General features: G+C 41.3%; 1 protein-coding gene across 1 annotated transcript; it reads right to left on the bottom strand.

Moving 5' to 3' along the window:
- Nucleotides 1-14,561: 14,561 nt before the first annotated feature.
- Nucleotides 14,562-123,249, bottom strand: thsd4 (thrombospondin type 1 domain containing 4). Its single transcript, XM_080424977.1, has 19 exons — nt 122,989-123,249; nt 121,167-121,224; nt 120,954-121,023; nt 114,328-114,770; nt 111,964-112,155; nt 111,258-111,558; nt 108,909-109,011; nt 104,795-104,931; nt 37,840-38,044; nt 31,081-31,256; nt 28,151-28,247; nt 27,176-27,379; nt 26,796-26,925; nt 24,696-24,900; nt 23,913-24,086; nt 21,553-21,726; nt 20,135-20,314; nt 17,138-17,282; nt 14,562-15,672 (listed from the first exon to the last, which is right to left on the bottom strand). The coding sequence occupies exons 2-19, from the start codon at nt 121,193-121,195 to the stop codon at nt 15,530-15,532; spliced, it is 3,108 nt and encodes a 1,035-aa protein (XP_080281103.1). The 5' UTR covers nt 121,196-121,224; nt 122,989-123,249; the 3' UTR covers nt 14,562-15,529.
- Between the last annotated feature and the right edge of the window lie 8,061 nt (nt 123,250-131,310).

Raw genomic sequence — 131,310 nt, 5'->3', positions numbered from 1 at the left:
GTGCATATCTTTGAAATATATATACATTTTTAAAGCGAACATTTTTAACTCAAATCTTTGCTTCTGGGGTCCCTGGCACGAAACATTTTCAGATGGGGGTCCGTGGCCAAATATATATCAATTTAGATTAAGGTTTAGGTGCAAAATGTCAGTGTGTGTAATCCGCAAGTAGGTCCATGAGGAAATGCAAAGAAAAAAGTCAAGTCACTTGTCCCTGGTATAATCCACAGGTAGGTCCAAGGAAGAGGAAGAGGTCTGAGACCAGCCTGTCATCAGGCTGCTGAATAAAGCTCATGCCTTGTTCAGCAGTCTGAAGGCAGCCGGGTGAAAAGAACCTGGTAGTGCTACTCTTGATACTGCGGTAGGCCCCCTTGCCCGGCCGCGGTTTTTGTAGGAGTTTGAACAGTTTGTGATTTAGGTGGTGCTTGTCCTTGATGATGCGCTGGGCTTTGACTGTACACCGCTTTTTGTACAGTTCCTGTGGTGAGGATCACAGGATCCTGTACAGTTCCTGTGGTGAGGATCACAGGAACTGTACAAAAGTCCTGTGGTCCTGTGGTGAGAATCGATGAGGATGGGCACATGATCTCCGCAGCCTCCTGAAGTCAACAATCAGCTCCTTGGTCTTGGTGACGTGAAGGGAGAGGTTGTTCTACCGGCAGCAGAGTGACAGTGAGTTGATCTCATCTCTATAGTCAGACTCGTCATTGTTGATGATCACTGTCGTGTCGTCCACATACTTTATGATGGTGTTGGAGTCATGTGTGTACGGGGAGTAGAGGAGAGTGCTCAGCACGCATCCCTGGGGTGCTCCAGTGTAGGGTCAGGGGGTCAGATGTGATGCTGCCCATTCTCACCACATGCTTGGGTTGGGTGTAGCCCTAGGTCCTGGAGCTTTGTGTCAAGTTTTGCTGGGTCAATGGTGTTGAATGCTGAGCTGTAGTCCACGAACAGCATACGTACATATTTGTCCTTCAGCAGCTTGTTGTCCACGTGCGAGAGGACGGTGTGGAGAGCCATGGCAATAGCGTCATCGGTGGATCTGTTTTTGCGGTATGCAAACTGCCACGGGTCCAGCGAGGCAGGTAGCGTGGAGCTAGGCCTGTCCCCGACTAAGGATTTGTTTAGTCTAATCTAATTGGCGACTAATTGCCAATAGTCGACTGGCAGTCAACTAATATAAAAAAAAAAAAATCCGGGCCAAAATACATTTTATTTCAAAGGGCCAAGTCTACACAGTTTGTTTTGTGTCTCCAGCAGAGTTTCTAGTGTCTCTATCTCTCTCTGGAAGAGGTTGCACATGAACTCTGCAGCCGCACTGAGGCGCTCCAACACAAACAATACCAATACAAAGACGAGGAATAAGAAGAAAAAGTGGAAGTTACGTGTGGTTGCAGGTGTAGACTTGGCCAAAAAACTATTAAAAACATTTTTGGCCCTTAAAAAAAAAAATAATAGAATAGATTCGACTAAGAGACACGCAGTCTACTCGGACCCCCCGCGACTAACCAGTCGACTAGTCGACTTAGTCGAGGTCAGGCCTACGTGGAGCAGATGTATTCCCTCACCAGCTTCTCAAAGCATTTGCTGACTATCGGGGTGAGAGCGAAAGGTCTCCAGTCATTCATGCATGTCACTTTGGCCTTTTTGGGAATGGGCACAATGGTTGACATTTTGAACCCTGCAGGGACCACAGCCTGGGAGAGGGAGAGGTTGAAGATGTCAGTGAAAACACCCGCCAGCTGGTCTGCACATGCTTTTTGGACCCGGCCTGGAATCCCATCAGGTCCCACCGCCTTCTAGATGTTGACCCGTGTATAGGCTGTGTGTACCTCGCACTCCGAGTTGGTTAGAGGGGTCTCCGCTGCTGGTGTTGCTGATGGCCCCGCTTGGCTGCCGCGGTTGGAGCTGGTCTCGAACCGGCCGTAGTATAGGTGTTCGGCTCGTTGGGGAGGGAGGCAGGCGGGTTCACTTCACTTCAGTTTTCTGCTTTGCCGTCCGTCAAGGTGTGAACCACGTGCCCCTGATGTCGCCACTGCTGAATTGGTCTTGCATCTTTGCAGTGTGGGCCTTTTTCGCCTTCCTGATGGCGCTGTTTAGGGCCGTGCGTGTCGTGTTGCACGTTTCCACGTTGCCGGATCTGAAACCAGCGTTCATGCAGTTGTACACATATTCCGCTGTCGATCCATTCAATTCAATTCAATTTTATTAAAGTGTCAAATCACAACAGGTTGTCTCAAGACAATTTACATGTAGAGAAGAGACCCGACAGTCTCATATCTATAGTCAGACTCGTCATTGTTGATGATCACTGTTGTCGTCCGCGTACTTTATGATGGTGTTGGAGTCATGTGTGTCTGTGCAGTCATACGTGTACAGTCTCCAGTGTAGGGTCAGGGGGTCAGATGTGATGCTGCCCATTCTCACCACCTGATGTCGGTTGGACAGGAAGTCTTGTATCTTGTCGCACATGCTTGGGTTGGGTGTAGCCCTAGGTCTCGGAGCTTTGTGTCAAGTTTTGCTGGGTCAATGGTGTTGAATGCTGAGCTGTAGTCCACGAACAGCATACGTACATATTTGTCCTTCAGCAGCTTGTTGTCCACGTGCAAGAGGACGGTGTGGAGAGCCATGGCAATAGTGTCATCGGTGGATCTGTTTTTGCGGTATGCAAACTGCCACGGGTCCAGCGAGGCAGGTAGCGTGGAGCAGATGTATTCCCTCACCAGCTTCTCAAAGCATTTGCTGACTATCTGGGTGAGAGCGAAAGGTCTCCAGTAGGCCTGTCCCCGACTAAGGATTTGTTTAGTCGAATCTAATTGGCGACTAATTGCCAATAGTCGACTGGCAGTGGACTAATATTAAAAATAAATTAAAAAAACACTTTTTTTTTTGTTTGTTTTGTGTCTCCAGCAGAGTTTCTAGTGTCTCTATCTCTCTCTGGAAGAGGTTGCACATGAACTCTGCAGCCGCACTGAGGCGCTCCAACACAAACAATACCAATACAAAGACGAGGAATAAGAAGAATAAAGTGGAAGTTACGTGTGGTTGCAGGTGTAGACTTGGCCAAAAAACGATTAAAAACGTTTTTCCACGTTGCCGGATCTGAAACCAGCGTTCATGCAGTTGTACACATATTCCGCTGTCGAGCCATGGCTTCTGATTGGGATAGATCCGAATTTTTTGGAACTATGAGCACTGAGCAGTGTTAAAAATAAACAACTTTTAGGCTAACAAACTCTCATGCCTGATACCATAGAAAACATGATCCCAAATTAGAGTCAAGGATCATCGTTGTAACCATTAAGCTGTAACCAGTATATTTTTAAAAAAAAATTCAAAACCAGCATGAGATCATATAGCTCCCCTTGTTGGCTATCACCCGTCTATTAGCTAATTCAGTTTTCAGCTTCACCCAGCAGAGTGCTTCTCATAGAGGAGAGTGAGGGGGAGCAGTTAGGGGGCTCCGGCGGTGGCTCCTACCGGAGACATTAGCATCTTTCCGCTGGCCATCAAATTATTTGCTTAGGAATTCGACAAAAACAAAAAAAACTCCATGAATTCAAGTTCCTCAGGGACACCTCAACACATTGCCGGAGCCGGGAATCGAACCTGGGACCTTCTCCTTCCCGGGCGGGCTCTCAGGGAGTAACGGGTTGTTCTGGCAGCAGTGTCAGTTCTGTTAGTGTTTGTAGGGGAAAAGAAAACATGCAACCACGAGAAAATATCATACACAGAAATTGTCTCTGAAAAAACACATTTACTTAACATATCACACAACACAGAAAGCTAATTAATCATTGTTCTCAAGCTACAACCCATGCCATCTCCTCATTCATATCGTTGGAAGAAATCCCCCCTTTTGTTTAATAATTAATAAATCAATCATCAATCAAACCTTTCCTGGATTTCCTCTTTCTTCTGTAGAACTCTATGCCTCCTGCTCCTGCTATTACAGCTATTGCGGACAGAACCGGGGCCAGGATAGCGAGAACAATGTTAACGCCAGGCGGATCAGATGGCGGGGGAGTTGTTGGGACCGGCCTGGGCCTCGGAGTGGCCTCTGGACTAACGCCGGGTCCGGTGACGTCAGTGACGCCAGGGATAGTGACGTCAGGGATGGTGACGTCAGGGATAGTGACGTCAGGGATGGTGACGTCAGGGATGGTGACGTCAGGGATAGTGACGTCTGGGATAGTGACGCCAGGGATGGTGACGTCAGGGATAGTGACTTCAGGGATAGTGACTTCAGGGATGGTGACGTCAGGGATGGTGAAGTCAGGGATAGTGACGTCTGGGATAGTGACTTCAGGGATGGTGACTTCAGGGATAGTGACGTCAGGGATAGTGACGTCAGGGATAGTGACGTCAGGGATGGTGACGTCAGGGATAGTGACTTCAGGGATGGTGACGTCAGGGATAGTGACTTCAGGGATAGTGACGTCAGGGATGGTGAAGTCAGGGATGGTGAAGTCAGGGATAGTGACGTCTGGGATAGTGACTTCAGGGATGGTGACTTCAGGGATAGTGACGTCAGGGATGGTGACGTCAGGGATGGTGAAGTCAGGGATAGTGACTTCAGGGATGGTGACGTCAGGGATGGTGACGTCAGGGATAGTGACTTCAGGGATGGTGACGTCAGGGATGGTGACTTCAGGGATAGTGACGTCAGGGATGGTGACGTCAGGGATAGTGACGTCAGGGATGGTGACGTCAGGGATGGTGACGTCAGGGATAGTGACTTCAGGGATGGTGACGTCAGGGATGGTGACTTCAGGGATAGTGACGTCAGGGATGGTGACTTCAGGGATAGTGACGTCAGGGATGGTGACGTCAGGGATAGTGACGTCAGGGATGGTGACGTCAGGGATGGTGACGTCAGGGATAGTGACGTCAGACGCCGTGGTTGCGGTGGTGATATCAGAGGGCGTGGTCGCCGTGGTGGTGTCGTCAGGCGGCGTGGTTGTGGTGTCGTCAGGCTCGGGCACAGGGTTTGGAAGAGAGGTCACGTTCAGTTGGAAGGTGATTGTGGAAAAGACGGTTCCATGTTCATCCTGCAGAGAGCATTTATAAAATCCACTTTCATTAGGGCGTAATTCAAATAGCTTTAAATGCGATTCATCGGTCTCCTTGAGAAGTTTAAACTCACTGTCGGCCGAGTTGTTGCTGTCCGCGATCCAGTAGTGGTACTTGGCACTTGGCACCAGGTTGTGCCAAGATAAAGAACAGTTCAATACGGCGGTATCGCCCTCGTTGGCGTGCACATGGTGATGTCCACAGGCTAGCTGGTCAGCAGGAAAGGAGCACTTGTATCGCACTCTTGCACAGTTTCCACACCCTTTCACATTCTGATAAAGAGTTCCACACCGGTTTACACATAGACCGTCATTAATATGCTTCTCCAGAAGCGCAATACTTTTATTCATCAGCTCTCCAAACTTTGTAACCAAATCTCCAGTCTGCGAATCATTCTTGAAATTCTGAAATTCAGGCAAGAATTTACTTGTTACTTTAGACAAAGTGCTTGGAAGGATTACACCTCTGTGCATTTTACTCACAGCTTTGTATTTCAATACTGTGTTCCCATATATATCATACAGTTCATCTCGCACGTCTTTGACAGATATGATATATTCTTGTATTGGAAAGTGAAACTCTGATCTGTCACATTGTAAGCAGGCCCTTGCCAAACAGATAGTGTACAATAAAGCCAAGACCATCAACCAAACAGAAGGATGGACCCTCATCATACAAGAACTCCAATTAAACTATGCTTTTCAACTTAATCTAACTTAACTAAGATGTTGAGAGACGCCCGCCTGCTTTTATGCAAATTATGTCATCATCACAGTGATGACATCAGTACGTAAGGCCGCCTCAGAGAAAAATATGATTTTAAAATGTGTGTTGTGTTGTGTTTGTGTGTTTGTTTGTTTATCACCACACATCTTACAGACGGTGTAGCTCCTATAGACGAATCCACAGACGCGCTGCCTGTAGGCAGTCATAGCTGCGGTGTCACGGTGCGGAGAGTTGACACCGCAGCTATGACTGCCTACAGGCAGCGCCAGCACGTCTGTGGATTCGTCTATAGGAGGCGAGTCTAGAACAGTGGTTCCCAAATGTTTTTGCTCAAGACCCAAAAGAAAAATGTGTCGTTTGACACTAACGGGACCCAAACTAACGAAAACAGCATATCTAAGCTCACAACACCTTGCTTTGCGCCGCGTTGTGAGCTTGTCTTTGATGAGATGTTGTTTTTAATAGATGATAAGTGATTTTTCTTTCTTGTTTTTTTTAATGCAGGAATAAAAAGGGGATATTTACTCGCGACCCTTACAGGTCTGTAACTCTGAGAGTGTGCAAATGGAACTAAATGGAACTAAATTGACCCTATACCGGTCTGTAACTCTGAGAGTGTGTGGGACCAAATGGACCCTTACGGGTCTGTAACTCTGAGAGTGTACGAATGGAACCAAATGGACCATTTGGGTTAATTCGTATTCATTGTGTGGCTATAGCAGGCTAGACAAACATCACACACCGCCAGTTGGGGCTAAATAATTAATACAAAACTGGCTTTCACTCCAACACCATGAAAATACACATGACAGTTGCAGAGACACGAGCTAGACACGTGGCTTAATGACGTAGCGCTGTCGGTAGGAAGGTCTATGGGCCAGCCAGTGAATTATCAGCCTCTTGGGGCCACTGGTGGGCTGTGAGGGTATTGCAAGTGGCCCCCAAATAGTTGGCACTAAGATTTTAATAATAACATTTATGTTTAAATTATGTTAAAAAAGTCAGGGTATCTTTTCTCAAAAAAAGATAAACTTGTTTTCATTGTGATACTGATAAATAGGAACTTATAGTATACTATGAGCAGTAGGATGCTGCGTTTGATTTGTGTCATTTTGTGCAAAACGGGCCTCTCCCGCTAACTTTGAAAGCCAATCCTAACTAATCAGAAAAAGTCTGACAGATGCAGCTTGATCACGTGACCACAGTTTGTAAATGTGTTATTTTTGAACATTTCTGAATTGGGCTTCAGTGGGTTAAAAAATGTTGAATGCAACATACTGGCTTTCAGTTGGCCAGGCGAAAGATTCTTTTTAAGTGGAAAGCTGCTTCCTCCTGCTTATTCCTAATGGATCTACAGTAATTTATTCTTAATGGATCTACTTATTCTCAATATCTCAATTGAGATATTACATAACCAATGCAAGGTTATGTAATAACTCAATCTACAGAAGATAACATATTCTCTTCAAGGGTCCAATTACGTTTTATGCAATCTGGTCATTCCGGACATGGAAAAAATGGAAGGAGAGAATGAAACGCTGTATAATCCCCTCTCTTACAATTCCACATCTGCTCAAAAACAGATTCTGCTAACAGAAGAATCTTTCAGCAGCACTGCCTTAATTAAACATGTACTGTAATGTAGGAATAAGCACAGAAGCACCTGGGCGGATGAAGTGAAGACTAAGAAAGGGGAGGAGCCAAATCGAGTTCCTATTTCTACCCCGGCCACAGGCTTAAGGGCCGTTCACACCAAGCACTATAACTATAACCTCTCTGTTGTCTTTGTTATAGTTGTGGTGTGGACTCAGCCATCCACTGGAGTTAGAACGATTTAAACGGTATCTTTATAGATATCGTTACAGTTTTAGTGGTTGGTGTGAACGCTGCTTTACACCTTCAAGTGTCCTGTCAGTGTTGCGTACAGGTGGTCAGTGACTTTGACCAGTTGCACTCTCAAAACCTTTGCATCATGCATGTCACACAAACAGAATGTGATGCGTTTTGTTGATATAACAAGTTTGTTCATATAGAGTCCTATCCACAAATCCACATGATCAAAACCATTGGTGTTGTGTGTGCCGCATTCTGTTTGTGTGACATGCATGATGCAAAGGTTTTGAAAGTGAAACTGGCCACCTACTGTAATAGTCAATTAAAGTTCTACGGTTCAGGAGATAATTGTTTGAAAAGAAATTGTCACCTGTTCAGACAAAAATAATGTATCCTACTTCAACCACATTAACCCGGGCATATCCCTACTGTAGGAGCCGATCTACAATAGGCCACATGTATGTGCCACGTCTAATGTCCCTGTCAGTGTCCTTTGTCACCCTCTACAGACATACATGGAGGAGAGGAGAGCATAAGAACCTGGCCTAGAGAGGGCCAGGGGCCTGTTCCTCAAAAGGTGAATTAGAGCTAAAGCCTGGCTTTACCACCTATCCTAGCTTAATTTAGCCAGGATTAGAGCTGAGTCGGTTCCTCAAAAGGTGAATTATCTTGAAGATTAGTTTAGCCAGTTCACCCTGGCTAAGTTTAGCCTTATCCGATTCCTCAAAAGAGAATTGAAGCAAGCCTAGCTTAATTACCATGGCAATTTAGCTGTGAAGTTAGCCTGGTCAGGAGCAGGCTAACAGCCAAGCTTTATTAATCCAGTGCCTTGTTCTTCAAGTTTTGTGAAATAGCTGTTAGTCCAATGACTCCAATCATAAACCAATGAGTTTTTCTACACTTATTCAATTCTTATGCGAAAATCAAAGATCTACAAGCCCGAAATGTTTTTGTCTTATGGCGGCCGGGGGTCCCCGGCCCCCCATGGACCCCCGCCCCCGTGGACCCCCGCCCCCGTGGACCCCCGGACCCCCGTGTACCCCCGGACCCCAGTGTACCTCCGGACCCCCATGGACCTCCGGACCCCCGTGGACCCCCGGACCCCCATGGACCTCCGGACCCCCGTGGACCCCCGGACCCCCATGGACTCCCGGACCCCCGTTGACCCCCGTGGACCGTGGACCCCCGGCCGCCAAAAGGCAAGCTTTTCCCTTGTAGATCTTCGATTTTAGAAATTTGAAATTAGAAAATTAGTGTTTATAATTATAATTCCAACATTCACTTAAACTCCTTATGTTTAAACCTAACTGAATTATATATTTATGGTTTGTATATAAATTAATTGCATATTTTTGGACAACTTGTGCATTTAATTTGTCGGCAATACTTTGACACGCTTTCTCCCTGGATCTATATTTATTGCGGCCGTGTTTCCTTTCTTGCTTATTATAAATTTTACTTCCTTGTAAGATTCCATGAGCTTCTGCAGTGCTGCTGTTCAGCCGAGAAGAACGCCGCTCTGGTTTTGGGCTCCATGATTGGTCAAGTTCAAGGATTCTGCTATCGACTTTCATGGTCTTTTATAGAAATAAGTGAAGCCTGGCTTCATTATCCTGGCTCGACACAGCCTGGCTTGACAAGGCCTAGCTCGACAAAGTCGCTCCTTTTCAGCCTGGCTTGGCGTTCCAGGAACCGAATAAACCAGGCTATACGGACCCGACTTTGTCAAGCCTGGATTTGACTTAAATCCAGGCTTATTTAATTCACCTTTCGAGGAACAGGCCCCTGGTGTAGTTGACCGGTTACGTCATCGCCATATAAAGGCAGACGCCTCCTTCGGCTCTGAGGCGTGCGTATCTCGGCCGTGCTTCCACTTCCTTCCGCTTCAGCAGGGCAAGCTGGAAACTTCCGTGTGCGTCACAGAAGGGGGCGTTCGGTAGGCCAATCAGAGGCAGATGGGGCGGGTCTTTTCTCAAGAGGCAGCCGCGCAGAAACTAGTCAATTAGACGCGCTGTGATTGGCCAGTAGTCAAGTAGCCCTGCGGAAGAGCCTTGTATTGAGATACCAGTCGCTCCAATGAACTGCAGAGGCCAATGAGGTATCTAGGCCAAGAGCGAAATAGCAAGAGTCGCATTCTCCGGTTTACTTCCCGTTTCTGCGTGACGTAGGTGGACACCTTTTTTTTTAGGATACAGGAAGCAGGTTGGAGTCTATTGATTCCAATGGAAGAGTGCACGTGAACACAGCTTCTTTAGCTCCATGCTCACTGAACTAAATATTGGACCCAATCATCACAAGCCACACAATATGTACAAGATTTTCATACTAAAATGCCTTTTTTTAGAGACACAAATTAGGAGAAAATCTACTTTGTTATCGACCTTTCTCTATCCCAGCAACACACTCTCGCGAGATTTGGGAAGATATCTGAAGAGTCAATCTGCAGTCTGACGGACGAGACATAGAGGGCTCAGTCTGTCCCTTATATTATATTGTATTATTATATTAGATTTTGAACTCTATGCTCTGTCCCCATAAGATGTTCTAAAAACTGATAAACTGAGATTCTATATGTGAATGTAGTAGGCCTACGTGAAATCATTATGGACATATTAAAAATTAAATAAAATGTGTGTTCCAATGCTCAATAATATCATTTTCCATTATTAACTGTCTCGGTTGATGGGGTATGATTTGGGAATCATGACATTTTGCTAAATATTCATGCTAAACACATAGTGGTAAAATATATACTTTATAAATAAAAGGAAGCGTCATTCTACTGTCAAAGGGTTGTTTGCTTTGTGGATTTGAAGCCTAACTGATGTTTATGTTTACTGAATGTAATAATATGTTGTTGTTTTGTTTTGTTCACTATTTGACAATGATTATTCATTTTTATTTTTTTTTATTGTCAAAGGGGAAGATAATAATAATAATATATATATTTTCAGTCTTTTGGGTCTCTCCAAAAGAGAAATTTTATGTCTCCCCAGGAGCCTGGGTCTTGACTCAAGACCCAAAAGAGAAATGTTATGTCTCCCCGACATGGAATCATACGAGGAAGTAAAATGTATAATAAGCAAGAAAGGAAACACGGCCGCAATAAATGGATCCAGGGAGAAAGCGTGGCAAAGCATTGCCGACAAATTAAATGCACAAGTCGTCCAAAAATATATACAATTTATATACAAGTCCATAAATATATAATTCAGTTAGGCTTAACGGCGGTAACAGGTGTAAAAAAAGCACGTTTTTTTCGGGCTTGTAGATGTTTGATTTTCGCATAAGAATTGAATAAGTGTGGGGAAACTCATTGGTTTGTGATCAGATTTACTGCTTAAAGGGAAAGACCACTTTGGTATAGGAGGTTTGGGTTGTGTAGTTACCTTGCCATCAGGATGTAACTCCAAAGGTGGACAAGAAATCAAAAATAATTTCTCCATTGACTACAAATTGATTTTAAAACATGACTTCATTGACTTACATTGTACAGTGAAGAGGGTCTTTTAAACCTGTATAAAACATGTATGTCAGACATTTTTTCAGACGGTTTTCATGAATTCAGCTTTCATGAAACCGATTCATCGCTAATCCTGGCTAAATTAAGCCAGGATAGGTGTTAAATCCAGGCTTAACCTCTAATTCTTCTTTTGTGAAATAGTTTCATGTCAGTATCATGGTCAGTATAATACTGACCCCTGCCCTATATGGTCAGCTCAAGGGAACCACACTAGATAAAAGCAAGAGGCATGATTATTAAGTGTACAAAATACATTAGTAATTTATTTGATTAATCCTTACAATCTGAGGGGGGAAACTCCCTGTGGCAGTCAAACTCAGCATATCTGAAATCAGAAGTAGAAGTAATACAGATGATAAAACCTTTATTGGATGTTAAATACTGCTGTATTCTGATTCAAAGTCCAGTCTGTATGTGATCTTACAGTATACTTATAGTACAGTTAAGTCAACACATTCCGAATGGTTCATTCCCTTAGGTGTTGAATTCACTGCATACTTGACGCATGCTTTAACTTAACATTAATATACAGTACTTATGGATCAGAGGTAAATGTATAGTGCTGAGATGGAACTGAAAAACATAGCACATACATGCAGATGGATACGATGGTACAAGATTATTGAATATGACTGAAAATGGATTATAGTAGAAAAAGATGGGCTTGTTGAGAAAAGCCTTACTTCCAGCAGATGGGTTACCGAAACAACGTTATTAACAAGCTGTGATATTTCAGGAATAATCAAGTCAATGGGACATACTGTCTGTCCCTGGGGGTGTACAGTTGTGAATTGGATTGTTCCTTGTACCTTTTCTATATTGCCCCCCCCCCCAACCAAAAAAAAATCATAATTTGCATCCTAACCATCTGGTTTTACCGTCCCCTTGACTCTGTGTTGAATTAACAACGAGAGGGGTGCAAATTTGTACACCTCTCCGAGTTACAAATGGATAAATTATAGGGATTTTTCGCTTGCAAACATGTTTGGTGTCATTTTAACATCTACTCAGGCTTTTGTGAGCACCCCGGATTTTTTTTTTAATTAACGAAAAAAGTAATTAAAAAAATGGTTAAAATGGATTTTTAAGTTACAATGGGTTTGTATAGGAACGGGGCGTGTCTGATGAAATGAATATCAAATATCTAAATACTGAATCAAGCAACTTAAAAACTGTCTGGGGGGCTCACAAAAGCCTGAGTAGACGTTAAAATGACCCCAAACATGTTTGAAAGTGAAATATCCCTTTAACACTGAGGATTGTTTGACTGTGTTTGTCTGATAGACCAGTATCATGGTCTATCTCTCCCTCTGAACCCACGCAAATAAATAAAGAGGGCTTTCCTGTCCTCGGTCAAATGGGAGGACAAAGCCACAATCTCAGATGAATCAGTCATTAATACATACAGTACATACATTACAGTATATATACATGAGCCATGGGCTGCGTTTGCCCAGGGAACGATACAACAACATAACATAACATAACATAGTGAACTCTTTGTGGCACTTGATCAGATCTTCTGGAGGGAAATGTCAGTTGTCATACGATGAAGTTGAAGCAAACAAACGGATACCAGGTTCATCTGTAGACCTGGCATCCTTTAGTGCAGTGGTTTTCAACCTTTTTTCATGCCAAGGACCCCTAAATTGATATACATTTGGCCACGGACCCCCATTTGAAAATGTTTTGTGCCAGGGACCCCCAGAAGCAAAGATATCAGTTAATTTTCGCTTTAAAAAATATAAATATTCAAAGATGCACACTTTTTCAAGGTTTTTCAAAAATAGCAGATCTACAAGCTCATAGTGCGGCACTCGGTGCCGCGCTATGAGCTTGTATATCTGCTATTTTTGAATAGCCAAAGCTAAGTGGTTAAAAATGATTGTGACGCTATGTTAACTAATTTAGCTGGGGACCCCCTGGTACTCCCTCAAGGACCACTGGTGGTCCTCCGGACCAATGGTTGAAAACCACTGCTTTAGTGTGTATAATTTGACTGATGATAGGTTCTTGGTTTACCTATGATCCTAGATTACTATTCATATGCATTTGATTCATTGAACACCATTTCACATAAAGAACATGTGATGTGATATATTTCACTTATTCAGATTAGAACTCTGAGAAACCCCTCATTCAAGTGCATACAACTCAAAATGTGTTTTTGATTATATCTGAATTACAATGGACATGTTGAGGATGTGATGAATGCAGTATGCCCATTGTTAATGGAGTTAGCATCATAAAGAAATGGAGGATCAGGAGATGAAGAAACATCACCAGCTCTGGATTCAGAAAGAGGAAACTGATTCTCTCTACTACCACTTAAGTATTAACTGCTGGGTGACCATCTGTCTGAATAAAACTAAATCCAACCACACACTTGTTAGCTTAAAAAACAAGAACCTCAAAATGTGTTTTTGGATGTTTTGAAAGTTATTTTCAATTTGAGAGACCTTGTTCTGCAGATATATACTTTATAATACTCGTCTCAACCTCAATGTTGACTGAGCAAATGTACCAAGATGGCAGAATCTCTAAGTATGTCGCAGGGGCTATATCCCCGTTACAATCCCCCGTTACTTACCGCACGACTTGCCGCAGCCAAGTCATGCTACTCATACACCGAGTTGGCGGTGCCCGGGGATCGAACCCATGTCCTTGTGGTTGAAATGCGAGAGCTCAACCGACTGAGCTACCCGGACACAACCTCTGTGTGTATCACCGGTTGATAATATGTGTATAACTGTGTAGTATGTAGTACATTTAGTATGTGGTTTCGGACACAACATGTGACAAGAAATGATATCGAGAGAGAAAGACCCCATATGTAGCTTTTCTTGCACAATTCAACGCAAACAAAATATGCGACACAGAGAGCTATTCTTTAACAGGATAGTTCACCCCAAAATGACCTTTTTTTCCGGGTCGATTAATCACCCCATGAATACTTGAATTCATGGGTATATTTTTCGTCCCATTCCTGAGCCAATAATTTGATGACCGGCAGTGGTTCCCTATGGAGACACAAAGAGTCTCTTCCTTTGTGAGTAATCGATAGGAAAAAAAAAGTCATTTTGGGGTGAACTATCCCTTTAAGCAGCACCAAAAATGGAAGCTCTGTGTATGTTGAGGACAAGTCTTCTGTTCTCCCGACAACAGGGTCAGACCTTTGGTCAGCTACCGTATGGGAGAGTTCAATAGTTCTTACTGATTCGTTCATTTTAGCACAACTTCATTATAGCACGTGTGAGCAGTCATACCATAAATATCGTCTCTGTCGGGTGGAAACCTCATATGTCCAAAACTGTTACTTTTCAGGATTCAAATAAAAAAAAAACATCAAAAGTAACAGATCTACAAGCTTGAAACGCGTCGCTTCGCGCCGCGTTTCGCGCCGCGTTTCGAGCTTGCGGATCTGTTACTTTTGATGTTTTTGTGTGACGCTGTAGTATGATCAAGTAGGGCGTTAATTTACGAAAAAACACAAAAAGTTAAAATATGGAGATATGAGGTTTCTGCCCGACAGCAACGATACAGTATGCCGACTGCAGTGAAGAAAAGCTTATTAGAAGGTGTAGGGTCTATATATATACTGTACAATATACACAACAATGAACAGCGCTAGCTCTCCCTTCTCCCTTTACATGTCCTGTTATCACGGCAGCCCCAGAAGAAGTACATTTTCATCACTGTTCATTTATAGCTCAGCTGACTGAGAACTGAGCTCAGCTGTCATGAAACACTTCCCCCCCAAAAAAAGTGACACGGTTCCCTTTTGACTGGACGTACCGGGTTTGATCCCAAAAGGGTTTGTAAAGGTTCTTCTTCTGCTTGATGCTGCTCTCTCTGGTCCAACCGCTATTCAGACAATTTCCCCGCTTTTTCCACAGTGACTTACAACGACTGGGGAAATAGGGGGTTGGCGTATCTTTGCTCAAGGACAGTTTGATAGGACGGCTTGTATTTGTCACTACTACAGGGACCTTTTGGAATAAAGGCCAGGGACAATCTCACTTGTTTAGGTTAGACTGCTTGCATTAGACTAAGACACTGACCCCTACTCCTCCAATGTCCGAACTGCAGGTCAATGCGTGTCCACCGCTATTCCAAGCTATTCCTTGTGACGATCTTCGAGCAAATCTAGGACATGTCCCTTCTGTCCCTTCTGTCAGCTGATATTCTCGTCACTCCCTAAAATAAAAGTGTCCATTCCCTGGGCAGGTTCCAAGCAGTCCCAACAACACCCCCGACTCACTGACTCCCTCCTGGGTTTAACGTCTTTGACCCAGAAACAAGAGTTTTGCCTGCTGTGGGTACAGAGTCCGGGCCCCACCGCGGGGATCCTAGGGGCCTATGGGAGAGATGGCGCTAGCTGCGTCCACGGTGGATGGACTGTCTGTGGGCCACTCGGGTGCAGGACGCGCAGCATGTGGTCTTGTAGTAGTCGTACACGCAGAGGCGAGCCTGGACCACCACGTTACAGTTGAAATACTTGTCTCGGCAATTCTCATCTGAAACCAAAAGAATAATTAAAGTCTTAAATATAAAGGAATAATTAAAGTCTTAAATAAAAAGTATTTTTTTTCTCACCCATCTCATATCCATGTAAACACTTTTTAAAATATTATTTTGGGTTAGTGTTAGGGTTTCATCTTTCAATATAGCTTGTTTTCGATTATATTATTATAAAAAATTCACTCATTACATTTCCTATAATGAAGACAATGGATGTTATCTAGCTATAATAGACTAATATTAGAACACACTTCCAAAAATAAAATACTTGTTTTTGTTTTTTAACTTGACATCTGTGGTGTTAATAATTGACCCATATACCATAGAAGGTAAAAAGTGATTTCTTTTTCATAAACCCAAACGTTATTTTACTCCAAATAGCAAATGCAAATTGAGGACAAGTTTCTCTCACTCTCAAACATGTAAACATTGAATATTGACAATTTGGGGGGAATTGAGCCACACTTCTCTGCCGCGAACAGCCTTTTTGCATGTAGTTGAAGCGCAAGGGGGCGGGTGGGGAGAGAGCCTGGCGACGCGAGCTATGTGCACTGACTGGCAGTTGGGGCAAACGCAGTCCCCACAACATCATTTACGATTCTGTGCCTATCGGTACATAACTCGGACGGCGCTTAGTCGACTAGCAGACCATCGGCCGGTCGTCGCGGGCACTCGCGCCTGGAGGCGCTCGGGCGCGACTCCTCGGCCTCAATGTCTGCTGAGTCGGCGCGCCTCCGTCATGGTCCAAAACTATACTTTATCGGCGAAAAAAAGTAGTCTGCGGTTGTTTGAAAAAGTATTGTCCCAAGCGGGAGTCAAACCCAGACTCCCAATGGTAATGGTTTTAGAATCTAGTGATTAGCGAGGTGTGCCACTGAGGCCGGTGCTGAAATTAGGTATTCGGGCTGTATTAGAATGTGACGTCCTAACTCTTCTAACGTAGAGGAAATAAGTCCCCGCCCGCGCGCCCGCCCAATAGGGGAAGCCTCGAGGCTTCCCAACTACATGCAAAAAGGCTGTTCCATTCTCTGCCGGGTCATATTTGACCCTTAACACCATAGATGTCACTTTTTTTTATAGAGACCATCAGAATTAACTAAAATGGTGGTAATTAATTTTTTTGCGTTAAAATAGCTGTTTCTGAGGATATCATGAAGCCTTGTTCCAATAAAGAAATGTAAAGGGTACTTTTTACCTATTCAAACTTGAGAACGGGTAAAAATGACCCTAACACAATGGAAGGGTTAATGGGTTAACTATTAAATAGTTAACCCATTAACCCTTCCATTGTGTTAGGGTCATTTTTTACCCGTTTTCAAGTTTAAATAGGTAAAAAGTACCCTTTACATTTCTGTAGAGCACTCTGGAGCCTTTGTATTACATTTTAATACAAAGGTTCCAGAGTGCTCTACAGTGGTGTAAAATATATAGAATGCAGATAACTCGGGGCAGTGGACTGACCTATTTGAGGTATACAGGGTTCTGGGTTGCAGTCCTCCTTCCCTGCTGGTTTGAGGTGTTCCTCACAAGCCTCACTGGAGCGCATGTCGTCAGACAGACAGCGCACCTCCCGCACGCGGAACCCGCCCTCACACGTCTTAGAGCACTGGAGGGGTTAACGAGTTAGAGAGTTAGAGTAGACAAACGGACTGTACAAGAAAACGTTTTGTATACTTTTACTTTCAATTATACTGTCAAGTTTCCCACTACCCTTTACTAGTGGTGGGAAAAGTACTTTTCACTTAAAGACGGGGTGCTGTGATTTTCAGTGATTTCCCCCCCCCCTAAAACATAATCATCAGGTATTATGGTTATACTAGGAGGAAGATTTTTTTTCAAAAAAGTGTACAGAAAGTGTTAAAATTATGTTTTTATGTGGACACGCCTCCAGTTCATTAAGTATACCTGGTTCTCACCTTAGCACCTCCTCCACCACCTTAGCACCACCCACCTGTCCTAGTCCCTCCTCCTCCTCATGCCTACACCTATTGTGTTATGATAATGAGGGGGAGGGTATGTTTTTACTATGTCACTAAAGCGCTGTTTTTCTATTGGCACGTTTGACCCTCAAGGTTTCAGCCTCCAGGTAGAAACTCAAAATAGTCAGAGAAGACATAAAACACCATAAAAACACCACCAGGGGGCTTAATGAAGTTTTATCAACCTCATAGACACATGAAAAACAGAAAAAGTGCAAAACCATGGCACCACCTCTTTAAGTAAAAGTATCAATAATGCAATGTAGAAATACTAAAAGTCTGGTAATCAAAATTTACTTGAGTAAAAGTACAAAAGTATAGGCATCAAAATATACTTAAAGTACCAAAAGTAAAAGTACTCATTATGCGGAATGTTTCAGAAGTTATCATATGTCTAAAATGTATAAAAACTCTTTTGAAAATAGCAGATCTACACGCTCGAGCTTGTAGATCGGCTGTTTTCAAATGGAGTAAAAGTACAATATTTGTCTCTGAGATGTAGTGGAGTAAAAGTAAAAATACCTCAAAATTGTACAGTACTTGAGTAAATGTACTTAGTTACTTTATTGTCACATCACACGATTACAGGTGTAAAAGAATGGGTGAAATATTTTTTTTGCAATTACTGTAGGCAACAGGAAGAGTTAGGATAGGGAAAGAGAGAATAGAGAAGAATGAAAAGATGCTATAGTTCAATATGAACAGAAGAAACATACGGTACCAATTGTACCCTATGGTGCCCATTAAACCTGGCATGAACACACTTCGTGGGTGATACACTAGTGCTAAAATGCATAAAAGCCAGGTGTAAATGCACCCAGACATGCTGACGGTAGTCAGAGATGCATTTGGCCATATTGAGTAATCAAGAGCAAATGCAATGTGTCTTGAAGCCACATCATGTACAACCACATGAAAGGAACTGAGGAAATTGACTCAGAACACAAAATGTTCTGTCCTTTCTTTCTGAAAGGATGTAAATATTATGAGTAACGTGACGAGTGCGTTTCTCTGATGTGATTTCAATGTGTGTACCGCGGACACGTTTCTAATGGCAGGTGCAAATCATCATCTGGATACAATGTGGATACAAGACGTGTTAAATCCCCATGGAATAAAGGAAAAAATAAATCTCATGACTGAAAATGTAATGATGACGTTTTTAGGTATTATGAGTCTAAACCACATTTACAGCCAAACAGCTGAATAAATCACAGATTGATGAGGCTTTAAACCTTTGCTTTTGTGACATTTCTGAGACCATTCATCCTTACAATAATCCTTTACAATCCTTTACAATAATTCCCCAAACATCTGTCTGTCTGTCCCCAAAATCTCTTCTGCCCGGTTCTCCTCAGTGCCTGGAGCAATTGATCTGTATTTGCACATGGCCATTGACCATTAGCACGTGCACGGAACAGCGATGCCCGTTTTTCACTTTCCCAAAATGTAAGCTGTTAATTAGTGTTTTTATCTCAAAGAATTCGGGCTATGGGAGCTATCGTCTGCATGCTTACAGCCCCCCAAGCTATGGTAGGAAGGGGTCCTCCTTGGGGCCAAAAAGGTTTGGGACTATTGCTGTATACAGCACAGCACATAACCCAAAGTCTGTTACTACTTGGACTGCACACATCCCCGGGTATGTGCTAGTGTTTATGTAATATGCTTCTAAACATGTATTCAATTGCTAGTTTGACCACTTCAAAGACTAATAACCGAAAATAGACGTTCTTGTAGATCGGCTATTTTCGGTGCAAAGGCATGTTTCAATAGAAGACATGCTGGCTTCTAATGGAATCCAAATGACTGAAACCAGTCGTGGCGACTGAGAACTTTAACCCATTAAGACCGGGAACGCATCTGTGTCTTTAAGATTTCTTTGGCTATTCAAAAATAACAGATCTACAAGCTCATAGCGTGGCACCGAGTGCCGCGCTACGAGCTTGTAGATCGGCTATTTTTGAAAAATCGTGAAAATGTGTGCAAATCTTTGAATATATACATTTTTAAGTGAACATTTTTAACTCAAATCTTTGCTTCTGGGGGGTCTCTGGAACAAAATATTTTGAGATGGGGGTCCGTGGCTAAATACATATACTTTTGGGGCCCTTCCTTGACATGAAAAAGTTTGAGCACCACTGATTATAACTGATCAAAAAACTGTTAGGATTTAGAAGACATTTGTAGAATCCCCCAGAAGCAAAGAATTGAGTTACAAATGTTCACTTTAAAATATAATATATTTTAAAGCGAACATATATATTCAAAGATTTGCACACATTTTCATGATAAATAAAAAATCAGATATACAAGCTCATTGCCGCGCTGTGAGCTTGTATATCTGCTATTTTTTAATAGCCAAAGTATAAGATAATGGTTAAAGTGGTTAACATCTAAAATGACAGATGCTTTTCCGGTCTTAATGGGTTAACCCATGAATCCAGGTGTGTGTAGTGAGGTGTGGGCTGACGTGACTCACAGCGCTCCAGTCGGTGTGGTACCACTTGGCCCCACACTCCTTGAGGTGGCAGCTCTGCTGGCTGAGCGGCCGGTCCAGGGACGAGCACTCGTACGGCGGCATGACGGCGTAGCCCTCGTCCGACTTCATCAGGCACGTCACCGCCCTCTGCTGGCTGCCTGAGCCACACTCTGCAGAACACTGGAACATACAACACCAGAATGGAATTACATTCAGTGGTGTAAAAAGTACTCACATTTCTCACTTAAGTAAAAGTATAAATTCTGCAATTTTAAGTAAAAGTCCGGAATTCAAAATTCACTTGAGTAAAAGTACAAAAGTATTTTTATGAAAATGCGCTTAACACATACAGTGCCAAGATCGCATCGATGCGTTCTTTCAAATCCATCGCTTGAGTGCCAGCATTCAAAAGAACGCATTGATGCGTTCTTTTGAATTTTCATTGTTTAATCTGTGATCGCACGGCTGTGTTTATTTCTCATCAACACTTTCGTTTTCCACTTACGTCACACTCACCCGGAGCCGGATGTAAAAAAAAAAAATCATTTCCGGGTCACATTGTTTTTCTCCGGTTATTTTCGGCCAGAATAAGGAAAAACACGGTTTTTCACACGGTATAAAAAACGAACGGACAACTCAACTTCTATTTTCTTTGGTCCGGGTGACTAACAGTCATCGTCGTAGTGTATCACATAGTTTTCAGGCCGATCAGCGGACCAGGGATTGTCGAAAACGTCACATCCGGTGAATGACAGGATATGACGTGGGCCTGTTTGGGAGGGGGCGAGCGAGGTGATCAATGTGTGGATTTGCTGCTCTCTACTGGTGGAACTGTCGTGCGTGCTTGACACCACAATCAGAGAATTTATTTGAATGAAAAATTACAAAACAAAAAAAATAAAAAACACACAAATTGCTGGCACAGGGGTGAGTACATTATGAATAAACTCTGGCAGTCAATGTGTTAACGTAGGCCTACCTCAATTAAAAGTACTCATTATGCAGAATGTCCCATTACAAGTTTTCAAATGTATGAAAAAACATTTGAAAATAGCAGATCTACAAGCTCACAATGCGTCACGATGCAACACATTGTGAGCTTGTAAATCGGCTATTTTCAAATGGCCGAAATGTATATAGGGCTGAAGTGGTTAATGTATGTTTTGTAATAATAATTAAAATCTACAAAGTAACTAAAGTTTTCAAATAATTGTAGTGGAGAAAAAGTACAATATTTGCCTCTGAGATGTAGTGGAGTAGGAGTAAAAGTATTGGAAATTGGAAATACTCAAGTAAAGTACAAATATCAAAAAAAAATTACTTAAGTACAGTACTTGCGTAAATGTACTTAGTTACTTTACACCACTGCTTCCCTTTGACACCAGCATGACCTCACGTTATGCCCGTACTGTACATACCTGGCTCCAGGGACCCGTAAACCACTCGATGTGGCTCTCACACGCCCCGTTGTTGCAGACCTGCGAGTCGGCAGGCCGCTCATGGCCACACCCCTCCAGGGGTATGCTGCTGATGTGATTGGTCAGGCAGAGCACTCCGCGCGTCCGTACGCCCATTCCGCACTCAGCCGAACACTATGACAAGAAGCTCGATATGATTAGTCTCTGGTCATTTTTATAGAGGGAAAAAAAAGGTATAAGTTGGTCTATCCAAGCGGTAGTCCAATATATCGGATTGACCAATATTTCCAGCCGATATTTGCATTTTACACCATATCGTGATCGACAACTAAGGATCGATATGGCACATTTTTGTTTAATTCAAAATAGATAATTATGCACATTGTTGAAGATGTTTATTATCTGGTGTAATAAAAAAAATCACATGTACAAAAATATGAAAAATTTGAAATAGGGTAAATAATAAATAATAATAAACATGCCTAGAATGCAAGGCATGTGTGCAGATAGTAGAATCAGAGGCCTTTTAGTGCACAGAGTTCGCTATATTCATTATGGATATTGGGAATCTTTGAAATAATATAGGTTGATATCGGCCTTCCTGTTCTTCAAAGTATCAGAATTAGCATCGGCCTTGAAGAATCCATATCGGACCACCTCTAATGTGTTTGTCATTTCATGCTGTCAGTATCACCAAGTGATATAATAGTGTGTGAGTGACGTGTGAACAGATTATGTCTGCATGCCACTCTATATGTAGAATAAGTATAGATATCCTCTTTCTGCCTCTGTGCAAAACCAAGTAGACTAGATCAGCGGTTCTCAAACTATGGGAAGGTGCCGTTGGCAACCGGAAAAATAAGATTTTTTTTTTAAAGAAATGGAAAAAAGTGGGAGCGTCGTGACCAGCGTAGAGAGGACATCAAAGACGGTCACTTGACCCCTCATACACACACACACACACACAGCTACAACCGACCGAGAACAGGAAAGACAACACACACAAGCCCTTGCAGAGGCACACAGAACTGATTTAGCTGTTCATATTTAAACGATGTATAGCAGGAATGAAGTTCGATATGAGCGGGTGCCGGTGGGGTGGCTTAAAAGAGTTTTTGTAACTTCTTCGAGAGCGAGGGGGTACAAATACATAGACCATTTGGTTCCATTTGTACCCTCTCTGAGTTGATAAATATTCATATATAAGGTCAGCAATGTATGCTTTTATTGTAAGATATTCTTTATTTCCACTTTGAGATCGCACTATAAATAAAGTGTGGGATCGCCCCAAAAGAATTCCCCCATACAATGGGTTCGTGGTATAAAAAAGTTTTGAGAGCCCCTGCACTAGATAAACAAACACACATACTGTATGTATTATTTAAGAAAGGAGTAAAGATAGCATTGGAAAAATGGAGGTCCTGGGTATGTGGGAGAGAAAAAAGTAATCTCCTGTGAGAAAGGGATTTATTTGAGTTGTTTTTGGAAGAAGAGTTTGTATGTTGTATTTATTTAGACAGAAAGTAAGAAAGCCGAGGCTACTGATGGGATTTGACCCCAGGGCCAGCTAAGCACACATGGGGGTCTGAAGGCAGTGATCCTAATCACTACCTCATGGATGGGCACAGAAACATGAATAAAGGTTGTGCCCGAAAAAAACACAGGAAAAAACAACACAACTAAAAAAAAAATCTGGGCATGGATCAACCAGTTAGTGCACCAACCTATAGTGTCTGTGTTTTATAATATAACTCAGCCACATGTCACTTACTGGGTGAAATGTTAGACCGTGGGTGGATGTCACAAACGTAACATGCAGTGGTGGAAAAAGTACTCGCATGTTCTACTAAAGTAAAAGTGTCAATACTGTAATGTAGAATTACTCCATTACAAGTAAAAGTCCGGAATTCAAAGTGTACTTGAGTAAAAGTACACTTTGTAGAGTGTACTCATTATGCAAAATGTCCCATTTCACAAGTTTTCTAAAGAAAAAACATTCGAAAATAGCAGATCTACAAGCTCACAATGCGTCGCATCCGTCGCATAGTTTTTGTTCCCCACATGATGTGAATCAATTAGTTTAGTCTCGTTGTCGCGCCACGAGTTAGAATAGAAAATGGACATACAGAACCATTATTATACCAAAAGAAACAAACCGATTATACCTAAACTAAACAAGTTTTAAACTAGGGGAATCATTTTGGAGGTGCACGGTTCCAGACTCCAGATGAGGAGACCGGATCTCCAGATGACACTACGCAACATTTATTTCAATCCTAAACTATGGTGACAATAAATAAAGGTTTTGATTGATTGATTGAGTGACTGACTGCCTCACTGACAGATGGAAATGAGCTTACCCGGTCGCCCCAGTTGGTGTAGAACCAGCTCTTGGCACAGGGACCCATGTCACAGTTCTCGTTGTCGCCGGGGCGAAGGTTCATGTTGCACTCCTCGTCGGGGACAAAGTCGCCCACGTTGCTCACACAGCGGACCTCCCTGGACCTCTGTCCCAGCCCACATGGCACCGAGCACTATAGGAAGACAACAGGCAACGTGGTTACAATGCACTATTATATTAACGGCAGAATGGACTACAGGTGCAGTGTTTGTTTTTTGGGGGGCTTTTTTGCCTTTATTGATGGTATAGTAGAGAATGACAGGAAACAGGGAGAGAGAGACATGGAGTGACACGCAGCAAAGGTCTTCGGGAACGGGACGCAAACCCGCAACATGCCATCAGGCATTAGAGCCTATGTGGTATGCACCTGGACCGCTAGGCCAGCGGGTGCCCCTACAGGTGCAGTGTTTATAGAAGTTTATTTTTTTACTGCATGGTTGCACCCACAAGAAAACGTGTACAAAAATTACAAGGAATGTTCAGGTTAATGGTTGGTGGAAAAACAATGAAATGAAAAGAAATGAGTAGTTTTCATCACAGGCAAGTCACTAATAAGTCTGTTTGTTAAATAGCTTAAGGACAGTATCATGCTTTTCAACATGATCTCTATGTACAGTATACATGTGCCGCACTATGAGCTTGTATATGTGCTGTTTTTGAATAGCCAAAGAAATCTAAAAATGACACAGATGTGTTCGAAAATCAGTATAAAGTAAAGAAAAATGAATTATTTTGCACTCACGGCACTCCACTCTGTCCTGATCTGCCACTCGCTGCAGATCTTCAGCTGGCAGGTGCTGGCGGTTTCGGGTCGTTCCAGGTGGCGACAGCGGCTGACGTGGACGTTGAGCGAGCGGTTGGCGTACACTTGTCGACACAGGACCTGCCGGTGCTGCATGCCAAGGCCGCAGGTCTTGCTGCATTCCGACCACTCTCCTATGTCCCAGCTGCTCATGGGACGAGAGAACACAAGGAGCTTGTTGTCAGAGAGAGAGAGAAAGAGAGAGAGAGCGATGGATATGTGATGATTGGGTGGCAAGGGGAAATCACATACCTCACTTAATGAGGTGACCACTAACTAGTGGTGGAAAAAGTACTCAAATGTTTTACTTAAGTAAAAGTATCAATACTGCAATGTGGAAGTACTCTGTTATAAGTAAAAGTCCAGAATTCAAAATGTACTTGAGTAAAAGTACAAAAGTATTGGTATCAAAATGTACTTAAAGTACCAAAAGTAAAAGTACTAAATTGTTTGAAAATAACAGATCTACAAGCTCACAATGCGTCGCGATGCGTTGATGAGCAAAAAAATACCAAGTGGAGCTTTTTGAAACATTACCAGTGTGCAGACTATATTCTTTTTTTCTTGATATTATTGGGCCCCTGTCGATGGCAAGGACACTGCTGTGTGCCAAGGGCATTCAGGTGAACTAGAGCATGATAGGCCTTGGTCAGCCTTTGGTTTGTATCCACCATCAACTTAATCACAAATCACAAGGCATGGCCTGCTTCAATGAAAAAAGAACACTCCAGTCTTTGTCCTATCAATGCTAAAACGTATTATGAAGAAAGGAAAATACAGCAGTGTGTGTTTTACATATTTTTTTTTACAGCCTAATTAAACAGATGGTTGTTGTTATTAAACCCCAACCATCCCTTAGAACACAACCCAAACCTCCTCCCTCACATCAGAAGATCCTAGGGCATAGAAAAGAGCTAGAAGCAGCTATGCAGACAGTGTACATAACACCTTCATGACACGTGTTGCACTGAATTTACTATTTGCCTACAGACATTTTATTCTTTTTGTAAATGAGATAATCCATTAATGCATGAACCACATGACCACATGGCCGAACATTTGGCAAAAATAGCAGATCTGCTGGATTGGCTATTTTCAGTGAAGAGATTTAGTGTGTAGAGGGGGGCCTATTATAGACCCTTGGGGAACTCTGGTCATTGAAATATATGGGGTTTAAGTGCTTAATGCACGGCATCCATCTTGTCTTGCATCATGGTGCAGCCAGGTGGTGCATGTGTTGTATGAATAGCACTCATGCCTTAAAGGCAGGGTAAATGATATGTTTTGGTTAAAACAAAAACAAGATGTTTTAAGGTTAAAGCATTATTTTCTGATATTGCTATAGTATAGAGTGTTAGTTCAGTAACAGGAGTCTACCTGTCCCTCCAGCTCAAAATACATTTTCAGGTGGGTTGCAAATTTCAGCCAATCAGGAGAGAGTACCCATTTATCAGCTTCTTTTTTTATAGTGTTGTAGTTCCATTTTTTTGTGCTAATTTCTTTGTGTCATCACTTCCAATTACACTTCCTTAATCTGTATCCTGTCTGAGTTCTCTATCCTGATTGGATAAAATTGGTCCCCAGTTAAATTTGTTAATATAGCGTCACAATAGTTTTACCAGCTTAAACCATATTTTATACTTTAGTTATAAAAAAAATAGCAGATCTACAAGCTCATAGCATTCAGCAGACATAGTCCAATGAGCTTGTAGATCTGCACATTTTTAAAGGGATTTTTGAAACTAAAATCTTTGCTTCTGGAGGTGAGATGGGGATCCGCAGCCAGATGGGGATCCGCAGCCAAATAAATATCACCTAAGTTTGAGAACCACTGCATTCCAGTATGAGGGAGACATAAGAGAGAGAGACAGACAGAAGAGAGAGACAGGAGAGAGAGAGACAGACAGACAGAGAGACAGAGAGACAGACAGAGAGACAGACAGACAGACAGACAGACAGACAGACAGACAGACAGACAGACAGACAGACAGACAGACAGACAGACAGACAGACAGAGAGAGAGAGAAAAGAAGCTCTTACAAGGCTGGACAAGGCTGGAGGTTGCAGGCCTCTTCCTGTGGGCTGGGCCTGGTGGTGCTGTCACACAACGCATCAGACACCGCCTCGTGGTTCACCCGGTGCACACAGCCAAAGATGGGATACCTGAACCCTGTAACAACCAATCAGAGAGTAGACATTTTCATACAGAACCCTGTAACGACCAATCAGAGAGTAGACATCTTCATACAGGACATATAGCAATTGGAGACCAAAAGAAAATGCTTAGAATGTGGTTCAACTTTAAAGGTGGTGTAAGTGATGTATGTCTTGTATTGTATTGTATGTCACGCTGGATAAAAGTATCCGATTACAGTAACGCACTGATTTGGAAAACGAGTACATTTTTGAATTGTTCTGACCTCTGCCACAGGAGGCGCTGCACTCCGTAGCCCCAGACAGTTTCCAGTTGTAGTCTCGTTGGCGCCTGGGGGGCTGTATCGCTGGGACCTGGTTGTCAGGGACGTGCGGCTGGTACCGTCCACCTCCAGCTGGGTTGTAGCCCTCGTTGTGGGTGTTGCCGTGGTGGTTGTACCCTCCGCCGCCCTGGCCGTTCAGGGTGTTTCCTGATGTGTGAAGACATACAGGAGATGAAGCACGGCAGTGTTGCCAGATACTGTACAATAATTTTACCCTCTGTACGATGTACAGAGGGTAAATGTGAAAATGTACAATAATTTCACCACATCACAAAAAAGGGTGTGAGTTTACTGAATTCCCTGGCTGCTGATTCGGGACCGGTTTGGCTTTTCAAAATAAGTCAGTGTATCAGTAAATCTGACTCTAGACCTGAAGACGATTCTACATGTCTCCTAAATTCCAACATTATTCTGAAAAACGTATGTTTCAATGTGGTGCTCAATCTTTTTCATGTCAAGGACCCCCAAAATTATATGTATTTGGCCGCAGACCCCCATCTCAAAATATTTTGTTCCAGGGGGTCCCAGAAGCAAAGATTTGAGTTTTAAAAAAAGAGTTAAAATAAAATATATATATTCAAAGATTTGCACACATTTTCACGATTTTTCAAAAATAGCAGATCTACAAGCTCATAGCGCGGCACTCGGTGCCGCGCTATGAGCTTGTAGATCTGCGACTTTTGAATAGCCAAAGTGTAAAATAATGCTTTTTAGCTCAAATCAAAAAATGACACAGATGCGTTCCAGGTCTTAATGGGTTAAAATACTATTGCGCGTGCATCTACCGTTTGTGCTCCCTGCTCATAACTCGCCACGCCTCGCCTATTCCACCCAATATTGGTACACAATATGGTAGCTGTGTACCAATCAATCAAAATGGATAGATGGACAGACAGACAAATGGATGTGTAGGCTTACCGTCTGGTCTGTGGTTTGGCTGCTGGGGGCCGAGTGGGTTGTCAGTCGGTAGGATGTACTCATAGCTAACGCCAGGGTTAGGCTGCTGGTAGATCATCTGAAGGCAAATAATATGAGATTACTGTAGGACCGTTTAGAGAGCACACCGAATATATCATCGCCGTCGGGGGAAAACCTCATAATGTCCAAAACCGTTCCTTTTTATTATTTATAAAACAACAACAATTAAAATAGTGAAAATAGCCGATCTACAAGCTCACAACGCCTCGCACCGCGAGGCGTTGTGAGCTTGTAGATCTGCTATTTTCACTACTTTTGTGCGACACTCTTGTACGATGAAGTAGGGCGTTAATTAGCGACAAGTTTAAATATGGAGGTTTCAGCAACGATATGTAAAAGTGTAATTAGGAATCATGTTTATTCACATAATTGTAATGCTTCTGAAGCCCACCTGTGCAACCTCACAGTGAGACGTGAGACAGGGAAGCCAGAACGTATAGCTAATACCTGAAGCAGGTAGGGGTTAATCGCATGAACCGTAATCATCCACATCCGCTAGATGTGGAAGATTAGAACCTAGATCTAGAACCAGCTATTTTCGGCAAAGAGATTTGGTGAAGAGGGTCAAAAAAAGAGTGGACCAAGTATAGATCTTGGGGGGACCCCAGTCAACCAAGTACATAGGTTTTAAAGGAGTAGTTCTCCCCAAAAAATTACTCATCGTCTCCGCCAGGCCGAAAGTCATGGCGAGACTGTTTTGCACCCTGCCCCAAACTTTTCACATGGGCCTGTTAGAGCGCCACCAGGAGGCCGCTTTTTGCGAAACCCATTTTTTGACAGTACTCCTACAGATTTTGTCCAAACATCACGCAAATCGGTACACAGTATCTCTATAGTCATTACACGAAAAGAGTCCTTCAGATTTCTCATATCCCATCCTGATTGGCTAAGAATGGCTTCCAAAGTTTGCAGGACTGCTCCGTTTTGAACAAAATGCCTCAGATTATGAAGACAGCGTGCGATTTCCGGGAAATGTTGCACGCACATTCTCACTAGGCCGAGGAAGAAATGCCACTTGAAAGTTTTCTCCGGTAGGAGGAGTCTCCTATTGACCAATGACCCGGTCATCAAATTATTGGCTCAGGAATGCGACAAAAACTAAAACATCTCCATGAATTCAAGGCTTCATGGGGTGTGTAATTGATAGCAAATAAGTCATTTGGGTGAACTACTCCTTTAAGTGTCCTTTAAAGGGGGATGAAACCCCAGGCTGATTTTGCGGTTTGTTTGTTTTCCAGTTCAGGTTAAAAAACTACAGCAGATTAAAAACTCTGCAGACTAGTGTAAGCAACAAGTACAACTAGCAACTAAACACTAAACAACTAGTAAGCAAAAGTAAGCTGTCCCAAATTAATATGTATTTGACCTCCATTGTAAATATATGCCCCCATCTGAAAATATGTTGCGCTATGACCCCTCAGAAAAGATGTGGGAGAAAGACAACACACAGACAGACAGAGGTCTGTCTGTGTATAAAGGAAAAACCAGCGTGTGTAAAGGGAAAACGAGCAGACCAAGTACGGAGCCAAAGTTCAAGTTTACTAAGTATTGAGGGTTTAAGGGGTTAAATGTCTGAAAATACAACATACTCATTGAAACGATAACGGCAAACACACCAAAAAAAAAAAAGATTGACACAACACTGATGATAGTGCTGTCAAACAAGTCTATGAAGCTATCTATAAAATCTATGAAAAATGTTATACAATATCTAGTGGGGGAAGGGGAGGTCCCTGCTTCATCTCTCTCTCTCAGCTAAGGGGTCCTTGGCCTGGAAACCCTTGAAGACCCCTGATATAGTCAATACACCAGGACCTGCAGGATTCTCTTCTGCAGGATTCACATTGGATGTTTGGAGCCCAGACTTCACTGCCATGCAATCACTGATTGGAACATGTTGAGCCAGGTGCTCATTGGGATGTCAAGTGTTGACTTTTTGATGGCATAGAAATATATTACCAGAAACACATACAGAGCTAGCCCTAAATGACCATTAGGCCTACAGGTATGTAACTCTGAGAGAGTACAAATGGAACCAAATGGACCTGTAGTGTACACACTCAAGAGTTATCGGGGTCCTTGTAAATAGAAGAAATTTGAGACCCACTGTAGTGGACTCCTAATGTGTCATAGTGTCATAGTAAATCAGTATCATACATATTGTGAAGAAAACCTGGAGACTGACATTCAGTAATTGGGTCTTATGGTCAAAACATTATGATGTTATGTAAAAACAAAATAAAAAATGTTCCGAGGGCAAGGCCAAGTCTTTGCCGCGGACACGTATCTTGTCCTTGTACGGACATAGGCTATTGACAGTGGTGGAAAAAGTACTCAATTTTGTTACATAAGTAAAAGTATCAATACTGCAATGTAGAAACACTCTCTTGTACAGGTAAAAGTCTGGATTTCAAAATTTACTTGAGTAAAAGTACAAAAGTATTGGTATCGAAATCTGCTTGAAGTACCAAAAGTAGAAATTAGTCATTGTGCAGAATGTCCCATTTCACAAGTTTTCAAATGTATACAAATCCTCTGAAAATAGCAGATCTACAAGCTCAAATGGCCAAAATGTATATAGGGCTGTAGTGGTTAATGTATGTTTTTTAATGATAATCCAAATCTACAAAGTAACTAGTAACTAGTTTTCAAATAATTGTAGTGGAGTAAAAGTACAATATTTGCCTCTGAGATGTAGTGGAGTAGAAGTAAAAGTATTGAAATTTGGAAATACTCCAGTAAAGTGAAAGTACCTCAAAATTGTACTTAAGCGCAGTACTTGAGTACATGTACTTTACACCATGCATATGATGACCCCTGGACATGACCTGCTGTAGGAGGAGTAGGTCTGAGCCGATTGGGTGACTCACATAAACATCTAGGATCTCATTGGTGGGGCCCTCGGCCAGGAAGGACTCCCCCGCGGTGGTGGTGATCTCATTGGGCCGCCGGTAGGTGAACATGGTCCCGCCTCCCTCGTACTTCCCCGGCCGGTCGATGGCCCAGTTCCCGTTGATGATGGACCGCCCCGATCGGCTACGGAGAGCTGGAAGTGACAAACAACAACAAAGACCAAACGACAACCTTCACCGACAAGCCAGTCCAAACAAGACAGGAAACGGTTATAAGAACCACTTCCACGTAATTGCCGTTTAACTCATTTAGACCGGGAAAGAATCTGTGTCATTTTTTGATTTCTTTGGCTATAAAAAAAATAGCTGATGCAAGCTCATACTAGCTTGTAGATCTGCTATTTTTTTGAAAAATCGTGAAAATGTGTGCACATTTTTGAATATATATATTTTTTTAAAGCAAACATTTGTAACTCAAATCTTTGCTTCTGGGGATTCAACAAATGTCTTCTAAATCCTGCAGTTTTTTGAAAAACGTATGTTTCTATATCAGTGGTTCTCAAACTTTTTTCATATCAAGGACCCCCAAAATTATATGTATTTGGCCACGGACCCCCATCTCAAAATATTTTGTAATAGGGGCCCCCAGAAGCAAAGATTTAAAGAGTAAAACAAATTCCCTTTAAATATATATATTCAAATATTTGCACACATTTTCACGATAAAAAAAAAAAATAGCAGATCTGCAAGCTCATAACGCGGCACTCTGTGCCGCACTATGAGCTTGTAGATCTGCTATTTTTTTTATAGCCAAAGAAATCTATAAAATGACACAGATGCATCCCCGGTCTTAATGGGTTAATGTGAAAACGTTTAGACGTAATGAGCAATGTAGTAAAAAAAAAGAAAAAAAGGCTGAACCCCTGAATTTCACCACTTTAAAAACACAATTACAGCAGAATAAACGATCTCACGTGCAGTTTCAAAGTAGCAACATTTTATAAACGAGACCACCTTGTTTACGCTGGCAAATGTCTCATGTAAATCCTGTAATGGAATCTTTTCAAGTCCTCGTCCATTGATTCCATGGATTAACCCATCTAGACAGGGAAAAGCATGTCATTTTAGTTTTGAACCACTTTAACCATTATTTTATACTTGAGCTATTCAAAAATAGCAGATATACAAGCTATGAGCTTGTAGATCTGCTATATATTTTTTAAATCGTGAACATTTGTGCAAATCTTTGAATATATATATATTTTAAAGCCAACATTTGTAACTCAAATCTTTGCTTCTGAGGGGATTCTACAAATGTCTTCTAAATCCTAATATTTTTTTTGGAAAAAACTTATGTTTCTATATCAATGGTTCAATTTAAGTTAGAAATGTTTGCTCACATTTTCACGATTCTTTAAAAAATATATAGCAGATCTACAAGCTCATAGTGCGGCACTGTGCCGCGCTATGAGCTTGTATATCTGCGATTTTTGAATAGCCAGAGAAATCTTAAAATGACACAGATGCGTTCCCGATCTTAATGGGTTAAGGACGAGAGGCCATTAGAAAAGCATTAGATAGGTAACATTAGACAGGCTCGTAAGAGAGTGTTTGGACAACTAAAAGCACATTAGAGATGCACGGCGAACAGAACAGAAGTCTATTGAGAGAGAGAGAGAGAGAGAGAGAGAGAGAGAGAGAGAGCATCAGCGCTACTGGAATGATAAGTGCCGCTGCCTCTATGGGGAGATTCCTGATTCGTGTCCCTGTCTTCTGTTTCCTGGCACCCGTCAAAATGTCATTCCTAAAACTATGTGTACTGTACTGTACACTGTAAGAACCTCAGTGACAATTTAGTGTGCAAATGCAGTGGTGGAAGAAATACTCCCGATATTTTACTTAAGTAAAAGTAGCAATACCACAATATAAAAATACAAGTTACAAGTTAAAAGGCCTGTGTTCAAAATGTTACTTGAGTAAAAGTGTAAAAGTATTGGCATCAAAATATACTTAAAGGGCCAAAAGCAAAAGTACAAAAATGTTTGAAAATAGCAGATCTACAAGCTCACAACGCGTCGCGATGCGACACGTTGTGAGCTTGTAGATCTGCTATTTTCAAATAGCCTATGGGTATAGAAGTAAAAGTATTGAAAATTGGAAATACTCCAGTAAAGTAAAAATACCTCAAATTGTACTTAGCTTAGCTTAAATAGTACAGTACTTGAGTAAATGTACTTAGTTACTTTACACCATTGTGCAAATGTAACCAGTTCCATTTGGTTACATTTGTACACCCTCAGTGACAAATGGATACATTATTAACACTGAGGATTTTACTGTGTAGGTGTGAGTAGTGTTATTTGTTCTGGTGCGAACATTCGCAGAAATTAGCAGATTTTAGAAGATCACAATGCCAAAGAGGTTTGATGGACAGGGGAAAAAGAGCAGACCAAGTACAGACTACAGAGTCAAAGGTCAAGTTCACAAAGTATTGAGGGTTTAAAGCAGGGGTCTTCAACAGGGGGTCCGGGACCCCTAGGGGGTCCTCAGAGTTACTACAGTGGGTCCGCCAAATCTGTGTGTGATATCATTTTTTATTTTACCTTAACCACTTGAACCCTAGCATCCCTTTTCTGAGGAGAACTTTAGCCAAAAATAGCCGATCTACAAGCACACAACGCCTCGCGCTGCAAGGCGTTGTGAGCTTGTAGATCGGCTATATTTGGCAAAGAGGTGTGGTGTGGAGGGGGGAGGAGCAAATCAAGTATTGACGGTTTAAGTGGTTAAATGTCTGGTGTAAACAAACAAACAAAACACATCACAACACTGAAGTCTATGAAGCTATCTCTCTCCTTGGCCTGAAAAACGTTGAAAACCCCTGCTCTACACTGAATATAATTGTGGAAAATGGCCAATCTGCTATTTTCGCTGAAGGTTCGCCCCCAGAATAGGGACGCAAGGGTTTATGTGGTTAATTGTATAATTGTATATTACAATTAATACTTTCATTTTTGTAAATAAAATGTGTGTGTATTGTTCAATCAATATTTCAAAACTAACAAATAATTGTATTTTACTTTTAAGTATTTCTGCTTTATTCCGGGGGGTTGTTGCAAATAATGACTTCATATGGTAAACCAATTAACTCACTGTCCTCCCCATATTTTCACATCACAACCACAACTACAGTATTTTATAAAGGAAATGTGATTTATATTCATTCCAACAATCATTGAGTCACGTTTCTGATGGAGCTGAAGTCTTAATTTCCTCTACAAGCTGTTATAATACATTCCTCCAGCACTCACTCACTGAAAGGAACTATTGTCTATCTATGCATACATTTCCACTTATTCATTCATTCATTGTGCGTGCGTGCGTGCGTGCGTGCGTGCGTGCGTGCGTGCGTGCGTGCGTGCGTGCGTGCGTGCGTGCGTGCGTGCGTGCGTGCGTGCGTGCGTGCGTGCGTGCGTGCGTGCGTGCGTGCGTGCGTGCGTGCGTGCGTGCGTGCGTGCGTGCGTGCATGTGTGTGTGGGGACGGGGGGGTACGTGAGTGTATGACAGCGAGTGTAAGAGTGCACTTTGCAAACCCAGTTTACACTTGAAAAGGAGCCACAGCAGACAGAATGAAAGAGAGAGAGAGAGAGAGAGAGAGAGAGAGAGATCCATCTTTAGTGCTCCCGTCTTCTCTCTCCTTTTTTCTTTATTTTTTCCTTGAGGAAGCGGTGAAATTCCTCACCTTAATTAAAAAGGCTGAGGAGGCTGAAGGGCCATGGTCCTCTAATGAAAGCTTGTTTATACACTTTCCCCCGAGGGGGGGGGGGGGGGGGTCAGGGGACCTCTGGGGGCCACGTCTGCTGCTGCTGAGACGTGGCATGGCTCTCATTAAAACAATGTCTCTGGCCTCTGACAACAAAAACGCTGACATTCCAACCAGTCACTATTACAGCAAATAAGCAGCTACTGTGTCGCCGCCGCTCTTCGCCTGCTATTAAAGACACCAATTATCTGTAGAGGAGCACTTCACTGAGAGGGCACTGCGGTGGCGGTGGATAATACCCGCCATCATGCATGCCGGAGAAGTCCGGAAAAAAGAGGGCAGACGCCCTCCGGCGTTGATCTGCCTTTTAATTAGATAAATCTAGTCCGTTTTACAGGCCCACTGTGGCCGACTGCTGGGCACACTGCTGTGACTTGGGTAATACAGTAAATGCAGAAAAGAACTGATGCCCGACGCGTTATAACTATTAGTCCTGTATTCTATAATCCTGTGAGACAATGTTTGTTTGGTAACACTTTACTTAAAGGACGACTTCACGCATTTTCAACCCATCTTCATATAATAGATCCTCACTAATGCTCATGATAAAATAGTACAATTTTTTTCTACTCGGCCTGTGTCTCATAAGAGGACTGTGGACAGTCCAGAAACCCGTCTACCAGTGACATCATCGTTCGTCAGGATTTTTTTTTCCAACAAGATTTAAAATTTTGAAGTCTTATTTAGATTGTATTAACGCGACAACAATGGCTTCTATTATTGCATTGCAACTTTCCAGGAATACAGAGCCTGCAGTTTCTATTAGCTTGGATTCCCCATCGATGATGTCACTAGACGGGTTTCTGAACTGTCCACAGCCCTCCTCTGAGACACAGAGTGAGTAGACAAAAATGGTACCATTTTATCATGAGCATTAGTGAGGACCAATTATATGAAGATAGGTGAAGTCGTCTGTTAGGACCAGTTTATAATATCTGTGTACAGAGATATATATTATAATGTGTGTATATAAGTTCTTTCTTTGATTTGTATTCATTTAATTGAATTCCTGCAATGTATTAATCCAATGTGTAATATGTCTGACAGTCCTTATCAGCTAGTAGAATTCCACTCCACTGTCTCCTCCTTTCTCCTGTCTTTTGATAATAAAGTGCTTGGCAGAGGGGAGGATGCGCCATTGTAAGTTGGGATCGTGTCCAGTGAGATACATGGTCGTTTACAATCCTCGTACGAGTAAAAGAGATCTCGTGTGTCACGTGTCTTTCTTTATCTGTGTGTGATCAAACAGCAAGGGGGTTTAAGATAACGATCAAGAACCTATCATCGTCCTTTAAAGGTCGGGTCTATAACGCATCATAATCGCATTTATAATGCATTATAATGAGCTTATAAGGCATTATAACGCTTGTTATAAATGTTTATAATCATGTATGACAACTTATAAAAACATTTATAACGTATTATAAGTGCTGGTCATAATGCATTATAAGCTCAATGGAACAGCACATTATAATTACCTATTCACAAAGTGTCTTTGATATATGTTGTTTTGCATAATTATAAACATTTATAACAATTGTTATGAAGCATTATAATGCATCATAATGCATTATAAATGTGATTATAATGCATTATAGACCCAACCTTTAAGTAAAGTGTTACCTGGTAGTTATAAGGTGCGACCTTAATATAAAGTCTTACCGTTTAAAAGAAAGAAAAATGTATTGCCGCTGTACATGCAATGTGAATCCCAATGTGAAACAGTGTGTGGTTTGATGTGAAGCACTGTTTTTCCTCCATGAGTTTTGATCCAGGTCCAGGTGGTTTATGGTAACTGTAAGCCTGGAAGGTCACTGAGCTCCCCTAATGCTGTCTGTAACTGTGATACACTGGTAACATGATACAGTATATGAATGGATAGATATCAGGGCCATGCTATTTGGCTTACCTGTCATTTTATTGCATTCTGTTTTTCATGATGATATGATCTCTATGATCAACAGGATTTAAGTGTTTGCTTGTTGTTTGTTTGTCTTTCTGTGTGTTTGCTTTAGGGTGATATACACAACTTATTTCTGTAGTTTTCACGTAAACGTGAACAATTTCTTCTTCTCAGTGTGCTACTCAAGGTTCAAGGTTGTGTTTTATTGTTACAGCTTGTGTACAGGAGTAAACCTTATTTTTGTTCGGCTTCCTTCAGACAATGTAGCAGCATAGGTAATAATAATAATAATAATAATAATAATAATAATAATAATGATAGTAGTAAAAGAAAGAGAGAGAGTACAACGTGCATATGATTTTGGTGTATTATATACTGTACACCAACAGCATTTTTCAGTAGCTGCCACAGTACTTTTTGTAAACAACTTCCCAGTATCTTCTATATACTAGAAGTATATGTATATATATATACAGCAGTTAGGAACAGTTCAAGCATATTAACCCTTTATGACCGGGAACGCATCTGTGTCATTTTAGATTTCTTTGGCTATTAAAAAAATAGCAGAGCTACAAGCTCATAGCGCGGCACCGAGTGCCGCGCTATGAGCTTGTAGAGCTGCTATTTTTTCAATCATGAAAATCTTTGAATGTATATATTCTTTTAAAGCAACCATTTTTAACTCAAATCTTTGCTTCTGGGGGGGTCCCTGGAACAAAGTATTTTGAGATGGGGGTCTGCGGCCAAATACATATAATTGCTGTTGGTTGCATGTATTTGGCTGTCTCAAAATATTTTGTTCCAGAGACCACCAGAAGCAAATATTGGAGCTAAAAATGTTCGCTTGAAAAAAAATATGTATATTCATGTAGATTTGCACAAATGTTCAAGATTTTTCAAAAATAGCAGATCTACAAGCTCGAGTGCCGCACTATGAGCTTGTATATCTGCTATTTTTGAATAGCCAAAGTATTAAATAATGGTTATAGCTCAAATCTCAAATGACACAGATGCGTTTCCCGGATTGAATGATTTTAAAGTGTTGACGTCTCACCTAGGTAGTTGCGGCTCTTCACCATCTCGGTGACGTTGATCTTGGTGGCTCCCTCGGGGATCTCCACGATCTTGTGGTAGCCCACCTTGGACAGGCTGTGCTGGAACAGGCCGGACACCAGCTGGCAGGCCGTGTTGTCCCCGCCACACACGCCACACCTGTCCATCACCTTGCCCGAGCCGAGGTACTCGTCGCAGCCTGGGCTCTGTGTCACAGAGAGTAAGGGATAAAAGAGGCCCTCTTAATGAAGTTGCAAATTAAATTACAAGTAAAATTCATTTATTCAAGAAGGACAAATAGCTGAATGGGTGGAGAGGACATCTGGGAATCAGAAGGTCCCCGGTCAGTGGTGGAAAAAATACTCACACGTTCTACTTAATTAAAAGTATCAATACTGCAATGTAGAAATACTCCGTTACAAGTGAAAGTCCGTAATTCAAAATGTACTTGAGTAAAAGTACAAAAGTATTGGTATCAAAATATACTTAAAGAACAAAAGTAAAAGTACTCTCAAGTTCAAAATGAATAAAAAATCTTTTGAAAATAAGCCGATCTACAACTATTTTCAAATGGTCGAAATACATATACGGCATATATATGTGTGTTTTGCGAATTTGCGATAATACAAGTCTAAAAAGTAACTAGTAACTAAAGTTTTCAAATAATTGTAGTGGAGTAAAAGTACAATATTTGCCTCTGAGATGTAGTGGAGTAGAAGTAAAAGTATAGAAAATTGGAAATACTCCAGTAAAGTAAAATACCTCAATTTTACTAAGTACAGTACTTAAGTAAATGTACTTAGTTACTTTGCACCTCTGATCCCCGGTTTATCCCCCGTAAGTGTCCCTGAGCAAGACACTTAACCACTAACTGCTCCCCAGGTGTTATAGTGCATGCTCCTAATAATTAGCATGGGTAAATGCAGAGGACAAATTTCACATGTATGTGCCAGTGTTGCTTTTGACAGTCAAAATGTTGATTTAGTTTTAGTCATAGTCTTTTGAATAAAATTCCATTTAGTTTTAGTCATATTTTAGTCATCTGAAATGTTTTAGTTTCTGTCTAGCTTTAGTCGACTAAATATCATAAGATTTTAGTCGACTAAATCTACAGTTGATTTAGTCGACTAAAATGTATGTTGGCGGTGCCTTGATGGCGTCGTAATGGCTGATTTTACTCTTGGTTGCATGCTGAAAATAGCCGATCTACAAGCTCACAACGTATCGCAGCGTGACGCGTTGTGAGCTTGTAGATCTGCTATTTTCAGAGTGCAACATCTGAGCGCAACCTAACAAAATGACTTGTCTTTTAGTTCTACTGGATCTCTTCTCCACTCATCCCTCACTAACACTTTAGTCTAGTTTGTATTTGTTGACGGAATTGTCGATATATTTAGTCTTAGTTTTAGTCACCGTAGCTTCGTTTTTATTTAGTTTCCGTCAGTGAAAAAAGGTAGTCAAAGAACATTTTTCGTCATAGTTTTAGTTGACGAAATCAACGCATACGTATGTGTGAATGAACAGGGACAAAGAAAATACCACAAGTAGAGTGCAGACTAAACTAGAAAAAGTGCTCCTGCCAGGTCAGGTAGGTTATCGTGGGCCAGTAATGTTCGGAGTCCACCAATCAGGATGGAATATGAAAAATCTGACAGATCCGTCTTGATCACATGACTATAGAGATAATGTGTAGAGATGTGTGTGATGTTTGGACAAAATCTGTAGGAGTAATATTTAAAAAATTGTTTAGCAGAAATCTGCCTCATGGTGCCGCTATAACAGGCCAATGTGAAACATTTGGGACAGAGGTTCTGCTCTGGCCTCCAGGGAGTGTGTGTGTACTTTTTACCAAAAGTAAAAGTACTAGAATGCTTGAAAATAGCAGATCTACAAGCTCACAACGCGTCGCACCGCAACGCGTTGTGAGCTTGTAGATTTGCTATTTTCAATAGCCTATGTATAAAATAGGGCTAAAGTGGTTAATGTATGTTTCATAATATCATAATCTGAAAAGTAACTAGTAACTAAAGTTTTCAAATAATAGAAGGTGAGTAAAAGTACAATATTTGCCTCTGAGATGTAGTGTAGTGAAGTAAAAGTACTGAAAACTGGAAATACTCCAGTAAAGTAAAAAAAATACCTCAAAATTGTACTTAAGTATAGTACTTAAGTAAATGTACTTTAGTTACTTTACACCACTGCACTCTAATATAACCTTGTGCTGAAGAGAAAAAAAGAGGAAGAGGAAGCTCTTATCCATATTTATTCTCCTATAGCGCCTCCCCAGACACCTCCGTGGTGGAGTGTAATCCCCATCTGCCGATTGATGCTTACTCCAACTGTTGCAACTCGCCGGAACTCCCTCTCGATAAAAGTGTCATCTAACGCCATAAGTCTGAATGTAACAAAGGAAGTGCTGAGTGTTGGGCTCATGCAGTGAAACACACACACACACAACACTCTTCAGGTGTTGATCTGTCGAGACCGTTTTCCAAAACCGTACAAAAGTACATTAGCTGTATATATGCAAGCGGAGGAGGACACAGCTGAGGTTGATTAAACACAGAAACATACATTCACAAAGCTAAGGCTTTGCTTCACCTGCTTCGCCGCGAACCTCATAGACTCCATCATAATTAACTAAAATAATACAACAACCAATTAGTCAGAGGCCTGGGTCCTCTCCAGGAGTCATATTCTTGGCACACGGTTAGAGAACACATTTTCTTTCACGTTTTCCTGAGCTAATCCTCCGGGGGCGGAGAGTTTTCTGTTCGGCTTCATTGGTGGCTGTGAATAACAGGAAACGCAGCTACAGTGAGTATAGAACACTCAAATCAGCAGTCCATAAATTCAACCCAACAAGCCATAAAAAGCAGCTGGACGTGTTACCAGGTGTTCCAGGACTGGCAGCGGTCCCACTAGAGGCGAGGGCCCCGTCTCTCTCGGACCAACCCAAAACATTCAGCCGTCTCCCACTGGGGGCCCAGTGACTGCATACTGATGCTCAGTGGTGGAAACAGTACTCAGATATTTTTACTTAAGTAAAAGTGTCAATACTGCAATTTAGAAATACTCTGTTACAAGTAAAAGTCTTGTAAAATAATTTACTTAAAGTACAAAAGTATTGGCATCAAAATATACTTAAAAGTACTCATTACACAGAAGGTCCCATTTCAATGTATAAAAATCTACAAGCTCACAATGCGCGCTTGTAGATCGGCTATTTTCAAATGGCCGAAATGTATGTACTGTAGGGCTGAAGTGGTTAATGTATGTTTTGTAATAATAATCGAAATCTACAAAATAACTAGTAACACATTTTTTTAAATAATTGTAGTGGAGTAAAAGTACAATATTTGCCTCCGAGATGTAGTGGAGTAGCAGTAAAAGTATAAAAAATTGCAAATACTCCAGTAAAGTAAAAGCGCCTCAAAATTGTACTTAAAGGACGACTTCACCGCTTTTCAACCTATCTTCATATAATTGGTCCTCACTAATACTCATGATAAAATGGTACAATTTTTTTCTACTTGGTCTGTGTCTCATAGGAGGGCTGTGGACAGTCCAGAAACCTGTCTACCAGTGACATCATCGTTAGGCATGATTTTTTTTTCCCAACAAGATTTCACATTTTTATTTAGATTTGTGTTAACACGAGAACAATGGCTTCTTTTATTGCATTGCAACTTTCCAGGAATAGAAAGCCTGCAGTTTCTATTAGCTTGGATTCCCCATTGATGATGTCACTGGTAGACGGGACTCTGAACTGTCCACAGCCCTCCTCTGAGACACAGACCGAGTAGAAAAAAATTGTACCATTTTATCATGAGTATTAGTGAGGACCTATTATATGAAGATAGGTTGAAAAGCGGTGAAGTCGTCCTTTAAGTACAGTACTTGAGTAAATGTGCTTAGTTACTTTCCACCACTGCTGATGCCAAGACCTCTGTGAAGGCTAAAGCTGGATTTATACTTGGCTGCGCACCTGTGTCGCTTTATTTAATAATACACGACAACACTGCGTCCGAACAAAGTATATATGAAGCCCTCAATTTGGCAAGGATGCAAAGCAGGCGACATTGGGCATGAGCCTTTTCCTTCAGATCCTCTGTGATTGGACGGCCGCCAATCTCCAATGCTTTCCTGTCTGCTCGGGCGTGTTCCAGAGGGGCGTGGCTTCACAGTGCCCCGCCCCAAATGCGTCATTCACACGAATCCCTCCGTTTCCTAGCCGTTAACCCATTAAGACCCGGGAACGCATCTGTGTGTCATTTTTTTTACATTTCTTTTGGCTATTCAAAAATAGCCGAAATAAAATAACCGAGTGCCGCGCTATGAGCTTGTAGATCGACTATTTTTTGAAAAATCTTGAAAATGTGCGCAAATCATTGAATATATATGTTTTTTAAAGCGAACATTTGTAACTCAAATCTTTGCTTTTGGGGGGATTCTACAAATGTCTTCTAAATCCTAACAGTTTAAAAAATATATAAAAAAAACTATGTTGCTATAATATCAGTGGTTCTCACACTTTTTCGTGTCAAGGACCACCCAAAATGATATGTATTTGGCCGCAGACCCCCATCTCAAAATATTTAAATATTTTGTTCCAGGGACCCCCCCAGAGGCAAAGATTTAAGTTAAACATTTTCGCTTTAAAAAATATATATATATATTCAAAGATTTGCACACATCTTCAAGATTTTTCAAAAATAGCAGATCTACAAGCTCATATCTGCTATTTTTGAAGAAATCTCAAAATGACACACAGATGCGTTCCCGGTCTCATTGGGTTAAACCATCACAAACAATCTCTTCCTGAGCCAGGGTGAGGTCTTATTATTGCTAAAGCTTTGTGTAGCTGCCCAGCTTTACGTGTGGTCCTTAAGTGCTGAATATAACTTTAAAAAGATAAATCCCATCAACAAATGCGAATAAGAATGTGTAGACAGTCATAAAAAAGGGTTTTGCAGCAGATTGCAGTGAACTCCTTGGGCTTAGCTGTACCGGGAGTAGCAATAAGTCACTATAGGGCCTAGGACAGAGAACGAGAGAGAGAGAGAGAGAACGAGAGAGATGAGAGGGAGGAATGGAAAAGGAGGGAGAAAGAGAATGACGACAGGGAGATGAGGGCAGGTAGAGACCGAAAGGCAGTGAGAGGGCAGGCAGAACAGGGATGGGGCAAGGGCCCAGCATCCGGTTTTGAAATTGAGTCTATATTATTGCAAAATTGATGATAAAGTAGGGTATGCTCTAGGAGGGGCGGGATGGTTTGATTGACAAGCTACAAAACCAAAAGCATTCATTCCCCGCCCCCGCTCTTGATTGACAAGCTACCCAACCAATAGCATTCCTTTCCGGTGTCATAAGACATGCGTTCCCAAACTTTTTTAGCCTGGTAAACCATCCCCCTTCCGGAAATCTCATTTGCATTTGATTTCAGGAATTGGTCTGGCCTACAGGCCTGTATGGGCAATTTGGCTGTGGCCGGGAGCTGGGCGGGATTAGTACCGTTGACTGACAAACCCTTCAGCCAATCAGCAGTTCGTTCCCCTTCAGCCAATCAGAAGTTTGTTTTCCCCACCACCAGCCACGTTGGGGACTTTTGAAAAGGCCATGCCGAAAATAGGTTGCTTTATTCTGATACATGCCTGTCACTGCCTGCCCCTGCCGGTTGTCAGATAAAATAAAAAAAAATAGGCTCTGTCATGATTAATTGACCATATATATGAAGTTAAACAACTAAATTTGAGTTTGAGAGCGTTTTCAAGTTTTAAAACCGAAACCAAAAACAGCGGACAGAATTTCAATGGCGGCCCGTTCCATTTTTGTCACTCAGGTTCAACCTGATTGGCCTACCTCTGCTGTCAATCACAGAACAATGAGCGAGGACGCTGATTGGAGAGTTCATGTTATTTCTCCGCAGAAACGCCCAGACAGGCCTGTAGGCCAGACTCACTCCTGATATCAAATGGAAATGAGATATCCGGAGGGAGGGGTTTACCAGGCTAAAACTTTTCAGCCCGCGACCCCAAAATAATGCGGCCATTGACTCGCGACCCCACCTAACCCTGGAGGTAATTTATGCACATAAACGTGCACGTTCGGTGCGCATTTGTAATGTTTTAAGCCTAGGGCTATTCAACACATAATGACACATAACAACCGAAATGTTTACAGTGTATAAGTAATTTATACAAGTACAACGGACCACAATGGAAACAGTTTGACTTTTGACTGTAGGCCTACTACTTTTAGTACTGTACTGTTAAAGGATCTACACCATGAATATAAAAAATAATAATAATATTTAATATCATATTGTTTATGTCCCTTTTTTCAAAAGGTTTGAGCCTAAATCAAGCCTCAGATATACTCATTCCAACTAACTTCTCTCTGGCTTATAAAAAATGTTTTTGGTTGGAACTGAAAAACGGGAGGGATTGTACCCTGACGTGACGTCACGTCAGGGTGCAAATCAGTTTGGCCTGTTTTGATCGCGATGCGACACGTTGTGAGCTTGTAGATCGGCTATTTTCAAATAGCCTATAGGTTTAAAATAGGGCTAAAGTGGTTAATGTATGTTTTATAATGTAATATATTTATATCTGCAAAGTAACTAGTAACTTAAGTTTTCAAATAATAGTGGAGTAAAAGTACAATATTTGCCTCTGAGATGTAGTGGAGTAGAAGTAAAAGTACAGACATTTTTAAATGCTCCGGTAAAGTAAAAAATACCTCAAAATTGTACTTTAGTACAGTACTTGAGTAAATGTACTTAGTTACTTTACACCACTGAGTATAATACAGCACAAAGTTATATAACGCAGACGTCCTTGGTTATGTTTACATGCATAATAATATCCTCTTGATATTTCTGATCCTCGTGTATTCTGTTTATGTTCTGTTGGATATAACCCGGATACGCTCTAATCTTGGCTACAGCAATAAGCCCAGATAAGGTGCCTGGGCATATTCTTGATATCTGGGATACTGAAGCAACATGCTATATCTTGTATGTGGGTTTCTCTGTTTCAGAAAGTACTCACATGTTTTGATTAAGTAAAAGTATCAATACTGCAATGTAGATACGTGTACTCTGGAGTAAAAAGTATAGGCATCAACATATGCTTAGAGTACCAAAAGTAAAAGTACTCATTGTGCAGAATGTCCCATTTCAAATGCCCCAAGTTCAAAATGTATAAAAAATCTTTTGAAAATAGCCGATCTGGGCTCCCTACGCTGGCAGGGGGAGTGTAGCGCCAAGGATTACTTAGACAGTTGGCACTGGGTGAAAAAGGGTTGCAAAATCGTGGGATAAAAGATCAGGGAGATACAAGATCACAATGCAACGCATTGTGAGCTTGTAGATCTGCTATTTTATGAAGATGAATTATATGAAGTTTTTATATAATTGTAAAAGTACAATATTTTCTTCTGAGATGTAGTGGAGTAAAATTAAAAGTATAACAAATTAGAAATACTCCAGTAAAGTAAAAGCACATCAAAATTGTAAAATTTCAAGTACAATACTTAAGTAAATGTACTACTTTCCACCACTGCTGACACTGCACACTCATCCATAGTCACAGTAGGTAGTTAGGAAAATAATGACTTCCCACCAAATATAACATTACTTTTTCTCAACGACTGCAAACAGTTGAATAACCAACAGGACAAGTTGATAGTAAATAATGATGCAGAAAATGGAAGTGCCTCAGCTAGCGAGAGAAAAAAATAAACAGAACATGGTTTTATTTGTGGGCACATCGAAACACGGGAAAGCAGTGACAATAAACAGTATCCCAAAAAAGACTGTGACAGAGATATGAGTTACTGTTTGCACAAAGCCACTGAGAGGGAGAATGAGCGACTTGCTAGCTGTACACACAGTAAAACATGTTTACAGGTCCATTTGGTTACAAAGTGGTTAAATCAACACTGAGGATTTTACCAGTGGTGTAAAGTAACTAAGTACATTTACTCAAGTACTGTACAATTTTGAGGTATTTTTGTACTAATATTATTATACTTTATTATACTTTTTATACTTTGTATAATATTGCACTTTTACTCCACTACAACTATTTGAAAACTTTAGTTACTAGTTACTTTGTAGATTTTTATTATTATTACAAAACATACATTAACTCTTTCACTGCCAGACTTATTTCAGACTGTGTCGTCCCAGTGCCAGGAAAAAGGTGCATTTTTCCTCTGTTTGTTTTTTAACATTGAAGTTTTGGATAGCGTTATCTCCTAGTTCCTTTGAGATAAACCCCCCAAAAAAAGACCAAAAAATTCAGAAAAATTCAACAAAAAAAAAAATATTTTCGTCATTCCGTCATTGGCCATGATAGCCATAGAGCCATCGGACGGGAATTCCCGTCCGGGGCAGTCAAAGAGTTAACCACTTCAGCCCTATATACATTTCGGCCATTTGAAAATAGCCGATCTACAAGCTCACAATGCGACGCAAAAGATTTTTATACATTTTATGCATTTGAAAACTTGTGAAATGGGACATTCTGCATAATGAGTACTTTCTACTTTTGGTACTTTAAAGTACATTTTGATACCAATACTTTTGTACTTTGACTCAAGTAAATTTTGAATTCCGGATTTTCACTTGTAAGGGCACGGTCACACCGCACTTTTATTTTACCTATTGGGCGGAATCTGCCAATGCTTTGTCAATGCAAATGCGTGGATTCATGGAAAAAATCCGCAAGACCATGAATCCACGCATTTGCATTGACAAAGCATTGGCAGATTCCGCCCCATAGGTAAAATAAAAGTGCGGTGTGACCGTGCCCTTAGGGCGCGCTCCCACCAAAACATGGTCGGCTAGCGTTAAACGCAGGTTGTGCGCGGCCACAGTTTTTTGCAGCCAGCGGATTCTAAAAAACGGGAGTGACGCGCCTGTCACTCACTTTCAGGACCCTCCCCGTAGCCCGCACCGCGTTCTGCCTTGAGCACCATGGTGCTTCCTGAGTCTTGGGACGGTCCGCCTTCGACTCACCCGATTGGACAGAGGAGGAAAAGCAGCTCCTGCCTCCAGCAGTTTTATGCTTCAAATGGACAAGTCGTGTAGAGCGGATATACGCACGGTCTGCGCGACAGGCGGAAAGATCCGCTCTTGCGTGAATCCACACATTTACATTGACAATGCATTGGCAGATTCTGCCCCATAGGTAAAATGAAAGTGCGGTGAGAGCGCGCCCTTAGGGCGCGCCCCCACCAAGAGTTGGCTGGCCGCTGATTGCAGAATCTGCCAATGCATTGTCAATGCAAATGCGTGGATTCCTGGTCTTGCGGATTTTTTCCAAGAATCCACGCATTTGCATTGACAATGCATTGGCAGATTCTGCAATCAGCGGCCAGCCAACTCTTGGTGGGGGCGCGCCCTTACAGAGTATTTCTACATTGCAGTATTGATACTTTTACTTAAGTAAAACAAATTGAGTAGCCTACCTTTTCCACCACTGGATTTTTACTGTGTATCATATAATGACAAAGTGCCTAATAACACTATGGTATACCAACTGCAATACTATAAAACACAGTAACTTTTCATAATATTTTGACTGGCTTCAGTGAGTGCACCACAGGAAAAAAAGGGGGGGAAAGGCTTGCTGCTCATGGCAGCCTAAGGAAGGCTATCGGTTACGTAGCATACCCAATGAATATTTCTTTCACATATCCATTTTCAACATAAATCCCTTGACCTAAAATAACACAATTATCACAGCTATCAATTCAGCTAGCCTTCAAGCTACGGAGAAGGGAAAAAAAACGGGGAGTAAAGTAATCCTCCACCTCATAAAGATTTTGACAGGCTAAGAGGTTATCTGTAGCCATTTGCCTGGGAAAGGCTCTGAATCACCACATATTAGTGTCAGAGGAGAGAGCCGGGACCATAATTTATGCAGTGGTGTAAAGTCACTAAAGTACATGTTATTTGTACTTTACTTGAGTATTTCCAATTTCCAATAATTTTACTTCTACTCCACTACATCTCAGAGGCAAATACAGTACTTTTACTCCACTACAATTATTTGAAAACTTTAGTTAGGGCGCGCTCCCACCGCACTTTTATTTTACCTCTGGGGCAGAATCTGCCAATGCTTTGTCAATGCAAATGCATGGATTCTTGGAAAAAATCCGCAAGACCAGGAATCCACGCATTTGCATTGACAAAGCATTGGCAGATTCAGCCCCAGAGGTAAAATAAAAGTGCGGTGGGAGCGCGCCCTTACTCGTTACTTTGCAGATATAAATTATTACATTATAAAACATATATTAACCAATTTAGTCCTATTAGATACCTAGAATATTTGAAAATAGCCGATCTACAAGCTCACAATGCGTTGTGAACTTGTAGATCTGCTATTTTCAAACATTTCAGTACTTTTACTTTTGGTACTTTAAGTACATTTTGATACCAGTACTTTTGTACTCAAGTAAATTTTGAACACCAGACTTTGACTTGTAACAGAGTACTTCTACATTGCAGTATTGATACTTTTACTTAAGTAAAACATTTGAGTAAATTTTCCACCACTGAATTTATGAACAGACAATCTGAGCTATCGGCGTTATACATCACATGACCGTGAACTTTTATAGCGAGGGGGGGGGGCAACAAAAAAAAAAATACCCTAATGTAGGATTTCCACTCCTTAGATATGGTAAGGAGCCAAAGCAGCTTCCAGTTCTACAATCCAGGAAGCATTAGTAGAGCTAAGGCAATCATTTGATATCTAGTGATGTGGACAGTTGCGCCCTTTAACCCAGTAAGACCGGGAACGCATCTGTGTCATTTAAAGATTTATTTGGCTATTCAAAAATAGCAGATCCACAAGCTCACTCAGTGCCGCGCTATGAGCTTGTAGATCTGCTATTTTTGAAAGATCTTTGAATATATATATATTTTCTTTTTTAAAGCGAACATTTTTAACTAAAATCTTTGCTTCTGGGGGATTCTACAAATGTCTTCTACATCCTAACAGTTTTTTTTAAGCGTATGTTGCTATTATATCAGTGGTTCTCAATTTTTTTCATGACAAGGACCCCCAAAATTATATGTATTTGGCCGCGAACCCCCATCTGAAAATATTTAGCTCCAGGGACCACCAGAAGCAAAGATTTGAGTTAAAAATGTGTATATATATTCAAAGATTTGCACACATTTTCACAACTTTTCACATTTTTTCAAAAATAGCAGATCTACAAGCTCGTAGCGCGCCGCGCTACGAGCTTGTATATCTGCTATTTTTGAATAGCCCAAAGAAATCTTAAAATGACACACAGATGCGTTCCCGGTCTTAAGGGGTTAAATCGTCCAACTGTCAAGACAGACTTTTCAGCATTAGTCTGGCATGCCATACAAATCACAGACATCCTGATCTTTCCGCCCGATTAATCCCCCCCTGAAAACAGTCAGATCTCGCCCTCCTCGGGGCTGTTCCGCTGACAAGGGGTGACCGCTACCGCGACCCCGTCAAAACGAGGTGTCGGAGGGGTGTCAGAACACATGAGCCACAGCCAAGGACATGGGAGAGACTTAGCTGTTCCTCTAGCAGAAAGAAAGAAGCCCCTTTGCTCAAATCCCATGCAGCCTTTGGAACGGAGATGAACACTCCAGCCCAGAGAGGGGGCTGGAGACTTTCTTTTTCTTTTTTCGGGGACATGCGTGCTGCTGTGCTTTGGCTTTTTCTAAGACATTCTACTGTAGATTCTACTATTTTCAAACATTATTACTTTTACTTTTGGTACTTTAAGTCAGTGGTTCTCAACCTTTTCAGGCTGCGACCCCCAAAAAGAATCATATTTGAATTGGGGACCACCCAACATAATCATATTTGAACTGGGGACCCCCCAACATAATCATATTTGAACTGGGGACCCCCTAACATAATCATATTTGAACTGGGGACCCCCCACCCAGACAAGCACTTGGAATTGTAGGAGTTGAGGCATTACATTTAGTTTGACTCTGTTCCACAGATAAATATTGTGAAAAACTCACATCGCCTCGCTTGTGAGCTTGTAGATCAGCTATTTTCACAATGTTTGCCTCTTTCTTTCTTTTCTGTTTTTTTAGGTACACATTTCTTTTTTACATTTTTCACTGTCATCTGGGGACCCCCCTGGGGGACCCGACCCACAGGTTAAGAACCACTGCTTTAAGTATATGTTGATGCCAACACTTTTGTACTTTTACTCAAGTAAGATTTTGAACACAGGCCTTTTACTTGTAACAGAGTATGCTTATATTGTGTTATTGATACTTTTACCTTAGTAAAATATCTGAGTACTTCTTCCACCACTGCATTGCGTGCTGTGCTTTGGCTTTCTCTAAGTCATTTAGTTTTTTTTTGTCAGGGGCCACATAGTTACTGTCTTTTATTTTCATCTTTTCTCTGTGGGTGGTTTAATGCCATCTGGAGAAGAAAAAACACCCCGTTTTCGGTGGAACTACAGTATACCAGGGATTTTAAACTGTCACTTAGAGCGTATACCTTCATCTGGAAATGGTTAGGCGTGTCAGGATAGTGGAGTCGACTCGCAGTCAACAGGGGAACGCTGAAAATAACATTATTCTTTAAGTAAATCTCGATGGTATTTTCCCCCACACACACACTAGGAACTGGCGTTTACTCACTGAATAGCTGAAATTGCAGAAACAAAATGAAACTCACACTTTGTTATTGTTGGTGGCACTTGTCACTGTGGATTTCTCACATCTTGCAAAACACAACCATGGCCTTAAACTATCCAAGCCATAATCTTTTCAATTGTACAATTAACGGGACGACGCGCTAGCCCGGCAGCTAGGTATGCACCCCTACAGTACAGTATATATGTACTGTAATGCAGAGGTGTAAAGTAACTAAGTACATGTACTCAAGTACTGTACTTAAGTAAAAAATGTAGGTATATTTCCAATTTAATACTTTTACTTCTACTCCACTACACCTCAGAGGCAAATATTGTACTTTTACTCCACTACAATTATTGAAAAACTTTAGTTAGTTTATAGATTTTGATTATTATTAAAGCACATACATTAACCACTTCAGCCCTATATACATTTCGGCCATTTGAAAATAGCCGATCTACAAGCTCACAATGCGTCGCGAAATATACGAATACTTTTCTACTTTTACTCAAGTCATTTTTTTTATTCCGGACTTTTACTTGTAACAGAGTATTTCTACATTGAAGTATTGATACTTTTACTTAAGTAAAAAAAAATGTATTTTTTCCACCACTGCTGACTGACCCCTGAAGTTTAATGTAACCCACTCTACAGTATCTCTCTGAGAACATGGAGCATATTGCATAAATCTAACAGACCACCACAGAGAAGCACATCATAATACAGATATTATGGGGACCCTTGACACAGTAATTGCAAAAATTAATGGCAACTACGTTTTTCTTCTTTTTTTTTTCTTTCTTCCAGTAGCATGTGTGCAGAGGCGTCTAGTCTAGAAATAAAGATTTAGAGGCGCTGCAAATCTCTCCGAGCCAATGGCAGGGTTAGTTGGTGGGTGGGGACGGTAAATATCATGCTTCCATCATAGCTTAAATGCTAAACATGCATGCTGTCAAGATATACGGTTGCACAGGCAATCTGTCACAGAATCCCTTCCCCGACAGCGCTGGCATAAGTTACAGCAGCCTTGCAATAATAGTGCTTTTAACAATGTGTGGGGGCCCCTGGTTTGTGGTCCCCACCACACAGGAATGCAAATATGACTAGAAATTGAGTGGTCAGAATGACTTCATGCTTTAAATGAACAGGAATGTTGGATACGGCGTGCAGCGAGCGCTTTTAACCCATTAAGAGCGGGAACGCATCTGTGTCATGATCTTAAGATTTCTTTGGGCTATTCAAAAATAGCAGATCTACAAGCTCATGAGCTTGTAGATCTGATATTTGAGAAAAATCGTGAAAATATGTGCAAATCTTTATTATGTTTTTTAGAGCAGACATTTTTTACTCAAACCTTTGCTTCTGGGGATTCTACAAATGCCTTCTAAATCAATTTTTATTTTATTTTTTAAAACACATGTTTCTATGTCAGTGGTTCTCAAACTTTTTCATGTCAAGGACCCCCAAAATTATATGTATTTGGCCACGGACCCCCCATCTCAAAATATTTTGTAATAGGGAACCCCAGAAGCAAAGATTTGAGTCAAAAAAGTTCCCTATACGTATTAAAATATTTGCACAACTGTTTATGATTTTTCAAAAAATAACAGATCTACAAGCTCATAGTGCGGCACTCGGTGTCGCGCTATGAGCTTGTATATCTGCTATTTTTGAATAGCCCAAAAGAAATCTAAAAAAAATGACACCGATGCGTTCCGGGTCTTAATGTGTTAACTCCATCCCCGCCTACAGTAAATTAACTTTGAGATGCGGTGGGGAAAAAAGGCTGTGTGCTGGATGCTGCACGGGGACCAGTCACAACTAAAAGCATGTGGGCTGAGCTGACTGTGTGTGTGTGTGTGTGTGTGTGTGTGTGTGTGTGTGTGTGTGTGTGTGTGTGTGTGTGTGTGTGTGTGTGTGTGTGTGTGTGTGTGTGTGTGTGTGTGTGTGTGTGTGTGTGTGTTAGTGTAACGTTCCAACTCAGGGTGGGTCCATGTCAAGCGACTTTTGACTAATGAAGACTCCAAAATGTGGGGAGATGTGCTGCCTAAATGGTAGCAAGACTCACAGCCTGGGTGTTCCTCAACTTTACCTTTGTTCATTATTATTATTGATTTGGTTTTTGTTAAAGTAAAGTAAATACTTTCTTCATGCCCCCAGGTTTTTCTTTACACCACCTGCACATAATATATTTTTAACTCATATAGGCTTCATCTCCATAAATCAGTGGTTCTCAACCAGTGGTCCTTGAGGGGGTTCCAGGTGGTCCCCAGCTAAATGATGTAGAGTTGGTAACCAAATGGACCCTTATAGATCTTTAACTATTGAGAGCGTAAAATGAGGAAACCAAATGGACCCTTACGGGTCCATTTGGTTTCCTTTTACGCTCTCAAGAGTTAAATTATTGTTAAACATCTGCATGACTTTATTTACAAGTCTACAACAAGAATTGTTATTTTGATCAACGTTTGCCTGTTATCTCTCCTATGGTACCAACACCAATACAGCATGGATGGAATTGTGGACAAAATCTTAATCCAACGATAACAAAATATATAATATAAGTCTTGGGTCTGAGAGGCTAAATCTCATCAAACGGTGGTTCCGTGGCTCAAATGCCGAATAAATAATGGACCTTGCTATGAAAAAGGTTGAAAACCACTGCCATAAATGAATAAAACAACATAAAAAACTATGCCTGGATCTGAGACAAAGCTCTACTATATTTTTGTTTTAGCCGGACCTGGCAAAAATAAGTTGTAATAATGTGTTACTTATTGACTTACAAAGCAACTTACTGACTGTCTGTCTGTCTGTCTGTCTGTCTGTCTGTCTGTCTGTCTGACTGACTGACTGACTGACTGACAGACAGACAGACAGACAGACTGACTCCCCATTGTTGAAACACAGGTTATGTGTTGCCTACACATGCACCGTGCACCATGGATACATAGACAGATAGACTGACTGAGTGATACAGCATTGTTTGGTCACCCCAAAAGTCAACTAGCAGAACAATCGCTCCTCGAAGGTTATGGGATGTAGTCTATCCTCATTTGGTATAACAACAAACTAGCCAATCACAGCGCAATCGTGACTCCAGGCTACGGGATCTTAAAAAAAAAAAGCTTTTGCAAACAATGTCAGCTTGTGTGGAAATGATCTCTATTTCATCTTGTGCAGTCAAATACAAACAGTTTCTGATCTACAAATGGCTAGTTGACAAAGTTTGTTAACAACATCCACCGAGTTTCCGAGAGAGAGGAAACAGTTGCCGTGTGCGGTTGCTACCCTGTCACACATTCAACAATCCGATTGGGCTTTTTTATGTCCAGAGTCTGTGCTTTGTCTCTCCCCGGTCCGTGTTTATGGCGGTCATATCCTCTACTGACAGGCAGATCCAAGAACCAAGGCTGACAGTGGACTGACAACAGCAGATGCTGCTGGAGGCTTGGTCCAGGCTCCTCCATCAGCATCATCCGTCCAGCGGAGGCAGCTGTTGGGAGGCAGCCGTATAGACTGTACATAAATGATCCATCATCACATCGACCGTGCGGGGTTAGATATATTGGATCCAGCCCAGGGTTTACAGTCTCCCCTTTTGAGGTATTGTTATACAGTAGAGGAAATCTGGAATGCATTCTGAGCCAACCGTAATGTCGGGTATACAGTTATATTTCCACGTGTCCTTGGAAAGAGGTTCCACTTATGGGACAGGGAAACAAAAGCTGTTGAAAGTCGTGTCATTGCCACATAACTTAACCCATAAAGACCGGGAACGCATCTGTGCCATTTTCAAGATTTCTTTGGGCTATTCAAAAATGGCAGATATGATCTGCTATATCTTTTTTAAAGAAAATCGTGAAAATGTGTGCTAATCTTTATATGTCTACATTTTTAACTCAAGTCTTTGCTTCTGGCGGTCCCTGGAACAAAATATTTTCAGATGGGGGTCTGCGCGGCCAAATACATTTTGGGTGGTCCTTGACATGAAAAAGTTTAAGAACCACTGATATATATTCTTTTAAACTGTTAGGATTTAGAAGACATTTGTAGAATCACCAGAAGCAATACGATTTGAGTTACAGAACAAATGTTCTTTAAAAATATATATATTCAAAGATGTGCACACATTTTCACGATTAAAAATAAAATAGCAGATCTACAAGCTCATAGCGCATAGCGAGTGCCGCGCTATGAGCTTGTACATCTGCTATTTTTGAAGAGCCAAAGGAATCTAAAAATGACACACAGATGCGTTCCCGGTCTTAATGGGTTAAAAAGTACAGTTTCAAATGTGTTTACCAAACATGAAAAATGTCAACATAGCTCCCACACAACCTGAAAACACAGCATTACACTGGCGTCTTTAGATATCCCACCATGACAATGCTTATAACCAGTGGTGGAAAAAGTAGTAAAATGTATACATTTTACTTTAGTAAAAAGTATCAATACTGCAATGTGGAAGTACTCTGCTACAAGTAAAAATCTGGAATTCAAAATTTACTTGAGTAAAAGTACAAAAGTATTGGTATCAGTACCAAAAGTAAAAGTACAAAAATGTTTGAAAATAGCAGATCTACAAGCTCACAACGCGTCGCATCACGACGCATTGTGAGCTTGTAGATCGGCTATTTTCAAATTAAATAGCCAAGGTATAAAATAGGACTAAAGAGGTTAATGCATGTTTTATAATGTAATAATTTATATCTGCAAAGTAACTAGGTCTACAGTTTTCAAATAATTGTAGTGGACTAAAAGTACAATATTTGCCTCTGAGCTATAGTGGAGTAGAAGTCAAAGTATAGACAATTGTAAATGCTCCGGTAAAGTAAAAGTACCTCAAAATTGTAGGCTACTTAAGTACAGTACTTGAGTAAATGTACTTAGTTACTTTACACCACTGCTTATAACATCCAAAGCCCGGGCAATACATTTCACACAGTGAGAACACAAAATATTTCTTCAATCCAAGAAATCACTATGTAAACAAAGCCAACGGTGGTGTTTCAGTGGAGGCCAATTAGGGGATTGGGCCATTCAAGTGAAACAGCTCCGTTCCTTGGCACAAGTGGTGCATTCTATTTAAAAAAAACACTGTATATCCATTTAGGAAAAACAATCATTACTTGACATTCATCATCCGTTCTGTTATGTAGATAATCCGGTTGAACCGAGCTCTAGTGTGGTATGCTAGCCCCGGGGCCCAGAATTCCGAGTGCCTCGGAGACAGGCATTAAAATGGTATTTCAACCTCAGCCAAATGAGAGAATCGGAGTGAACAATTGAAGAAGCCATTGAGAATCCCCCGCTGGCAGGGCGCTTTATGTTATATACGTCCTCAATGAGACTGATTTCATTCACAGTATCACGGTTGACAGTTTTTTGTTCTAATGGAAAGTCTTTAAACCCTGTGAGCCATGGCAATTCCATCAGCCTCTCTCAGCTATATCAGCGCTTATGAAACCATCATAAGCTACAGTATGTAAAAAAAAAGGATACTTTTGCCATCCTATATCAAAAAGTTTCTTATTATACCCTCCAGAACAAACTAAATAAGGTGAGAAATGGTTATCTTAATCATAATTATCAGCAGACCTATAAACCCCTTTCAATCCGGAAACGCATCTAGGTCATTTTAAGATTTCTTTGGCCAAAAATAGCAGATCTACAAGCTCATAGAGCGGCACCGAGTGCCGCACTATGAGCTTGTAGATCTGCTATTTTTGAAAAATCTTGAAAATGTGTGCAAATCTTTGAATATATACATTTTAACTCAAATCTTTGCTTCTGGGGGTCCCTGGAACAAAATATTTTGAGCTCGAAGCGCGGCACTCAATGCCGCACTTCGAGCTTGTATATCTGCTATTTTTGAATAGGCAAAGAAATAAAAAAGAATTACACACAGATGCGTTCCCGGTCTTAATGGGTTAAATTGTGCATTACCATCTGGAATAGAGAGATCTCTGAACAGAAATCTATGACATTTGACTCACAATTCTCTCAAGAAAACTTTAAGATTAAAGCATAGTCAAAATCGCTCATTTCAACCGTAAAAAAATACACTCTGAGATGAAAGTAGCACATCCCTTTAAGAGCAGATTTACGAGGAACGGGTAAAAAAGGAGTTATTTGGTGAACATTATGGGCCCATATCTTCCAGCTCCTCCGAACGTAGAAGAGATGCATGCAGAGACCTTTGGACACCTGCCATCGTTGTTATCAAGATTTGGCCGGGCCAATGACACGCCATGCAAGCTCATCTGGAAATGCAATATTTACTTTAGAGGGCTCCCAGGTCGAGAAAGCTGAGGCAACATCATCCCGACGAAGAAGAATTTATAGTGGAGAATTTATAGTGGACATGACGGTCACAAGCATGGAAATGACATTAACTGAGATCTTACACATATCTCTCAGACTGACCACATCCTACAAATACCATTTGAGATGGTATTGTCTTTGGTTTCAGTCGAATACTGTGTGCAATAGGTTAGGACTTCACCACTTAATGTACACGCTCACAACGCATTGCATTGTGAGCTGTATGTGTTTTTCTTTTATTACTTGATTAATTTTTGCCCAAAATAAGTGCGGCAGGTTGAAAGTGTCTAAGACACCACTGTGTAATGGATTGAAATATCGTTGCAATCAGTGGTTGAAAAAAGTACTCACATTTTTAACTTAAGTAAAAGTATCAACACTGCAATGTAGAAATACTCCATTACAAGTAAAAGTCCGGAATTCAAAATGTACTTGAGTAAAAGCACAAAGGTATTGGTATCAAAATGTGCTTAAAGTACCAAAAGTAAAAAGTACTAATTATGCAGAATGTCCGTTTTCACAAGTTTTCAAATGTATAAAGTGTATACAAATCTTTTGAAAATAGCAGATCTACGAGCTCACAATGCATCGCATCGCGACGCATTGTGGATGCTTGTAGATCGGCTATTTTCAAATGGCTGAAATGTATATAGGGTTGAAGTGGTTAATGTGTGTTTTGTAATATTAATCCAAATCTACAAAGTAACTAAAGTTTTCAAATAATTGTAGTGGAGTAAAAGTACAATATTTGCCTCTGGGATGTAGTGGAGTAAAAGCAAAAGTACAGAAAATTGGAAATACTCCAGTAAAGTAAAAAATACCTCAACATTTTACTTAAATACAGTACTTGAGTAAATGTACTTAGTTACTTTCCACCTCTGGTTGTAATTGATGAAGTAATGATGCCCACTAATGACAGAACCATTGTATGCTTAGAATAGAATAGAATAGAATAGAAACCCTAAAACTATTGCACAGCGTCGATATTTCACTTTCACTCAGATGTTTGTCGTTGTTGTTGCTGGTGTAACTTGAAATTCCATAATGGGAATTCAATCTTGTTTCACTTCCCTGTCCTCTCTGCTTCAAAGCAAGACGTTCACTGTACCGTCTGTCTTAGCAGAGCCAAAAACTTTGAGTCAAACTGAATGTTTTGACTGGCTGGGAAAATATGTATTGGGAAAGTGCATGGATAATGCTATCCGGGGACTTACTGGAACCCTGCCAGAGCAGCTCATATCAGTGGTTCCCCGTGGTTAAGCTGGCAGGTGTGAAAGGGTGCAACTGTACCAATGTGAAAGGATGTACATCCCCTCAGCTTTACATTCACCTATTCACACACACGGCGGAGGAAACAGGAGCAGTTGTGTCTTGCTCAAGGAAGACACTTTGACAGTTAAGGTCGTAACAGACGGAAAGTGGTCCACCGCTCGAATCAGCGGTGATCGCGCCGCGATCATTGTTTGTGTTGTCCTCCTGCGCGGTGCGGGAAAAAGAAAAGCTCACCACAATCCAGCTCTTGCCGCCAGCGCACGTGTGCACAAACGAGCACGTGCGCGAGAATTTCACGGGACTGCGCCCGCCTGCCTCACCGCCCCTCAACTTCTCAGCGCGTCCCAAATAATTGCCCGCCTCTCATTGAAAATGAATTACATAGTCACGTCGGGCGCTTCCCTTCTGAAATGACCTTAACACAGGGGGGAGCCAGGGATCTATACAGGAAGGAACAGAGCAAGCTATTCTTCCTGAGGAAGCTCAAGGTGTGCATCAGGCTGTTGCAGATGTTCTACCACTGTCTTTAGTAGCCAGCGTCTTCCATGGTTTGTTTGAGGTCACTCAACACAAGGGATATGCTAACAAACTGAACAAGCTGGTGAGGAAAGAATAGCTGGGTTGGTTGTGGAGGGGAGGATGAGGAGGAAGCTGGATGCCATCCTGATGAAACCGTCTTATCCCCTCTATGATGAGCTAGTGGAGAAGAGGAGAACATTCAAGCCACAGACTCATCCCCCCTCAGCAGACCTCAAAGCGCCTTGGCCAGTCCTTTGTGCCAGCAGCCACCAGGCTCCACAACCAAGCTTGACCCCCATATGAGTTTAAGAGCTGGATTTCTGACTCCGACTTTGACTTCTATACTTAGGCTACTTAACTCTGTCGCATTTGGACTACTAGCATGTATAGAATGTTCTCATCTTATCTTAGTAGCAGTAGTAACAGCAGTAGTAGTAGGGATAGGAAGAAGGAAGAGGAGATAAAGGAGGTAAGATATTGACCCTGGTTTAATACTTTTGTTCTTTTGTTTGTTTTGTATTTGACTTTTGCCCACTTGGCACCTATTCCATTGCCTGCTGTCCGCACAGGAAAGATGTCCCCTGTTTTTGATCCTTCTCAAGGTTTCTTTCTCCCCCCCCCCCCTTGTCAAGGGCTTTTTTTTGGCAGTTTATTCTTGCCAGATTGAGGATCTAAGGACAGGAGGTGTTGTTTGTTTCCTTTGTTAAAAGTGCAGGCCTTTAAAGCTCGTTGAGGCCGTAACAGTAAGGGCTATTGGTTGAGTGTTAGGGTAAGGCAACGCGAGGCGTTGTGAGCTTGTAGATCTGCTATTGTTGGCTCAAGTTCTCTGCACAAAAAGCATCAAAAGTAGCAGATCTAGGCCGGACTGCTGGCGTAGCGGTCCGGGCACCTAGACTGCTAATGCCTGACAGCGTGTCGCGGGTTCGAGTCCCGTTCCCAACGACCTTTGCTGCGTGTCACACCCCATCTCGCTCTCTCCCCATTTCCTGTCAGTCTACTTTACTCTATATCTATCCAATAAAGCCACAAAAAAAAGTAGCAGATCTACAAGCTCAAAACGTGTCGCTTTGCACCGCGTAAATAAAAACTCAATAAAAACTCAATAAAAACTAATTTATTATGAAACTGAGACTAAATATACTGACAATTTCGTCAACAAATAAAAACTAGACTAAACTGTTAGGGAGGGACGAGTGGAGAAGAGATCCAGTAGAACTAAAAGACAAGTCATTTGGTTTGGTAGCGCTCGGGTGTTGCCGATCTACAGTACAAGCTCACAACGCGTCGCAGCGCGACGCGTTGTGAGCTTGTAGATCGGCTATTTTCAGCATGCAACGCAACCAAGTGTAAAATCAGCCATCACGACGTCATCAAGGCACCCTCAACATACATTTTAGTCGACTAAATCAACTGTAGATTTAGTCGACCATAATCTTATGATATTTAGTCGACTGAAACTAGACTAAAATGACTAAAATATGACTAAAACTAAATGTAATCTGATTTAAAAGACTATTACTAAAACCGAAGCAAAATTTGCTGTCAAAATCAACACTAGGCTGTAGTATAGGGCTGTTCATTTACGAAAAAACACTAAAGGTTAGAATATGGAGATAGGAGGTTTCTGCCCGACCACAAGGATATGGAGGATGGATGTGACAGCAGACATGATGACACATCTGTCCCATCTGTAAATAATAAGAGGAAAGCTTTATTAGCCTGCTGACCTGATAATTCCTGTTCAGCAGAGTCCACCACACATCTATGACTCATATCCTCTGTGTGTGTGTGTGTGTGTGTGTGTGTGTGTGTGTGTGTGTGTGTGTGTGTGTGTGTGTGTGTGTGTGTGTGTGTGTGTGTGTGTGTGTGTGTTTTCCTGTGCCTGTGTTTTCCAAGCGCACAGCTATACTGCATAGTGTGTGTGTTTGCACATGTGTTTGCTCATGTGCACCGGGTCCGTGTGTGTGTGTGTGTGTGTGTGTGTGTGTGTGTCAGTGGATATATAGCATTTCTGTGCGTTCCGTGAGTATATGGTATGCACGTTATGAGTTATGAGTGTATAGTCTGTGTGTTGAGTGTGTGCGTGTGTGCGCACGCGTGTGCATGTGCATGTGCGTGTGCGTGTGTGTGTGTGCACGTGCGAGTGAGTGTGCCTGCAGAGCATTGAGGCTGGTGTGTGTGAGCGTGTGTTTGAGGTGAGGTCACGTGCGTCATAGTGTTTGGTATGACAGCCTGTGTGAAGTGAAGTGTACACGGTGACCACAGCCAGCTATAGCATCTGCATCCCACATGGTGATATGCTGTGTATCTTAAACTGGGACCGATCCCAACTGCTTTTAATGAGCATCCACTCCACAGCTAGCAGTACTGGATTTGCCTCAGTCAGCAACTTTGCAAAACACATCTGCAGTATAGTGGACCCGAAGGCTCGGGGACTGACTGCTGTCAAGTTCAAAGGTAACATTCTCACTGGGTTTCACCAAATTAACACTCACACAGCACTGAAGTCTCCTCAGTGTGCTACTGGTACTGTATATCGTTGCTATCGGGGCAGAATGCTCTTATCTCCAATCTAACTTTTTTTGTTTTTTCGTAAATGAACGCACCTACTCGATCATACCCACAGTGTCACACAAAAGCATCTAAAGCTAGCTCTCCACCGCACCGAAATCGGGGGCGGAAGGCGTTGGAAATCGCACTTTGCCGACAACCTGTTGTAGATGCCGGTGCCGTGCCGTCGGGTCGGGACTTCTAGTACAACGTCGGTCGCCGACCCGAACTTGCTCGGTTCGGGTCCCGAGCCCTGTCGATAGCCACGGGGTGATGAAGAGGGGGGAGAGAGGGTTTTCTACGTGTTTTGTTTTGGTCCAAACCGAGGACTTCAGTGTTGCTAGATTCTGTGAGATTCTGTGAGACCAGGTCTATGAAAACAACCCAAAAGAAGCGACCAGATTTGCCACGTGATCCCTGGTATCTTGAAAGCAAGCCCAAATAAGGCACTACACTTCAGTAACAAGCCAAAACAAAAGCAACCCGCAACTATGAATATTTACACGCAACTTTACAGGAAAACAAGCCCAAAATCGCTTATAATAAGCAGACCTGGCTACACTGGCAGGCTACTGCCAGTCTGTTGTAATCTGTTGTAGTCTGTTTGGTGGAGAGCCACCTTAAAGTAGCAGATCCACAAGCTCAGAACGTGGCGCGAAGCGACACGTTCTGAGCTTGTAGATCTGCTACTTTTGCTATTTTCTAAATTTGAAACGTGAAAAGAAACAGTTTTGGAGATATGAGGGTTCCCCCCGACAGAGGCGATATGCCACATTGTGAAATATTCCATTTTCCATGTCACAGCATTGAAAGACGATCAGAAATTGAGCCGTTTTTTTGGTCTGATGTGAGGTTAATGCTTACATTATAAAGGGGGAAACATGGCATGGAGATACCCAGCCTTTCAACCAAAGAGCTGCACAACTATCTGATGCTTTTCCCATAACCGCCAGTGGTGGAAAGTAACTAAGCACATTTACTTAAGTACTGTACTTAAGTCCAATTTTTAGGTATTTGTACTTTTACTCCACTACATTTATTTGAAAACTTGAGTTACTAGTTACTTTGTAGATTTTGATTATTATTACAAGACCTACATTAACGACTTCAGCTCTGCATACATTTTGGCCATTTGAAAATCGATCAACAAGCTCACAATGCGTTGCGATGCGACATATTGTGAGCTTGTAGATCTGCTATTTTCAAAAGATGTTTATACATTTGAACACTTGAAATGGGACATTCGGCATAATGACTGCTTTTACTTTTGGTACTTTAAGTACATTTTTATGCCACTTTTGTACTTTTACTCCAGTAAATTTTGAATTCCGGACTCTTACTTGTAACGGAGTATTTCTACACTGCAGCACTGATACTTGTACTTAAGTAAAGCAATTAAGTACTTTTTCCACCACTGATAACCGCCACCAAATGAGCACGCTTGTGTAAAAAAAAAAAAAAGCATCTTGTTGAACTAAAATAAATAGACAAATGGACCATCACACACCACACGGAGACAAGAGAAGTGATTTGGAATCTAACTAAACCCTTGTGTGAGCTTATCCAATTTGTTCTTTTCCCTCGGATTCCACTTTGGGTGTTTGTATCAGGGACATGCTGGCACGGAGGCTGACCGCGGCTCAGAACCACAAATAGAAACGTCAAGGTTTCTGGAGAGTATGGAATAGAAATATATCTCAACTCCTCCCTCAAAATGAATAGCCCAGAATTCCCCCAACACGAATAACAACACGCATCAAAAAATCACGCAGGGCTGGCTATAACCCATTTAGACCTGGAAAGTATCTGTGTGATTTTAAGATTTATTTGGCTATAAATAGCAGATCTACAAGCTCACAGCGCGGCACGATCTGCTATTTTTGAAAAATCCTGAAAATGTGTGCACATCTTTGAATATTTATTTTTTAAAGCGAACATTTGTCAAATATTTTGTTCCAGGGACCTCCAGGAGCAAAGATTTGAGTTAAAAAAGATTTAAAAAACTATATTTATTCAAAGATTTCCACAAAAAATCAGTGATTCTCAAACGTTTTCATGTCAAGGACCCCCAAAATTAATTGAATATTATAATATATTTGTCTGTGGACCGCCACCTCAAAATATTTTGCAATAGGGACCCCCAGAAGCAAAGATTTGAGTAAAATATTTTCCCTTTAAAAAAATACGTATTCAAATATTTGCACACATTTTCATGATCTTTCAAAAATAGCAGATAGACAAGCTCGTAGCGCAGCACTCAGTGCCGCACTACGAGCTTGTATATCTGCTATTTTTGAATAGCACCCCAAAGTATAAAATAACGGTTATAGCTAAAAATACATCTAAAATGACTCAGTAGCCTATATGCGTTCCCGGTCTTAATGGGTTAACCAAAAGTGGATGACGAATGGACTGCCGTGGTCGGGGAGAATCCCACAATTTACACAGTGAACGACTTCCACTACTGTGCGTCAAAGAGACCGAAAAACAGCCACAACACAAACAAAATTGTTGACTACATATCAGCGTCTGATGGAATAGACGTTCTGCAAAAAGCCAGGCTAAAATGTAATAACATCTGGCGTTGGTATTAATTCCCCTCACCTCAGGTATGAATGTTTCCCCGAGAAAGAAATAGCCATAATAATAGCCATGGTAAAGTCATTGAAAACTGGCTAATTTTATTCCTGTTCAGCATAGCTTCACATTACTGCTGTATGACTCTTTGGCTAGTGGTGGAAAAAGTACTCGGATATTTTACTTAAGTAAAAGTAGCAATGCCGCAATATGAAAATACTCTGTTACACGTAAAAGGCCTGTGTTCAAAATGTTACTTGAGTAAAAGTACATAAGTATTGGCATCGAAATATACTTAAAGTACCAAAAGTAAAAGTACTAAAATGTTTGAAAGTAGCTGATCTACAAGCTCACAACGCGTCGCGATGTGACGCGTTGTGAGCTTGTAGATCGGCTATTTTCAAATAGCCTAGGTATAAAATAGGCCTAAAGTGGTTAAAGCATGTTTTATAATATAATAATGAACATCTGCAAAGTAACTAGTAACTAAAGTGTTCAAACAATTGCAGTGGAGTAAAAGCACAACATTTGCCTCTGAAATGTAGTGGAGTAGAAGTAAAAGTACTGAAAACTGGAAATACTCCAGTAAAGTAAAAAAAAAATCAATATTGCACTTAAGTACAGTACTTGAGTAAATGTACTTAGTTACTTTACACCACCGCTCTTTGGATAACATCAATGTGATTTATGTATACTTTACTCATTGGGCAAATGTTCCCATTGAGAGCAAAAAGGGCCGCTGACCGCCTTCCATCATAACCTAAATAGGCTATCTATATTCTGCAGTCTGCCCCCGAGGGGGCTTTCTGTGTCCCAGTGTCCCAGAGAGAGAGGTGTAGGCATGACTGGGGGGCCTTATCCCAACAGTAAAAAGAGGGGGCCTCCGCACCACAAACTTGCTCTACGAGCCTGGGGCCAAGGGCACAGGGCCTCCATAAATGCCCGGTGCTTGTAAAGCACTCGGAAATAGCACCGAGGGTGTCGATTCTACAGCCATTAAAACGCATTGGGTTTCTTCTAACTGACATCACCGCTCTGCTTTGTGAAAAACTGTTTTGGGAAAAGAGTGACATGCTCTCTCTCTGGTGAAACCAGGAGGGCAGCTCTTAATTAGCCAACCTGTTGAAATAAGAACTCTCACTATTGTTGTAATATAAAGTGGTGTTGGTGTAAACAGCGCTATGAGAACTAGGTTCATGGCCAGAAGGCAAACCAAGTCATGGTTCCGACTTAACGTGCAGTGGTGGAAAAAGTGCTCAAATATCTTTACGTGAAAGTAATATACTGCAATGTAGAAATACTCTGTTACAAGTAAAAGTTCGGAATTCAAGATTTGCTTGAGTAAAAGTACAAAAGTGTTGGTATAAAAAAGTACAAAAGTGTTGTCATAAAAATGTACTTAAAGTATCAAAAGTTAAAGTACTCATTGTGCAGAATGTCCCGTTTCAAGTTACAAGCTCAAGACGCATTGTGAGTTTGTAGATCGGCTATTTTCAAATGGCCGAAATATATATTGGGCTGAGAAGTGGTTAGGGTGTGTTTTGTAATAATAATCAAAATCTACAAAGTAAATAATTCCGAGATGTAGTGGAGTAGACGTAAAAGTATTGGAAATTGGAAATACTCAAGTAAAATACAAATACCTCAAAATTGTACTTAAGTACGTACATGCACTTAGTTAATTTACACCACTGCATGTAAGTCATGTACATGTACTGTACATGTACTTTTACAAGTTGTCTGAACACTCAATTATAGAGAAAAACACCTAACCATAATGTCAGGAACTACACACAGGTTTGCCACGAAATTGACTTTCCTGACATAGTTATTTCCATATTTACATACATAAATCAGACATCTATACATAATATAGACAATCACCTTAAACAGAGTTCTAAAATCAACACTTCGCCCCAGACAAGACAGCAGTAACATCTAAGGGATCTTACCCCCCCCCCCCCCCCCGTTGGTCCATTAATTACCCAACTCAAAGCCAACTACCACTCAGCTGAAACCAGCTACAGCCAACCAAAAAGAAATGCTAATCGGGATGTAGGCTACTTTCTCTCTGCTTCTATCCCTGGCCAAGCTCGAGCCCGTAATAGAGTTTCCAATGTGTTTTAACCCATTAAGGCCGCGGGTCATATTTTTGAAAAATCTTGAAAATGTGTGCGAATATTTGAATGTATATATATTTTTAAAGGGACATTTTTTTTACTCAAATCTTTGCTCTGGGGGACCCTATTATCCCTATTATACATATAATTGTGGGGGGGAAAGTTTTAGGACCACTGATATAGCAACATACGTTTTTCAAAAAACTGTTAGGATTTAGAAGACATTTGTAGAATCAGCAGAAGCAAAGATTTGAGTTACAAATGTTTGCTTTAAAAATATATATACATTCAAAGATTTGCACAAACTTTCACCCTTTTTCAAAAAATTGCAGATCTACAAGCTCGTAGCGCGGCACTCCGAGCTTGCCGATCTGTTATTTTTGAATAGCCTCAGAAAAAAAAATCCCCAAAAAATGACACGGATTCTTTCCCCCGGTCTAAACGGGTTAAGTACATCTTTATAGTCCCAGGACAGGAGGACTGACAGACCGGGGGCTTCCACCATGGAGGAGGGAGAAATCTAATCCCACAGGCAGCCTGTGAATGCGCTGTGGAAAAATAAACAGCACGGAGAGAGAGGAGCAAGAGCCACTGTGAAAACATACCCCTACTGTAAATACCTCCGAGTCAGGGAGAGAGGGAGAGAGATCGCCTCGTAAGAATCACAGGCAGCACGGAGCCAAGGAAACCCAAGACAGAGAAAGAAAGGACGGTGTTCAGTTTTAGCCTTTTAGAATTTTCCGGAAAGGTTTTGCTGGAGGGAGGGATAAAAGTCGAACTTAGTCCGCTGTCGGTATCGAGAATCGAACTCACGATTGCAACAAAGTGTACACAGAATCTGTACACACTGACCCAACACACAGCGCAAAAGGATGACAGCAGGGCTTCACTTAAAGGGGTAGTTCACCCCCATATCGATTACACATCCCATGGAGACTTGAATTCATGGATATTTGTTTTGTTTTTGTCGCATTCCTAAGCCAATAAGTTGATGACCAGCGGGACCGGTAGGCACGGTTCCGGTAAGAGACACAAAGGAGACTATTTGTGTCTCCTACATCGGAACCGCTGCCGGTCATCAAATTATTGGCTTAGGAATGCGACAAAAACAAAACAAATATCCATGAATTCAAGTCTCCATGGGGTGACTAATCGATAGGAGGGGGAAAAAGCCATTTTGGGGGTGAACTATCCCTTTAACTTCCAGCATGAAGGGACAGGTGCAAGTCACACGGCGGACATGAGAATCATCTGATGTCCATCACGGTGTGACTTGGATGCTGAAGCGTGTCTTGTCTTGCATGCAGATAACCAGTCTATGCATTTATTATCCATCCTTCCATCAGAGACACCACAGTAAGAGTGTTAGTACGAAGGAGAATCACGTTTGTTACCCAGAATGGGAAAACCTGCAGCAGCAGCAACCAGCAGGTATCTCTGACTTTTTAGCACCACAAAGTATCAGTGCTATAGCTATCTGAGAGGATCAATAGGTAAGCATTAGTAAGTGCAATAGAATTAGTATCAAGGAGAGGAATCAGGTGTTACTATCAGAGATAAATGTCACACAGCACCACAGAAAATCTGAACGGCTGTATCCGGAGCAACCGAGCGAGCGCCGATACTTTAAGTCCACTTACAGGGTTATAAGACCAGGAACGCATCCTGTGTGACTTTAGATTTCTTTGGCTATTCAAAAATAGCAGATCTACAAGCTCATAGCGCGCTACGAGCTTGTAGATCTGCTATTTTTGAAAAATCTTGAAAAAATTTGTTTTGATTTTTTTACAAAAACTGTTAGGATTTAGAATTTTTTAAAGAATCGCCTCAGGTCATAATGGGTTAAGGTCACATCAGAGGGAAAGGCAATGTACCAGACGAGAGTGCTACCAGTAGAACAGAGTATGACTAACGTGTCAATGCAATAAGAGTACAGTAAAAAAAACTCAGTGTTGATTTAACTCAAGAGAGTGTTCATACGTGTGTCGGCTACATTTGTACACCCTCTGAGTTGAGTTAACAACTGAGGATTTTAGAGTGTGTATCAGTTGGTAAATAAATCCCCAGGCTGGCCCGCAGGTTCCTCGAGGACCCCCCCCCCCCCAGAGGAGTTCCTTCCTCTCCTCTCCTATCTGACTCCATGCTATGACCCCCTTCTTCTTACCTGTGTCCACGGCTTCCCCTGCCCGCGCACGTGGAGGCAGGCGAGCAGCAGGAGAGCCAGGCCTGACAGCATTCTCTCATGTGGACTGACCGCACGGAGAACAGACGGACCAAGCTCTCAGTCGGTCAGTCACTCGGTCAGTCAGTAGGTCAGTCAGTAGGTCAGTCAGTCGGTCAGTCAGTAGGTCAGTCGGTCAGTCAGTAGGTCAGTCCGTCAGGCAGGCAGGCAGTCTTCCAGTTGCAGACTACTACTGTTACTCCTCCTGGCTCCTGTTTCTCTCTCTTCTCGTTGTTGCTTCTGTTAGTGGTGCTGAACACCAGTAAAAAAAAAACTCTCTCCCCCTCTCTCTCCCGTTCTACTACTACTACTATACTACTACTACTACGGAGCTGAACTCTATGCTGCTGCCTTGTAAACTGAGCTGGAGGAGGAACTGATGGGAGGAGGGGGGTGGGGGAAGGGGCGGGGGGGGGGTAGAGGAGAGAGGGTTTGTGGAGTAGACGAGGTAGGTGGGGTGGGGGGGAGACTGTGGTTACTGCTGCTGACAGTAAGTTGGAAGAAAGAGAGGAAGTTTTAGGGATGAATATTTTCAATGTGAGAAAGTGTGGGGGGGGTGGAGTGAGTAACAGACTCTCGCTGTGTTGTGATGACTGAATTAATAAGTGACAACATTGTAACCAGACCACTGAGCCAGAACAATAAGGAAAATGCTCCACAGTGTGGTGACGATGGGCAGGTGAATAACGGACAGACGGGGGGGGGGGGGGAAGAGAGAGAGAGAGAGAGAGAGAGAGAGAGAGAGAGAGAGAGAGAGAGAGAGAGAGAGAGAGAGAGACAGAGACAGACAGACACAGGGATTTGACTTTGTCCAGTATTAGAATTGCAGGATATACCAACCAATGAGTGAAGAGGATATCGATGTTGCCGGGGGCAGAAACCTCTTATCTCCATATTCAAACTTTTTGAAGCGTTTTTCCGGAGACTGATGAATTCATTCATTCATTCCTGGCAGTCAAAGAGTTAATGTCATAATCAGCATTTTGTGATCCAATACAAACGATGTGCGACACAGACCAGGGGGGAGAAGGAACACAGTTGTGGTGTCTAATAGTGAAATAGCCCTCCTATTCAGTGGTGTAAAGTAACTAAGTACATTTACTCAAGTACTGTACTTAAGTACAATTTTGAGGTATCTTTACTTTACTGGAGTATTTCTAATTTTCAGTACTTTTACTTCTACTCCACTACATCTCAGAGGCAAATATTGTACTTTTACTCCACTACAATTATTTGAAAACTTGAGTTACTAGTTACTTTGCAGATATAAATGATCATATTATAAAACATACATTAACCACTTCAGCCATATTTTATACCTAGGCTATTTGAAAATAGCCGATCTACAAGCTCACAACGCGTCGCGGTTTGTGAGCTTGTAGATCTGCTATTTTCAAACATTTTAGCACTTTTACTTTTGGTACGTTAAGTACATTTTGATGCCGATACTTTTGTACTTTTACTCAAGTACATTTTTAATTCTGGACGTTTACTTATAACAGAGTACTTCTACATTGCAGTATTGATACTTTTACCTAAGTAAAACATTTGAGTACTTTTTCCACAACTGGTCTAATAGTAAAAGCCCCCTACAGATATTTATACTGTGTGTATGTATATATATATATATATATACTGTAAATATTCTCAATCCACAGCAACCACATCTCCCAAACAGTATGATCCCTTGCACTCCTTTCTTCCACCAGCGCCCTCCAGCTACTTAATTACAAGCCACGTCGCAAAAAAAAGGTTGGGAAGCGCGAATCTGGAGCCAGAAGAGGCTCGACTCATATGGTTTTCCTATTGCGCTGCCATTGTTTCCACAACATTAAGGCCTAATTCATGAGGATGCGGTGAGGCGAGGAGCGCACTCTTCATCCCCATATCTGACAGTTGGTTTTCACATGAAACTTTACAGCCATGCTGGACGCATCGGGGTCATTGTGGCCGCAGGACCCGTCTCGCGCACAAAGACAATTATGCACACACATGCAAAAAAAAAAGAGGAAAAAGAAAAAAAAAACATGGGCCTGAAATATCCATGACATAATTGAATACCTTCCCAGTACAGGGAGTGACATGATACCCACAGACACCACAGTAAGCATACTGTACACACAGCCAGCCATGTTGGAAAAAAACTGGGTCGTATCAATGAACGGGATATGTCTTTATACTGTTAACAGGGAATTAATAGCAATTTGTGCACCAAAAACCAGAGGTGTAAAGTAACTAAGTACATGTACTCAAGTATGTACTTAAGAACAATGTTGAGGTATTTCCAATTTGCAGTACTTTCACTTCTACTCCACTACATCTCAGAGGCAAATATTATACTTTCACTCCACCACAATTATTTGACAACTTTAGTTACTAGTTACTTTGTAGATTTTGATTATTATTACAAAACATGCAACATGCAACAATCCTAAATACAGTAGGAGGCCAGTGACTTGGGCCAGTTTCACTTTCAAAACCTTTGCATCATGCATGTTACACAAACAGAATGCGATGCGTTTTGGTGATATAACAAGTTTGTTCATATAGAGTCCCACTATTACTTGTAACAGAGTATTTCTACATTGCAGCATTGATACTTTTACTTAAGTAAAACAATTTAGTCTTTTTTCCACCACTGCTCATTTGTGTGTTCAGTAAAATAAACACGTTCTAGGAGGCTTGAGGTTTCAGATTTATGTGTGTACTCACACATTTAACTAGACAGCTGAGCAGTTAGGCAAACACTCTGCACGGTAAGGTTAACATGGGTGTTATTAGACTGTTCTCTGTCTCACAGAGCGAGTAGAGACATCAACAGCAGGGAGAGCAGCATGAAATGCACCACTCCACACCTGGAGTTAGCTTGGCTTCTGCTGGGATCTCTCTCACACACACACACACACACACACGCAAATACATATGCAAACACACACACACACAGAGAGTGGACGTGCACACATACACATTCATGCCCCAACATGCATGAACACACATGCGTGCACACTCAAGCACATGCATGCATACACACACACTCACACCCCCCCGCGCACACGCACGCACACACACACACACACACACACACACACACACACACACACACACACACACACACACACACACACACACACACACACACACACACACACACACACACACACACACACACACACACACACACACACACACACACACACACACACACACACACAACATGGGCAAACACAGGCAAACACACATTCTGGTTGACCCTGCCAATAGGATATGCTTGTCTCAGAGATTAAGCCATGCAAGTTTAACATACTGTAACATGTACAGTAGCGCATGTGAATGGCTCATTAAATCAGATATGGTTTCATGGCTAAACACTCACACACACGCGCGCGCACACACACACACACACACACACACACACACACACAGCTGCAGACATGTGTATAGTAGAGACATGTGTAGTGAAGGGAAGGCTCTTTTCAACAGCCCGTCATCACAGTAAGCTCATATACATAATCTATCTGCTCTCTGATAAGATCTGCAGGCGTTCTGTAACACCCAGGGGTTCTCCTCCGTTTCCTGCTCCAGCTCCACCCAAACTCCACTCTGTGTTTGGAGAACCTTTGTCTCAACTCAAATCACAGGTCAACAGTGGTGGGAAAAGTACTCAAAATGTTTTGCTTAAGTATAAGTATCAATTCTGCAATGTAGAAGTACTCCGTTACAAGTAAAAGTCCGGAATCTTAATTTTACTTGAGTAAAAGTACAAAAGTATTGGTGTCAAAATGTACTTTAAGTACCAAAAGTAAAGACGATAAAAGACGTGTGATAGAAAGACAGGCGGGCAGACAGACAGACAGCAGTGGTGGAACAAGTACTCAGATTTCTTACTGAAGTAAAAGTATCAATACTGCAATGTAGAAATACTCACAAGTATAAGTCCGGAATTCAAAATTTACTTGAGTAAAAGTACAAAAGTAATGGTATCAAAATGTACTTAAAGTATAAAAGTCCTCATTATGCAGAATGTCCCATTTCACAAGTTTTCAAATGAATACAATTATTTTGAAAATAGCAGATCTACAAGCTCACAACGCGACACGTTGTGAGCTTGTAGATCGGCTATTTTCAAATGGCCGAAAATGTACATACTGTAGGGCTGAAGTGGTTCATGTATGTTTTGTAATAATAATCAAAATCTATAAGTAACAAGTAACTAAAGTTTTCAAATAAATGTAGTGGAGCAAAAGTACAATATTTGGATCCGAGATGTAGTGGAGTAGAAGTTAAAGTACTGACAACTGGCAATACTCCAGTAAAGTAAAAAAAAATACCTCAACATTGTACTTTAAGTACAGCACTTGAGTAAATGTACTCAGTTACTTTCCACCACAGATAGACAGACTAAATATAAAAAGCAGAAGAGATTACTGTATGTTAGAGAGGAAGAAAAAGAATCTCCTTCAACAACTAACTGGGTCAGCTCCATAGAAACCTTGGCTCCCGTTTCTTCTAATTCCTCAAGCCCTTTCCTCAACCCACACACATCACAGCAGCAGGTGGTCCCAGCATTACTGTACCCTGTCAGTATCTGGAAGACAGGCGCTTTGCACACACAACGCTTTATTCAGCTCCCGTTTTGTCTATTAACTGCCATATTTCCAGTTCTGTCTTGATAGTTGGGAGGACAACTCTCATCCAAAGTATCTTACAAATACCACGAGTGCATTTCTGTACCGTGTTATTTACCCGGTTGGGAAAAGTGGTGTAAAGTAACTAAGTACATCTACTCAAGTACTGTACTTAAGTCCAATTTTGAGGTATTTTTACTTTACCGGAGTATTTCAAATTTTCTGTACTTTTACATCTACTCCACTACATCTCAGAGGCAAATATTGTACTTTTCTCCACTACAATTATTTGAAAACTTTAGTTACAAGTTACTTTGCAGATATAAATATATTACATTATAAAACATACATTAACCACTTTAGCCCTATTTTATCATAGGCTATTCGAAAATAGCCGAGCTACAAGCTCACAGCACGTCGCATTGCGACGTGTTGTGAGCTTGTAGATCGGCTATTTTCAAACATTTTAGTACTTTTACTTTTGGTACTTTAAGTCCATTTTGATACCAATACTTTTGTACTCAAGTACATTTTGAATTCCGGACTTTTACTTGTAACAGAACACTTCTACATTGCAGTATTGATACTTTTACTTAAGTAAAACATTTGAGTACTTTTTCCACCACTGGTTGGGAATGAGTTTAATTACTCAGTGTGATTTCGAGAATAAATCATTCTTGAACGAATGAACCAAAAATACACACGAGGCACCATGGAATATTGTGATTATATTACAGTAACTGGTGTTGTTGGCATGAGGCGAAGCCGGCAAGTCTTACATGATTAAATGGATTAGCAACAAGATCCAGGTGCAATTTTCACCAAAAGTCAATATACTGTTAACGACGACCTTATGAAGCAGTGGGTTATCATCGTTGTACAACAAAGACCTTCAATGCTTTCCAATGGAGAGTTCCAGTTTGGCAGTGTGTTTTAAAGGGTATTGAACCAGGCGGCAAGCATCTGGCTTCAAAAATGAAGCCAATAAGGAAGTGCCGAATTCCCTGCAGTTCTCATTAATGGTCCAGCAGGTGTCAAAAAGTACAAAAGTATTGGTATCAAAATGTACTTAAAGTTCCAAAAGTAGAAAGTACTCATTATGCAGAAGTTCTCAAATGTAAAACAATATTTTGAAAATAGCAGATCTACAAGCTCACAATGAGTCGCATTGTGAGCTTGTAGATCGCTATTTTCAAATGGCCGAAATGTAAATAGGGCTGAAGTGGTTAATGTATGTTTTGTAATAATACTTAAAAGTTTTCAAATAATCATAGTGGAGTAAAGGTATAATATCTGTCTCTGAGATGTAGTGCAGTAGAAGTGAAAGTACAGAAAATTGGAAATACTCCAGTAAAGTGAAAATACCTCAACATTTTACTTAAGTACAGTACTTGAGTAAGTAAATGTACTTAGTTACTTTACACCACTGTGCATTGGACCGTAACAACAGGGACCGTGGAACCTGTGGGAGACGAGGACAGTTGATTTGTAGCAGTGTATAGGAGCACGGACTTGGACCTCCGCATCCTGGCAGGTATATTATAAGAATGAATATCCATCAAACATGATGGCGCGTCTCAGGTCTTATTTCCCCAACATTTACCTTACATTTCAAAGCCCTCCTCCCACAACAAAAAAAAAAAACACAGCCTGGGATTCCACAGCCTTGTGTGGAATCCTCCAGATAAAGAGCATAGAGTACAAAACCACAGACTTTTTCATGTCAAGGGACCCCCAAATTGATTATGCATTTGGCCCGCGGACCCTCAAAATATTATTCAAACGTTTCCGAAAAATGTCATCATCAAAAATAGCAGATGTAGAAGTTTCGCAGCGCAGACCCCACTTAGAGAACCAACGCTTAACCACATTAAGACCGGGAACGAGCAGATATACAAGCTCATAGCGCGGCACCGAGTGCCGCGCTATGAGCTTGTACTATTTTTGAAAAATCTTGAACGTTTTTGCAAATCTTTTTTTAAGCGAACATTTGTAAACTATGTTGTTCCAGGGACACCACCAGAAGCAAATATTTGAGTTAAAATGTTTGCTTTCAAAATGTATGTATTAAAAGATTTGCACACATTTTCAAGATAAAAAAAAAAAAAAAAAAAAAAATGTGTGCAAATCTTATAATATATATCTTTTTAAGCGAACATTTGTAACCAAAATATTTGCCTTTTTTTGGGGGGGTCCCTGGAACAAAACATTTTGAGATGGGGGTCCAAATACATAATCTAAAAGTGTTTTCTAAATCCTAACATTAACCTTACATTTCAAAGCCCCTCCCACAAAACAAACAACAGCCTGGGATTCCACAGAGCACAAACCTGTGTGGAATCCTCCAGATAAACCAGGTGTGTCATTCAGACAGTAGATCAGTGAGAGGAGGAGGACGAGGAGGAGGAGGTGGAGGAGCAGGAGGAGGAGGGGAGAAAAAGGCAGTGGTGGGAAAAAGTACTCAAATGTTTTACTTAAGTAAAAGCATCAATACTGCAATGTATCAATACTCCGTTACAAGTAAAAGTCCGGAATTCAAAACTTACTTGAGTAAAAGTACAAAAGTATTGCTATCAAAATGTACTTAAAGTACCAAAAGTACAAAGTACTCATTGTGCAGAATGTCCCATTTCAAATGTATACAAATCTTTTGAAAATAGCCGATCTACAAGCTCACAATGCGTCGCATCGCGAATCATTGTGAGCTTGTAGATCGGCTATTTTCGAATGGCCGAAATGTATACAGGGCTGAAGTGGTTATATGTTTTGTACTAATAATCAAAATCTACAAAGAAACAAGTAACTAAAGTTTTCAAATAAATGTAGTGGAATAAAAGTACAATATTTGGATCCAAGAAGTAGAAGAGTAGAAGTAAAAGTATTGGAAATCGGAAACACTCAAGTAAAGTACAAATACCTCAAAATTGTTCTCAAGTACAGTACTTAAATGTACTCAGTTACTTTCCACCGCTGGAGAAAAGGGCATGATTTTTTGTGTGTGTTGCAGCTGGGATAGATATTAAAGCCACAGCAAGGCCAGGCACACACAGGTCCCAAGATTATTTCCTCTGAGCTATGTATCTGACTGAGGAAGGAGTGGAGGGGGGTGGGGGTGGGGGGTTAATGATCAAACCAGGGGCCAGGGAGGAGGAGGAGGAGAAGGAGGAGGAGGTGAAGAAGGGAGGGAGGGGGAGGTTGGGGAGCCCTTGTGGTTATTTGTCTTTTGGCCTGTTTGCCTCATAAAGCCAGCTGGCTGTGAGTGACACGGTCCATCCTGTGGAGCGAGGCTATACGGTGGTTAAAGCATGTCAACACATCCGTGGTTTCGTTAGTTCCTCTCTTTCTTATCCACTGGCCCACACGCTCCTCAAGGCCACGCCCTAATGAACCCACACCTGGGCATTGATTGGTTTGCCCACCTTCATGGCAGCAGGGATTTTGTCAACCCATTCAATCCGGGGGAACTTATCTGTGTCATTTTTAGATTTATTTGACTATTGAAAAATAGCAGATCTACAAGCTCATAGCGAGGCACTCGGTGCCGCGCTATGAGCTTGTAGATCTGCTATTTTTCTATTTTTTTTATTTTTATCATGGTTAAAATAAGTTTCCTATAGGGCGTTATGGGCATCACTTCCTGTCGATTTGATCAGGTATCAGGGATCAAATCCACAGCAATTGATGCCCATAACGCCCTAGGAAAAAAATTATTTTTTAAGTGAACATTTGTAACTCAAATCTTTGCTTCTGGGGGATTCTACAAATGTCTTCTTAAACAGTATTTTTTTTAAAACGTATGTTGCTATATATCAGTGGTGCTCAAACTTTTTTGTAGATCAGCTATTTTCACAATATTTTATGCCTCAAATCCTACAATTCCAAATGCTTGTCAGGGTGGTGGCTCCCCTGCTCACATATGATTTTATTTTTTTTGTTGGGGGGGGGGGCTGGATTGCGGCCTCACAAATTAGAGAACCACTTGCAGTAGACCACCAATAGATTCTAGGTTATATTCCGGTTACATCACGGTTCATTCACCATGGTGTCCCAGGTCTACAGTAAAGTGGTCCCTGGTTAATCTTCTCAAAGTGAAAGCAGCAGTACACTGGGGGTCCCCAGGAGCAGCAGAGTACAAAACCACACACTTATTCTTATGACGATGGTGGACTTTCTCGAAGTGAAGGAGGCTTTGAGGTGTGGAGATGAATTGGATTCAGAACAGATTGTTACCTGCTGTTAGCATAGTGCAAAACATTCAAAGCACACTACGCCGACTTTGCCCCTAAAACCCTCAACATTCATTTAACCACGTTCTACCTGGCGTCCCTATTTTGGGTATTGTAGTCATTGTGGTTTTAAAAAAATATTTAAAACAACAGAGGTGTAAAGTAACAAAGTACATTTACTCAAGTACTGTACTTAAGTACAATTTTGAGGTATTTTTACTTTACTGGAGTATTTCCAGTTTTCAGTACTTTTACTTCTACTCCACTACATCTCAGAGAAAAATATTGTACTTTTACTCCACTACAATTATTTGAAAACCTTAGGTACTAGTTACTTTGCACAGTTTGCAGATATAAATTATTATATTAAAAAACATACATTAACCACTTTAGGCCTATTTTATACCTAGGCTATTTGAAAATAGCAGATCTACAAGCTCACAACGTGTCGCATCGTGACGCGTTGTGAGCTTGTAGATCTGCTATTTTCCAAACATTTTAGTACTTTTACTGTTGGTACTTTAAGTATATTTTGATGCAAATACGTTTGTACTTTTATTCAAGTAACATTTTTAACACAGGCCTTTTACTTGTAACAGAGTATTTTTATATTGTGGTATTGCTACATTTACTTAAGTAAAATATCTGAGTACTTCTTCGACCACTGATAGTGGCCGATCTACAAGATCACAACGTGCCACAATCCAATACTGTGAGTTTGTAGAGTTGGTGGAGTTAAATGAGCACTGAAGGTATTGTGCATGTGATAAAGGTTGTGTGATCGTGTGAAACTTGGATCCAAAACGAAGGCTTGCATTATGCACAAACTAAGTACTGCGCTCTGTGTGCCCTTCAGACCGGTGATTCTCAAACGTTTTCGTGTCAGGGACCCCCAAATTGATATGCATTTGGACCGTGGACCCTCAAAAAATGTCAAAATGTTCCAAATATTCTCATCATCAAAAATAGCAGATGCACAAGTTCGCAGCGCAGACCCCACTTTGAGAATGCTTAACCCATTTAGACCTGAGGCCGTTTCTACAAATGTCTTCTAAATGCTAACAGTTTTCTGAAGAAAAAAAACGTACGTTGCTATATCAGTGGTTCTCAAACTTTTTCATGTCAAGGACCGTAAAAATGATATGTATTTGGCCACGGACCCCTTCACAAAATGTGTTGTTCCAGGGACCCCCAGGAGCAAAGATTTGAGTTACAAATGTTTTGTAAAGATTTGCAAAAATTTTCAAGATTTGCAAAAAAATGCACATCTACAAGCTCATAGCATGGCACTCGGTGACGCACTATGAGCTTGTATATCTGCTATTTTTCAATAGTGAAATAAATCTCAGATCACAGATGTGTTTTAAAAAAAAAAATTAAAAAATTGCCCCTGATTTTTGTTAACCATTTTTTCACCCAGTGCCAACGCCTAAGCTGTAATCCTGGGCGCAACTGTCCCTCTGCCAGCCTGGGGAGAGCCCCGAACTCAGCTCATGCCTCCTTCAATGCATGAGGAGTGAGCAGGCCGCTTCTTATCACCTGACAGGGAGGAGTTTCCCCGGTAGGACGTAGCGTGTGGAAGGAACACGTTATTTCAACCAGTTCCTTTCCCCTCCATCAGGCGCCCCGGCTGACCAGGGGCCAGTATAGAGACCAGGATTACTGCATGTTTTTTTTGTGAGGGTACCTACCCTAGGGACACGGGGAGAACATGCAAACTCCACACAGAAAGACCCTTTCGCGTTCCAGGTCTTAATGGGTTAAGACAACCATAGAACCCTACCAGCCTCGTCATCATCACCAAGTGAAGCATGGCACCGTCACCGTGGCCGCCCGACTGAAACAACAGACAAGGTCACAACCAGCGGGTTGTGACCTAAACAGTGAGTCGTATAAGACCTCGTTTTCACAGGGTCATGGACTAAGAACGTCTTCGACATAGGGAGACACTGGGTTATGTAATGTATTGGGGGCTGGCACTTTAACAGGGAATGTAAAGGTACATTTAGAGTCCACAGCAGATAAGCTGTGTGTTTGTTGTCTTTCTTTACACACAGCCAACACACCACGCCATAAATGAAGCCATCAGGACTCAGGGGCGGGTCAGATAAGAGTGTCATTTAATATGTGGTCTGTCTGTCTAGCAACACACACACACACACACACACACACACACACACACACACACACACACACACACACACACACACACACACACACACACACACACACACACACACACACACACACACACACACACACACACACACACACACACACACACACACACACACACACACACACACACACACACACACACACACACACAGTAGCAGTGGTGTAAATGTACTTAGTCACTTTACACCACTGCCTAGTAGGCACATCTCAATTGAGCATAAATTCCACGCAGTCAGTGAGCGCTGACCACACAGCGAGCGGCCCATGTTGCCCGGCATTCCAAACAAAGCGTTAGGGGCATAAAGTGCCCTCAACTATGTCTTCAATTGACACTCAGCCACCCAGGAAGTAGCCGATCACTGTCAACAGTCGTGTGGCCTGAGGAGTATAACCCATGTTACTGCTGAGTGCTAAAAATACAGGCCTGCCCTGCGCTCAGATAGTATTCCCTCGTAAATCAGTTGATATCAGAGAGGACAGTAAGACGCTCTCTGCCCTGGAACCACCATGCTCCAACCTCCTAACCACCCCATAGCGTTTACATTTTCAATTCAATTTTATTAAAGTGTCAAATCACAACAAGTTGTCTCAAGACACTTTACATGTAGAGCAGAGACCCGACAGTCCCACCCTGAGCAAGCAATTTTGCGAATTTAGCTAACTGCTCAAAGCCCATGGTGGGTCACTAGCTTATGGCTAATCATTTGCTGTTTGTCTATTTGTCTGTCCATTTATCTTTATTCCATTGTCTGTCTGTCTGTGGAAACAAGACCGCAAAGACTTTTTCGGACGGACCTTTTTGTGCCGTTTAAAATGTTTGCCTAATAAAATAGTCTGTCTGTCTGTCTGTCTGTCTGTCTGTCTGTCTGTCTGTCTGTCTGTCTGTCTCTCTCAGTGGTTTTCAACTGTTTTCATGTCAAGGACCCCCAAAATGATATGCATTTGGCTGCAGACCCCCCCATCTCAAAAATATTTTGTGCCAGGGATTTAAAAAAATATATAGCAGATCTACAAGCTCAAGGCGCGGCACTCTGTGGCGCGTTATGAGCTTGTAGATCTGCTATTTTTTAATAGCCAAAGTATAAAATATGGTTTAAAGTGGTTAAAATGATTGTGATGCTATAATAACATATTTTGCTGGGGACCCCCTGGTACCCCCTCTCAAGGACCACTGGTGGTCCCCGGACCACTGGTTGAGAAACACTGATCTATCTGATGGGGGGGACAAGCCCCTTACGCCATGCCCGTCAAGGAAATATCAGTGGCTCTGGCTGAAGGGAGGGAACATCCCACATGCAGGGGTGGGAAAAGTACTCACATTTCTTACTTAAGTAAAAGTACCAATACATTGAAGAAATACTCTGTTACAAGTAAAAGTCCGGAATTCAAAATTTACAAAAGTATTGGTATCAAGATGTACTTAAAGTACCAAAAGTAGAAAGTACTCATTATGCAGAATGTCCCGTTTCACATGAAAATAGCAGTTCTACAAGCTCACAATGCGTCGCATAGCGACGGAATGTGAGCTTGTAGATCGGCTATTTTCAAATGGCCGAAATGTGTATATAGGTCTGAAGTGGTTAATGTATGTTTTGTAATAATAATCAGAATCTACAAAGTAACTAGTAAGTAAAGTAAAAGCACAATATTTGCCTCTGAGATCTAGTGGAGTAGAAGTAAAAGTACTGAAAATCGGAAATACTCCAGTAAAAAATCCCTCAAAATTGTACTTAAGTACAGTACTTGAGTAAATGTACTTGCACCGCTGAGCCTAATGGAGACATCGTGGGTCCAGTCAGTGAAGTGGTGATGAAAGTATGTGAAGCCCAGTTGACAAGCTCAGTGACATGTCTGTCTGCCCGGCCTTCTCAACATTGGAGTATAGCGTATAGGTCAGTGTTTAAAAGTCTTCCATCATTAAGGTATGCATGCGGTCAGCTTGGCTCAGGGAGGAGGAGGACGGCCCAGCTGCCATATGCACGAGTCCCCACAGGCAACTTTGGGTTTTATGTCACGTCCTGTATTCATCCATCCATACATGCTGTACGTTAAATGGCATACAGTATATGTATGTTTTTACAGCTTCGTAGAATGTCTGATACTACAGACATGTATGTTTCTGTATTCTTAACTGTGGTCACATCGTTTGGTGTCAAGTTTCCCAACTTGTACCGACAAAACTTTGCTGGCTGCCACACAGGAGTTCAGGTTAAATCCATGTAAATGAGAAAACGTATGCACATTTATCTCCATGTAATCTATTTCAAATTCCTTGAGCTGAGCTCACAGTTCAACTGTATAGCTCCATCAGATGATACAGTGATAATGATAAAAATATGCTCTGGCGGTAGTTTACAATGATAGCTCAGCATTAACCACATGAACCCTAGGCATCCCTATTTTCCGGGGCGGCGAAACTAGCATAAACACAGCAAAAGCTCACAAAATATAGCTATTATAGCCAATAAACTATTTTTGGCAAAGAGATTTGATGTAGAGGGGGGAAAAAAGGAGCGGGGGACCCCGGTCAACAAAATGATGAGCAGTCAGTGGTGGAAAAAGTACTCAAATGTTTTACTTAAGTAAAAGTATCAATACTGCAATGTAGAAGTACACAGTCCGGAATGACAAATGTACTTGAGTAAAAGTACAAAAGTATTGGTATCAAAATGTACTTAACTCATTGAGTGCCTGAATTATTTCTGGCTATTTCTGGCCAGTACGATTATTATTATTTTATTTTTTTTAAGTAAAAAAAAAGTGCTTAGGAAGCGAGATACAGCCTTTTTCAGTTAAAGTTAAACAAGGAGTGGATGGAGTTGCAAATCTTCAGATAATGATATCTTGGGTTCAGAAAAAAAATAGTTTTTCTATTTTTTTTCAAAAACACGTGAAACACGTTAATGGCACGTTGCACCATAGCGGTAAAACACGTGAAACACGTTAATGGCACTCAATGAGTTAAAGTACCAAAAGTAAAAGTACTAAAATGTTTGAAAATAGCAAATCTACAAGCTCACAACACGTCGCGAAGCGACGCGTTGTGAGCTTGTAGATCGGCTATTTTCAAATAGCCTAGGCGTAAAATAGGGCTAAAGTGGTTAATGTATGTTTTATAATGTAATAATTTATATCTGCAAAGTAACTAGTAGCCTAACTAAAGTTTTCAAATAATTGTAGTGGAGTATAGACAATTGGAAATACTCCAGTAAAGTAAAAGTACCTCAACAATTGTACTTAAGTACAGTACTTGAATAAATGTACTTAGTTTCTTTACACCACTATGAGCAGTATATACTGTACTTGTAGGCTTTACAAGGTTAAATAAGAGAGCATGGATACAAATGTAAGATAGTTTTCTCCATTCTGTGTTGACATAAACACTCAAAGTGCCAGCTCAGCTGCGGCGGGGATGCTGAGCTGCCAGAATGCTATAGAGCGTGCCAACGTGTCGTCACCACGGGGGGCGAGGCATTGGGCGTGGCATTGGGCAATGTTAAGTCAACCTGGTTTTTACCCCTCAAAGATGTCCGCAGCTACCAAAAGACACTTGTTGACGCCCCCTTCAGGATTTTTGGCACGCTCTATACAGGAAATGGACATTGGAAGCACTAGAGCAGGGGTTTTCAACCGGTGGTCCGCGCAGGTGGTCCCTGGCCATACATTAAAAAAATAAAATAAAAACTTTTTTTTTTTACTTTTTTTTTTTTACTTTTAATAACTTACAGGAGTTCTTACTGTATGGTGTGTGTGTGATATGAAATGTGAGCTTACCATAATCACAGTAATCCTTAATCATATTCCATCATATTCAAACAAAATCACTGTATTTTATTAGATATTATATTGATATTATAGCTATTTTCTCCAGCTCCCTGTGGTGCATGAACCCCCACCACTATTGTGTGGGGTGGGTCTAGGATGGACCCGCCACGCACAATAGTGGTGGTCCCCAGGTTGCTCTTAGTCAGGATGGTGGTCCCTGGGTCAAAATCACTTGAAAACCCCTGCACTAGAGCATAGAATGTAACACTGCCAGCCCTTACTGTATGACAGGGACTATAGTGCACAATAAACTGGGTTATGTTGTGCTCCAAGTTCATAACCAATGCATCATTTCTGGTACTGCCGAATAACCAGTTGCCTGATTATTAGACGGCAAAATGGCAATGAAAGAGCTTTGAAGGATAGCCGTGTGCACATCCAAAACCTCAGTAGGGCAGGAGCTGGATACGGGGGAAAAAAGCACATGAAAGGATAAGAAAACACTGGGATTTAAGCTCCCCTTATTTGTAACATTTTGACCCCGCAAAAAAACGTCTTAACCTTTGCAGACAGGGTGCGATTTTCCGCACGGAAAAAACGGACAATATCATTTTTTAAATGAACACATGGTTCTCAATGACCTCATGCACACCCCGTGCGGCGATTTTTTTTTTTCAATCGAACCCAGTTCGATTCGTGCGTCTTTTCGCATGCGGTAAAAACTGATCGACTAATCGCACCCTGTGTGCAAAGGCCATAACTCAGGGGAAAAGGAGTCATAATAAATATAAGGGAGCTTTAATGCCAGAGTCTTTTAATCCATTAAGACTGGGAACGCATCTGTGTGCAACCACTTTAATCATAATTTTATACTTTCGCTATTCAAAAATAGCAGGTATACAAGCTCATATAGCGCGGCACTACGAGCTTGTAGATCTGCTATTTTAGAAACATTTTGAAAATGTGGGCAAATCTTTGAATATATATATTTTTAAAGCGAACATTTTTAACTCAAATGTTTGCTTCTGGGGGGTCCCTGGAACAACATATTTTGAGATGGGGGTCCGCGGCCAAATACAAACAATTTTGGGGGTCCTTGACATAAAAAAGATTGAGAAACACTGACATAGAAACCATAGGTTTTTTCAGAAAACTGTTTTTAGAATCGGTTTCAGGTCTTAAATGGGTTAAGATGGCAATGAAAACCACTACAATGGTGGGTCCCCATCACTGGAGTTGAGAACCTGGTTTATACCTCTGTAGCACTATATCTCAGGATGGCTGAAGCTGCTGTCACCCACTGCATTGAATAACCATCGTTTCTAAGCCTATATCACAACGACCATGGGAAAGAAGCATGGAGGTCCGGGGGGCTGTGTGTGGAGGAGAGACCTGGGGATGATGCCTCAGCAAGGCTTGGGTTCTCTGGCTTTCTCCAGGACCAGCCAGGATCTCCATTATAGAACAGAACCCTAAGAGAGGACCGCACTGTTCGCTCATTCAGCCTCCAACACAGCAGCAGCAGCTGTCAGCCACGAGCACACGTGCAATCCGTCACGCCGGGGGGGTTGTGCCCTCCGTTTAGCATAAATCACAATATTCTCAAAACCAGTCAAAACAGAAAACCGTGTGATATATTGTCCTTCCCTCGGGCTAATTATTCAAAACAAAAAATAACACGCGGCGCCGTAACGCGCTACAGCAAGTTATTGATTTCGCGTCTTAACAAGAGTTAAGAGTCATGCCGGGCCAGACATGGATGCCCTGGGGATTTCCCCACACTGAGAAAATACAAGTTCTTTATTCAGAGGAAATTAGCAGAACAAATGTAAAAGACAGGCAGGCAGAGAGGGGGGGGGGGGGCGGAGCCAAAGTCGTGTTGGAAACATCAATTGGTAGGTCCCGGGTGAAAGACGACACTTTTGCTTTCTCACAGCGTGAAGGAGGCGACGTGGCCCTACTCAGAGGGTTAAAGTCTCCCCTGTCTCCACAATGCAGACTTTATGAGCTGTGCGTGGGCTCCCTGCATCTCAGAGAAGGACCAGGCAACAACGCAGGAACAAGTGTGTGACTAGGGATGGGACGATATGGACATTTCATGTCCCGATTTATTGTGACCAAAATTATTGCGATTTACGATATTATCGCAATGATCAAAAATATGCTTAAAACTCTTAAAATGCCACTTTTGCTAACCTGCTTGAACCCCAGCATCCATAGTCTGAGGTGGAACATTTAGCATTTAACATAGCAGGTCTACACGCTTGTGAGCTTGTAGATCGTCTATTTTTAGCAACGAGATTTAGAGTGAAAAAAAAAGACTGTATCAAGTACGTTCTTCACAGGTGCGTTTTACCAATTACAGAGGGGTGAATTGATCCCAGACAGTGTATGAAGGACAATTTCACGATAAATTAAAATCTCTACGATACGATTATTGTTTTTTTTATCACAGTAACGAAAATAACGTTGTCGTCCCATCCCTATGTGCAGTGGTGGAAAAAGTACTCAAATGTTTTATTTAAGTAAAAGTATCAATACTGCCTTGTAGAAGTACTCTGTTACAAGTAAAAGTCCTGAATTAAAAATTTGCTTGAGTAAAAGTACAAAAGTATTGGTATCAAAATGTACTTAATGTACCAAAAGTAAAAGTACAAAAATGTTTGAAAATAGCAGATCTACAAGCTTGTAGATCGGCTATTTTCAAATAGCCTAGGTATAAAATAGGGCTAAAGTGGTTAATGTATGTTTTATAATGTAATAATTTATATCTGCAAGGTTACTAGTAACTAAAGTTTTCACATTTTTGTAGTGGAGTAAAAGTACAATATTTGCCTCTCAGAAATAGCGGAGTAGAAGTAAAAGTATAGACAATTGGAAATACTCCGGTAAAGTAAAAGTACCTCAAAATTGTACTTACGTACAGTACTTGTGTAAATAAATGTACTTAATTACTTTACACCACTGGTGACATGTGGGCTAGAAGAGGCCAGTGTGGGTCTGCTGTGGGCTACCAAGGACCAGGTACATGTGGGCTACCAAGGACCAGGTACATGTGGGCTAGAAGAGGCCAGTGTGGGTCTGCTGTGGGCTACCAAGGACCAGGTACATGTGGGCTAGAAGAGGCCAGTGTGGGTCTGCTGTGGGCTACCGAGGACCAGGTACATGTGGGCTACCAAGGACCAGGGAGGTCAGAAGATGGCTACAAAGAATTGTGTCAAAGAATTGACTGAATACTTCGAAGTTTTTCGAGCCAAGGACCCCTTAGAGACAGATAAAACAGGGACCCCCTCAATACATATTGCATAAAATGTGGTGTTGCAGATTAAACTTTTGCATAGATTTTATAGATAAGCTTCATAGACTTGTTTGACAGCCCTATATCATCAGTGTTGTGTAAATTCATGTTGTTTTATTTTACACATCATTTCTATTAACATTTTGGATTCATGTTAATGTGTATTTTCAGACATTTTCAGACTCAATATTTAGTAAACTTGACCTTTGGCTCTGTACTTGGTCTGCTCTTTTTTTCCCTCTACACCATACCTCTTTGCCGAAAGTAGCCGATCTACAAGCTGGTAGATCTGCTATTTATTTGGCTAATGTTCCCCTCAGAAAAGGGATGTCAGGGTTGAAGTGGTTAAAAAAAAAGGTTCCCATCACTAAAAGATTTGGTAGTATCTAGGGGACCCCTAGGGGTCCCCGGTCGTCCCCTGTTGTACATTTCTGATTTTGTGTGACATTATAAACCACCCAGATCTCTCAGGTCACCTGAGAAAAGGTCTGCTTTCTGTCCTTAAAAAAATAAAAAATAAAACATGGGGAAGCGGCATTTAGTTATTATGCACCACATATCTGGAACAAACTCACAGAAAACTGCAGGTCTGCTGCCACTCTTATTTCAATCTGCTATTTCTGTAGAATGTTGGCCTCCCAGAAGGCCAGAATAGGGACATTTATGTTCATATAAATTGTACAATACTACATACAGAATGATGTAGTAATGCCGTAGTCGTACTGACGAGAAAGACACTTCAGGTCTTCGAAAGTGCAGTGTCCACGATTACATGGCCAGAGCACTAACAAGCTGAATGACCATATATGGTGCTGCTTGTCCTCATTAATCCATTAAGACCCGGTAAGCATCTGTGTCATTTTAGATTTTAACCACTTTAACCATTATCTTATAGATTGGGTTCGGAGGCCAAATACATATCATTTTGGGGGTCCCTGATATGAAAAAGTTTGAGCACCACTGATATAGCAACATACATTTCTCGGAAAATTGTTAGGATTTAGGAGACATTTGTAGAAAGATTTTAGTTACAAATGTTTGTTTAAATATATATTCCACGATTTTCGTATCGTAGCGCGGCTTTTTGAATAGACAAAGAAATCTAAAAATTTCACAGATGCGTTCCCAGTCTTAATGGATTGATGCATATCAAACTAGGGGGTCCCTGAAATTAAAACTGTGGTGAACCACTGCTCTGTAAAGCGATGGCTATACCGGTGGTTTGTGTTCTCCTGCAGCAGTCAGTGGGCAGGCAGCAGCAGCACACTGGAGGCTTGCTGACTGGGGTCTGTCGTTACACTGAGACAGGGTTGTGATCTCTCCGCCAGTCTGTGCCAGTTCAGCCATATATCAGAGCTCTCATCCCCCTTTTAACAAGTTGGCCTGTCCAACCATGCTGGGGAATGCCTAAAACAGATGCAGCTGTCAGAAGAGAGAAGAGAGGAGTGAGGAGGGAAAAGGCTTTGGCTGTGGCCTAGGTGCACTGGATTTAGTTAGGGGTTAGTTAGGATTGGAGAGCCTCAGTCTGGGTCTAAAGCCTGTGGGCCAGGCTGTGACAGAGGCCAGCCAGCAGCCCATGGCGCTCTCCGACACGAGACTTGATGCCCGGACCCTCAGAGCCACACAAGCTGGCCTCTCACACCCCTATGTGCTGCCACACTGGGGCCTTAGCACTGACAAGGAGCAAAGTTCTCCTGGGGTGTGATGACGGCCAATACAATTCTTGAGAGAGAGAGAGAGAGAGAGAGAGAGAGAGAGAGAGAGAGAGGACAGCTCTTTGACTATTCGGAAATAGCGGATCTACAAGCGGTGCCACGCTACGAGCTTGACGATCTGCTATTTCATCAAAAAGATGTGTACAAATCTTTGAATATATATATATACATTTTAACTCAACTCTCTGCTTGGGGGTGGGGGTCCCTGGAAAAAAATAATTTGAGATGGGGGGTTCCGCAGCCAAATACATATAATTGTGGGTGGTCCAAGGACATGAGAAAGTTTGAGAACCAATGATATATAGCAACATAAGTAAAAGAAAATCCCCAGAAGCAAAGATTTGAGTTTAAAAAGAAAACGCTTTAAAAAATATATATATTCAAAGATTTGCACATATTTTACGATTCAAAAAATATATAGCAGATCTACAAGCTCGTAGGGGCCATGAGCTTGTAGATCTGCTATTTTTGAATGGCCCAAAGTATAAAATAATGGTTATAGCTATAAAAAAAATCTAAAATGACACAGTATGCGTTCCTGGATTGAATGGGATAAGAGTTTACGGGCTAACTGTGTAAGCACAGCCAGTTTGTGTTGACGAGGCAAATTTCAGTGCCAATACAAAATAAAATGCATTTCTTTACTGGAGGAGTTGTTTGTCCACAAAGCCTGCCAGAACATCCCACAACAAGCCATGTTTGGGGCCCCACCCATTCCCAGCAACACTGATGCAATGTTTGTGATAAATGCAGATGATTGTGTGCACTTTTCTCACTCAGAAGCACAGAGTAAAAAATGTTCGCTTTAAAACACATATTCAAAGATGTGCACAAAATGTTCAAGATTTAAAAAAATAGAAGATCTGCAGATCAGCAGATCTAAAAAAATATCGTTCCTGTCGGGTAGAAAACTATTTTCTCCATATTTTAATATATTTCCTAAATTAACGCCCTACTTGATCAAACTACAGCGTCACACAAAAGCATCAAAAGTACCAGATCCGTGGCCCCGGCCGCTGACCTTGCGGTCCGGGCACCTAGGCTGCGATGCAGCCTGACAGCGTGTCGCGGGTTCGAATCCCGATCCCGACGACCTTTGCTGCGTGTCACTCCCCGTCTCTCTCTCCCCATTTCCTCTACTATAAACTATCAATAAAGGCGGAATAAGCAGATCCGCAAGCTCGAAACGTGGCGTAAAGTGAAGCGTTTTGAGCTTGCAGATCTGCTACTTTTTGCTATTTTTGAATTTGAATCCTGGAAAGCAACCGTTTTGGACATTATGAGGTTTCCACCCGACAGAGACGATAATGTCTATTATCATGTTTACGTAATAACTGTATCGTTAGGCTCTGCTTCATGGGGGGGATTGTGCGCTCAGAGTGGAGTCTGTGTCACGCTTGTGCAGATCTGTTCTGGAGCATCACAGGAACAGAGCCACGCCGCCACGTAAACCATTGTTAAAATGTTGTTTCACCTCGACGAGAGGGTCTTGAATGTACTCGGAGAATGTGCCTTAAAGGTGTGTGAAGATATTTTATAATATATAAGGTATTTAATATTGCAAGAATCACAAAGGCTCAACAGCAGGCTTGCATCAGTGTCCAACAAAAATATGGTCAAGCGAGACATTGCAGAAATATGTGTGAACCGCGTGTATAGGTTTGGGCTAGTGCCCGACCGATATATCCGTTATACGATATACAGTATCAAGCCATTATTTGACCTTTTTTGTTTTTACAATATCTGTACCGGCAATTATGTAGTCCTGCTTTTTAACCTCTTCAAAAATAGTAGATCTACAAGTTCACAATGCACCATGATACGTTGTGAGCTTGTACATTGTCCTTTTTTCTTACTTTCTTTCTTTCATAGGGTTTAAGTGTGGTTAAATGAAATAAAGTTCAGTTTGAGTGAATTTTATATTTACTTGTCTGCTTGTTGTGTTTTTATGTATAAAGTTATATATTAAAATGTAATGTAATTTAAGCATTTTATCTATCAAAAGGTTTTTTTGTGTTTAATTGTATTTCTTTGTTTGCTTAAGTTAAATGTTCTCAAATAGTTTATTTCAAATTGATTTCAGATTTAGCACTTTTTTTTACAAAATATCAGTCCATCAGTAAATCGGTGATCTAGGTCAGGAGGACTCTCCAAAATCTGGACTGGCATTGGACCCAAAAATCTGTCTCTAGTTTTGGCATTGGTGGCTTCTGAGGTCTGGGTCTTTTTTTCCACTTTCCATTAAATTGGTCGTGTTGAGTAGCGTTTTATATCTTCATTATCTACTGAGCAGTCGGAGCAGCCCCCGGCGGCTATTGAACCTGGAACAGTACAAATCCAGGCCAGATATGGTTTCAACCCTCTCCTGGGCCAGCCACTGCCAAGCAAGAAAAGTGTGTGGTCGAAGATCGCCCTTTAAAAACACACACACACCCTTCTCAAATGCACTTCCTTGGCACAAAGAGAGAGAGATCGCAGCTCAATAGGAATTCCCACCATAAAGGGAGCTTTCTTTTCAAGCGTCCATCTGAAATGAGTAACCGCATTCAGGGTTTTCGGTGGATGTGATCCGGGTTTTCCTGCTTAACGCAAAAGGGCTGGCAGACGTGTGCCCAGGGCCCTGCCGCCGCAGTCACAGGAAAAGCTTTCACCTAAAACATGTGATTCTGGGGAAGGCCTCAGTCTTTCCACTGTTAACCCGTTCAGACCGGGAACGCATCTGTGTCATTTTTAGATTTCTTTGGCTATTCAAAAATAGCAGATCTACAAGCTCATAGACACCGATCTTGTAGATCTGCAATTTTTTTTAAATGTTTTGTTGTTTTTTTTGCAAATCTTTGAAAATATATATACATTTTAAACTCAAATCTGAGGTCCCTGGAACAAAATATTTTGAGATGGGGAGGGGTGGTCCGTGGACATATCATTTTGGGGGTCGTTGACATGAAAGTTTGAGAACCACTTATATTATAGCAACATAATTATTTTTTCTTTAAAAAAAACAGAAGACATAGAATCCCTAGAAGCAAAGATTTGAGTAAAAAAAAAAAATCAAGATTTGCACAAATCTGCACAATAAAAATAAATAAATAGCAGATCTACGAGCTCATAGCGCTTGTAGATTTGCAATTTTTGAATAGCCCAAATAAAATAATGGTTTAAGCAAAAAGAAAAAATCTAAAATGACCCAGTTTGCGTTCCCGGTCTTAATGGGTTAAAAGACGGCCGACTGTCCTACAGAAACCTTTGCAAGTTTTTTTTATCCATTGCTCAGATGGAGCTTGCGTTGGCATTGGCCCGGAGTTAGACAGGCTGAGTGATTACTTGTAGGTTGATGATTCTAGTGCCAGGCAGAAAGGTAAATTCCTGCCGTGGAGCTGACGACAGAAAGGTAGCAGGCCTCACATATCCACCCTATAACACTGTTAGTGTGGGCACTGAAGAACTGGAGAAAGACACCAACGCCCCCAAACTGCTTCAAGGCTACCACACTACGTCAGTGGTTCTCAAGAAGTGGTCCGGGGACCACCAGTGGTCCTTGAGGGGGTTCCAGGTGGTCCCCAGCTAAATGATGGAGAGTTGATAACCAAATGGACCCTTATAGATCCTTAACGCTTGAGAGCGTCAAAATGAAACCAAATGGACCCTTACGGGTCCATTTGGTTTCATTTTACGCTCTCAAGAGTTAAATTATTGTTTAACATCTGCATTACTTAAAGAATTGTTATTTTGATCAACGTTTGCCTGTTATCTCTCCTATGGTACCAACATCAATACAGCATGCAATTGTGGACAAAATCTTATCAAACGATAACAAAATATTCCACATTTTGGGTCCGATTCTAAATCTCATCAAATGGTGGTTCCGTGGCTCAGATGCCGAATAAATAATGGACCTTGATATGAAAAGGGTTGAAAACCACTACTCTAGGTGATTGTTAGATTCGGAGCCCCGTGAAGCAGTGGTTCCCAAAATGTTTAAGTCAAGACCCCAAAAAGAGACATTTCTTCCATGGGACCCAAAACCAGTGAAAATAACAGCCGATCTACAACCTCAAAACGTGTCGCATTGGCTATTTTCACTTTGATTTATTCTTTTTTATTTGTTTATGAGATTCTTTTGGGAAAAAAAAAAAAAAAAAAGTGGAAATGTACTCGCATGCACCCATACAAATGTTTCGGCAACCCACAAATATTATGTCCAGACCTAGTGTATGGGAAACACTGCCAAAACAGCTACTGAGCTAATGAGCTGAGGATGATACCATGTCAACACACCGGCCATCGTTGAATCGTTGAGGTTTGCAAAGTTTTTCAATGGGTTAACCCATTAAGACCGGGGACGCATCCGTGTCATTTTAAGATTTCTTTGGGCTATTCTAAAATAGCAGATCTACAAGCTCATAGCGCGGCACCGAGTGCCGCGCTATGAGCTTGTATATCTGCTATTTTTTGAAAAATCGTGAAAATGTTTGAAATCTTTGAATATATTTCAAAGTAATGTATTATTTTTAAAGCGAACACTTTTTACTCAAATCTTTGCTTCTGGGGGTCCCTGGAACAAAACATTTTGAGATGGGGGTGCTCAAACTTTTCCATAACCCCCAAAATGTATTTGGCCACGGACCCCCCATCTCAAAATATGTTGTTCCAGGGACCCCCAGAAGCACAGATCGGAGTAAAAAATGTTTGCTTTAAAACATACTGTGTGTGTGTGTGTGTATATATATATATATATATATATATATATATATATTCTCAAAGATTTTTTTTAACCCATTTTTAACCCATTTTTAGCCCCTATTTGTAACTATACCTTTCAAGACGGGAACCCCTTTTGGGGTTCCTGCTATGCTGTGTACTATATAGCAACATATTTTTGGGGTAATTTTTGAATACATATTTGAAGTTTTTCAGAAAACTTAGGTCAGGATTTAGAAGGCATTTTTAGAATCGGCCTCAGGTCTAAATGGGTTAAATAGACAAATAAATGTTAAAATGACACAGATGCGTTACTCTGGTGCTATGGTCCCTCATGATGTACATACCTAAGGCTGATGTTAATTTCCTCTCCTGTATGGATGTACTGTCCAGTAACAAAAACACAGAAGCCACCAGGACAAGAATAAAGCTCAGAGGATTTGTTCTGTAGATGTGAGTGAGATTTCTATCAGCACTGTGGAATTCAATGCTTCTGAGAAAAAGAAAAGTTCGTAAAAAATACACTATATCCACCACTCATTGTATTCTAGAGACCGTAAACAACAATGACAGAATGTTGTTTATTGTCCAATGTACCGACAGCAAACAGAATTGTTATGCAAGTTTCCAAACTCAGAAAATGTGTCTAATAACCCATTAATACCCAGGAAACTTTGGCTATTTTAGAAAAATCGTGAAAAATTGTGCAAATCTTTGAATATATGTTTTTTAAACATATATGCTTTTTACTCAAAGTTTTGCTTCTGGGAATTCTACATGTCTTCTAAATCTGAATTTGTAAACGTATGTTGCTGTAATATCAGTGGTTCTCAAACTTTTTTCATGTCAAGGTTTTATTCCAGGGACCCCCAGAAGCAAAGATCTGAGTTACAAATGTTCGCTTTAAAAATATATATATTCAAAGATTTGCACAAATTTTCACGTTTTTTCAAAAATAGCAGATCTACAAGCTCATAGCTTGAGCTTGTATATCTGCTATTTTTTAGCAGATACAGATACGTTCCCGGTTTTAATGGGATAAGCAAAAACACCATGGACTGCATGTCCAAAACTATTTATTTCATGTGTCATTTAGCTCGCCAATGGAGCATACAATGCTACAACTCAGCAGTTCTTTGACTCAGTTCCTTGGAGGTTCTCTTGCAGCACAGCTGAGGAAGGACAAAAATCGTGACGGAAAGCAAAGTCCTGGCACACAAAGACAGCCGAGGCGTCCCCGAAAAACAGTGAGCGACTGTTTAGCTCTGCAAAGCTCTGTTACATTCAGGATGTGGCCTGTCTGCCTGTGAGTAAGCGCAGGCTCTAGCGAATGGAATGACGGAAAAGTTCACAGGTCACATGAATAGGAGTGTGAGTAAACTGTAATTTTCATCTTCTGAGAGGAAAAACGTGCCAAATCCCTTTTCCATATTATCTACAGTACAACCATCTTTTTTTCTGGGCAATATGGAGTGAAGTCGCCATGATGCGATGCTGTTCTACGAAGACATACACTACCGTACTGTGATTGTTGAGCATGCGTACTATAGAGGCCTTTTTGCTTTGCCTCATATAACCAGTTGTGTAAAGCAACTTAGTACATCTACTCAAGTACTGTACTTAAGTACAGTTTTGAGGTATTTTTTACTAGTGGAGTAGAAGCAAAAGTATTGAAAATTGGAAATACTCCAGTGGAGTAAAAATACCTCAAAATTGTACTTGAGTACATGTACTTAGTTACTTTACACCACTGCCCACCAAGTGGTTGAAACCGACCACCAAGTGCAACCACACTGCTCACTGGTGATTTGACCAACCTTCGGACATCAAACCTATACAGTATATATACGGAAACCACCACTGGTTTGGTTTGGGCCATAAAAGCTGTCAGACCTGCTGTTTCAGACAGAGAGGAGGGTCTCAGTGCTGTTTCAGACCTAGTGGAGGGTCTCAGTGCTGTTTCAGACCCAGTGGAGGGTCTCAGTGCTGTTTCAGACCCAGTGGAGGGTCTCAGTGCGTCAGGACCGGGGGAACATGAGATGGAGGCATGCGGTAGCAGCCCAGGTCAAAGGTCAAACAGACTTAGCTAGGCTGTTACTCATCTGGCAGGAGGGTGAGTCTATAGGAGAAGAGCCAGGGACCACACAGCCAACTGCTAGAGATTGTTCTGCTTGCTGTACTTAAGCTGTTATGTGGACAAGAATGCAGGCTAAATGCCTCAAAAAGGATTCTTGGACCTGTGGTAAGAGTGGTACGGGTAAATACTCAATGGCAGTGGTGGAAAGTAACTAAGCACATGTACTCAAGTACTGTACTTAAAGGGGAAATCCACCCATTTTCAATATTTAACTATGTCATTAATATAGCATAAAGGAGTTGTGTGGAAATAAGAAAAAAATTTAAAAAAAATTTACATTGCAAAAAAAATTAACATTGCAAAAAAATTAACATTGCAAATTACACTGTGATGACTCATCATGGTGTAATTTGCAATGTTAATTTTTTTGCAATGTTAATTTTTTTTGCAATGTTAATTTTTTTTTAAATTTTTTCTTATTTCCACACAACTCCTTTATGCTATATTAATGACATAGTTAAATATTGAAAATGGGTGGATTTCCCCTTTAAGTACAATTTTGAGGTATTTTTACTTTACTGGAGTATTTCCAATTTTCAGTACTTTTTACTTCTACTCCACTACAATTATTAGAAAACTTTAGTTACTAGTTACTTTGTAGATTTAGATTATTATTACAAAACATACATTACGCACTTCAGCCCTATTTAAACTTCGGCCATTTGAAAATAGCCGATCTACAAGCTTACAATGCGTCGCATCAGAAGATGTTCAAACATTTGAAAACTTGAAATTGGACATTCTGCATAATGAGTACTTTCAACTTTTGGTACTTTGTGTAAGTGCATTTTGATGCCAATACCTTTCTACTTTTACTCAAGTAAATTTTGAATTCCGGACTTTTACTTGCAACAGAGTATTTCTACATTGCAGTATTGATACTTTCACTTAAGTAAAACATGAGTACTTTTTCCACCACTTGAAGATAATAATGGGAGAAGTTTGTTGTGGATCTATAGAGTGGTATTTCATCATAGCAAAGAAAACCACTAGGACAATGTGAAAGTAAAATGACAGTTAATCTGTGTGAAATTCATGTTTTGTTTATGATAAAAGTATTGTGGATAAATGCGATGAGAGTACGGACTGTGTGTGTGTGTGTGTGTGTGTGTGTGTGTGTGTGTGTACGTGTGTGTGTACGTGTGTGTGGGGGTGTGTGTGTGTGTGTGTGTGTGTGTGTGTGTGTGTGCGCATTCCTGGGTGAGTGTGTTAACAAAAGGCAATAGGATGGAAGAAATACTGTAACACAGTAGCTTCTTTTGTTTACCATTTTGTCTCTCTTTTCTTTGACACTCATGGACAGTGTTTTGTACATTGTAAATGATGATTATTTGTATGGTGGTCTCCATTGTACTGTACCAATGGACTTTAAATCAATTTAAAACTTTAAACAATAAACAATTGGTTGGGGGAAAAATGACATGGATCTCTGGATCAACATGGTGAATGGCGTGGCTCCAATGTGGCTTTCAGACTATGTGGCCACCCTGTGACTTCAGTCGTTTATGACATTGGTTCTCAAAGTGGGGTACGGGGACCCCCAGGGGTCCTTGAGGGAGTTCCAGGGGGTCCCCAGCTAAATGATGGATAGTTAGGAACCAAATGGACCCTAGCGGGTCCATTTGGTTCCATTTGTACACTCTCAGAGTTAAATTAACATTGATTTTACAATATAAATTGGGGTCCCCATGATAGAAATGCCATTAAATGGGGGTCCGTAGCCTAATACATGTCAAACTGGGGGTCCTTGAAATTAAAAAGTTTGAGAACCATTGCTCTATGATATATCTAGGATGTATGACTCCAAATTTAGGCAAGGTTTCAGTCTGATAAAAGCCCCTTTGACCTTTACATTATCAAATGAACCTAATACGTTTCAAAAAGTATAGAATATGTGAAAACAAATGTGTGTAGGTATTTCTGTGGCCTACTGGCGGTGTGCACTAGAAATGTGGCGCTGATCAGTCCAGTGGTTTGAAAGATTAGCTTCAGACACACAGACAGACACTCTTATAGACAGGCTTGCCTGCCGTATAAAAAAAGGCAATAGCCAGCTCACTTTATAAACAGACAGTTCTGTATAACATACTTAATTTACATGAGTGCTATGGGTATTTCCAGTAACACATCATATTTGGAACCTAAAAAACACACGCACGCACCCACGCACTCACAAACACCCACGCACCCCCCCCACACACACACACACACACACACACACACACACACACACACACACACACACACACACACACACACACACACACACACACACACACACACACACACACACACACACACACACACACACACACACACACACACACACACACACACACAGCCCTGAGCTCATAAACACAGCAGCAGCAGTGGAGGTCTGCTTTCTGTAGAGCATTTCATGTCACAGAAATAGACAAGGTCTGGCTGAGGACAAACTGCAACCTCATGCAACAGCGTCTACATCTGATCAGGTCTGAGAGCTTGAATAACAGCATGGCACAGTTTTGCTCCAACAAATGCTGTTTGTAGTGGGAAAAAACTTGTAACCACATGAACTCTACAGCGTTCCTATTCTGGGGGGCGAAAATTTGGCCAAAATAGCAGTGGGGTAAAGTAACTACTGTAAGTACATTTACTCAAGTACTGTACTTAAGCACAATTTTGAGGTACTTTTACTTTACTGAAGTATGTCTAATTTTCAGTGCTTTTACTTCTACTCCACTACATCTCAGAGGCAAATATTGTACTTTTACTCCACTACAATTATTTGAAAACTTTAGTTACTAGTTACTTTGTAGATTTTTGTTATTATTACAAAATACATTTGGGCCATTTGAAAATAGCCGATCTACAAGCTCACAATGCGTCGCGATATGACACATTGTGAGCTTGTAGATCTGCTATTTTAAAAAGACATCTGAAAATTTGTGAAATGGGACCTTCTGAATAATGAGTACTTTCTACTTTTGGTACTTTAAGTACATTTTGATACCAACACTTTTGAGCTTTTACTCAAGTACATTTTGAATTCCGGACTTTTACTTTTACTTTCCACCACTGGAAAATAGCCCAAGGCTCACAGTGCGTCAGCTTGATAGGCTATTTTCGGCACAGAGATTTGCAGTAGAACAGAAAAAAGGAGGGGACTAAATAAAAATACAGACCCTGGCCTGGGGGTCAATGAGCGTTTTTACACAGTCAAGACAGAACAAGGTTCATCACCCTGGGGCTCATGAAAGCCATTCAAAAAATGCATGTAAAAACTGTTTTTCTCCAGGCTTTTTCCCTGAAAAGCTGACTTCTTAAAGATGACATCAGAGAAATGCAGAGAAATGAATGCTATTGCATTCATTTTGTTATGGGGGGGGGGTGCTAAGGCAGTGGTTCTCAAACGTTTTCATGTCAAGGACCCCCAAAATGTTGTTCCAGGGGCATAGAAGAGTTCAAATTGTTCGCTTTAAAATATATATATATGCAAAGACTTGCACAAATATTCACGATTTAAAAAAAATAGCAGATATACAAGCTCATAGTGCGGCACTCGGTGCCGCGCTATGAGCTTGTATATCTGCTATTTTTGAATAGCCAAAGAATAAAAGGTCAAAGTGGTTAAAATGATTGTGATGCTATATTAACACATTTAGCTGGGGACCCCCTGGAACCCGCCCCCCCCAAGGACCCCACTTTGAGAACCAATGGGCCAAGGCACGAAGAGCAGCTGTTTCTTTGGCATATGTCATATCAATGAGCTTTGGTCTTCAAGCACAATTTACAACATCAGTCTCTTAATAATCTGACAGGATGGGCCCCAACATGCTGAATTCTAAAAGCTATAGAAGCATCACACACACCAAGAACTGATATGATTGAATGATTGCTCAATGTATGTATATGTATGTATCAATGTACAATATATGTATTTATGACAGAGAGAGAGAGAGAGAGAGACTTTGACTTTGACTATTCAAAAATAGCAGATATACAAGCTCATAGCGTGGCACCGAGTGCCACGCTATGAGCTTGTAGACCTGCTATTTTTGAAAAATCATGAAAATTTGTGCAAATCTTTCAATATATATATATTTTTTTTTTAAGCGAGCATTTGTAAATCAAATATTTGCTTCTTGGTGTCCATGGAACAAAATATTTTGAGATGGGGCTCCGCGGCCAAATACATAATAATAATTTTGGGTGGTCCTTGATATGAAGACGTTTGAGAACCACTGATATTACAGCAACATAAGTGTTTCAGAAAAACTGTTAGGACTTAGAAGACATTTGTAGATGCGTTCCTGGATTGAATGGGTTAATGTGAGCGCCAATATCCGATACGTTAGCTTCTGCATCGGTGTGACCAATCCCTGTATACAGCAAATGCCCAGAGTCATTTGGGGCCCACCCGTGCCGTTGGTAAAATAAAATAAAATTTCACAGACCTGGTTGCTTGTTTCTCTCGCAAAATCTGGCAACACTGGAACACTGGGTGACCACCCCGCGTCGGGGCTCACTGTAGCCTCGTTACGCCGCTGACTTGGTGAATAGAATTAGGCAGATGCTATTAGCATCCAGGTGACCGTGTCCATAGCAAACAATGCTATTTGCACCCAGGGGTGGACGAGCCAGTGTGGCAATTTTACACCCGGGTGTATATAGCATGGCAGAGACAAGCACCCAGGTGTCCGGAGCCAAGAATGCTATTTGCACCCAGGCTGGAATAGCCAGTGTGTCTATTTTACACAAGGATGAACATACTGTAGCAGGGCAGAGACAAGCACCCATGGGTGTCCGTGGTCAACAATGCTGTTTTTCTATTAGGCTCTATGCGCAGAAGAGAAGGCATATTGGAAAGAAAGTAGGCCTCTTCCTTACTTCTTTCACAGGTCTTACCAATTATTCTAATTAAGGCTCTGTTCCATTCTGGTCAAACAGAGTCAGGATGCTGATATTGTGCATGTTGGGCTCACCGGAAATACTCTGCTACACCAGTGGGTCTCAAAGTGTGGTCCAGGGACCCCCATGGTTCCTTGAGGGGGGTTCCAAATGGCTCCTTACGGGTTTGTAACTCTGAAAGTGTACAAATGGAACCAAATGGTTCCATTTGTACACTCTCAGAGTTATGGGGGTCCTTGAAATTAAAAAGTTTGGTAACCACTTTGCTACACTAAATGGAACAGAGTCTTAATTAGTATAACTGGTAAGACCTGCGAAGGAGGTAAGGAAAAGGCCCAATTTCGTTCCAATATGGCTGCTGTGCATAGAGCCTATTGGCTCACCCAACCAAACTGGCAGAATGATATTGCCATTTTACGTTGAACGTCGACTTTTCTGAACCAAAAATACATTTCATTTAACACGTCTAGATGCGGAACATGTCCTCTCGACACAGTCCATGTGGAAACTGTAGTCTCATTTTACTTACTTGTCAAGTACTATTATGTGCAATTTCAGAATGGATTATAACCAATTATAAACGGCCATTTCTGTCAGCGCACCTGCCTAGCTTTCAATGCCAACATTTTTATTGAGTCGACGGCACAGTCTCTGTGAAGCCGGTGGGCGGACGCGATGGGACTGGATGTAAATAGCCAAATAGCTGCCATGTGACTATTCTCGACCGGGTGAAAATAGACACTTGGATAAAATTATTGATGTGATTTTGATTATGGTTATTTTTTTCTTCACCGGAGTTCTAGACGGGTGCATATCATTAAAGGTAGGGTAAGTGATATTTTTTGGTTAAAACAAAAAGTTTTTTGTTAATATTCCGATAGTAATCATTGCTATAGAGTGTTTGTTCAGTAACAGGGGTCTCTGCGTCTCTCCAGCTCTTTAATAAACAGAAAATACATTTTCAGGTAGGTGACAACATCTCAGCCAATCAGGAGAGAGTACCCATTTATAGCTTCATTTTTATAGTGTTCCAATTCCAATTTTGTCTGCTCATTTCTTTGTGTCATCACTTCCAATTTAACCTGTTTAGTCTGTATCGTGTCTGAGTTCTCTATCCTGATTGGATCAAATTAGTATCCTAACCTGAATTTGCATTTTCTGTTCACTAAAGAACTGGAGAGGCATGGAGACTCCTGTTACTGAACAAACACTCTATAGTAATGAGTACTATCAGAATATAGAGCTATTTAACACTTATTTTAACCATTGAAAATCACTTACCCTACCTTTAAGTAGACACTGTAATTATAGTAGGCCTACACTGTATGCACAATATTCTTCTGTTGGGGTAATGATGATCATAATAATAATAATAATAACAAAAAAACACATTAAATTAAAGTGCGATATATGGGGACGCTGCACTCTCCCCACGATTCGAATCGAAGCGCTCGCTCTCGTGCTTCTCCCCAGTGACTACACAAAGTCACTCACGTCCCTCACGCCTACTTTCTGACACCAATGTAACGGCCGTGAAGTGCAGCGCCCCGAGTCGGGATCTAACCTTCGATCCATGGCTTACTAGTCCGGCCAAACTAGCCCACTCAGTGGAGGAAGTTGTGGGGAAGGTATGGGGAAGCTACACTTACACATCTCTGAGGACCTCAGATAGGCCACACATACATGTAGCGTACTGCCTCCGATGTGTGGAGAAATTCAGTGTGGGCCCTTGCAGTTTGAGCTCCTCATCAGAGGTGCACTTCCCTCCATCCAGAACATCTACTAGAAGTCTGAAGAGGATCATCTGGCACACTTACCACCGTAGCCACCGATCTGGTCGAGGCGCAGCCGCGGCTGTGACCAGGCATAAGCGATATCGCTAGCTATGTATCGAAAGCCATTCCACCAGACCATGTTGCCGTTTTCACCTGTCAACCATGATACAATCTTGTGGATTGTATCATGTTTATTATCTGTGGATCTTAAGTTATGCCCCGTGAAGGGGGGGGGGGGGGGGGGTCTAATATCACAGGAGCAGAGCCACACCGCCAAAACAGCCAAAAACAGCCAAAAACAAGGCAATATCATTGTGGTTTATCTTCATGAAAGTGTCTGACTAGGAAAGTAACTAAGTACATTTACTCAAGTACTGTACTTTAATTTTGAGATATTTTTACTTACTGGAGTATTTCCAATTTCCAATACTTTTACTTCTACTCCAATACATCTCAGAGGCAAATATTGTACTTTTACTCCACTACAATTATTTGAATATTTTAGTTACTAGTTACTTTGCAGATATAAATTATTATATTATAAAACACACATTAACCACTTTAGCCCTATTTGAAAATAGCCGATCTACAAGCTCACAACGCGTCGCGATGCGTTGTGAGCTTGTAGATCTGCTATTTTCAAACAGTTTAGTACTTTTACTTGTGGTACTTCAAGTATGTTTTGATGCCAATACTTTTGTACTTTTACTCAAGTAACATTTTGAACACAGCCCTTTTACTTTTACATTGTGGTATTGATACTTTTACTTAAAGCAAAAAAAATAGTAGTACTTTTTCCTCCTGCTATCAGAATAAAGCAGAGAATGCCAAGAAAAGAGGAAGAGGGAAAAAGGAAAAGAAAGGAGACCCTAGCTCCGGTGAGATCAGTGCCCCTAGAATGAATGAATCACAATTTTGTCTGAATTACAAGTCGAGATTACATCAGGGCCAATATGCTGTAAAAGATCAGATGGACTTTCTGTTTTGATTAAATATTAATATGGTAAAGATCTGCACTGGATTACGGAGCATGGGAAACACAAAAGGGAGTTAACAGACCGGGTCAGCGTGTCCAGCTAGGGGATGCAGGGAAACTAAAGAAGGCCTCGGATTGGACGTATTTGGCTGCAGTTCATTCAGAAGCAGGACATTTTAAAGTCACGCTGAAAGCCCCCCCCCTACCCCAACATATTTCCTAGAGCTAAATCCTGATCAAAAGGGGACTAAACTGTATTCAGCATGTGAGACACTGAGCCAGTTAAAGGGACGTTAGAGACTCATGCGAGGGGGACTTGTGTTTTAAAGCCAATTCTCTCATATAGTGCATATAGGTGTGCTTTTAGTGCTGCATATTAAATATGAGGTTAGAGGGATAAATGTGTCCCCTCATTGAGATCCCAGATAACTACGCTTTGGTCCAAGAGTGAAAAAGCTTTCCATATTATTTGCCTCGTTTCCTTTTACAGAAGCGCCGCTCTTATCCTCTGCTGCCCTCTCCTGGCGATAAACTGTATTAAATGGATCCAATGTAGTTATTATTTATAGTCACAAGCTTTTATAAATACTTTTCATTGGTTAAATATTTATATATATTTTATATATTTAACCCACAGACAGACTTTAATCACTGACTCAACCCAGTGTCCCATTTAGAAAAACATTAAAAAAATCAAAAGTAGCAAAAATAACGAATCTACAAGCTCTCAACTTGTCGCACTGGGATTTGTTGTGAGCTTGTAGATTGGTTATTTTCGTTACTTTTGAATGACAATATCATACGATGAGGTGTTAAAAAACGGCATTAATTTATGAAAACATCATGAAAAGTATGATGTTAAATATGGAGACACAAGGTTTCTGCCAGACAAAGACCATATTATATATTGTATGTTTATAGCGCCTTGAGACACACAAGTAAGAGTATAAGCAGCTTTAATGAAACACACTGACTGATTTATGAGCTCTTATCTAGTCACCTGTTATTTTTAGTCCACTTATGTCAAGATCCAAGAAAGACAAATAGAACTTCTGTACTGTAAATGGGGGGGGGGGGGTCTGAATCTGATGGATGTTCTGTGCTAACTACTGAACTAGAGAGGTCACTAGGGGTGGTGAAAATTTGTACAAATCTTTACAAATGTCTTCTAAATCCTAACAGTTTTCTGAAAAACTTGTTTGTTGCTATAATATTAAAGTTAAAAATGTTGTTTAAAAAAAAAAAAATGTATTCAAAGATTTGCACAAATGTTCAAGATTTTTCAAAAATAGCAGATCTACAAGCTCGTAGCGCGGCACTCGGTGCCGCGCTATGAGCTTGTAGATCTGCTATTTTTTAATAGCCAAAGTATAAATGAATGGCATCTGTGTCATCTGAAATGAAACAGATGCGTTACGCAGCCTAAAACAAAAGGAGATCATGAAAACATTTAAAAGTCAAGTTCATACAATCAAAAGTTAAAAGCATGATGTTTCCCATATGATCTTTGAGACATCTGATGAAAGTTATATGGGACCGAATCATCATTCTTGTCATTTTGATTCAATAATCTAATTTTCTTTTATAAAAATAAGGGGGGAAAAAGAGCGTGTGGTGCCTCGTTTCTATAACATTTTGGAGGGGAAAAGGAAAATAGTCTGTCAGCAAACTATCACCACGGTCTCCCTGTACAAAAAAAGCAAACTTGGACCATAATCACACCTGTGAAGCAGATTTGTGACCAACAGTAATAACAGCCTGTGGAGTTACTGGGGAAGATCCCAGTTCTGAAATGTGTGTATGACTATAATAATAATAATAATAATAATAATAATAATAAACTTTATTTATATAGCACCTGTAAGTGCTTTACAGAACAAAACAAAAACAAACAAAAAAATGTATAAAATACACAATAAAACAGTGGCATAGAGTTAATGGCTAAAACAATACATAACAGGCAGTGAGGCAGTGAGCAAAACAGTAAAGACATGAATAACAAGATTTAGAAGAGAAAAAATCAACTAAAAGCAAGAGTGAAGAAATATGTCTTGAGCTGTGCTTTAAAACTGTCCACAGAGGGTGCCTATCTTATGTGTAATGGGAGTTTATTCCAAGCCGTCGAATCTACCAGGGGGAAAAAAGAAAATTGCCCTCGGCAGATTTGGTTTGGCCCCGCTCCGTTGTGATTGGATTTCCCTGCCCCCGAAGTGGTGGGGCACCAATCAGGGCCCAGTATGCAAATATGGGGCGGGTGTATCACCAGAGGCACGTTTTTAATTCGGCCCTTGGAAATGCAGGCTCCACACAGAGATTCCAGACTAATATATACGCAGTGATATATTAGTCTGGCCATGCCAGGCTAATAATGCATGCCGACCAAGACCCTCGAAAAAGTAAAGAAAAAAGCACCCTACCTGACACTTTCCCGCCACACACACAGACGTCTCATTCTGTCCACATGGAGTCCCATCGATCACTCTGTCTGCCTGACGAACGTAGAACCTGAAGCCGATGGCCCTACAGTTCAGCTCACAGTGCTGGTCCCCAGGAACTGTAGACAACAACAACCAACACATAGTAGAAAAGGGTGACTTCAAGTGCACATAAAGACTCGTCTAACCCATTCACAGAGTGCCGCTCTATGAGCTTGTAGATCTGCTATTTTTGAAAAATATTGTGTTTTTGCAAATCTTTGAATATATATATATATATTTTTTTAAGCGTTTTGTACAAGCATTTGTAACTCAAATCTTTGCTTCTTAGGGTCCCTGGAACAAAACATTTTCAGATGGGAGGTCAGCGGCCAAATACATATTTGACATGAAAAAGTTTGAGAACCACTGAAACATACGTTTTTCAGAAACCTGTTAAGATTTAGAAGATATTTGTAGAATCCCCAGAAGCAAGGATTTGAGTTACAAATGTTAAAAAATATATATATTTTCAAACTAAACATTTGCAAAAATGTGCAGATCTACAAGCTAGAATGCAGATCTACAAGCTCATGAGCTAGGAGCTTGTAAATCTGCTATTTTTGAATAACCAAAGAAATCTAAAAATGACACAGATGCGTTCCCGGTCTTAATGGGCTGAAGGCCTTACATATGTTCTCATCAGAGTGTCTGATGATTGTTCGATTGTTGAGTTAGAAAAGTTTTAGACATTTTTTTGTATACTTTATTAAGTATTGCCCATCCTGAAGAACACAGGCCTGCACATGTGGCCTTATTTGTTTACCCTACTAGCACTGCCTGTCTGTTGTTGTTTGAACCCTGCTAGGAGTTCACCCAAACACGCAGATGGGCGAGTGGATGACCAGGCACAACATCCCCTGTAAAGGCACAAATAATGGCTTTTATGTGTTGAGGTATAGGTATTGTTACTGGTTTGCACTGATGTTATGGCCAAAAAAACTATTTAGACCCCTTTTTGTGACCTTTGACCTTGACCCAACTAACCCCCAAAATCTAATCAGGTAATCTATTCTAGAGATTGATTGCCCAACTTTGCGGAAACTTCCAGGTCATCCAGTGAAGCCATTTTTCCCATTGAAAATCGGCAGGGTTCCAAAGCTTTGTGGGTCGAGGAGGTCATCGGTCCAAATGACACACATATTCCACAGAGACATGTTTTCCAAATAGGAAGTCACAATGGTCTTTCATTTGGTTTGTATTGTCTTTTATTTTTGTTAACGGTACAACAAGATACCAGGGCTGTGGCTCTTTCAACTTTGGGGGGTGGGAGAGGTAACATACACTGTTTTTTGTATGCTTTTGTCTCATTGACCAGTATGTGAATTGGACAATACCAATAAAGAAACCTTGAACAATGGCCTTTCATTTGGCAACATGACATGTGAACTTGAGAGGTCAAACTCATCGCCAAAGTGGATCAATTCCCCCTTAAAAAAAGCCAGAGGTCGCCCTGTGTGTTTGGTCTGTTTATGGAGGAGGGAGTGACTCATTCATGTTAACAATGAAACAATGCCTACATGAGCTGCTTTGATGGTTTGGATATTTAAAGCTCCAAACCGTAATTCACCTGGCAACTCATACCGTCAGCAGCAGTGGTGTAAAGTAACTAAGTATATTTACTCAAGTACTGTACTTAAGTACAATTTTGAGGTACTTTTACTTTACTGGAGTATTTCCAAATTTCAATACTTTCACTTTTACTCCACTACATCTCTGAGGCGAATGTTGTACTTTTACTCCACTACAATTATTTGAAAACTTTAGTTACTTGTTATTTGCAGATATAAATTATTATATCATAAAACATACATTTAGCCCTACTAAACTACTTTTGTACTTTTACTCAAGTAACATTTTGAAAACAGGCCTTTTACTTGTAAGGGCGCGCTCTCACCAAAAGTTGGCTGGCCGCTGTTAAACGCAGGTTGTGCGCGGCCACAGTTTTTTGCAGCCAGCGGATTCTAAAAAAACGCTGTGACGCACAGTCACTCACATTCAAGTTGGTCCACTGAGAGCACCATGTTGCTTCCTGAGTCTTGGGACGGTCCGCCTTCGACTCACCCGATTGGACAGAGGGAGAAAATCAGCTCCTGCCTCCAGCAGTTATATGCTTCCAATGGACAAGTCACGTAGAGCAGATAAACGCAAGGTCTGAGCGACAAGCGGAGAAATCCGCTCTTGCGTGAATCCACGCATTTACATTGACAATGCATTGGCAGATTCTGCCCCAGAGGTAAAATAAAAGTGCGGTGAGAGCGCGCCCTAACAGAGTATTTTTATATTGTGGTATTGCTACTTTTACTTAAGTAAAACATTTGAGTACCTTTTCCCCCACTGGTCAGTACATTTGAAGGAACATCCATCACTGATAGTACACATTACTGTGGCTAGGAACCCTAAAGTAGGTCACAAGTCTCAATAAAAGGACTGAGGAGCTAATCTGACTGTAATGGTGGGCAAAAAGCAAAGAGACACAGATAGGGATGTTAACAATTAATCTATAATTCATTCACTGCCGTTAAGAATTTACTCGATTAAATTTATCGATTTACAATAATTGAAACGTTTTTTGAAAATCTTTTTTTGGGGGGCTAGTGAAAGTTACAGGTATGGTGTGTGTGATATCAAATGTGAGCTTACCATAATCACAGTAATCCTTAATCATATTCCATCATATTCAAGGGGTTTTGGAGAGAAATAAGACAGACTCCATAGAGGGAGGTGTGTAGGTGTGTGTGTGTGTGTGTCTGTGTCTGTGTGTGTGTGTGTGTGTGTGTGTGTGTGTGTGTGTCTCCAGCTGATGCTCGTTGACACTCGTTAATGTTATATACATCAAGGCAATTATGTTTCTGCACTCATTCTCAGTTTCGGACAATAATGTTCCTTTTGGTCCTAAAAAACGCTGCTTATCAATGAATGAATGAATCAATCGATAATTTGCATCCCTAGACACAGAGTGACATTGACTAACATCATAAGCCCTATTTTATACTTTATATACCGTTATCCTATAATGACATGGAGGCCCAAAACAGGGATGCCAGGTTGCAAGTGGTTAACTGGATGGACCCCTCAAGCTCCTGAGGCAGGCCGCCCGCCCCTGGTCATTTCAAAGTCTGGGGTTAAAGGGTTAAAGGTGACAGGGCCCCTCCCCCCAGGCCCCCTGCTGGGCCCTGCAACACCCTGCTGTCTGTGTCATCAGTGATTCATCACCAGTGACTCATCAGCCTCATCCTTGAAATCATGTCTTAAAAAATATGTGTATATATACAAACATTTACACAGCTTTGTTTTGCCTATTGGGTGATAGCCGGTTCATCTGCTTTTGAACCCTGTTTAACCATGTCTTATATCATGTAAAGCCTTAGTCACTCTGTGCAGACGAGTCTATAGAAACGGGGTAACCAAGAACGCAAAGCTCTCATTATGTATGTCCTGTGTGCTGGAAACGTAATCACTGGTAAAAAAAAAGATGAGGTTTCCCTCGTTTGTCTTATACATTTAGATGGGCTATATTTTATTATTGCGTACATGTACTGTGTGGTATCGTATGCCTTTCTGAAAATATAATTTCCCGTTTGGGACAATACATTCATGACTCAGTAGAGTCAAATCCAAAACATTGGCCATGATTTTTGTAACCCATTTTTTCACCCAGTGCCAATTGCATAAACTGTAATCCTGGGCGCTACTCTCCCTCTGCCAGCCTCGGGAGAGCCCCGAACTGAGCTCATGCCTCCTTCAATGCATGAGGAGTGAGCAGGCCGCTTCTTATCACCTGACAGGGGGGAGTTTCCCCAGTAGGACGTAGCGTGTGGAAGGAACACGTTATTCCAACCAGTTCCTTTCCCCTCCATCAGGCGCCCCGGCTGACCAGGGGGAGGCAGTAGAGAGACCAGGATTACTACATGTAACCCCACCTAGGGTATGGACACGCCCACAGCGGGACTCAAACTCAGGACCTTCTAGCTGTGAGGCGAACAGTGCTACCGACTGCGCCACCGTGCCAAATCCATGTTAAAGAGACATTCAGGGAGCCGGTTGGTTTTCCTACCTTCATTGAAGGGCTCCCATTCATAGACTCGGCCCATGAACGGCTGGCTGTTGTAGGAAGAACACTGAACGGCCCGGATGGGTCTGCTGGATGGAGGACAGGCCTGAGGATGGAAAAGAAAGACACACGCGCACGCACGCACGCACGCACGCACGCACGCACGCACGCACGCACGCACGGACACACACAGGAATGAGCACAGAGAAGCAATAACCTGTGGATGGAAACCTTGTATGTCCAAAACTGTTATTTTTCAGGAGGACATGACACAAATAGCTGTACATATTATTTTTTTTCATTTCTAACTGCTTATATGATGTTTTGCATAGTATTGTATATCTGTCTGTCATTAAATGTTTTGATGAATTGAGTACAAAGGACCCCAATGGAAACAAGTCAGTACAAGGTCTTAGCAGACCTTGTATTGAACTGTACTTTCCTGTGCTTTTTTTTTTGTTTGTTTTTTGTTCAATCAAAGCTTGTGTTCAAATGCATCCAATGTAGTTATTATTTAGTCACAAGCTCTTGTTAATACTTTCCATTGGTTCAATATTTATAAAAACCCACAGACACACTTAAACCACTTTCACTTTCACCTTCAACATTTTTTCAATGATAGCGAAAATAGCAGCGTCCCAATGGGACACATTCATTGTGAGCTTGGAGATTGGCTATTTCCGTTACTTTCGCATGACAATCTCGTACAAACTAAAGTAGGGCATTCATTTATAATAAAAAAAAACATAAAATATAGTTATAGGGTTTCTGCCCGACAGCAACGATACACAATATATATACACAGAGAGACAATAAAAAAATGATCCAGCACTACTACAGATAGCTTGTCTATAACTATACACCTGGATCACGTTTCATAATGCCATGCCCCATTACCATTGACTGACTGTCTGCTTTAACCTTGTTGGATACTTTTCCCTTTTTTCTCCCTCATGGTTGTAGTCCAGCCAAGACCAGATTCTGTGGAGCTCGATTCCACTATTTATGATGACAGGCCATTGAGGCCAATAAAAGACCTGCTCCAAATCCATGCTCTGTCTAAAAAAGGTCCCCCAGCCAACATTACTTTGTCTTATGTGTTGGGGAAACATTGCTAAGTTAAAGGGATAGTTCACCCAAAAAAAAAATCATTTTTTCTATCTATTTAGTCATGGATATTTATTTGTTTTTTGTCGCATTCCTAAGCCAATAATTTTATGACCTACGGACCGGTAGGCAGCGGTTCCGGTATAGGAGACACAAAGGATACTCTTTGTGTCTCCTACCGGAACCACTGCCGGTCATCAAATTATTGGCTTTAATAGGAATGCGACAAAAAGTAAAAAGAATATCCATGAATTCAAGTCTATTTGACTAAACGATAGAAAAAAAGTTATTTTGGGTGTGAACTATCCCTTTAAGTGTTATGCATATTTCTTGCCAAGAACATTTTTTACACATACCCGGAATGTGTCCTCTGCATGTAACCCATCCTAACAAGTAGGCAGCTGTTCTCAAGCCATTGGTTTGATAACTTCAATATAAAACACACACATACCCATGTCATAACATAACCCCATGTCAGTACCTGCCTGGTCAGGACAGCTAACTCAGTAGCAATGCTACACCAATCTGTCAATATGAATTCAGAATCCTTTCACTGTACATTTTTACCATTTTACAGTCTGTTCATAAACACGTTAAACGTAAATGACTAAAATATTCAAATATTATTTGAGTTGCTATTTCTCCCACTCATCCCCCTTACCGTAACATAATGTGTCTATATGTGCATCATAATCGTCTCAAATAGTCTGATAAAATAGATTAAAAACTTAAACCCATTAAGAACTGGAAAGCATCAGTCATTTTAGATTTTAACCACTTTAACCACTATCTTTGGCTATTCAAAAATAGCCAAAATAGCTCAAATGTGCAGATCTACAAGCTCATAGCGCGGCACCGAGTACCACGCTATGAGCGTGTAGATCTGCACATTTTTGCAACTCTTTGAATGTATATATTTTTAAAGCGAATATTTGTAACTCAAATCTTTGCTTCTGGGGATTCTACAAATGTCTTCTAAATCCTAACAGTTTAAACAAAAAAAACTTATGTTGCTATAATCAGTGGTTCTCAAAGTTTTTCATGTCAAGGACCCCCAAAATGATGTATTTGGCCACGGACCCCAATCTCAAAAATCTCATAGCGCGGCACAGAGTGCCGCGCTATGAGCTTATATATCTGCTATTTTTTAAATAACGGTTAAAAGTGGTTACACAGATGCGTTCCTGGTTTTAATGGGTCGACCGATCCCGATAGTTAAGTTGCGTGCGTTGGCGAGGGTCTTACATCGCTGTTGCAGATCTTGTACTGGACGGGCTCCCCCGCACAGGAGGAGCTGGGCAGAGGATTGTACGGTCTCTCAGAGTGCTGCTGCTGCTGAGCTCCAGACGCCTGCTGTTGGCCGCCGCCCGTGTACAGATCCTGGTGCTGCTGGGTCTGATGGGGCTGGAGGGCCGAGCCCGGCTGGTAGAGAGAGGCCCATACCGGGTTGGGTTTGGTCTGGGATGCTCTGCTGGGCTGTTGCTGGTAGTTGGGCCTGCCGTAGTAAGCGGGGCTGTTGTTAGAGACTTGTTCCCGGTTGTGTGACCTGTGAGTAGGGGTGTGGGAAAAAAAACAATTCATACTCGTGTTACTCCAATCACGATTATTATGTTGGACCAATCAGAATCGATTCTCATTTTCCAAAAATCTTTTTTTTTTTAATGAGAAATTAGACATTTTGTGTGTTTACATTATTATCAGTTGATAAAACCTTTACAATTATAAAAGCTACATAAATGTGCTCTGCTTTCATGCCAGCAGACTGGAGTAGATCCTGAAATCCTATGTTTTGAATCAAGAATCGTTTTCGAGATTTTTTTTCTCGATTTAGTCGAAAACGTTTTTTTAAATCGAGAATAGTTTGTTTTGAAAGAAAATCGGCAAAAAAACTGAATCGTGACCCCAAGAATCGGAATCGAATCGTGAGATAGCAGACGATTCACAGCCCTACCTGTGAGCACCGTGGTGGGCTCTGGAAGTGGTGTGCTGGTGGTAGTGATCGGCGGCCGGGGAACGCTTCTGTCGGTGGGAAGTCGCCGCCGCCGTGCCGGGGCTCTGCTGCTGACCCGTGTCCGTCTGCAGCGGAGCCACGTAAGGCATCCTCCCGTAGCCGTACCGGCCCGGGGTGATGTGGCTCACCCTCCTGAAAGACATGAAGCCGATGGAAGATGGGACGACTTGGGCGGGGTCGGACGATGAAGGTCAAATTCCCCAAATTGACAGGGAAAGTCAGAACGAAGATAGCTTCAACTGAACTCAACTTTAACTTCATTGTCACATCACAAGTTTACAGGTGTAAAAGAAAATGATCTTAGCTCCCCTCCCTCAGCACTGTCGATGTGTGAAGGCTCTGTAATACCAAGTCACTTTAACACAGCTACTAAGTGGCAGTAGAACAATTAGAACATAATGGTTGCATTGAGACAGCTCTCGGGTCGAGTATGAACGCGTGTGTAACTTTATATAAGTGTGAAGCAAGGCGCTGCAGAAAAATAAAAAAACACACCTGTGCTGCAGTGAACTTTTCCTGGGAAAACAAATTAAAAGCAAAGAGCCCTTCAGCTAAATGTCATCTCTTGACTGAAGCAAAAGTTAAGGGCGGACCATGGGGAACGGACCACTCCTTTAAATGCACACGACTCCTCAAGAAGAGAAGCACTGGGACCTTGGCGTTGGCGGCACAACGCTGGGAGCCTTTGTTGTTATTTTGGCCGCTTGAAACGTATTCCCCGCAACCTCCCATTACTCAGCTGTCAAAGCTGTTTGTTTAAGGGGCTTCTTAGCTAAAGCGCACAGGAAGCAAAGCGGCAGACCTGCCAAGCTGCCAGCCGAGCCATTGACTCCGTCTATGAAAGAGTGGGTTTCCACTGGAGGGCAGTCAAATAGCCCACAGAGAGGTTCTCCCCAGGCACTTTCATAGTCACTTTTTAGAAGAGACGACTACTCAGCATGCAGCACAGTTGCAGAGGCCGCTCTACAGAGTTCTCAGATTCAAACCCAGATAGGGGGGGGGGTGTAAGATATTGCAAAAATGTCAACATTGTGACTGTGAGATCAATTAAGATAATTAGATTTGGAGCTTTAAAAAAAAGATACACTATGTAGCAAAAGGGTTGGTGTGGTTTTGTGATACTATGCTACAACCTGTTGAAAGTTGAAATGGAACATTTTCCTTTAAGCAATCAATCTAATGATAATGTTTGCACTTTTGCATACAATCAAATGCGACTCAATATGACACGCAACTTCATCGAAGTGTCTTGATCAAGGTCACACCAATGGCACTGGTCGTTAATCCATTTAGACCGGGAACGCATCTGTGTGTCATTTTAAGATTTCTTTGGCTATTCGAAAATAGCAGATCTACAAGCTCATAGCTATTTTTTTTAAATCGTGAAAATGTATTTCTTTCTTTGAGTAGATATTTTTTAAAGCGAACATTTGTAAAATATTTTGTTCCAGGGACCCCCCTCCCCCCCCCCCCAGAAGCAAAGATTTGAATTACAAATGTTTGCTTTAAAAAATATATATTTAAAGATTTGCACAAATTTTCACGATTTAATTCTTTTTTTGCAGATCTACAAGCTCATAGCGCGGCACTATGAGCTTGTATATCTGCTATTTTTGAATAGCCAAAGAAATCTTAAAATGACAGATGCATTCCCTTCCCAGATAGAATGGGTTAAAGAATGCGAGAGTATTACTCATTAAAGGAATAGTTCACCCAAAAAATTACTTATTTTCTATCAATTATTAGTATTTCCGGTAGGAGACACAAAGAGTCTCCTTTGTATCTCCTACCGGATACATTAGCCGGTAGGAGACGGTAATCAAATTATTGGCTTAGGAATGCGACAAAAACAAAAAAATCTCCATGAATTCAAGTAGGGGTGTGCCGATATATCGTCCCGTGATATATCGCGGTACGTTTTTTTTTTTTTACAATAATAATAATCAGGCATGCAAACAGCCCGAGGTGAAAAGGGTGACAACATGTTTTTTTTTGGGTCAGGTGTCACACTATTGCCCTATTTGGATTCAAAGCGGCTATTGTAGCTGAAAAGGTACAAGTTTGCATGTCTGAATAATGCAATAACAGAATTATTTGCTTGCATTTGCTTTTTTTCTCCCCCATATATTTTCATAATAAAAAAGTGCGTATCGTATCGAAGTTGTGAGCCCAATATCGTATCGTATCGTTTCGTGAAATCGGCACACCCCTCAAGGCTTCATGGGGTGTGAAATTGATAGAAATAAGTAATTTTTTAGAGTGAACTCCCTTAACTTTGTGTGACGTGGTGGTTGTGGTACCAACCTGCGCCCCGCGGGCTGAGTCTCCCTCTCCCTCTGAGGAGGATTCCTCGGCTCTCCTCCACGACCGGCGGCGCTGCTGGCGTTGGAATGATGGGTCATCGTGTCCCGGTGCAGAGGGACCGTATGGGTCACGTCCCGGTGTAGAGGGACCGTAGGCCGCAGCGCTGACACCACGTGGTGGCCCCCCGGATGCTGCTGCTGGGGGGGGTGCAGGCCTCCGCCAGCCGCGGGCCTGGAGGAGGAAGAGGGGTAGTTGGACAGGGACGGCGCCGTGTACGCGGGCAGGCAGGGTCTGCTCTGCTCCTGCACGCCTCCTCCGCAGGTACGCGAGCAGGTCGTCCAGGGGGTCCAGGAGCCCCAGGAGCCCTGAACCCCCCCTCCTCCTCCTCCATGCTGCCCCACCGCTGGTGAGTCCTGCTGGGGCTCTGCTGCCCTCTGAGGAACCTGTGTGAGAGGAAGACACCAGAACCCCAGGGGTTATAGGTGAAGTACACAGGACACACAGATAGGCCCGTCACATTTATTACATCATCGTCTGATCGCAATTATTTCAGAAAATCGCAATTATTTTTTGCATGATTGTCATAATCGTTTCCATGTTGAAAATGTTTCAAATATTAACACATTCACTGCCAGTGGCTTTCTAATGCTGGCAGGTACAGTAGCTTCTGCCAGCATTTTTAAGCCTTCTGACTAATTTTTCAATAATCACAGAATATTTATCTCCAGTATGATCGATCCCCTGATGGTTGCTCATCACTGAGTTATACCCAGTTGAAAATAGCATGTTTCGCCTAAAATACGTAGTAAAAAGAAAAAGTACACAGGCCGAGATACAGGATTCTAAAGTAATAAGTTAACCAGGAAGTGAATGGAGCAGTAAATCTTCGGATCACGTTATCTTGGGTTCTGGACAATTTTCACCCCAAAATTATATACATATTTTTATTTTTATTTTTTAATTCACGGATATAACCGTGAATGGCAGGTAATGTGTTAAAAAAAAGCAGAAATAGCTGATCTACAAGCTTACAATGGGTCACTTTGTGACCCGTTGGAAGCTATTTTTGCTAATACAGTATGTCAATAATTTGTTTGTATATCTAAGTTATTTGTCATATCTGCCCTGTAGATTCTTGATTATGAAGCCTAAAAGGCAAACAGAAATAAAATGTGTATTCATAATGTGAAATAATGCCCTCCCCCCCAGCCCAATGTTCAATGACAAACACACAATTAAATCGTTAATCGCAATTATTTGAGTGACAATTAATCATCAACTTAAATTTGTAATCATGACAGCCCTACACCCAGAATGTAGAAATGCCACAGAAACAATGGGGGGGGACGGGTGGAAGAGCTCTCTCAGTGAGGCCCACCTTCCACTCCGCCTCAAGTCAGTGACCTCATCTCCCGTCAACATGAGCCTCCTGGCCCCCCTCACTGTTTATGAAACAGACCTCTGTTCATGCCTAGAAAGCTCCGATCTGGCTGATTAGTGGGTGTCTGCGAGTGGCCCGTCCCCCTATTGGCTACCTGCTGTTGACCCCATCCGTGTGTGTGTGTGTGTGTGTGTGTGTGTGTGTGTGTGTGTGTGTGTGTGTGTGTGTGTGTGCGCGTGTGTGTGTGTGCGTGTGTGCATGGGTTAAAGCAAAATAAAATCTCATAACTGAAACATTCTGTCAGGCAAAGTCCTAATGTGTGATTTGTGAAAGAGCACTTGAAGCTCAAAATGATACGATATAAAATACAATACCAATTGGTATTATTCATAATCAACCGAAATAACGTTTCCATTCCATCCATCATCTGAGAACCATTAGAGTTTATGGAAAATCTGAACATGTATTCTATTGCTAAGTTTGACCACTTCAAATCTTTACGGACCACTTCAAGTCTTTAATCTTAAAATAATGAATAACCGAAAATAGCAGATCTACAAGCTTGTAGATCTGCTATTTAACAGGTTTCTGAAAAACGTATGTTGCTAAAATATCAGTGGTGCTCAAACTTTTTCATGTCAAGGACCCCCAAAATTGTAATGTATTTGGCCGCCGACCTCCATCCCAAAATATTTTGTTCCAGGGACCCCCCAGAAGCAAAGATTTGAGTTACAAATGTTCGCTTTAAAAAAATATATATATTCCATGATTTTCACGATTTTTTTTATTTTTGGCAGATCTACAACGAGCTATGAGCTTGCATATCTGCTATTTTTGAATAGCCCAAAGTATTAAATAAAGTTCCTGGACTGAATGGGTTAACAGCAACCGCTGCTCTTTCTAGTCTGAGGAGCCTGCCAAGCCCTGCAACCACCAGTCAACAGTGTGCCAGCCATGACGGGGGATATTTAACCCACAGAGCTGCCATGGAAATCCTGCTCTTTAAGAAGCACTTTGTCTCCATTCACCGTGACCTCCCCGCCGCTCCGCTAGCACATGGGGGACGTAGTAAAATGCTCAGCTTGCCTTGGACTTTAAACGAATGGTAAGAGAATACGGAAGCGCCGGGGAGGGAGGGAGGGGTGTGGAGTTAGTTGGCAGCTGGCATCTCCTTGCTGTCAGTGTCCGGCACTGAGCTATTCAGAGAGAGAGAGGCCTCAGACCGTCCCCACACACTCCTCCCTCTCTCTACACACTATCCTCTTCCTTTGTAACTCAACGCCACTGTCATCTCCCGGTGGGGTCAGTCCCGGGTCACACAGCTGGACCCCTGTGGAAACCACAGACCTATTACCAAACCCAACCTAGACCCACAAAGCTTAATCCATTAAGACCTGAGGCCAATTCTACATAACGTCTTCTAAATCCTAACTGTTTTTATTGAAAAAACGTATGTTACCCCCCAGAATTATTATGTATTTGGCCGCGGACCCCCCCCCCCCCCCCCATCTCAAAATATTTTGTTCCTGGGACCCCCAGAAGCAAAGGTTTTTCACGATTTTTCAAAAATAGCAGATCCAGAAGCTCTTAGCACGGCATTCGGTACCACACTATGAGCTTGTAGATCTGCTATTTTTGAATAGCCAAAGAAATCTAAAATGACACAGATGCTTTCCTGGTCTTAATCGATTAATCATCAGTGTTAATTTAACTCAGAGGTTGTGCAAATGTAGCCAAATGGACCTGACACCGGGTCCATTTGGTTACATTTTGTACACTCTGGGGAGTTACAAATGGATACATTAACAATTTAACTGTGCATTCTCTCTTCCAAGAAATAATGCCCCCCCCCCAGCCCGGAACGCCCTATAGCCCACAAATCACCCAGTACCAGTGTTGATTTCGTCGACTAAAACTATGACGAAAAATGTTCGTCGACTACCTTTTTTCACTGACGAAAACTAAATAAAAACTACCGGTAAGCTATGATGACTAAAACTAAGAGTAAATATACTGCCAATTTCGTCAACAAATAAAAAGTAGACTAAAATGTTAGTGAGGGACAAGTGGAGAAGAGATTCACTAGAACTAAAAGACAAGTCATTTTATGTTTGGTTGCACTCGGGTGTTGCACTCTGAAAATAGCCGATCTACAAGCTTACAACGCGTTGCGCTGCGATGCGTTGTGAGCTTGTAGATCGGCTATTTTCAGCATGCAGCCAAGTGTAAAATCAGCCATTACGACGCCATCACGGCACCGCCAAAATACATTTTAGTAGACTAAATCAACTGTAGATTTAGTCGACTATAATCTTATGATATCTAGTCGATTAAAACTAGACAAAAACTAAAGTTTTGCCTGAAATGTCTTATAAAGAATACAGCATTCTGCTTCTACGGGCCGACGGCTTGGAATAAGCTCCCATTACTCCGAAGACAGGCACCCTCTGTAGACAATTTTAAAGCACAGCTCAAGACTCATTTCTTCACACTTGCTTTTAGTTGATTCTGTTTCTTATATATTTGTGTTGTTATTTATGTCTTTACTGTTTTGCTCGACTCACTGCCTTTTATTTTTAGCCATGATTTTTTGTTCTATTTTCTTGTTTTTTGCTCTGTTTTTTGTTTTTTGTTTTTCTTGCTCTGTAAAGCACTTTGAGCTGCATTTATGTCATGAAAGGTGCTATATAAATAAAGATTATTATTACTAAAACATTTCACATGACTAAAATATGACAAAATCAACACTGCCCAGTACCAACCGCACAAAATGGCAGGTTTGGCCCCGTCAGTTAGATCCTTTCCAAGTAAATTCATCTTAGGCCATGATCGTTTCTGTGTCTGTCTTTGGACTCTTCACTACACACTCCCTGGACACAGGTCTTTCTTTCACCGCACGGTGGGGGGTTTGGAGGACAGGGCTCTGCTGACAGCTGGCACGACCCCTCCTGTGATCAACGTGGCTTTTCACGTTGCGGACAGATTTACACCCGGGTCGGGTTGCTCTCTCTCCGGTGACGTTCTTCCCCCCCTGGTGACTGCATGTTTACATGGGCTGAATGAATTCCATTTACAATTGAGGCATTTATATCCAGCATAATCGAGAGCGATTTTACAGTAAGCAAGGTAGACAAAAGGTAATACATCAAACGCATAGAAATAGTAATCTAGGATCATTGGTAAACCAAGAACCTATCATCAGTCCAAACAGTATAATATCAATGAATAAATAATCTGTACATTGAAACAATACGAACTATAGGATACCAGGTCAACAACACATTAACCTGTTATCTGTCTACATAACATGCAGACAGATATATTACATTTTAACCTTTGGAGAAGCCTACAAGGTCGTCGAGGCTAGGGCAAGTGCTACGTACAGGCTAAGGTGGAGTCTGAAGAGGTGATTCAGATTATGGCGGAAGATTGCAGTTCTAACTGAAATGGGGGAGTTTGTTCCAACAGTTTGGGAGTGTTGTCCCGGATGTTTTAGGGAAGGTTCTGACAGCTTCCCTGACAGATTCGATGATTATAGTTGGACAGTGGTGGAAAAGGTATTCACGTTTTTTACTTAAGTAAAAGTATCAATACTGAAATGTAGAAGTACTCTGTTACAGGTATAAATCCGGAATTCAAAATTTACTTGAGTAAAAGTACAAAGGTATTGGTATCAAAATATACTTAAAGTACCAAGTATATGAACTTGGTACTCTTGAACTCTTTCTCATGCTATACAACAAAAATGTGGAATGCCCTACCTAAAGGAGTAAAGGAGTGTAAAACCCTACTCACTTTCAAAACTGCTCTAAAGAATCACCTTCAGGAGGCTGCAATTCCAAACTGGCCCCTGTCAAAGTCTTAACCTACGTAAAAGTACTCATTATGCAGAATGTCCCATTTCTCAAGTTTTCAAATGTATAAAATGTCTAATGTCTAATGTCTTTTGAAAATAGCAGATCTACAAGCTCACAATGCCTCGCGATGCGACGCATTGTGAGCTTGTAGATCTGCTATTTTCAAATGGGCGAAATGTATGTAGGGCTGAAGTGGGTAATTTATGTTTTGTAATAATAATCTAAATCTACAACAAAGTAACTAAAGTTTTCAAATAATTGCATTGTAGTAAAAGTACAATATGTGCCTCTGAGATGTAGTGGAGTAGAAGTAACGATAAACGATGTATTGTTGTCATTCCTCACAAACATGGCGCTGGCACTTTTCAAAATGTTGCCGCCGTAGGGGGGCCATCAATTAGCTCAGCTAAAGACCCCCCATACACAGCACCCTGTATATGGAGAGTCACACATTCCATGCAGCTTGTGCCAACCGTGGCCTGGAACGGGCTAGAAGAGGAGACCCCTCACTCCTCACGCCTCCAAACAGTCCAGGGAGGTCTATCTATCTATCTATCGCTGTGAGCCTTGGGATGTCAAACACTCCATGAGTGTTACTACGCAGACAGCTTTTCTCTCTCTCCCTCCCCAGCTAACCAACCACCCACACACACAGTGGTGGAAAAAGTGCTAAGATGTTTTACTTAAGTAAAAGTACCAATACTGCCATGTAGAAATACTCTGTTACAAAGTAAAAGTCCGGAACTCAAAATGTACTTAAGTAAAAGTATTGGTTTTCAAAATGTACTTAAAGTACCAAAAGTAAAGGACTCGTTATGCAGAAGGTCCCATTTCACAAGTTTTCAAAAGTATAAAATGCATAAAGATCCTTTGAAAATAGCTGATCTACAAGCTCACAACGCATGAGCTTGTAGATCGGCTATTTTCAAATTGCCAAAGTTTAAATAGGGCTGAAGTGGTTTTGTAATAATAATCAAAATCTACAAAGTAACTAAAGTTTGCAAATAATTGTAGTGGAGTAAAAGTACAATATTTGCCACTGAGATGTAGTGGAGTAGAAGTAAAAGTATTGCAAATTGGAAATACTCAAGTACAATTTTGAGGTACTTTTACTTTAGTGAAGTACAGTACTTGAGTACTAGTTCTTAGTTACTTTCCACCACTGCCCACACACATGCACGCACGTGCAGTGTCGCGCACGCGCGCGCACACACACACACACACACACACACACACACACACACACACACACACACACACACACACACACACACACACACACACACACACACACACACACACACACACACACACACACACACACACACACACACACACACACACACACACACACACACACACACACACACACACACAAAACTGCTCACCTTCCTGTGGTCTGTGGACAGTTGGCAGACCAGGGGGTCGGCCCAGAGCAACAGGAGAAGTGGAGAAACTCTGCAGACAAAATATGCAGCTGGTTTAGAGAAGTTTTATGTATAGTTGTTTATGCATTTTCATATAAAGTTGATAATGTTATCGTTAAAGAATATACACAGAGAGACACAGAGAGGGACAAACGTCATGATGCACATGCTTACCTCAGAATCCAAACACAGGCTTCGCTCATAGCGTAGTGACTGTTACAGTTGGGAGTATCTGTGCAAGGAGAGAGGTTTGCATCATCAACACAGCATTTAGATAGCAAAGAGGTTTTAAAGGAGTAGCTCACCCCAAAAATGACTTATTTTCAATCAATTACAAACCCCATGAAGCCTTGAATTCATGGAGATTTGTTTTGGTCGCATTCCTTATAGCCAATACATTGATGAGGAGACTCAATTACTCTCCAACTGACCGCTGATCATCAAATTATTGGCTTAGGAATGCGACAAAAATTCAAGGCTTCATGGGGTGTGTAATTGATTTAAAAAAAGTACTACTCCTTTAAAAACTGCCTGTTGCAGCCTGTACATCCGTTGTCATTGGGTCTATCCTACAGAACCCTGACTAAGGGTCTCCTCCTAAAAGACCCCTGACTAAGAGGGGGGGAAATGACTGCTGCCCACTTGACCATGTGACTTGACCCTTGACCTCTTGGTCCCTAATGAGCGATGCCCCCTGCTGAAATGTGACACCCCCCTTATGAGACAGAGCTCTGAAGTCTGTGACACCCCTCTTATGACAGTGGTTCTCAACCTGGGGGTCGGGACCCCGAGAGGGCTCCCCACATGATTTGGGGGGGGGGGGGGGGTCCCCAGATTACAGTAAGTGACAATTTAAGGTAATACCTGAAACAAAAAAGAATTGAAAAAAGACCCAAAACTGGTCAAACATTGGCCAAATTGTCAAATAATAATAGAAAGAGGAAAATTAGAAAGAGCTCTGTAGTGACCCCCCCCCCCTGAAGTCTGTGAAGCAGACACTTTCACTCTATTAGCCTACACCACACTGCTGTGTGCAGTGGTGGAAAAAAAAGTACTCACATTTTGTTTTACTTAAGTAAAAGTATAAATACTGCAATGTAGAAATACTTTGTAGTAAAAGTCTGGAATTCAAAATGTACTTACTTTACTTAAAAGTACAGAAGTATTGGTATCAAAATGTACTTAAAGTACCAAAAGTAGAGAGTAGCCTACTCATTATGCAGAAGGTCCCATTTCACAAGTCAAATGAATCATGTATGCATGTTCAAAAGTACACAATGAATGTATACACATATTTTGAAAACAGCAGATACATACAAGCTCACAACAATGCATCACACCATGAGGTTGAGCTTGTAGATCTGCTATTTTCAAATGGCCGAAATTTATAAATTAGGACTGAAGTGGTTAATGCATGTTTTGTAATAATAATCAAAATCTACAAAGTAACTAGTAACGTTTTAAAATAATTGTAGTGGAGTAAAAGTACAATATTTGCCTCTGAGATGTAGAGGAGTAGTAAAAGTACTGAAAATTGGAACTACTCCAGTAAAGTAAAAAAGGACCTCAAAATTGTAGGCTGAAGTACAGTACTTGAGTAAATGTACTTCGTTACTTTACACCACTGCTCCTGCGTTCACCTAGCCCTGGTCCAGAGCGTTCCCTCTGTAGGACTAGCGTTCCCCCACAATAAAGCTCATTATTGCTGATTGAAAACAGCAGGTCGAACATTCACTATTTCAACAACTGATAGTGAGTCATTTGATGGACTGACGAGGTGAATAATAAATAATAAACACTTTGCAAAAACATACAATGCCTTAATGTTGAATTTTACTGTGAAATAAATAAAACAAAACGAGAAGAAAAAATTAATTTAGTTGTAATAAAATGAAATATAATTACCCACACACTAGCTGTCTACACTTGCACAATAACTTTATTTAGTTGTAAAGTAATAACATAAAATAAATAGCCTATGTCTATAATTCTTTACCTTTCGTCAAGTGACGGCTGAGCTGAAACACTGTGTATTTTCAAACTCAGTGAATGTTCTCCTATGTGTTGCTGGGTGGAATAATAATATGTCGATAATAATCCAAGTGAACCAAAGCACACGATTAAATCCACGTGGAGTTGAAATACATGTAAAGTTGAATAAATCCGTATCAGACGTTTTTCCAGGTTATATTCCAATGTTGTGTAGACATCTGGTCATTGTAAGTCCCTTTAGTTGTCCTGTCCTGTTCTCTCTCACCGTCCCACAGCCTAAACCCTGGTCCCTGTTTTACGCACAGAGCAGACAGGCAGCACAGTGACCCAGAGCCATTAGGAAGCATGCAGCACAGCAGCGCCACTCACTGCATGCGCCCCCGTGCGCGCGCGCCGTGCGTGTGCTGGTACACTGAAAAAGAGAGTTGTAGGCTACTATAATAAATTATAATAATAATAATAATACACGGTGGTGTAAAATTTCAATACTTGAAATACTTCTACTCCATCTCAGAGGCAAATACTTTTACTCCACTGCAATTATTTGAAAACTGTATTTACTAGTTACTTTGTAGATTTGGATTATTATTACAAAACATACATTTCCACTTCAGCCAAATACATTTCGGCCATTTGAAAATAGAAGATCTACAAGCTCACAATGAGTTGCAATGCGACACATTGTGAGCTTTTTATACATTTTAAATACTTTAATTTACTCAAGAAATGTTTACAAAATTGGAAGGAAAGGTAGCCTACTATAGTAGACTACAGTAGGCTAAACAGTTGAAGAAAGAAAGAGAAAAATAAATAAAACAAATACTGTCAAGTGGCAAAGCTATGGGGAGAGAGAGAGGGAGAGAGAATGAGAGAGAGAGGGAGATAATGAGAGAAAGGGAGAGAAAGAGAGAGAGGGGGCGAGAGAGGGGGAGGGAGAGAGAATGAGAGAGAGAGGTAGAGAATGAGAGAAAGGGAGAGAAAGAAAGAGGGGGGGGCGAGAGAGAGAGGGAGGGAGAGAAAGAGAGAGAGGGGGGGCGAAAGGGGGAGAGCGAGAGAATGAGAGAGAGGGGGAGAGAGAGAGAGAGAGAGAGAGAGAGAGAGAGAGAGAGAGAGAGAGAGAGAGAGAGAGAGAGAGAGAGAGAGAGAGAATGAGAATGAGAGAGAGAGAGAGGGGGAGAGAAAGAGAGAGAGAGGGGCGAGAGAGAGAGAGAGAGAGGGAGGGAGAGAAAGAGAGAGAGAGGGAGGGGGCGAGAATGAGAGAGACGGAGAGAATGAGAGAGAGGGAGAGAAAGAGAGAGAGAGGGGGCGAGAGAGAGAAGGGGAGGGAGAAAAAGAGAGAGAGGGGGGTGAGAGGGGGAGAGTGAGAGAATGAGAGAGAGGGAGAGAGAGAGGGAGAGAGAGATAGAGAGAATGAGAGAGAGGGAGAGAAGAGAGAGAGAGAGAGAGCGAGAGAGAGAGAGAGAGAGAGAGAGAGAGAGAGAGAGAGAGAGAGAGAGAGAGAGAGAGAGAGAGAGAGCTTTTAAAACACACTGACAAATGCCACACAGGTGTTGCACTCTGCACTTCTCTCAGACATCTGCACACCCGCTCCACTAAAAGAGACATGCCTTCCCTTCCGTCTGGGTGGTCAATATTATGACCATCTCTCTCTCTCTCTCCCTGCATGCAGAGATCTGGAATGGTACCAATGCTCCATGACAGCAGAATGAAGCATGCTGTTACATGCAGCCTATATCATGAGCTGCTGCAAGCTGCACAGGCTTTCCATTGACAATAGCCGTATACCCACACAGACCTTATAGCAACAGCAACAAATGCATGGGCATGCAGCAGAGGATAACCATTTATAAAGGCTTAAAACTACATTCAAGCGCTCATTCTGCAGTGCTTGTTATAACCAACCTGACAACATGAGCGGAATGTACAATGTATGGTCAAATTACACCTACATTCTCCAGTCATTAGCTGGGGTTTGGTATCCCAGGTTAAATTCCCAAATAGACGTGTGTAATTGAGCATGACAAGATCAGACACCACCATGCTTGATGCTCTATAAATCAGTGGTTCTCCAACATCTTCATGTCAAGGACTCTCAAATTAATAGCCCATAGTAGCCAGGACCATGGCCACATCACTCTGACTCAGACATACCATAAACAACCCTAAACAAACCCGATACACCCATATAGGCATGTCAAAGACATAACCATAAACAAACCTGATATGCCCATATATATATAGGCATATGGACATTGTAATATCAGAAAATGTGTTTAGCAAAAATGTGCCTCTTGGTGGCACTATAACAGGCCCATGAGAAAAATGTGTGGCAGAGGTTCTGCTCTGGCCTGCAGTGAGTGTGCCTACAAAGTTTTATGCCGATCAGTCCAACGATGCTGGAGATTCGCTGCTTGCAGACGGACAGACGGACAGACGGACAGACGGACAGACGGACAGACAGACACGGACGGACGGACGGACAGACGGACAAGGACGAAAACATAGTCTCCGACCTTCGGCCTTTCGGGCCTTCGGCCACCCAGCCTGGCGGAGACAATGAAGACATAATGGCAAGACTCAAAGAGGGCCTACATGGAGGAAGGTGGCAGCAGAACTGTCGCAGTGGTCCCAAGTAAACTGCCTCTTCTTGAACCAAGGAGATGATCATGGATTTATGCAAGAAACGGCAGAGGTCCTATACTACATGGCCCTCTTGATCGATGGGTCAGCAGAGTGTTATCTTTATTACCTTATTATCTCAATCTCTATATTATTTCTGTACCTTACCATTGCACTATATGTGCCTATGACTAGTGACACATACACCACCTTGATTCATTCTTGACTGAAAAGTAAATCCCATGATGTCATATTCCTTCCAACTGTTAAATCCTGACAACTTAAGTCATGAACAGTTGTAGATGATGGAGAGCAGACATCTTCAAGGACTTCTAAGCACCTTTTTAAGCTTCAAGACAACCCAGACATGACGTAAAAAAACCCTGTTAGGAATGTAAGCCTAACGTTTTGTACATTCAGTGAATATTGTCAAATACGGTGTGCATTAACATGCATTTACATGTCCAAACTGTCTGTCTGTCTGTCTGTCTGATGAGACACCTGGGCATCAGTGGATATACTATATCTATTTTCCAGTATTTTCATTTGCCCTGCATCATCAAATAAAGTATATTATGTTGTTGCCCCCAGAGACCTGTGACAGTCCTATAGTTTAGTGATTGTGACATTTGTCCTTATTAACCCCAGTGTTTCCAAACGGCAGTCATGGACAAACAAGCCTCCAATTAAAATTCTGTTAATTAACAGCCGTTCCGGATGACCCATCCAAGGCCCATCCAGACAAGATCTGGAAAGAAGAGCTGTGCAGCTCTCTGTCATTGGACAAAAATGTGCATTTCCACACCATTGGACATACAGCACACTGCAAAAATAAATGATTATCTTTTTTCCTATCCTGTCTAAAAGTCTCACATATGTGCCTCAATTATGTTAGGTGAACATACAGTATGTGCTCGGGTTGAGATTGAGATTATGTCAATTGTTTTCAGTAATTCAATATATTTCCACAATTTTTTTCACTGTCTCAAAGCTATATCAATTAATTCTAGTGCACTCCTGAAGATATTGTTGTTTAATTGCAGCTGCCATTCCATTGCAACGGAAACTGTCTCATGCCAATGGCAGATTATTTTTTAACAGATTTTTAAAGCTTGTTAGAGGTTTCATTCTGATTTTAGGGCGGCTATTTTTTGCAGTGTGCAACTCACAATAAACAATGTGTGAGGTTCATTCCAGGAGAAAGTAATAGTTTGCCCTGTGAGGTGGAACGAATTGGCAGCCATGTCCCCAGACACATACACAAAGCTATGGGCAGACCGCAGAGCTATGAATGAACACAAACACATCGCCTCCGGTGCCTCGGATGTGACACTCTATTCCTCTCTCATTTGCTTAAATTCCCACAGCCGAGTTTGTTATTATTCGCCCACACATATAAACTCTACACTATCTTCTGCTATGTGGTTGTCTGATAACTCCTCCACACAGTGCAAGCAAATATTTATATATCAGAGAGTCTAAATAGATAAAAGTATACACGAGAGGGATTACTATGACAGTGACACAAACTTATCTGTTTACAGTATCTAAATGTTCTCACAATTGTGTTATACTTTATGGGAAGTAAACAATATACTGCAGATGTCACTGCTGTCTGTGTGTTCCATCAATACACATAGAGGCCGAACCCCTCTGAGGTCAAGATGCAGGTGGCATGGTTGTTTGGGGTGATGGCTAAAAAGAGAAGGTTTCAGTCCCTATACTTCACATGTTCGGTACATCCAAACTATAGGACACCGGCTTCCTTTACCAAAGATTAGACCAAACCTTAGAACATTCCATCAGCTAAACTCTGGCTTCCAAGGGTTGAGGGTTTGAATCCTTAGATAGATCGGAGACCTTTGAAAACAGTAAACACACCGCCTTCGAGTTTAAAAATCCCCTAAAACCCTATGGGTTCCATTATTCCGAGCCTGTGTTTTTATGCCTCTACCGACAGACAGCCGTGGCTGGTGGCATTATGTTTTTGGGGATGTCTGTCTATCCATCCATACATACGTCCGTCTCTCTGTCCTTACATCAGTATGTACGGTACGTACGTCCCAACATTGTGAGCGTGATATTTCAGGGACTGCCTTGAGGAAATTTCATGACATTTGGCAAAAACGTCCACTTGGACTCACGGATGAACTGATTCAATGTAGGTGGTCAAAGGTCAAGGCACCGTGACACATGCATTTAATTCTTTTGAAGTCTTCATTCACCACAGTATATGAAACTGGAAAGACAAGGATGTAAACGGCAACGGGTTGGCGGAGACATACAACCATGATGTATTATTTCTGGTTATAAACCTAGGCTATGTTTACAAAATGACTGACAATGATGAACCCAACATTATTAGTTGTCTATTATTGGTCGTCAGAATCAAAATCAAAATAGCAGATATACAAGCAGATATACAAGCTCATAGCGTGGCACCGAGTGCTGCGCTATGAGCTTGTATATCTGCTATTTTTGAAAAATCTAGAACATTAACTCATTCACTGCCACTGACGTAAAAAACGTAATTTGTCCCGTTTACCAATCCTGCCACTGACGTAAAAAACGTAATTTTTTTTTTTTTTTTAGTTTTTTTTTCAAATTTGACCAAAGACCAAGGAGATATGATTGTTTAAAGATCTACACTCCCATCCACTTCCTTGTTAACTTAAAACTAAAAAATTCTGTATCTCGGCTCCTGAGTACTTTTTTTTTTCAATGAAAAATCTCTGGCAGTGGGCAAACGCGGCCAGCAATAATTGTGGCAGTGAAATTTTTCAAGCGACAATTTTTTACTAAAATCTTTGCTTCTGGGGGTCCCTGGAACAACATATTTTGAGATGGGGGTCCGCGGCCAAATACATATGATTTTGGGGGTCCTTTACATGAAACAGTTTGAGAACCACTGATTATAGCCATATAATTTTTTTTTTTAAACTGTTAGGATTTAGAAGACATTTGTAGAATCCCCCAGAAGCAAAGATTTGAGTTACAAATGTTCGCTTTAAAAAAAATATATATTCAAAGATTTGCACAGATTTTCAAGATAAAAAAAGAAAAGCAGATCTACAAGCTCATTTTTGGTATAGGTAAAACAGTGGGTGAAATTCGTTTTTGTGCAAGCTCTACAGCTCTCTGCAAGAGAAAGGGGAGAAGAAGAAGAAGAAGAAGGGGGGCGGGGGGGAAGAGACATCAAAAAAAAAAAGATCTACATATTTACACATAGTACCGGATATCTTACCTGCAGAGGTAAGACATAAGGTGTGGTAAGTGCCTGAGGTAAGTCTTAAGTATTGTGGGAGTCAGGTGCTGGGTACTGTGATAAAGAATTCTCCAAAAGGATATATAGTGTTTTGTAATTAAGCCAATCATTGTATTCACACGAGGAACTGTTGTTTCTTTAGTCTCTGCAGCAACCTCCCCATACAGGGCTTTCCTTCTCCGCCAGTATAAGGGCTTTTGGCGGATTATGTGGGAGATTCCTCACTGACAGTGGCACCTCCATAGCCTGAGGTTCCTAAGGTCACAGAATATCAAGAATAATGATCATACTTAGTGTGCTTTGCTTTTCAAAAAACCGAGCCCCTACTTGGGCTTCTGCTGGCAAGGGTTGAAAACGATCCACACACGATCATTATCGCTGTGGAGATGACACGACATTCAGAAAGCATGTGTATCTTGATTTAGTAACTCTCGTTTAGATTTGGCTTCATGGGGCTTATGAACTCCAAATATCAGATAGATAAAGTGATCTCAGTGTACAGCAGTCGATCAATTTTACGACTATGTTTTAGTCACGTCATAACGGTTTAGCAGTGTCAGCTAACAGCACATAACGTTTCTTAAAAAAAAAAAAATGTAATACCTAATACAGAAAAAATATTGTTTGGATAACGGCAAACAGATTTACTGTAGTTGGTTATGTAACTAAGTGGTATAAAGTAACTAAGTACATTTACTCTGTAGGCCTACTGTAATTTTAATGTATTTTTACTTTACTTGAGTATTTCCAGTTTTCAGTACTTTTACTTCTACTCCACTACATCTCAGAGGCAAATATAGTGCTTTTACTCCACTACAATTATTTGACAACTTTAGTTACTAGTTACTTTTTAGAAATTATGATATCATGAAACATACATTAACCACTTTAGCCCTATATTTTATACCTAGGCTATTTGAAAATAGCCGATCTACAAGCTCACAACGCGTCACGATGCGTTGCGAGCTTGTAGATCAGCTATTTTCAAACATGTTAGTACTTTTACTTTTGGTACTTAAAAGTACATTTTGATACCATTACTTTTGAACTTGTACTCAAGTAAATTTTGAATTACAGACTTTTACTTGTAACAGAGTACTTTTTTTTTATTTTTAACCCACGATTTTTGTAACCCTATTTTTTACACCCAGTGCCAATTGTCTATGTAATCCTGGGCACTACCTTCCCTCTGCCAACCTAGGAGGCCAGGGCCGAGATCATGCCTCCTTCAATGCATGAGAGCCAACTGACCTTCTTGTCACCAGACAGGGGAGAGTTTCCCTGGTTGGACGTAGCGCGTGGAAGGAACACGTTATTCCAACCAGTCCCTTTCCCCTCCATCAGACGCCCCGGCTGGCCAGGGGGAGGCAGTATAGTGACCAGGATTACTGCATGTTGTTGTGAGGGTATTAACTACCCTAGGAGACACGGGGAGAACATGCAAACTCCACATAGAAAGGCCCTTTCGCCAACCCCACCTAGGGTATGGGCACTGATGACGCGGAGGAGAGAACACGCCCCCAGCGCCCACAGCGTCCCCTGCGGGAATCGAACCCAGGACCTTCTAGCTGTGAGGCGACAGCGCTACCGACTGCCGTGCCCCCCGTAACAGAGTACTTCTACATTGCAGTATTGATACTTTTACTTAAGTAAAACATTTGAGTACTTTTCCCACCACTGATCAAGACACATGGCTACATCTAGAGTGTGCTGATCCATCACACTAGCGATAACCCTGGTAATGTTTTTGCAGTGTCAGCATCTCTGACTCCGCTTTCTTAACAAGTTTGAGTTCATTCTCTCTCTCCCTCGTGCACTTAAAAAAAATATCCTAATCCTTTCTTTTCCCTTTTCTCCCTTTCCCCCCCTTACTAATTCTCCCTCTTTCACTTTCTCCCCATCTTTTTCACTCCTCCCACAAGCCAAGCGTGCCGTCACTTGCCGTGACATTTTGTTGGAGGGAGCGAACCACCCTGCATCTTCCTTAACAACCAGTCCAGTCCATGCCGTATAATTTTTTAAGCCAATAGAAACATAAAGCTACATTTATCAGAGTTACAGTATAGAGAAAACAAACGTGGCTTGTTCTGGCATTATGGAGATGGCACGGATGCCAAAACCTCAGATCACTGGGATTATCAAAGAATGCATGCTAGAGTCATACCAGTCAGCACAGGAAACACAGACTTCTTCCTGTTGGTATGACAGATTAGGTGTTGACTGGCAATACAGCACCATTATGTTAAAGTGTACAGAAAACATTTATAGATCCGTTTTCTGAGATTATTCTTTGAGGCATCTCCAGGGAACAGTGTCACATGATACTATGGTCTTGGACTGAACAAATTAATCAAACAGTTCATACCAACAGACATTTCTCTTACTGTATTTGTTCTCTGATCTTGATGATGCACAACAGTGTAAAGTAACTAAGTATATTTA

This window comes from Gymnoscopelus braueri, assembly GCF_963280865.1.
Source record: "Gymnoscopelus braueri genome assembly, chromosome: 1".
In the NCBI taxonomy this organism is placed as follows: Eukaryota; Metazoa; Chordata; class Actinopteri; order Myctophiformes; family Myctophidae; genus Gymnoscopelus; species Gymnoscopelus braueri.
This window is presented reverse-complemented; position numbering and strand designations above follow the sequence as displayed.

Coding starts and splice junctions, on each gene's coding strand:
- thsd4 (XM_080424977.1), bottom strand. CDS start 121,195: ATGAGCGAAGCCTGTGTTTGGATTCTGAG. Junction 112,156..114,327: donor ACTCAGCCCGCGGGGCGCAG/GTTGGTACCACA, acceptor CATGTCTTTCAG/GAGGGTGAGCCACATCACCC. Junction 20,315..21,552: donor TTACGGGTCCCTGGAGCCAG/GTATGTACAGTA, acceptor TGTATGTTCCAG/TGTTCTGCAGAGTGTGGCTC.